This window comes from Buteo buteo, chromosome Z (assembly GCF_964188355.1).
Source record: "Buteo buteo chromosome Z, bButBut1.hap1.1, whole genome shotgun sequence".
Taxonomy (NCBI): domain Eukaryota; kingdom Metazoa; phylum Chordata; class Aves; order Accipitriformes; family Accipitridae; genus Buteo; species Buteo buteo.
In genome coordinates, this window is record NC_134204.1 from 29,259,144 (window position 1) to 29,398,089 (window position 138,946).

Below are 138,946 nucleotides of genomic sequence, written 5' to 3' on the forward strand. Positions count from 1 at the left end.
GATACAGGAAGAAGATGATCCTATGAAAGAACATGTGAAGCGGTTCCCTGAGTGAAGGACATACTTCATGAAGAAAATTTCCTGCTGTGCAATGAAAGTTAACATAAACTCTTCATAAACTCTTGCTTTGGTTTGGTTTTTTTTAAATACCACTACAATACATGAATATATAAAAATAATTATATATGAATATATATAAATATACGAATATATACCAATATTATGCCCTTGTGAAAACCCCTTTTTTGATGAAAAAATAATGTTTAAATGCTGAAGTATGCTGGAAGCTCCCAAACAAAAATGAGTGTTCATTAAATACTTTCATTTTATGTCAAGTATAACCAGATGTAGAACTACGTTATGTTAACTGCTATATCTTTTGAAAATGTCACTTCCAGCTGCTCAAAAACACTTTGGATGTCACTGGAAGAGCAACCGAGCCAACATTACAGTCTACACAGATTTACACTAGTCTGCACTATTTGCTGTCAATGAAGCCATTTCATGGTTTGTAATTTACAAATTATAGTTCTGATTACAGCAAATGTCTCCGGTTGCCATTCTCCATCATAATTTGTAGAGTATCTACACAGTATTCAAGACAAAAGTCTCTTCTCTTTTTGAAGTCACAATTGTTCTATTGTGTCGTCCCACTGAGCTAACTTGGGTTTTTGGGGTTTTTTTATTTGGAGGAAAAAATTTCATTAAAACTAATTCCACTCCTGTTAGTCTTGCAGACTACCCCTATCATGTGGAAAGGATATCTGGTGCTCAGATTCACATTAAGACAGTGAAACAAGATTCCTGTAACATCATATGCAGTGGAAGGGGGAAGAATCAGCAGCAAAGCCATTTTATTTCAATTCTATGTCCAAGACAAACTTTCCAAATCTGCACCCCTATTCAGAGGTCCATGAACAGGTGTGTAGTGCATGACCAAAATCAGCACAGTGTAGGCAATGGCAGGTCCCATCTGACTCTCTGAAGTTGTTTCTGAGACCTGCAGCTCTGGTCCTTTACAGCGTTCAACCTTGCACCTCCAAAGAGTGGCCACCTGTGTGCAGGCATTGAGCTGAGCCCTGGAGCAAGCATCTCTTCAGGGCAGCTACAGGGCAATTGGTTCTTCAGTAATTAACAGCCATCAGCTGTTGCTGGCAATTGCTACATGCATGGCAGCTCCTTGTCCCCCCACAGCTCCGCTCTCACTCAGTAACCCAGCCCAGGACGAGGGGACAGGCTGTAGGAATAGGAGGGTTGCTACAGTGCCATAGCAGGGAGGATGGTGAAAGTGGTTAGGCTGAGTCCTAATTTGTGGGGCTGGAGGAAGCTAGTGGCGAGGTTTATGTCGCAGATGTTATTGCAGGAGATGTTACGGCTCCTTTTTTGGTTTGGTTTGCTCAGGCATCATTAGTCAAGCACAAGGAGACTCTGCAAGCAACTACACGCAAGGTAGAACCACAAGGCAGTCAGTTTATTGGCTAACGCCTGTGAAAAGCAGGTAGGCTGTAATGAGCTATTAAGCTGAGCACTAGAGTACTCACCACCCCGGTCAGGCAGGATGAGCAGGCAGAACCTGAATCCCTGAGCTATTAACAGGCCCCTCTTACCACCTGGCTGTGTTGTACCAGAGCTGGGACTTCCATCCTTGGCAGACAGGCAGCAAAACCCTGGGGTGGGAGAAGCGTATAGGAGGGAGACAGCAAGACACTATTGCTGAGTTCTTACCTCTGGAAGAAGTAAAGAATTTACTAGTGTTTGTGAGGGGCAGGGGGTGTTGGAAAGTACAGTCAGCACTGCCTCTGCTGCAGGTTGCCCTTGTAGCTGCTGGTGCTTGCTGGTATCTGAGCCACTTGGTTCGAACTAAGTTATACATATTTAAGGAGTTATAACTAGATATTTTGTTGTTGTTCTAGCATGCTTCCTGTACAGCAAATCTTGACGAGAAAGCAACCCTAAGTTCTGCAGGAGCTGGTAAATACTGTGTAGCCTCACTTGTTGAAAGCATGATGGTGTTGAATTTTTATGTTTTACTTCAAAGAGGTTTGCTAAAGAACTTCTGGACTCCGCACTTAATCAGACAAGGTTTCTTTTGAAGCAAAGACTGAGTTAGGATTTATGCATTGTCTGTACATAGGAGAAACAAAGAGTAGAGAATCTGTCAGCTAATGCTTGCTTTTGCAACCCATGTGTATAAGCCAATCCCACAGCAGGCAAATGTCACCTCTGTGTAGACAGGAGGCATGTAAGCAAAATAAATTCTTTTGTGACAATATGGTGTGATCTATTTTGCATTCATGTTTTGGAAAATTGCAAATACATATATATCAGTTGCATTCTACATATGTGTATGCTTTTGGATACAAAAGAAACTACACTCAAGTGATTTTCTGCTGTGCTCAGCTTCTGGTGCTTCTTTTTTCCAAATATTATGGTTATTTGAAGGATTTATTGATGTATGTTTGTGGATGTCTGCTGGCAGAAATCACACACAATAAGTTTGCACTGAGTTGCTGCACACCAGTACTGATATGTATGCTCAGAAGTGGTAACACAGAGGTAAATTTGCTACAGTAGTACTGCACAGTGGATTTCTTTAGCAGCCTTCTAGAAATGCAATAATGATTATTACTGCCTCCTAGAAATACCCAGGTTATCTGGCATATATGTATCAGGTGGAGGCTTTTTGTTATTTTTGAAAGCAATGAAAGTACATTTGAAAGCTCTGAATGCATAATACCTCATGGTACCAAAATAGCAAAGGGAGCATTAAAAATTACTGTTGACAGCTTATTAATAGAGATGTGTGTTCACACTAGGAATTCACCGACGTGCACATCACCCTTTTGCTGAAAGTGTCTTGTGGCTATTCCTGGTGAGAAGGCCTTGTCCCTTGCACTGTGCCATAAGTAAACCCAACCTTGCCTGAAATTCTTCAGAAAGTTAAGTTCTTCAGAAAAAGAGCTCTCTAGTGTCATCTCCTGGTGAAGTGCAGGAAGAGCCACTGAGCACTTCCAGGATTCATTGCACTTTAGTTGAATATACAAGTAATAAAATGGTACATTTTCATCTGAGGTCACATGTTACTGTGGAGTTACCTGGGAATTCACATGCTGCATACCTCTATAGCGATACAGGTGTAAGGGTATGTTTCCCTTACTTCAGCTCTTCAGAAATATCAAAATGCAGCCCACACACCATACGTTGGCCTGGATTTCCCAGTTTGACAGCCAGCTGTGTCATGGGCATGGACAACACAATGGGCCCTGCCCAGGAGTGGTGCTGTGCACCAGGATGGAGGTGCCCGGCAGAGCCACTGCTTGGGACAGAACAGCACAGCCCCCCCGGGGCTCTGTCCCCCCCAGGAGGCTGTTTGGGCAGGGACTCCCCTCCCACTTAACTACACCAGGTCCACTACACTGCTTCAGCCACCATTTTATTGCGGGTGACTACTTTTTTTGACCATGTCATGCCCTGTGTAATTTCATGCTGCCCTGTGACTGCTTGCAGGACCAGCCACCCCACCAGTGTACCCAGAAGCTGGTTGGGAAAGGAAGCCCCCACGCTGCTCCAGCCAACATCATACCCCGTGCGCTTTCCCAGAACACCGTCATCCTACTCAAGGGGAAAAAGGGGTAGGGGATTTTTAAGCCAAATGACAGTGTCAGATACCCCAAGACCTGTTTCCTCCTATTGCACGATGAACATAATTATGGTGTTAAGGATGTCAGAAAGGTTTTGGGGGCGAGAAATGTCTGTGAGCTTTGTCATACATTGTACAACCACAGCTAGGGCTGTACATACTATTGCTGGCTCTGCTTGCCTCATAACCATGCAGATGACAAGGCTAAGGTGTGCCAGCTGCAGGGTCCTGTGCAGGTTCTGGGGAATTTTACAGAATGTTTATGGTTTTCTGTGAAAAGTGCAAGGCCTGTATAGGAAAACATTACAGACAAAAAGTCTGGAAGTATGGACTGCACTGTGAACACATCTGTAACATAAACCAGCACCAATGTTTTGTGCCTGTGATCAAAACTCCAGAGGCAGGGCAGGGCTGTACTATCAATGACTTGGGACATCTGCAGGAAAGCAGGACACATAACCCAAACTATGTTTTTGCCATGGAGGTAGGACCGGGTGCCCACTGGGATGCAGAAGAAGTGGCAAAGAGGGAAAAATCTGAATGGGAATGGGAGTTTTGAAGAGGACACACATCTTGTAGACTTAATTCAGCTGTTCATGGACATAAAGTTTCAGAGGTAGACTTTGGTAGCAGGTAATACCAAAGGCTGTGGTGGCTACTTCCTTGCTAGTCATCTTCTGAAGGAAAGAATGCATGTGCAATTTATCCCCCAAGGTGGTGAACTCATGTGCATAGAAGTCACCAGCCTAGTTTTACATTTCACTGACTCTGAATTTTTTAGCCCAGTGTTTCCCAAGCTTTGGGTATCAGGGTCTGCCCAATTTATCAGCACTGCTCAAAATCAAAGTTATATGGGGCCTCTTCGACCACCAGAACATTATGGAGTGGATGTGCTTCAAGCATGATGCTTGAAGAGAAAAAGCTGTTCTCATCATGGCGCACAGCTAGTCAGGAGAAGATTTCTGGCTTGCAAAAAGAACTGAGTTGTTATTGCCAGCACAATGTACAAATTTGAGGGAGGCCTGCAGATTGTACAGGAATGAGATTATGGTGATGAGCCATCTCACACTCTGAGAAAGAGGGCAATGGTGGAGCTTTATCACCGTAGAGATCTCTTTCCGTATACCACGCTGCCCTCTGCTTGCACATCCATGTACCAGTTTATGTGCCTCAAACCCAGCATTGCAGCAGTCCTCCATCTGGGTGGCATTTTGTCTGCATTACAAAGCAACCCCCAATTAAGAGATAAATTACTGAATTTTCTTAGCTTCCATCCCTTCATCAACAAAACAAACCCATACCCTCTTGTGCACCCCAAAGCTGGTTTTGAGAATTTTGACACCCTGATGGCCTGTTTTGGCACGGTCAGAGCAAACATCTACCCACTTCATGGACCCTTTTTCCCCTGCAAGTCAAAGGCAAGCTATCTTTTCCCTCATGCTACTCTTGCACTGAAATCTGCTAGGCCCCCCGCACCCACTGATGAAGAAAGAGCTCATGAGGGCACCTAGTGTTCCTGGGAACTGAACAAGGCTCTGCAGGAGGGCTACAGGCAAGTTTTGGCAAGGTTTTGCATGGAAGGTTAGCAGCATCTTCTGAAATTGCATAAAACTGCACTTCTGCAAGAAGCAGGAAGGATCAGGCTACCCAGCCTGGTGCACAGATAATAATAAAAAAGCTAAATATGTTGAAGATTACAGGCAGAAAGAAGATGTCCTTTTGTGGGCTGAACATATTAAGAAAAACCCTGCCAAATGCCAAATTGCAAAACTGTTTCTAAATTCTCTGTGGGGGAAATTTGGAGAGCTCCAACCTCCCCAACACCACTATCCTAGGAAAAACAGATGAGCTGATGTTTACCTCTTTTCTCTGGCTTATGATGTATGCTCCTGTCATTTTTTTTTGATGAGGGATTGATCCTTCACATGGCTGCTGATCCTATGAATGAGCTTCATGTACTCTCTCACACAACATCCATTCTCAAAATTGGGCCACAGCAGTTTTGCTGATGTTTGCTTGTCACCATGTGGCCCACAAAATTTGTATTGTGACGTTGAAAGGGTTCTTAGCATAATTGTGGCTAAAAGTGTCATTATTTACACACTTAATAACAATGAAGTCCAGCACCTGTCCCGGAAACAAATTTTCCTGGTTGCTGACACAATCGCTGGATGGTGTGGTGAGCACTTTTCTGCCTACCTGGTCCATACGCTGCAGTCGATGGGCAAAGGGAACTCCTCCACCACCACCTGGCTTCTCCATCTGACACTTACCTTGAGATACAGTTAGTAATTCATGGGCCCATTGGCTGGTTCTTCTGGTTCATGTGGTCCTTTTCAAGAATACCTTAGGGTCTTTTTCTTCTTTGAAATAAATAGTTCACTATTGGGTCCACGCCCAACCAGGATGGTTAAGTCGTATAACCCAACTCACAGCTCTCTCCAAAATCCCATCTTGGATTCAGTCTCTAAGGAGTGGGTGGGATATAAGCTGATGAGATTCAACTGCAGCATTGGTCAGCTCCAGTCCCAAGGCTCTGTGGGCACACAAGGCCAGCAAATTAATTTTTCATCATTTCTGTTACAAGGATGTAAGCAGAGACTAGAACCTATGTGGACCTTGAGGTTATAATATAGGGAAATTTTCTAGAGGGCTGTTATAAAGGGCCTGAGCCAAAGCCTGCTTAGTTAACAAGAATCTTTCCTTGCATTTCAGAGATTTAAAAAACAGCATCCTAATGCACATCCTAATCGACCCTCATACTATGAATTGTACACTTTTAATGTATCACTAACATCTGCCTCATTTCATACTAAGGAACTTGGCCAACAGAGCACAAACAGGATCTTTACTAGCTAAAACATACAGGAAGTCATCCACAGGGTTAAAAAAATATTGAAAAAAAAATCTACCATGTAGCCCAAAAGCTTGGACATGGACACATTTCGTAGTAGTCATCTGCTAAGATTTCTCAATCAATTATGTATAACTTACATACTGCAAACATCGTCTGCCGAATTATTGTGAACTAAAGGGAAAGCAAAATTCAGACCTTTTGTATCCTAGCTTTGTTCTTTTCCATTTTATGTAAATAACACATGGAATTTCTCTCTTTGTCCTGTTTTGGGGGCTTCTATATTTCTTGCTTTATAAATCATTCTTAAGGCCAACCTCCACCTGGCTTCATCTTCCTTCCTACTGACCTGCTTGCTCTGTGTGACTCAAGTGTGCGTTCTCCTTTGAAGGTAATGAACATGGATATATTTTTGGTGCCAAGTCTGCATCATATTGCTACCAATAATCCAGTATCATGGATTCAATCTCAGATTAAAAAAACTCCTCTTGGGCAGCAGAATGTAACAGTGTCAGCTCTGCTTTCTGTGCATGGCATGTGCTTTTCTGCAGTCCCAAACAGTAACAGGGTGGAAGAGAACTCCAACTTAGATAATCTGGTTTTTAGGACTATTGGTTATAAATACAACTCTCTGATTGTGATCATGTTACTCTCAGTTATGTACTACATGCAGCTAAGGTCTTTTATCCTGTATTTAATCTGCCATCTCTTCTGCTCAAGGGTATTTTTTTCACCTCATGTTTGTGCAGTGCCTCACACCATTCACATGAGGCCAGAGTTATCAGGCAGAAAACTGCATGGGGTGAAAAGGTGCCAGCACTGTACAGAAATATGGGTTCAGAAAGGAGTATTTCAGGTTAGTGGGGAAGATAAAGAGACTGAAAAGTTACCAGTAATTTTTACTTTTGTTAAGAATATTATCTTCTTTTCAGGTTGCTATTTAAGAGGTGACAACTAGGAAGGTGAGCTGAAACCCTTAAAATGGACGTACACTTCCATAAACGTTACGAAACAATTTAATTCTCAATTTATTTCACTCACTTTAGAAGATAAAACATTCCCATGATCATGTTTTTTCAAAGCCATGGCTCAAGGCACAGTAAAACAGTCTCCGTTTTTTTGCCTTGACCTGAAGCATTTAGTTTAATTTCCGTCTCATTAAAAACAAAATCTTAATTAAAATGAGATATCGGGGAGCAGGGAGGGGGGCTTGGTTCACAAGGCTATACCCTGCATACAGATGAGTAATTAGGCTGCACTAGATATGGTGGTTTGCCTTTACCACTGCAAGATGACTTACTTTCATCAGATAAATATGCAAACAGAGCACAACAGAGTCTTAACATTAAAGTTGTCACTAGCAGTTCAAGATGTTTTGAGTTACATCAAAGGGAATAGCTCCCACAGTGAGATCACTAGTTGCACAGTCCAAAGCCTGGCTTTGTTATTGCACAGTTGGGGGGCAGGGGGAATCATTAAAGTTGCATTACAAGAAAGTAACAACACAAAATTTCACTATTTCTCTTCTAATCTGACCTTCCCCCAAGAAGAAGAACTGAACAGCCATGAATGCTCTTTGAAAAAAGTGTGTTTCATTCAGCGATAATGTGTGAATGACAGGATACAGCAAAATTAAAACTGAGGTGTGAAAATGAAGACTCGTTGGATAGGGGGGACCCATGCTGAGTGTATCCATACTGGAATGGCCCTGTCCCTATCACTTATGGTACATAACCAACTTGAAGGAGCATAGAAATACAACTTCCCTCCTTTTGTCACTGCAGGATTGAGACATGGAGAAGTAATAGGCTTGTCCGAGTTGCAAAAAGCTGGACAGTCCCCAGTTCTGGTCTGTGCTCAGAAACATACATTTCAGGTGCATTTGTGCTCTTTTATCATAAGAATCAGGCAGGTCTGCTGTGGCAGCCGCCCCTAAACCCATTGAACCAGTGGAGACAAGGAGGCAGAAAAACAGCTGTCTCCATAAGGGATCATTGCTGTGTGAAGAGAGCAGATGAAACTCACAGAAAAGTGAGGGGAAAGAAAACAAAGGAAGCAACACATGAGCGGGAAGGAGAGGGAGGGAGGTAAGAGACAAAATGCAGGGATAAGGGTCCTGAATCAGCAAAGCAGGTAAGGAGAAAGACACCTCCTTCTAACGGTAGTAACCTTGCACCTATCTCACAAAATTTGTAGTAAACAATCCCAACACATAGAAAGGAATATTTTTTTACAGAAGATGTTCACAGCCTTCAATAAAGCATAAGCCAGCTGGCTTGCAATCTACAGCCTCCTCCTTTGAGTAGGATGTGGGATATCTAACCTGCCTGCAGAGCAGTTTGAACTGGAGGCATAAGGGAGCATCTGGATGCATGTCGGTGTGGACTGCAGCTGTGGATTCCCACAGGTTAGCTCAGGACACCTGGTACATTTATCTTGCCATCTCTGCACTTTTATTACTCTCTAGAAATGCTGCCAAACCCAAGGCAACGTGCTGGTAGCATGGTTTGTCTTACTCATACTTAATAATGGACTTACTGAAATGAGATATTATGATAAACATAAAAATTTTAAAAAGAGGATGCTGTTGGCAGCATATGATACTGTATTCATGGTGAAATGGCAGTCCTCTTAATTTCTGTCTCTTCCCTTCCCACTGATATGGCCCACCTGCTCACTTCCGTGGCTTCTGGGATTTGTCGCAGTTTAACCCCAGCCAGCAACTGAGTACCACACAGCCACTCACTCACTCCCCTCCCGGTGGGATGGAGGAGAGAATTGGAAGGACAAAAGTGAGAAAACTCATGGGTTGAGATAAAGACAGTTTAATAGGTAAAGCAAAAGCTGTACATGCAAGCAAAGCAAAGCAAGGAATTCATTCAGCACTTCCCATCGGCAGGCAGGTGTTCGGCCATCTCCAGGAAAGCAGGGCTCCATCACCCGCAACAGTTAATTGGGAAGACAAACACCATCACTCCAAATGTCTCCCCTTCCTTCTTCTTCCAGCCCAGCTGTATATACTGAGCATGACGTCATATGGTCTGGGATATCCCTTTGGTCAGTTGGGGTCAGCTGTCCCGGCTGTGTCCCCTCCCAACTTCTTGTGCCTCCCCAGCCTGCTCGCTGGTGGGGTGGGGTGAGAAGCAGAAAAGGCCTTGATGCTGGCTAAGCGCTGCTCAGCAGTAACTGAAACATCCCTGTGTTATCAACACTTTTTCCAGTACAAATCCAAAACCTAGCCCCATACTAGCTACTACGAAGAAAATTTACTCTATCCCAGACAAAACCAGCATAAATCACACCTGTTTTTTGAATACTTTGATTCAAGAAGTTGCCTTACAAAGACAAGCAACTAGAGAGACTTATCTTAGTGCAAACTTGTACAGCAATTCCAATCATGCTGAGTTCAAGGCTGGTTTTTAATGAAAGATGAGTAACATCCATGGACATCTCTATAACAACCAAAGGCTAGTCTATTTTCTTTTTTGGCAAAACCAAATGAGCAGGTAACTTTTGTGAGATGACTTTGAGGATCCAAATCCAGCCCCCATTAGGCAGATATTCAGAAGTTCCTCACTCGCTGGTAATCGCCCCATGCTCCTAGCATAACCCTCTGTAATTCTGCAGAGAGTAACATAGAAACCAACACACTTTCTCTGTGTTTAAAAAAAATTGTTCAAAGCTCTGCTTTTCCAGCAAGTGGACTGTGATGATTTTGGAATAACCATCTCTTAAACTAGTTTTTCACAGAGACTAGACTATTATTTTGAGAGACGTATCATAACTTCTCTTTTTCTGTTAGGCTACATGATTGCAAAATAGTATCTCCTTTCCTCCAAGAATTACTAGGTCAGCTTCTTCCATTTTTTGGAGGCTGGACTTAACAGTTGTACCTGTGGGGCTTAAGAACCATGCCACAGATTTACAGAATAACTCATGTTGGATTGGCCTCCCCAGATATCTTGTCCAATACTCCTGCTCAGAGCAGCATCAGCTAGAGCAGGTTGTCCGGGACTGTCCAGCTGGGTTTCAAGTATGTCCACAGATGGAGGGTCCACAACATCTCTGGGCAACTTGTGGCAGTGTTTGATCACCCTCATGGGATTACAGTGTCTTCCTGTATTCAGATGGAATTTCATGTTTCATTCTGTTCCCATTGCCTCTTGTCCTGTCACTGGGCACCACTGAGAAGAGCTGGGCTCTGTCTTTTTCTTTATCTCCCATCAGGTATTTATACATATTGACAAGATGCCCCTGATCCCTCCCTTGTCTAGGATGAACACTCCCAGCTCTCTCAGCCTCCCCTCAGAAGACAGATGTTACAATTCCTTGATGATCTTCATGTTCCCTTGTTGGACTCACTCCAGGCATCTGAGAGATTGCTTGTGCCCTGCTCTGTTGCACCCCCAGCACATACCTGGGTGGTTCAAGCCCCTCTAAGAGGACCAGGGCCTGTGAATGTGATGCTTCTTTCATCTGTTTGAAGAAGAATTCATCTACTTGTTCTTCTTGATCAGGAGGTCTGTAGCAGACACCCACTGCAACGTCACCCAGGTTGGTCTGCCTGCTTGACCCATACGCTCTTTATTGGCTGCTGACCTACCCCAAGGCAGAGCTCCATGTGTCCCTGCTCCTCACTCACATAAAGGGCAGCTCCCCCTCCTTGCCTTCCCAGCCCCTCTTTCCTCAAGAGCATCTATCTATCCTCAGCTGTCCTTTTTGTTCCTTATGCTGCATGCATTAGTGTAAAGGCATTTCAGAGAGGCACCCAAGTGTGCTGATTCCCCAGAAAGGGCATGAGAATGCTCCCCGTAAGGCTGTTCCCCAAACACTTCCTTCTTTACATGCCTATGCTTGAGGTGATTCCGGTGTCCATTCAGTTTAGTCTACAACTTTGTACATCAAGAGAGTGTGTGTAGAATAAATTAGATTTAACACATGTTCTGGTTTGTTTGGACTACTTTCATCTTGTATTCTTTCTGTCTGAATATGTATTTCTGTGGGGCTCATGATAATGTTCTCCAAAGCCATCTACTCCTACTGTATTTTACAAAAAGGCTTGAGCATGATCTAAACAGCAGTCTCATACATGTTAAATCTTGTCTGGGTTCAGTTCATTTGTCTGAAGAGATCCCTCAAAACCTACAAACCACTCAGAACATGCCCCAGCATTAGGTTTGAGCAATGACTGACTGTCTGACTCTCTTCCCTGTGCTCCAGCCACCATTTCCATCTGCTCCATCAGTATCAGCATGAGCCAAAGCTGAAATGTTACTCAAGGAAAAAGTTTATTCGAGTGGGATCCATTCTCCAGCCTGCCCCAAGGAAGAGTTGCATGAGTGCTGGTGCTGGCACCACTGCAGGCATCATGGATCAGTGGTGGTGGCAGCTTATGCCCATGTTGCCACTGGAAAACTATTTGTGAAACCAGGCCATCACACTTGGCAGCAGAGCTGCTTCACTGCTTTTTTTTCAGCTGGTTTAGTGCATTAATTATTTCCTTTTTTGTATGAATAGGTGTGCTGGCATGCTGGAGAGGGTGATGGGGGGTGGAAGCAGCAGTGGGCAGCCAGAGACGTGGGAAGAAGCAACTCCTCATGGTGCCTCTGCAACCACAGACATACATTGCCAAAAAAATCTTCCCAAATCTTGTCTGAAGTAAAATTCAATTCCCAAATGCCTAAGCATTATAAACTCCCAAATGATTATCCATATTTATCTTTTACATCATAGAGATCTGTGTGTTAAAATATTTTTTTGCATCTTTTATTCCTCATGCAAGGGGATTTTTCCTCTACTTAGAATGCAAATGCTATGTGTTACTCGTTCAAAGTTGAAGACTATTTTATCACTTTTGCTCAGAAGTCTTAAATAGCTCAGAATAGAAATCTTTCCTTTTTTGGCAATTTTTTACAAGACCTAGTGCATTTGTATTGCGCCCAGTTTGCCAAAAATTGATTAGCATGTAATTCTCTAATTTCCTCACATCCTTTGTGTTTCCAGAACCAGGAGAAATAGAAAAGTAACTTTTAAAAACTCCTAAATTTGCCACTTGGTTGTGACTTCAAAATCTGGAGTACTAGGGGGAACTTTAGTGCTGAGCCTGTATTGAGGGCTTTACCTCTTCACTCTGATTTTGTTATTCACACAATAAATTGAACAGTTGTTTTATCTAATTGACTGTGATGATGGTAAGCTTCTCTGGTGGGATTAGGTATTTTAAAAATGCTAAATAACTTACTTGTTTTACTGCATTTTGTGTTAGAGTTAGTTTGATGTGTATTTCTGTATTTAAGTGTCATGGTTTGATCTCCTTCCACTGTGGATGGAGGGCTTGCAAACATGAGTCCATACTCTTCCTCTCAAATTTGGCCTTACATCAAAACAGGATTTTAGAGAACACTGGCTCATGAAACCTAAGCGATTCCTGGATGACAGCAATCTTCTGCAGGTATGCTTTAGATAGTAAAGGTAGATAGTGATCTGGTTTTCTGCAGTGAACAAAAGTATTGACCAATGGCATGATTTAGGGGAATGAAATATTATTTAAAAGCTGAAATTTTAATACAATCTTATGCCCTTCCCTCCCCCCAAATCTAAGATCTATACAGGAGTCCTCCAGTTTATGTGCAGACATTCTGCATTTAAGGATAACAAGTAATTTCAAAGATCTCTCATTTTCCTTTTTAAACACTGGTGTCTGTTTTCAGCAAAACATAATCATTTGCTGAGCATCATGAGTCTGAAGAATAATAACAGTGTGAAAATGCTGCTCATCAGAAAAGAACTCTTCACATTTTGAGATGTTTTATACCTGAGAATTCAAAGAAAAGAGCAAAGTTTCCAACAGCCAAATTCCGTAAAGGTCATAGGTGTACTTCCTTGAGAGAAGATGTTCTCTGTCATGCTTTTCATTACATTGATAATTTGTAGATTGTCTTTGCTGCCCTCAGCATTTCCAGAGGAAATGATCCAGAAGAAAGTCAGAAAATGAGATTAAATTAAGCTGAAGGCAAAGCAAATTGCAAAGGAAGGAGGTACTGAAGGGTGAGTCAAGAAAAGGAGATATCAGCTTTTGGCAATATGCAGAGTCAAGGGATAGTGATAAAGGGAAGCAGCATTCCCTTTTTCAGTAAGCATGAACAGGACCTGTAGAGTCCAGGAAAGTGGATTGCAAGCAGAGAGGATGGAGTCAACTAGAAAGGTGGAAAATAGTGAAAAATGTTGAAAAAATACAAGTACTGCATACTGTCTCCCTCTAAAATTTAGCGATCTTCATTAAGCAAATAACACATTATAAAGGAGAGGTAGCATGCAATGTTTCAAAAGTGAGGTGTCTTATAATAAACTACCTGATCAACTAGCTTAAAAATACTAAACCTACTTACACATACTGCTTGATACTAATGGAAAGGTTACAGAACATATAGTAACATGTCTAAGATTTGTTTAAATGATTCAGCTAATGAAGGTGGACACCAGTCTCTTACATTATGTGATTTCAAATAAATAAAAGGTGGCATTCTGTGAGCATCATAAAGTTGGGAAAATATTGCCAGCTACTCTTCTGCACCAATAAGCATCAGTCCTTATGACAAAATTCTTATGCTAAACAACAGTGTGCTGTTAGAGAGGAGCTTGCTGCTAGAAAGGAGAACAATGTAAGTTAAATATCTTGTTGTATCTCATGGTTGTCATGATAAATAATGGCAATTATGTTCAAAATACTAGGTACTAGATTGCTGCCTTCTAGGCAATGCAAAGAAAGGAAGGACTTAGATCAGAAGGCACCTGTGGAAGTCACCTAATCCAGGTTCTGCTCCAGGCATGGCTAACTGCAAAGCTCAGTCAAGTTGCCAAATTTTGAAAATCTGAAAGGGTGGAGATTGCACAGTCTCTGTCCCAGAGTTACACCACTCCCATGCTTCCTTATTGCAACTTTTACCTATTCACTCTTTTTTCTTCTGCCGTTCCACTTCTGAGAAAATTTTGGCGCTCTCTTCTTAATAAGCTCCCTCCAGGTGGTTGAAAGCTGCTGTCATTTCCCCACCTCATCCTGCTCTCCTTGGGCTGAACAAGCACTCCTGCCCTAGCTTTTTCTCATACAACACATGTTCCAGCTACAGGTATTTGCTTCATCCTTACCGAGACTCGTTCAACTTTATTGATATCTGTTTTATAACAGGGGGCTAAAATTGGACACTTCATTGCTGTTGAACTTGAAACTTTGCTGGATTCAAATAACAATGCAGCGGCAATAAAGAAAGAAGTTGGCTTTGCAAAGAGGATTGGGTAAAAGGCAGGAAAAGCTGGGAGAAGATGGTGACAAAGAATGGGGCAGGGTGGGGGGGAAGAAAGTGACTGAGAATAAGAGGTAGAGAGCAGCACTTCTGTCTGAGAAATAAAAAACCCTACCCAGAATGCAGGTATGAACTATTTCTCTTGCAGGTGTATAATCAATAAGTACGCAGATGCCAAAAGGTGAAGTTCTGCCCTTTTTCCTGCCCCAGCTGACCACCTCTAGCTGCCCCTTCACTTGGGTCGAGGAGCTGAGCAACTGCAAGGTGAACTAGATCAGCAGAAAAAGGAGAAAAAAAAATAGCTCCTTTATCTAATTCACACTGTGGCCATTTGAACAGGAGTGCTGGATCAAATGGGAAGGGAGGCAAAAGGGGGCTAGGAAGGACACATGGCAGTAACTGTAAGCTAGGAGGTAGGCACATAATCTCTTGGGTAGTGGTTTTCACTGACTGAAGAGCTACAGCATTATTCCAGAAGCCAAATTATTTCTGCACAATGTTTAATAGGACCTGAGGAATAAATACATAGGACTTCAATTCTGCTTCTCCTTCAAGGTCAGATTGTTGAAGGCTTTGAAAGATACACATCCCTGAAAAATCCAGGGGGTGAGCCTGGACTGGCTACTTGCAGTAAGGAAAATATAAAGACAGTGCTCAAGCTACATCTTTAGAGGAGAAACCTCTGAAGCTGTACTTTTAATAGCTTTTGGTGTGCTTCAGACAAATTAATGGATTCAAAGGTTAGGTTGTGATAGTAAAGGCAACAGATATGAGGAGCGTCGACATCCCACTTATGACACCTAGCATGCATCAGGCAGATAGACAGAGTGATCAGTGGCGGACATGGGGTCTAGCTGAAATTGTTATCTGGGAAGAGGGAGCTGGGGACGCAGCTCCTAACAAGTTAGCTGGGAAAATGAAACATTAGCTGTCAAGCTAGCATGAGGTGTCCTGCAGGTGTATGGCTACAGGCTCACACTTTTTCTTTCTCCAGAGAACAAACGATCAACAACAGAAGTGAATTAAATTGCTGACACAATGAGTTGGAGACCAGGTCACCGTAAACTTTGCAGGTAAAATACCTCTGAAAACTTTTTATGCCTTCCTGCTTTGGAGGCAACATGCTGGGAAGGAAAGAGGAAGGTGGATGGTATTTCCCTCAAAGACGACACTGTTGTTTTAGTTAGAGTATGTTATATGTGTTCTCAAGACAGTAAATTGTGGTTCGGGTTCATCTGTTAATACCAGTAAGTGAACTTCATAGTACTATATCCTCCTCTTATGGAAGCCTGTTTATACAAAGTGTCTTGGGAATACAGGACAGGGAAGCTAGTCACTACAGATGTGCATTCACTGGCATTCAGTCCCTTTCTATTAAGATATTTTAATAGCTGTTACAGGTATTTTTCCCTCCTGATTGTGAAATGAATCAAGAATTTCTCTCTTCTAAGCCTATTCATTTCCAGGCTAAGGTTTTTGCTGCTTATTTTGAATACTTTTTTTCCTGTGCTTCCATCGCTAATAATTTTAATAGTTCTTTTTTTCTCCCCTTGGTGTTCACTTGTTGATGTGTTTGTAGACAATAACCATATTGCCTCTCTGTTTTCATTTTGCCAAGTACAACATGTCCAGCACTTTCTGTTGCTTCCCATACAAGGGGCTGTTGATTCACCTGTTTACTTAACAGTGCTTCTGTGCATCTGGTACAGGTTCAAAGGATCCTCAACCAAGATAATGTAAGTTGTGCATGGCATCATTGCCTTTAAATATGGATATTAATGCTTCTCTGTCCCTGCAGGAGAGATCTTTCCTGATGCCTCCTACAGTCATATCTGTCTGTATTACGGTTGTGTAATCACACCGAGCCATGATTGTCATCAGCAGTACTGCAGTTTTATTCCCTCCTTTCTTGTGAAGCCACAAATGTTGTCTGTGAAGTGTTTATCTTTCTCTGTGTAGTCCTGTCCGTTCCTAGGAACTTGAGTCAGACCACTACAACATACATTCCCTGCCTCTTCTGCTCCTTACTAAGAACATGTTTGATACTGTTTGTATTTACTCTTCAGATCCCCTTAAGTCATAAGTTCAAGGTAGAATTGCTGTTTGATTCATCCAGACTTTGGTTTTGGTTGAGCTGTCTTCTGGTTCCTTTTCCTTTTTGCCCCTTTTTTTCCAATTTTCTGTTACCTTGCTACTTTTTTCCTTTGCCTTCCCTTCCTCCTGTTTTCAATCAAAAGTGGTGGCTTTCTTAGCTTCTTTTTGAGTGTCATCATATCATCCACTAGATCAGCATCAAATAGCCTAACCATCTGTCCAAAACAAAAGTCTATGTTACACCCTGTGATCTCAGTAGCACTGACTCTGCCTCCAGCATCACCACCAGCTCTGGTTCTGCTCAGGGTTTCTAGTACCAGCCCCATCAGCTGTACCATTTAAAATGTCCCTAAACTTTATACCCCAAAGAATAAATGTGGCCTTTGCTACCTTTTTGCACTGTGGCTATAGATCCCCACACAGGGTAAGCAGTGGGGTGCTGCATCATGAGCAGTTTCTACCTCCTCTATGAAGCTATCAAGGCCAAACTGATAGCAACTGGAGTTGTTAATACATTTGGACCTCCATGCTGCAGACCAGGTTGTATCTTAGGTATGTATAGATCAATCTGTACCATCTCCTTGACCAGATACAGTGCTCACTCTGCTTCTCCACACCTGAGGGTAGGGCTAAGCCAGTGACTTCAAAAGAGTCCCACTCCTTTCCTGCAGACTAATGGTGACCACCCTAACAGATCTGAGGTGGGAAGTGCCCATTCATGTTCTCTAAGTGTAAGGCTGGTGATCTACAAAGGAGGCAGAGTCTGCATGTGCATTCTGTGGAGGTGGAGATGTTCCTCCATCACATATGGGCGGGGATCATCACATCATGACAAGCAATGCCAGCACAGTGTTCTGTATCAACCTGCAAGGAGAACAGAGATCCTTCCCGGAGGCATGAAGTTAGTCAGCTTTTGCAGTTGGACTATCAACCGCTGCATGCACCTTCTGGTGGTGTATTTCAGATCCTGCAGTCCTAACAGATGTTTATCCTTGAATCATCAGGGAGATAGCAGCCTTCTGCATTCCATTTTCCCATACAGCAGCCATCTCAGTGTAGGCCTCCTTGCTTCATGCATTAATGAGCAGCATTGTGTAGGTACTGCCTGCCAGTATCAGCAGTTCTGGATTCTGGACTGAAAATTGAAGAGCACTAGGACTCTGCTGATGCTTTGCTGATGTTCCTAGGGCCACTCACCAAAATGCAGACCCTCATCTCTAACTTCCGCCTGCTCAGACTCACCATATTACCCTGGCCTCTCTTTATTTTTTGCTGAGTATGGCTGACAAATTCTCCCTTGGGCATGCCTATTCATTTGCACAAAAATGTGAAAACTTCACACAGTGCAAGCTTTATATGTGCAACTGGCTATAACTTTTTTCCACATGTTTCCCCAGCATAATTGTGCTAACTGCTGCTTAGGCCACTGCACTTATCTCTTTTGTATGTTTGTTTGTTTGTATTTTCTTTTGATTTTGTATTTTCTTGCGATTTCCACCTTCCTCAGTTTCTTTGGCAAATCAGGTATGCTGTAAGTGCTGAAAAACTGCTCCTTTATAAACCTGACTGCATAAATGATGGGCTGTTGAGGCTTCCTTGAGTTCTGAATAACTCCTTTGTATCAAATCAGAGATGGGTATACCATTGCAAACAAAAGCATGTACCAAAGTATCCACTACAGTTTCAGAAACAAATACAGATAGTTGTTGTTTCTGATACCAGATCCACTCTTGAAAATAATTGCTAAAAATTAATTGAAGGCTTGGCTACCTAGGATCATTTGTTGGTTTTGTGTAATACTCTTGTCACAGGATATTTCCTCTAAACTATAGCAGGGCTTTTTCATCTTTCCCACTTAAAATTCTGAAAAGTTGCACCTATAACAACTAAACTCTAACTACCTGTTAGTATGCGATATTTGATTGTAAAGCTCAGCCAACCTACTGCAATGATGTCAAATAAGAAGAGTTTCAGGAGGTTCAATCTAATTATGTTATAATAATTAACTGTATTTGAAAGCAAATAGCGACTCTTGTTTTAATATTAAACCTTCCAGCACAGCCAAACAGCTAGCTGTAAGCTTTTTGTGCTTTGTTAGAACAAGAGCTATCAGCAGTTCCTTCAAAGTTCGCTTTTAATCTGCTTTTTATAAAACTGACCAAGTCTTACAGCCAAGCCTGAAGACCTGACTTTGCTCCTGCTGCCAACGGCAAATAGGCATCCGTGCCAACAGGACTATGCTTCAGTGCCTTCTTCACCATAAAACCAAAGACAGATTAAACAAGTGCCAGGGCAGTCCTCACCTTTCCTAGCGGAGGGCAGCATGGTTCATATGGGCAATGTCATATGTTTGCATGCTTATCTGAGCCCTGTTTGGAAGTATCTATAGAAGGTATATGTCTTGCTTTGACTCCTTGCACAAAAACATATTTTACCATTAAATCTCAATTAAAAAAAAAACAAAGAAAGAAGCTTAATCTTAGGCCAACTGTCTTCTATATTGAATTAAGTATGCAGGGGGAGTGAAAGGAAAAAAGAAAAGATTTTTGAAAAAGTAACATATAAACTTTGAATGAAAAATATTGCTTTCACACTTTCTCCCTAAGCAATTTTTTTCCCAAGAGGTTTTATGCTGTAGTTAAACAATATAGTCAGCTATACAATAGCATTGCTTTATACCTAACTGGTGATTGTATACTAATTTATGATTAGAAGTCTGCCAAAATCCTTATGTGTGTAATGGTGGATTACAAAACTTTCTGTAAGATGAATGCTTCGGCTGGCACACCATCTACTCTTTCAGTGCATGAACAAAAGGGAACTTGTCTCCTGTACAGAGGATCCTTATTCAGCAGGGTCAAAGTTATCCATGTTTGCTAAGCAGTGCTGTACAATTGTTTCCTACTCAGAACGACATGCAGATACAACTGTTCTTGAGGCACCACTGTGTAGCAAATGGTTGCTAAAGAGCAAAATGGAAATGACAGCCCCAGGTACCCTGTAATTCACACTGCACAGTTGGTCACCCTGTTTTACCTGTGGCTCTAATTCTTATGCCTAGGTAAACAGATAGCAAAGCCTTCTATTTGGTGATTTTTTTTTTTTTTTCATTTTAAAAGTTTTCTATTTCCCTGTACACATGACGATTTTTAACCCTTAATTCTGCAGAAAGAACCATAATGTCTGGTTGCATAGGAATGCAAATGCTGTTCATAGATTTCCCATGCTCTTGGGTACCATGTAAAATGTGATATTTTTAAAGGTGTGACTATGAAACAAGTACAGCATGCCTGTGTTTTCACTGGTAGAAGCTTCCTTTATAACTTCTTGCAGACAGAAGAAGAAGAACAATGTCTACTAATAATACCTTTTTTGACACAGGGTGTTAGCATTCTGATTTCGACAGAAAGAAATCAAAAGGGAAGCCATCGCATCTGCTGAGAATCCCTCATGTTCATTTCAATTTTTTAAAAAAATATACAAGTTCTGATAGATTTATTAACAGCCTGATGAGCCAAAGATAATTCCACATTCATTATGGAAGTTTTCCATTTTGCGCATGATTTTTTCTGAGTAGCTAGTTCACAACATCACTCTAAATTATTGAACTGTTATCACAATTGCTGTATTTAATTCTTTTAATAAATAAATAAAACAATGAAATTTGGAAAGAATACCTGAAAAACATGAATGTGTGAGTTACCAAAAAGAAAATTTAAATATTTGCTAAAATAACTCATAATTTTCCTCAGTGATTTTAAAACTTATTATCTAACTTCTCCTTATTTTAAGTACTAGTATTTATTGTTCATTTGTTCTACCCACTTCTGAGGTAGACTATACTCAATAATTTGGGGAAATTTCTCAATAAAAATCATGTAGCTGATGATTTTCAATCAAATTATTTCATCCCTGCTCCTTTCAAGTATTTGTAGAATAAATTGAACTCAGTTTCCTCTATGCAGTTCAATCATTTATTCACAAATAGCAGCTAGACTTCATAACACCACCATGTCTTCAAAGACAAAGAGTAGCCCTGGCTGTGTTCACACATTTAGGTTTGCACAGGCAGCATCAAATCACAGGAACTGATCTGCGGAATACGATTTTGATGTTCATATTGCTCCTGCTTTCATTCACTCTTAAAGTCTCCCATGCTCTCAAAACCATTGTAATTAATTCAGGTATGATGTGGAGAAGAGACTACATCTGCAGAGCTTAAAATCATCTCCCATGCCCTCAAGTGCACATTCTTAATGAATACTAGAATTGCTAAAGAGACGGCCATTGGTAAACCTGCACTGAATTATTGACAACAATGTACAATACCCTTTGAGACATTTTTTACCAATAAATTATGTAAGCTAAGGGTGCTGGAAGGTAAGAGAAGAGAAAAACAAAACTAGTTTAAATTCTGAGTTTTCATTTCATTAAAAATAATACACTTCAGGCTAAAGCAAAACATATAATATTGAAATTTCTGGTAAAATAACACTTTTTAGTAGAAGCAGCACATGTGACCTGTAATATGATATTATCTTGTATCATGTACTACCATATAATATTCAGCTAGTACTGCTACATCCCACTTATTTCTGTTAAAATGTCTATTTTTTTTATTTTCTGATTTTAAAGTTTTCCACTTTATTAGTTGTTTTTTTTTTAAATTGTGTTTCACAACTTCCGTAAAAATATGTATGATATCACAAATTTCTTTTTGAGTAGCATAATTCTAGCAAGAGGTTTGTGAGAAAATTGCCTTACAGGTTTCAACAGGATACAGGATAAGCAATGACCTTTTCAAGTGAAAGGCAAATTGCAAAACAATTGCAGTGGTCAAATCATCCAGTGGAACATCCACTAAGTTCATCTTCAATCGGGCTTCCTAAGAAGTGGGTTTTGTGCGTCTGGACTGCTACCTTTTGACCTTGGTCTGCAGCCAGTTCTACTCAGCAACCTTTACACCACGTTAGCTATTCCCTTTTCCCACCTGATCCTCATTAGAAGCAACTTTCTTCCTGTTTTTTAAGAGAAATAGGAAGTCTGCTCATCCAGCCTGATGCAGTCCAAGACACTCACTGCCAATAAAACAGTTTAGCTGCAAAACGTTAGGGAAGTTGAAAAAGGCCAAGAACAACATTACAGAAAATCTTAAGTGATGGAAAATAAGAAAAATAATGGAACCTTGAAAATTAAACTGTATTACAGGGCTATTTCATCTTCTCATCTTTTCTTGTTTTTTTCTTTGTATACCTTCTATGTGATATGCAGTAATTCGAAATCAAGTGCTATTTTCAAGGAAAAGATACCCATAGCCAGTTGTCACAGATTTAACTGACCTATTGCAGAAAACACCAGACTTCTGCGACTTGCAAAAATAGGAAGATCTGCAAACATGAAACAACCAGCAGATATATAGCTTCCCCATAAAAAGAGTTCCTTTATTTCTTCTTTTCCCACAGCACCACGAGGGACTAACCCATCATTCCCTGATGACCCTTCTATCCACAGCTTTCATGCAATGTTGAGCAGTCCTCTGTTGGCTGCATGTTGCAGTCGCACTGCAAGCCTGCTGCCTCCCAAGGGCTGCAGGTTCTGCCTTCGCCATGCTTGTGGAGCCAGCAGCTGCCACTGGCAGGTCTCACTTGCTTCACGTGAATTTTTTAGAGATGCTAGAGAACTGGCTGTGATAGAAAATTAATTTATTTTTCCAAGGCTGAAGTTTATTATGCAAATCAGTGTCGTGTCCCCCTCCCCATGAGGTGTAACCTGGTCACTGGCTTTTGATTCTTCTGACAGTAATTAAGATGATTTAATCTTTGTAACTTCTTCATTAAAGATTTTTCAGAATACCTTTTTTTATCTCTTTACCTAGTATAGAAAGGGAATGTATCGGAATTCTTAAATTTTTTCACGTAGCCAGGATATAATTTCCTGTCCAGCTTTTCCTGTAACAATTAACTTAGCCTGCGTCACCGCAGATACGATGCTGTCATGTTCCAGCTATAAAATTAAAACACACAGATCAATGAATGCAGATCAATAAATAGAAAACACTAAGTAAAAAGTGGTTTCGTCGACATAATTATTTCAGTAAATATTGTGTGGTCTCAGAATGACTAGTACTACAGGAGATGTGAATTACAGTAATTACCTGAACTTCAGATAGCAGTCATGAAAGACTCAGTGGTTTTGTTTATGTGTGTGGGTAGTCTGAAAGATCTGAAACATCAAAAAAACAGAAGTAAAAAAAATTAGTTTGTAAAGTATGTTTAACAGATAGGGAGAAAGTGCAAATTATACAGGAAAAAATTTACTATAAATTCAGCTGATCTGTTAGCCTAAGAGGAAAACCAATTGCAGGAAAAGCATTCATGAATATTTGAAACAATGAAACATGAAGCAAAGGTGCTCTGGGAGACAGTCCTGCACTAGCAGGGAGATGAACTGGTGGATTTCATACTAGACAAGACAGATGTAAATTACACCTATTTAAACAGTTTAATTCAATATGTTTCTGTCACGTGCTTACACTTTTGCAGTTGCTTCTCTGGAGGAGCAGCGGTTGCTGGTGAGCAGGCTCCCAGTGGCAGTGACTCTGCTGGGGCTCTGAGGGGTCCTGCTGTGCCTCACCGGCCTCTCGTGCCCCCCTCCTCCACTCTCATCTTCCCTGCACAAACTTACAGCCCCAACATATGGCTTTAGCCCTCCTGGTCACTGCTTTCCACTGTCACAACTGGCTCTCCTTTAAAGACCTGAATTTTGTGAAAACAGTGGCTAAATTAACAGTCTTCTGTGATGCCCTGGTCCATGACAAACCTGCACCTGCACACGTGTGAAGTGGCAGCTCATGGTAGTGGGAATTTGCTCCACTTTATGCCTTCTCCAGTGGAGCACCTCTTTTAAGGGAAAGGATCTGTTTGTTGTGCTCACCAGCTACTTTTGCAGCTGAATTTTTGCTGTATAGAGAGGTGTGAGCTGCATGTCGTAATACCCATCAGCCCCATGTTAAGCAGCCAGGGAGCAACCTATGAGTGGTATTCAGAGCCCAGCATAGTTTTGGCGTAGCTTCATGGCTAGGAAACCGGCTTGCTAAGACATGTATGGCCTCCTGCTGCCTCTTCTGGGAGCTCCCAGATACCCCACAGGGCCATCCTGGGTCCCAGTCTGAGTCTGCTTGACTCCTTTATGGACTGCACAGGGCATGCAGGTGCTTGATGTCATCTTCCTAGGTTTGCTGCCCCAGGGTTATGGATGGAAATACCTAGTGCTTAGACATGTAAATCCTTCACTGAACCTAGCCTGATATGTGTCAGACACTGATACTCTTCAGTGCTGCCTTATCTTGACAAGACAGAGGGAAAAAGTGGGATATCTCCCCTCAGAGAGCAGCAGTTATTATCTTTGTATGCCCATTTCCCTTCCGTGTCAATGTCTGTATGTATGCATGTTTAGAGATATGGATCTATCATACATACCTCTGTGTGTCCATCCTGGCTTATCCTCAAGGGCTGCTGGAACACGTCTTCCAGAAAATGTTCAAGCTCACACTGTGGAGGCGGGTTCATGACTGGTAGGCATCCCTGTGAAAGCAGCCCGCAGCCCACAGCCTGCCTGCAGTGCAGGCACATGAACTGAGAGCACAGGGAAAATTAACTTGTCACACTTACAGCCAGTTTCAGAGCAGTACAGACATCACATGAAGTCGTGCCTTTACTGTGGGATGACAAGAGCAGAACTCATCTTCTCTATAGGGAGCCTTCATTACAAAAGACCTAAAACCCATTAAAAGTACCAATACACAGCATTCACTCCCATTTGTCTAAGAAGGAAAGACAGTACAGGAGAGCTCACTGTGAACAAGATTGACTGTAAACTTCTGTACCACAAAGATAAAAATTTTGTAGCTCATTACAAAATATACACGTGCAAGATTCGGAAGAACATACAGAGGAGCTTTTTCTTGTAAGGATCAGAAAATTAACTTGGCATTCAGTTAAGGTGCATTGTTAGATCAAATTTCAAGGTAATCTTTTTTTTATTATTCCATAAGAAATAGCATAGAGCATACCAGTGCCGAACTCCTTAGACAAATAAACAGGTTCGGCTCCTCTGTGTATCTACACTCTGCTAAAATGCTGAACGATGCAGTGGTCTTACCTGCAGCATTAAATCAACACGACATTTCATGGGTTTGTTCCCTCTCAAATTCCTCTGTGAAGGATGCAGTAAAAGCAGTCACAATAAGAAATAACTCCCCACTGCCTGCACCCACGCCAGACTTGCATGCAGCAGTTCGGCTGCTGGGGAAGCACTGCGTGCTGTCAGTGCTGCAGAGGTCTGTGCGTCTCTGAAAACTTCTTCACAGTGAGGTGGAGGACAATCAGTTTTCCCTTTCCCAGGCAAAAATGGTGGTAGCCCAGGAACAAGTTAAACTTTCCTGGCTCCAGCCTGGGGAGAGTACTGCAGCCTTTCTTCCGTGTGGTGACTGGGGCCAGATCCAGCCTGGAAGTGCATATTGAGTGTAGGCATCAATCAAACTGTTATTTCGGCAACAGGAGAAGAGGCAGGGCTCGAGACCCAGTAACAGGGGTTTTTTAGTAGTAGTTCTGTGTGATGGGATCTCGGCATGTGCTTTGCATGGCTGATGCAGATTTTTAAGGGCAAATGAAACCCCTGTTGAGCAGGCCAGCGGTTTTGCAGCAGGAGCAGAGGTCCTGACCAGTGCTGTTACACAGTCCTGGATCTGTGACAGCTGGATGAGAAAAAGCCCATTCCTGGAGAGGCAATGGGAGCTTGTTTTGACCTTTCAGAGACATGCAGGTGAGGAGCATGCATCACTGAGAATCAGGTTGCCACTGCTATTCAAAATTTGCTAGCCACGTCTGCAGCTGAAATGCACAACTGGAAACCTGTAGCAGTGGTACTGAACAAGACACAAGCTCCCAAGGGGAAGCTTTGCTGAGGGATTTTCATTTCTATTTATCCATAAGCAGGAAAGACAATATATTTCCCAAAACTATTAGCAGGTTTTTTGTGAGGAGGTAGCCCAACCATAGAGATAAACACATAATTATTACCTGCTTCCCCAGCTATATCACATGAAAATATGCGGAGAGATTTGCCATTGTACAGGCTGTGATTGAGGGTTAAAGACATCTAAGTGGAACGTGTACAACAGCGGTGTGCACATGGAGATTTGGTGTATTTAAATACGTCTGTGAATTGCTGTTGTGTATAATGGTCCTGAGATACCAGTCTGTGATGTCCTCATACCAGAGAGTCACAAGAATACTGACAGCCTAATGAGTTACTGGTAAGATGATTTCCTCCTTATCATAATTGAGCAGGGTAAATATAGTACAGGAAACTACATGTGAAGGTGAGTTTCAAATAGCCAGATCAGAATAAACAAATAGGTGACTTTGGTAAAGGAAAAGGTGGCTTACAGGAATTGTGAGAAGGCATTGCAGAGTGGAAGCACTCAACTGACTTACACCACTTGGTTTATCGTATCAGCCACAGATTAGCTGGCACCCACTTGAGCTCTTACCTGCACATGAAGTGGTGCCACACTTCTTCGGTGCTGTGTAGGTGACTGTAGCCGAGGGCTGAGAGAACAAGACTATTTCAACTTTGGCAAGGTTTTGCTCTGAAATGAAGACTACCCCAAATCATTCCTTACCTGAATACCTTCCTTAGGAAGGGCAGCAGCTGGTCTTGCTGTGCTTTCACTTTTGCTATGACATAAGAGTGACCCACCTTAGAAAAATCCTGTCTAATGATAATACTGTTTTATGAGATTTGTTCTTCATGTTGGTATTCTGGTAGATCCTGAAACCAAAAGTGAGAATTGCTTTGCAGATCCTTTGAGAACAAAGAAGTAGTAATGGTGCTGGGAGCCTGAAATAATAGTACTTGATCAGAATGTGTGGCAGCTTTGTACCAGCTGCTGTTTCCTTATAAATACTCCGATTTGTTGTAAATGAATATTTGCCACATTTGGATAAACACAGGGCAGAAAAATACAGTGCTGGTTGAGCAGACGTGAAACACCACATGAGATACTGTAAAGCTTCTGTGAAATATAATGTGACATTGTGTGTCGTGGTGCAGCTCACACACGTACAGCCCAGGACAAGGTGAGACAGGAGACCCAGTACTTTCAGGACTCCTGGACAGTCAGAAATCAAAACTCTGTCCTCTAAGTGGAAGATACGAGGCTCGAGCACCATGTTGAAAGTGTCTGTGAAGAATTTCCCCCTCCAGAGGTGCAGCGAGGGTCTAGAGTAGGAAGAGCTGGAGCCTTCCTCATCCCATCAAATGCGACTCCCTCTTTGTCATGGTTTAACCTCAGCCAGCAACTAAGCACCACGCAGCTGCTCACTCACTCCCCCACACAGTGAGGTGGGGGAGAGAATTGGGAAAAAACAAGTAAAACTCGTGGGTTGAGATAAGAACAGTTTAGCAGAACAGAAAGGAAGAAACTAATAATGATAGTAATAACAATAATAAAATGACAATAATAATAGAAAGGATTGGAATATACAAAACAAGTGATGCATGATGCAATTGCTCACCACTTGCCGGCTGACACCCAGTTAGTTCCCAAGCAGCAATCCCCCCCAGGCCAACTCCCCCCAGTTTATATACTGGGCATGGGGTCACATGGTATGGAATACCCCTCTGGCCAGTCTGGGTCAGCTGCCCTGGCTGTGTCCCCTCCTAACTTGTTGTGCCCCTCCAGCCTTCTTGCTGGCTGGGCATCAGAAGCTGAAAAATCCTTGACTCCAACTAAACATTACTTAGCAACAACTGAAAATATCAATGCATTATCAGCATTCTTCTCATACTGAACCCAAAACATAGCACTATACCAGCTACTAGAAAGAAAATTAACCCTATCCCAGCTGAAACCAGGACACTCTTTCAGTATTGCATAAATGACTTACAGCATCTAGGCCCAAGCAGTATATTAGAAAGTTTTATTGTGTTGACTACTGAAGTCCTACAGCTCCCCCAGACTGCAGTAGCAAAATAGAGTCCACAGTAGGTAGGAAGAAACCCTCTTATAGGCCATGGCAGAAAATTCTCATAATCACTTGTTGTTACCCATACATAACCCACCTCACTGAATATCACCCAACAATACCTGCAATAAACTCATTATTGCAATAAAGATTTGAGCCTGAGCCTATTTTTTAATGGTTCCCTGTTCTGATTTGCACACTGTCCAGTGGAGATTTTACAGCAAACCTAGGCAAGGTATGGTTAATTACTCCATTGTTGAAAATATTCAGAAACATGATTAGTAATGTTCTAAATAAGGTAGCTTGAATAGACAAGTCAAGTTCTGATTATGGAGTTTGCTATGCCCTGTCAAAAACTAGTGGGTATACTCTCCAAGAGAAAATCCATAGGCTATTCTAAACATTATTTTTTGCAGTGGAGGTAGCAATATTTAGTCCTAAAATCTGTTGGTAGCAAGCATCCCTGAATTTCAGATGTCTAAGTATATCTGGAGAACTGAGTATAGGTGTTCCTGCATAGCTCTGAGCACTGACCCTTTTGAAAATCAGTCAATAAAAATTGCTAGAAGAGAGAAGAGAATAACGTTAAAGGAATGAGAGTACAATTGAACCTGCAGACAAAGGAGATTTCTTGTATGCCTATGTCTGTTTTTTACATTATGCAATCTTTATTTCTTTCATTTTATATACTAAATTAATTGATTATATCACATTGCAAGCTATAAATTTATCCTTTTTCAAAGGACTGTTAAAAATATCAAGGCAGTCAAATAATGTGTTAAAGACAGAAGGAGACAAAAATCCAATGAAAGATGAAAATGCATGATGAAGAAAGAAGTGTATTTCCCCTTCAAACTTTTAACAGGGAGTTATGAACAGTGTTTTTATGGTTTGTTGTTTGTTTTTTTAAGACAGAGAAATACAAGTCTCATTCATAAACTAACGAAGTGTGTAAACCATTGCAAAATGCAACGAATGCAGCAGTTCAATATGCACTCCAGAGATTACAGTGGCAAAGGAATGGTGCACGAGGTTTCTGTTTCCTTCCTGAAAGTAAGTTTAAGATTACAAATTAATCTCAAAAGAGATTCAACTATCTCGAAGAGTTAATGAGTATCTTAAAACTGCCTGTTTCTCTTAATTGTCCAAAGGCCAGTTGATCCTGCAGTGTATAAAATACCAGTGCATGAAGATAAGAAGCACAGCTGAGACAACCGGCAAACAAACAGCAGGCAGGAACCAAGTGCTGTGTCTGCTGGGAAAGATGCCAAAAGGTGTTTCCACTTTCATTCGTCTTTTTGTGCTCTTACTTAGTTTCTCCACTATTTGTCTGGGAGTTCTTTGCGTTTCCACAAGTTCCTCCACATGCAGATGTGGAAATAATGAGCTGGTGTTTTATTGCCTATTGGCTTTGGGGTTTTTTCTTCTTGTGACTGGCATTTTCTGGAGCACTTTCCATGAAGTCTTGAAATACAGGGGCCTCAGCAGCATCTTCATTCGAAATCCCAGCCGTAGAGAGCTATGTGTCAGCACCATAGACAGGTATGTGTTGCAGACTGCTGATGATGAATTGGGAGGGAGGGATGCTGTTTTGTAAACATATTGAGAAAGAGAAAATACAAGGTTTTTACAAAATAAAAAATATGTAGCCATTTTATTCTATTTCTGTAGAGAAAACTGTAGTCTGAAATGTGATTTCTAGAGCAAGTAGCAATGTGCAAACAGCAATTTGTGCAAAAAATACGTAAAGTAAGGTATACTCCAGGAAACATGGGAGGTTGCACAGCATGGTCCAAAGGCATGCATGGAGGAAGCAGGTGCAGCTACACTGACTTCATGGAGCTCCTGCAGGAGCATCATTAGTTCTATCCCAACAGACAATTCTAGATGTGCTGCTGTACTCATATTACCTGTTACCAATGAGATCGGCAGGGAGCCTCAGCTCCCAATATGGTCCCTGCTAAAGTTTTCTTGTGTAATTGTCCCCACTACTTCTGAGCAAAGTCTCATGCTTTGAGAGAGTTTCTTAAACTGATTGGCGCTAGCCCTGACAAAAGTCTTTAACAGGGTCACTGGATACAAATTACTTTTCCCAGACTGTTGTGGAAACTGCACCAGAAACACTGACAATGGGTGCTCTAAAAGCACTATAAAAACAACATTCAGCAAATTTTGTTTAGATAAGCAGAAACAGGCAAAATGTATTTTAAAACTGTGGAAAACAATTATTATTGTAATAATAAATAACTCGCTAATTTAACCTACTTCAGACAGTGATTTCTTTCTTCTTCCAAACCAAACTTCTCTCAGGCACTTGTTGAAATACTCAGAAACATGAGTGTTTGTATGCCATGAGTGGGAACTCTCATGAGGAAAGCTCGTCTTTTTAGAATGTTGTGTTTTAATAAAACATTTTGCAGAAACACTCCGGTAATAATCCCAGCTATGCCAGCTGTTTTATATGAACATATTCCATTGATGTAAACCTGCTTAGGTTTCCATTTACAGTTTAAGCTTCATCCACACTTTGGAAACATAATAGACAATGCATTTAACCACACTCTTTGAGATAAATCACATTTCACCATGTGTTTCTTTTTGGTTTGCCTTTTTTTAGGCCTGACTTCTATCCCCCCCCCTACGAAGACAGCACAGATCCTGAAAAACAGACCTTCCCACTCCCAGTTGCCTCGACACTAAAACAGCAAGAAGTCATCAATATCCCTCCACCTCCGTATAGCGAAAGCAGCACAGAGTTCATCAGTGAAACTAACGAGCAAGAACAGCCACCACCATATGAATTATCTGTGCAGCAGCTATGGCAGCAGCAAACAGCTGACCAAAACTCAAACCCCAGAGCAGAGTCGAATTCTCTTCCATCCACACAAGAAAACAGTTACCAACAGGATACAGACTGCCAGGGGACCTCAGAAAGAGCAGTGCCTATCAGAACGTCTGAGACAGGCAGGGGGAAAAATCCAGTATCTGTGAAGCAGGGAAAATTGGCAGAAGACACATGTCAGTGATCCCCAATAGTACCGCACTTCCCAGGAGAAGCATTGGCCATTTGTGTGTTTGAATGGAATTAGAGGGGATATTATAAAGGTGCTCAGTATTTCAAAGCAGAGTGAATCTCATAGAGATAGAAACGATTGGGCTGTATCTTATAAAAGCCAACATCACGGGCAATTAGAGTTTCTTATGCTGTAAGATAAATGAAGCATCATGCTGTTATCGATCTTAATGTCTTGCGCCTCATAAGGAGTTCTGGCTGAAAGTCCTCATTTGTGGTTTTGTAACATTAGCTGACTTGGGAAACCTATTAACTCAGCCCTTGTTTGGAATCTGTAAATTATTTGTTGTAACTGATTATTTTTGTATCATATGCCTATCAAGTTACCTGTTTTATTCTGGTGCACTAATAGCTGGTATTTTACTACTGAATTAATGAATAAATTTTGTATTTAAAGCAAATGCCTTGTATTTGCTTATATGATACAAGGTGTCCATGATTCAGGATAAGCACACAATACAATGCACTTAATACACTTCTTAGCTGCTAAACAGACATCTCTGGTTTTGCCCACAACTCCTCAGAGGGAACAAGCAATTGCAGGAGGAAAAACCTTCTCTGACTCCTCTGAGCTGTCTCTAAAAGCAGTTGCTTCCCCTCCAGCTTTCTTGTGACTGTGTAAACTAAAAAAGGGGTCCTGTATCCTGTTTCTGACACAAGCGGCCTTGTGGTTAGGGAACAAGTACCGGAAAGAGGACAGGCTTGGACTCATCCTTCCTCTGTTACATGTTTCCTTCCATCCACAAAATCACTGAGGCAAATTTGCATCCATGTCACTGTCATCTATAATTCCAGGTGACAAGAAAAATTTTATGGAGGCTCACTCAGATTTGGACCTGCAACACTGAATGTAGGTGGAGTTTTGCTTTTTCACAGAATCATAGAATGGTTTGGGTTGAAAGGGACATTTAAAGGTCATCTAGTCCAACCCCCCTTGTGAAGTGCAGGGACATATTCAACTAGATCAGGTTGCTCAGAGCCCTGTCCCTAGCCTGACCTTGAATGTTTCCAGGGATGGGGCATCTACCACCTCTCTGGGCAATCCGTTCCTGTTTTTTGTTGCAGAACCAGTGACACAGAAAAGTTATCACGCTTTTCAGATGCCCACACACCCCAAGACAATGACTTGAGCATTATGGCTGCATATACATTAGAAATGCAAGCCATGATGGTGATGGTAACAATGGCTAAGGCCAGGGAAGTGACAATCACATCAGATTTTTCTTCCAAAGAATTTCACCCTTTATAGGAAGGACCTATAAATGTTCAGTTGGTGTAAGGAGAAAGGAAAGCAGGATAAAATGGGGTGCAGAAACTACAAAGGAAAATCAATTCAAGACAAGTTGAGGAAGAGAAATGTATTATAACAATCACAGGCTGAAAAAGAGTCCCTGAAAAAGACAGAGGCTGATAGAAGATACTATGAGCATATAAAGATTTTTCAAAGTGACTGAGAAGTGGCAAAGCACTGAGGAGAACAGTAAAAGTCAGAGGAACACTGCACATTATTGCCAAACCAACTGAAGTGAGGATCTCCTATCCCAAGCGACCTTGTCAATGGTCTTGGCTCTGAGCACTACCATACCTGCACCCTGATATCCCCTGCTTCTTTACTTCAGGGCCACAGATCCTGAAGGCTGTGCGCACTGCACAAGTATTAGTGCAGGGATAAATCACAGAGGATGAGGCTGATTAACCAGGAGATCTCCCATGGCAAAATGCTTGTCCTGTGCACATTCAAATTTTTTTTCTTTTCCCCTGTAGAAATCTAACTTTTCCACCAGATAACTTTCAAAGCAAGACCACACAAGTGGGAAATAACTGAGGCTACAGGTAGCTCTGAGAGCAAGTACTGCAGGAGTACTGTTGAAGGTTGCTCTTGGAGCAGTTTGCTATAGGAAATGACATTCAGATTATTTCCACATAGTTTATGGACAGTCAGGAAGAGCTAATCTTCTCTTCCTTTCCCCCAGTGCAGTGCCTCCTTTTAGCTCCAGCCTTCTGCAGATGTTGTGAGGTCTCTCTCAGTGGATTCAGAAATGTGAAACCAAAGATGATTGCATCCTGCAACATGGAAGAAAGTATCTGAGACATGAAGGTTATCGAGATAAGGAGAAAATTAAGGTTAATACCTAATATTTTATTTGATTTGATACAATCTGGTTTTCCATTTGTCTTTTCAGCTAATGAACTATTTGGCTATGAGCTTGATGGAAAATGGTGTGGGCAATTAGGTCAAAAATGTCAACAATTTTAAAGCAGCAAAAGCTTTTAAGTGGTTTGCTTTTGTTCAAACTTACTAGCATGAAGTAATCTTTGCCAAGTATAGCAGCTGGAAGCTTTAGACTAAAGGAATTTTCTTTGGACTGTAGGATATGAACAGGTCAAACAAAGGCTTCAGAACAGAACAGATTTTTTCAGTGCATTGACAACAACTTCCTGACACTGGTGACTGAGGAGCCAACAGCGTGTGGCTGTCCTGATACTTACAATACCAGAAGGAATGAGTGGGCATGTGAAGGCCTTTGCTGCAGTGATCATGAGATGGTAGAGTTCAGGATCTTGAGAGGAGGGAGAAGGGCAAAAAGTGGGACCAAAGTTAGCAGAGCAGACTTTAATCTCATCAAAATTCTGCTTGGAAGAATCTGACGGGTTATGGCCCTGGAGAAAAGAGGAGTCCAGGACAGCTGTTTGATTTTCAAGGATGACCTCCTTCAAGCTCAGGAATGGTTCATCTTGATACACAGAAATCAAACAAAGGCAGCAGGAGGCCTGCATGCATGACCAGGGAGCTCCTAACTAAACTCAGCTGTGATCAGGAAGTGTATGATAAGTGGAAGCAGGGACAGGTGACCCAGGAGGAATATAGAGACATTGTCCAATTATGCAAGGGTGAGATTAGGAAAGTCAAAGCCCACCTGAAGTTGAATCTGGTGAGGAATGTGAAGAGCAACATGTAAAGTTTCAGTAGATACATTGGTGAAAGAGGACATGGAAAAGGCTGAGGTGCTCAATGCTTTCTTTTCCTCCATCTTTACTGGTAAAACCAGCCTTCAAGAACCCCAGGCCCTCGAGACCAGAGGAAAAGTCTGGAGCAAAGGGGACTTACCCCGAGTGGAGCAGGATCAGGTTAGGGAGCACTTAAACAAACTGGACATACACAAGTCCATCAAATGACTTGGGATGCATGCCAGTGCTGAAGAAGCTGGGCCATGCCATTGCAAGGCCACCCTCCATGATCTTTGAAAGACTCTGGTGACCGGGAGGGGTTCCTGAGAACTGAAAGAGGGCAAATGCCACTCCTGTCTTTAAGAGAAGGAGGATCTGGGGTGTTACAGGCTGGTCAGCCTCATCTCAGTCCCTGGGGAGGAGATGGAGGAACCAATCCCAGAAACCCTTGCCAAACCCATGAAGGACAAGAAGATGGCTGGGAGTAGTCAGGGGAAATGATGCCTAACCAACTTGATGATGTTCTACTATGACATGACTGGCTCAGTGGTTGAGGGGAGAGCAGTGGATGTCGTTTGCCACGACTTTAGTAAGGCTTTTGACACCATCTACCATAACATCCTCATAGACAAGCTGACAAAATATGGTTTAGGTAAGCAGACAGTGAGGTGGACTGAAAAGTGGCTGAACAGCCGGGCCCAGAGGGTTGTGGTCAGTGCCACAAAGTCCAGTCACCACCAGTGTGCCCCAGGGGTCAATAATCAAGCCAATACTGCTTAACATCTTCTTTAATGATCTGGATGATGGGCTGGGTAAGTGCACCCTCAGCAGTTTTGCAGATGATCCAACACTGGAAAGAGCAGCTGATACACCAGATGGTTTTGCTGACATTCAGAGGGACCTGCATGGGCTGGAGAGATGGGCAGACAGGAACCTCATGAAGTTTAGCAAAGGGAAATGCAAAGTTCTGCCCTTGGGGAGGACTAAACCCAGGCACCAATACCTGCTGGGGCCAGTGGGCTGGAAAGCAGCTCCACAGAGGACCTGGAGGTCACATGCTGGACAAGTTGACCACTCGCCAGCAACTCACCTGCACAGCAAAGACAGACAGTGGCATCCTGGGCTGCCTTCGGAAAAGCATCACCAGCAGGTGGAGGGAAGTGATCTTTTCCCTCTGCTCAGCACTTCTGAGATGCACTTGGAGTGCTGGGTCCAGGCCTGTGTTTCCCAGTACAAAAGAGACATGGACGTACTGGAGTACCTTCAGCAAAGGGCCACGAAGATCAAGGGACTGGAGCATTTGTCATATGACAAGAGCCTGAGATAGCTGGGAGTCTTTAGCCTGGAGAAGAGAAAGCTCAGGAGGGATCTTACTGATTTCTATAAATACCTGATGGGAGCAAAAGAAGAGGATGGAGCCAGGCTCTTCTCAGTGGTGCCCAGTGACAGGCCAAGAGGCAATGGGCACAAATGGAAACACATGAAATTCCAGCTGAACCCTCAAGAAAGTTGGGGGTTTTTTTTACTATGGGAGTGGTCAAACACTTTAACAATTTGCCCAGCAAGCTTTTGGAGTCTCTACCCTTGAAGATAATCAAAACCCAACTGGACATGGCCCTGGGCGACCTCTTGTACCTGACCCTGCTCTGAACTGGGGGATGGACTAGGCAATTCTAGTCCCAGTGGACTAGATGGTCCCTTCCAACCTCAAGGATTCTGTGATCCCGTGGTTCAGATGAGTACTGCTGTCTTCCAAATTGTCTCTGAACAGAATGTGCTTTTCCTCGTGCCACTATCTCTCTTACAGAAGGGCACTTCTCCCTAGTAACCACTTAGCTGTGCTGGCAGGTGAATTTGCTGGTATTTTATGACTTAGCTGAAATCACTTGACGCTGAAGAGCAGATGCTTGAAGCCTGTGTGGTAAAAAGCCACAATCACGCTCCCTCATGAGACTATATTTTATTGCTTCTAGTCACATTGGCACTACACTCTTCTACTGTTTTCAGTAATTCAGTCTCACCTACTGTGTCTTTGTAAACTGTCCAAGTAAGTTACATCAGAGTCACCAATTCATACTGCTCCAAATTTGCCCTTATTTCCCCCTAGTGTAGACTATTATTTATCTTAGGTCATGAAAGCAGTTATTACAAAACACTGTCATTAAACAGATGAGATTACAGTCAGTTTTCATTAATACTGAACACTATTAAATTATTCTTAGACTATGTTCCCTTCCCACCTTTAATTCCTTTTTCTTTCTTTCCCTCTCGAATCCATTGTTGTGTTATTAGTATTCTTTTATTACATCTCTCTCTTTCCATCTGAATCCCGCAATTTGTCTTCTTATCCTCTCTGCCACCTGCTGCCTCTTTCTCTGTTCCTGGGACCCACCAAGCCCTGTCTTGGTCAGCGCTCTGCTAATGTACCTTGAAATTGTTCTCTGTCTCAGTGGTCTCTCTGAATTCCTCTTTCTCCTTTTCTTCCAGTGTGCTGGGATTATATCTTTGTATTGCTGGATACAGTAAAACCTGAGGTTTTGGGAAACAGAATTACTATCCAAGTAAATATTAGTGCACAGCTGAACAACATGGGAATCTTGCAATTTCCAGACTTGATAAAACTGCTAATCCAACAATAGCCACAGAAAGGTCTGGGTCTCTGTCATAGTGCCTTGACACTGTGATAAGACAAACAGTAATAATAATAGTTTTCCCTCTGCTAGACATATGGTCCATTTTTAGAAGCCTTGCATCTTTGTGTAAGTTCATATATGTTGCTCTTTTCCAAGCATTCATCTCTCATGTTAATAAGGAAAAGGCCTCAGAAAAAGGAGTACCCTTTATGAGACTACAGCTACAGTCCTTCCCCAAACACATCAGATATAAAGATATACACTGTACTTCAGCCTGCCAAAGTTTCATTCATCTTCTTGCAGAGAAAAGCAATTAACTGGTGGAAAATACCAGTTGTTACATTGTATCAATCTCACCAGTCATCAAAAATAAGGGATGATGAGTGGATTTGAGGCTAGGCTAGCTCTGGAAGTCTGCTGTTTGACAGCTGTTCAAAACCACACAAAAACAGCCCTTTTCTCCATTTCAGTACACAGGCACAACTATTGTTTCTGAAGCCCAGGACAAAGTCTCAGTACTGAGATTTTAAAATACATCCTTTGTTCATGAAGACTGCCTTCATGAAAGCAGACTGCCATCTACTGCAGCTAATGCTCTAGTGACCATCTGATAAAAGCACAGTTATGCTTCTTCACAGTTCTGATTTGCTCCTCATGAGTCTTCCCACCACATCCTGAAAGACACCTGGATTCTGTACCTCTTACTTTTCAAAGTGCAAGTCCCAGAAGTTGGGCAAATGGGACACTTGGTACTATAACTAGCTAGTTCACCATGTGATCAAAAATTATTTCGTTGTTAGAGAACATGTAAGAGATTTTAGACGTTCTTGGACTGCCTTTCAGAATGTTCTTTGATGCAGTCCAGTAATTTGAATTAAGTGTCATAATCCAGAGTATGTCTATGCTTGACCATGTGTGATGCATTAGTTGGGAGCTTAATATCCTGCACTTAGAGGAGTTTCATCTATAACAAAAATGGTTAGATAAAAAAGTTTTCTGTAAAGATGAATATTCTTACATCCAAAAGTAGATGTCCAAACTGTGTGTGAATGCCATGGTTGTCTCCAAAAAAAATCTTTATAAAAAGAACTAACGCCTTAAAATCTCTTTCAGTTTATGGGAATACTTACTGATAAGGTAGAATACTATGTGAAAACATTAGTACCTCATTTGTTTAGAGTCAATTAAGTAGATAATGTAGTTGTATTAAAGGCAGTTTTATTAGGATGCTTGAAAGTGCAGTGTGTCTTGTCCACAATTATGTATTAAGACAGAAATACAGCATTACTCTTTATTGTGTACTAAGTGCCATAGCAATTTTTTGACAGAAGTGTTGAAAAAAATCAAAACAAATTTCTTTGCTGCAATATTATATCAATTGCACTAAAATCTGACAACCACAAAGAACTGAAACACACTGCAAAGAGGCAAGTTGCACAAAGCCACCTTGACAAATTGTACAAGTGAACACACTGTTCCCAAGGAAGCAAAGCTTTCAAACAAGTCACATGCATAGAGTGTTTGTGTTCTTCTTCAGAGCACAGTATTGTAGCTAGAACTGCAGTATCATTTCACAAGCAGAAAAATGCTGATGTCCATATCCCCAATATCCTTCTCGGATCTATGCCGGTATTTCTGTTCTCCCTTTGCACTCCCCAACTTTTTATTCCATGATCCACTGTTACAAAGAATCTAACAGAAACTGCATCCAGCTGGTGAATCAGACAAATATTTCTATTTAATTCATTAGCAGTTGTTTCCATTTCCTTTTCACTACATGCTTCACTTACCACTTTGTGGTAAGTGGAGCATGAGTATTCCAAAGACTTAAAAAAGTTCCATAATAACTCCTTCATGAAAAACTGCTGAACTTGCAGTGATTACCTTTCAAACACAGTAAGCACCAATATCATCTCCTGACATGAGGAATATTGCAAAAGACAGCCAGATTCCACACCCGACATTGCTGGAAGGACACAATCAGCTTCTATAGCACAAATGCCTCCCTTTGGAGCAAAAAAACCAGAAAAAGCCAAAAAATCAGGAAAATATAAAGGCACAAGTCACATTAATATGCTTTAAAAGCAGGGGTAAAAAAAAATTTGGCATAACCCCTTCTTTGGGAGCATGTGCAGGTGTGTATACAACAGTGCTGCCAGCGTGCATCTGTGAGCAACGGGAGAGACAGGAGAGGAGGGGTGGTGTCAGGTGAGGAAACACACCCTTTGCAAAGCTTAGTATACAGCTCTTATGCCTCAGACATGCTCTGTATACCTCTTCATAAACCAGCAAGAAGGTGACAAGGATCTCAGACAATATCCACCAAGCATGTCTTTGCTTTGCAACTCGTCCTCCTCTTCTCTCCCTAACTGAAATTTCCCCAACCTTTATCACAGCATTCAAAAACAAGCAGTTTTCCTTTTCTGTCACATTGCTGACAACATTTAAAGGTTAAGGCCTCTTTCTTTGGTTATATTGTTATCTGAAATTAAGATATTGCAGGTAAAACAAAGAAGTCAATACACTATTGTATTTGGAGATCAATGCAAATTAATATGCTTAATATTATATTGAATTTTTCTTCCCACCCTACCTCTATCCCCAAGAAAACTTTTAAAATCATACAAGGCACAAATGGCTAACATGTTTCAGCAAGGTCCTGTCTCTTCCTTGCTGTTCCTCTTTTGGCCCTGGTTTAACAATCTTCCGTGGCTTCAGGTGATGACAGTGGGTCCCTTTCGCCCTGTCCTCTCATGAATCTGTGATATTTTCAGTGCGATTGCTATAAGAGGACTCAGGACAGCCTAAAGAGGAATAAATACATTGAATTACATAAAGCACAAATATAAATAGGCATCTTATATTTATAAATCCCCCTTTTAACTGTAGTATTATATAATAATAGTAAATCACTTAATAATAATAAACACTGACACAGTTACAATGTCTATATTGTCACACTTGAAATAAAGAAGTATCATGCTGAGCATATGTTTTGTGAACTGTTGCACTGAGTATACCTAAGCTACACAGAAAAGAGAAACCAGTAAATATACTATACTGGTAATGTCTATGTGTGTGGAGCTCTTGTGAAATCTGCTGTACAAAACAACCTAGAAATCACAAAAGTAGAATTATTTCTATTCTGATGAGTGGAAGCCATGCAGATGAGACTTGGCGTCCTATACACACTTAAACTGTGAAGCTTAGGGTCAGAAGGTACTGTAACGATTAACTTAACAGAGAACACAGAAGTGTGTTTTGAGTAATACCACCTGTAATTGTATTAAATAGGATAAATTCCAACAAAAGCAGCATGAACTCTCAAGTTTCAGGCTACAGACCTTATTAAATGGCCATATGTACGAAACTACCCAAATGGGTGAGTGCATGTAACAACTATGATAGTATCATATGAAAACCAAGTAAAATACAATTTTTCAAATGGCAAGTGAATCTTCTCTCAGTTAATTAAATGATATGCAAAGACAAACAGGCAGAACTAAGTTTTGTGTGAGAACAATCTTTTCAGAGAATCACATATTTGATTACCAAACTAGTAAGGTAATTTTCTGACCCTCAAAGATTTTCCCCTGCTGCCTCATTCAAATAAACTACATTCTGGTTTTAAACCTGTCAGGTTTAAAAATCAAATCAAACAAAACAGTAATTCTGCAGAGCTTAAATTTACAGATATCTTTTTAATAAGCTTAACATAATCAATATTTTGAATGTTTCAGTCACCTAACACTTTCTGACAGTATGGGGTGTTTGCTTTATTTATCCAAATGGTCAGACTGTTAAATCAAAAGAGTTAAGGAGACAAACTAACTGTGCAAGCAGAGTAATGGAATAACACCATGAATGCCAATGGTGTCAAGCAAGTTTATGATCAAACTTAGTTATGCACAAGTGTGCGCAGTCTGCCATGCTATCTTACAAAAGGCTCCGTATTTGTAGATACCTATCTACTGAATAATCATTGAAGCAGAATACAAGTCCGTTAAAGTCAAACATGCTTAGAGAAGATTAATATGTGGAGCACGAATTTGCATCTGTGGGCAAATGCTGCAAAAGTAAATATTAAAATGTGCCAATTTATAAGGTCTGGACCATATCACTCCTTCCCTCCAGCAACATGGATTAAGGAGAACTGAAAGAAGATGAAAGCATCTGAAGTCCCTCTGGCACTCCCCTAAACCTCTTCCCTATTTAATCTATAAAGCACAGGAAAATTTAAAAAGCAACCCTACTGACCAGCTTTACTTGACCCTGCTTTTTTAAGCAACAAATGCACTCTGAATTAAAAAAAAAAACTAAAAACAAAAAACCCCGCTACACAATGCTTTGAACAAAACACGGAATCAAATGAGTTAATGTGACACCCATTTGCACAAACAATTTAGCTGCTGCTCTTTTGCCAAGTCGTTCCAATTACTACTAAATATTCTGCTTGTTACAATCATGGTTCTCAACAGAGCAAGGCCTATTTTAATTCTGTCCTCTCACATTTCAGTTTAACTACACATTCTTCATCCTGCAGCCATAAAAAAACCAAAAGTGCATTCTCTTTGGAATGGCAAAAGCAGGGCAGAATAACAAGGAACTAGAGCTGTATATGCCTTTTTAAAAGTGCTTTATCTCTGCAATGAATAGTTTACATTTCAGTTGCAAAAGATAAATCCCAGCCAGCAATCATCTATAGTTAATAAGGCTCTAGAAAGACTTCTGTATCTTAAAGAGATCTTGAATTTAAAATGTTTTTCAAATTATTCTTTCTACTTAAGAAATTGTAAAACTTTACTATTGACATGTCAACTCAGAATGGCAATTGCAATCACTCTGTACATTAATAACATATTTCTCTCTTGGAAACTGCTTGGGAGATATGGCATGTCATCCTTTAGATAAAATTTAAGAACTGAAAATTAACAGAACTGACTTAAATCAATCAGAATTTTGCTTTAGTAATAACATAGAATTTATACCTCTAAAAAAAAAACTGGTAGGAATTATTATTCATACCAGGAAATACATCAAACAAGCAGATATCTAATATAAGGCAAATAAAGATGAAAAGCGCTTTGCTTAGGAATAATCTGTACCAGAGCTGTCAGAGGTATCATGCCTGCTTGGCTCATGTAGCATTTTTCTGACTGTGATCTTGCAAGAAAATTCCATAAAACTCCCTTTCTTCTAGTCAAGTTCTCAGACAAGATTTGCCCCATGATGCATCCAGTTTACCAAAGGCTCAGGCAGGGCTGAAATGTACCTGCTTGCAGGTTAAAAGCTCAGCATGTGTCTAGAGTTTGGCTTTAGAAAATATTTTTCTCAGACTAGGTGGACAAATGCCATCTATATGTCAAGAAACACCTTGTGAAAACCTACTATGTGTAGCACTCATGCTAAAACTTGCCAACTTTCATCAAAAAATTCATGCAGTTCTGATGCAAAACCATCTGACTAGACTTTGGCTGGAAAGCTTGTGAATCTTTCTCTTCAGTCTCTCCCCAAGCCTGCGCTGAATTTCAGTCTTGTTAGGAAAACCAAATGTAGGTGAGTTTTACACAGTCTAGGTATGGACATTTTCCATAGGTCTCAAAATCACTTTTCACAGTCCAATGTAAGTCTCAAAAACAAGTTGCCCCATCAGTCTCATCAGTGAAAAGAATTCTGCAGAATTTATCTGGGGAAAATAAACCAAAAAAACCCTCAGAGAATGGTAATGCCCTCGAACAGGATCCAAACATTTTAGTGAACACCAGGCAACTACAACACTCTTTTACAGTTCTCAAACTTCTGGTCTGTCTTCTTTTACTGTACTGATCTGCATTTTGCATTCAGCATCATGTCCACCAGTGTTATTTTGGGCTCTCTCAGGTTTACATACACCCAAGTGAATGTACAGGGTGGAACACTAGGAACACAGGGTCAATTATTTGTACATATGTCAGTATTTGTAAAACATTAAACACTAAACCATTTGCTCCCTGTATTCTGAGATCGCAGGGAGAGGTAATGGAAGGCCACCTCAGTTAGCCAGTCTTAAAAGAATGTCCTACTGGGGACAAAGATCCACCATCAATTGGCTAAACCTTGTGTGACTGTTACATAGGCATTTAGGCACCTGAATTACTAAAAATCAAAATGACACTTCAGACAGTAATTACTTCAGAACAAACATTCAGACCTTGCAACAGACTTCTAAGCAGAGCTGCCATAATATTACCTGTTCCAGAAGAATTCACTTCCCTGGAACAATTGTTAATGCCTCAAAATTAAAGAGACATAAACAAGTGGGTTAGTACAGCATGAAGTTGTCAAAGAAGGGCTATAGTGTTTTGGAGCTCTGTAAAGATACATGATGTACCAAGTGTTTTCTACCTCTGCATCTTCCCTCTCTAAAAACTGCTGTCAAACCCCAAATTCTACTCTTCAGCTGCCTTTCTATCAGATTTAGTATCAATTAGTTTTCCAGTTCATAAAGGTAGCCTTGAGAAAAACATGCTTGCAGAATGCTTTGTAAGTGCTAGGTGGTGTTATTGTTATTGTATAAATTAAGATAAGCCTTGACATTTCAGGCATGGGCTAGAAATCCTTTTCTCTCATAACATTTAAATTCATTCTCAGTCCTTCTCTTTTTATCATTTAAACATTACACAGAAGGTTGCTTAGAGAGGTCAGGGTAACTTAGACAGCTCTAAGTCCTGGAAAAAGGACACAGAGGAATTGAGAAATAACTCCTTCCTTTCTTAACTCTTCCTGCTCCGATGTCATTTTCCCTTGCTTCATGTGACTGCTTAGAGCTGCTGTTAGCCCTTTGTAACCTGGGCAACAGAATCACTGCCACATGAACAAAGGGGAAGAAAAAGAAAGGCAGAAGAGAGGGGCAAATCCCCCAAAACATGTTTTGAAGGCCTTACCTACTAGTAGCTGGCTATAATGTACTTTAAAGTCAAACCAATACACTTACAAAGTGACACTAAAGTGATGGAAGAGGCACAAAGAATGGACTCCAACAACTACAAAGCGAGATCAGCACTAAGATCACACAGTCTGGCATCACAGCTGTACCTCCTGCAGGGCTTCTGCCATAAAAGGGCTCAACACACAGCTCAGCTCAGCGTGCCTGCTTGGGTCTTGCATTCCAAAAAACAGAAGTCTTGGTAAAGGTTTATGCTACAACCACCCATCCTAGAATATCTAAGCAATGTGTATAGCCTGGTTCATTGTGGAACAAACTGGACTGGCTCTGTAACATCCACAGCACTGGTAGCGTTCACTTTATTACCATGAAGCAGCACACACGGCACGGGAAAAAGGAAACTGACATCTCTACTCTTGTGCATGGTCTGTCTGCTAACTCAAACAAAACTACACTAAAGGTCAGGAAGCCAGCTGTTCTGCCCCAAGCAATAGAGGAGGGCAGGTGTAAGGGGTGAAAAGACAGGAGGAAAATGTAAACTGAGTGGGGCATGGAAACATCTACGTTTGCAACAGATTAATTCTTTTCTAGTATATCCAAAGAGCTTTGAGTGAAGATTAGGTTTAATGAACTCATTTCCTTGATTCATGAAATATTTTATAATTACTGTCACATGAGTATTTTTCCTATGTTCCTTCCCAGTTCCAGCTGATTTAAAATTTGTTCACTGTATGACTTTGGGCAGAATCAGAAGCTAAATTACTTGAATAGCACAAACATGCTGTGTTACCTAAAAATGTGATCAAACAGATGGAAATCTCCATATCCTATGTCCCTTCAAAGAAAATCTTATGAATTTTAATAGTAAAGGCAAAACTTCACATGATTTCTCTGGACCGTACTGTATGTTTTAATAGCCAATCAGAGCCACGCTAAAAGACACAATCCTTCAAAAGTAAACAAAGTGTCAGTAATTCTCTAGCAAACTGCACTTGTGCTTAGGGTTCTAAGAATGTCTTGACAGAACCATATAGAAACCTTTAATTTTATCCCTATTAAGTGATATTGGACACAAGGACTTCTTGGTTATTGATTTCAGTTCCCTGCTCTTGTACAAACTCACACTATAAACAATCACTTTATATAATCTATATATATATATATATACACACAATCATATATAATCATAATCCTTTCATATACCAACCAAGGTATATGAAAATCAGTTTGTTTTTTCCTCTGCTATTTGCCATTCAAAAATTGTTTCAGAAATTCAGTCTTTGATGACCAAGACACTTTTTATCACAATGATTTCTCTTTTAATTGGCATGCCTTTTTGGACAAAAACACAAAGAAACAACTCCTGCCCCAAAATCTTTGCTTGGCTACTGCTAATCTAATGATTCTGTCGCTAACTAGCGCATAGTTCACTAGTCTTTGGCACACTTAACTGCAGCATTTGTGATTCACTGCATCCTGTTTAAAGAGTACCTGACACAGACTGCATCGGTCTATGACAACACCTGTTTATTGCTGTTGCAGTTCACATAATGAACAATAACATACTGTAAACAGAGCTAGTTAGTACATATTCAGAACAATCCAGATTACTCTGTACACTATTCCCAGGGCACTTATCCTGCAACAGCAGCTCAACCATGCTGTTGAAGGACACATTGGATTTACAAATAAAACAATTCAAAACAACTCTGCATAATAAGTCATTTCTTTCTTAGTCTTTGTGTATGAAACTTCCTGTTTGAATCTTATCCAAGTTCAATAATATATCCAGGTGGTTAGTCAAAGGACAAGAAGATATTAACCATGTGTCAGGATCTGTACACAACAATGATTTGATCTATAAAATGAGGTTATAATTGAGCCTAAAGGTCAATAAACTCTTACTTTAGTACTTCATGCCCATTGAACGTATCTCTAGATTTTCCATCTGTGTTAAATTTAGCACAGCTAATAACTCTATTAACTTTAGAAAAAGATACATGCCAATGCATAAAGGTCCAAGACTTTAGATAAAAGTCTGCCATTTGTTATAATAAACTGAACTTCCTGAAATTGCTAGGTGGATGCCTATTTGACTGGTTAAAACCAAAGAAATTGTCTTTCTAAGGAAATCTTCCAAGTTAGCTGAAAAGCAATTTTCTCAGGAATGCACAGTGATGAGGGGCATCACCAGTGACAAGGAGCATCAACACAGTGGTCTTCCATTCGAAGGGGAACGTTCCAGTTTTAGAAAAGCATTGGGCATTGTTTTTAAGACTTTGTTTTGGAACTAGATTGCACCACTATAAATTACGTAATTTTAAAAAGCTTATATTGAATTGTTTTTAATATACTTTGCACAGAGCATGATGGTCATTTTTCTTTATTGCTCCTGATTTTCACTCCTGTTGATACTGGCTTATAGGAAGAACTGAACTACTCACAGAAACAAAGTAGCCACTCCTATCTCCCCAGTGACCATGAAGCTGCTTCTGCCAATTTCCTTCAATGGATCGTTCAACAGCCAGAAGCCACTGCTATTAACATTTGTCTATGACCCTGGACTTCTAATCATTGGCATATTTTACTACTTTCCCTTGGACTCTTATGTTGTTGATCAGGCTGTTGACTATGCTTAATTTATTCTAGGTGGAAAGTATTACCAGTTAATTGTATGAAAGAGGCTACTAAAGATTTGTGTGACCCTTACATTCATTAATAGCTACTGTTTGGCCTACATACAAATTGGAACAAAAGGTCCTTACAAGCCTCGGTTCTGTCTGGTTACAAGAATGCTCTTATGAAAGCTCTAATGTTTCTGAAGGAAAATACACACTTAAAGGCAATAAGGCCTGAAAATCAGCTCTTCCCATAAGACTTATGCAGAGTTACAGAGTACTGAAGCACAACAAAGTATGAGGAGAGCTTCACCTGAGCACTACTCACTTGAATGGCTCCCTGGGGCTAAAACTAAAAGGCACAGCTTTGAGCAGCCCCAATGGTGCTTCAAAGGATGCCAGGCTTTCTGTTGGGTATCAAACCAAAGTAGGACCTACAGCTAGCACTCTCACAGTAGTTGAACCTGGATGATATCGAGCCTTGTTACAGATTGTTGTCCAAATTTTATGCTGGACAAGAGTTCATCACAGAACAGCCCAGGTTGGAAGGGACCTCCAAAAATCATCTGGTCCAACCTTTTGTGGGAAGGGAGTTATGGCCATCCATAGAAGTACAGCACCTCTAATGTGAATGATTAAACCTGTCCAACTCAAGTGGACTGTTGTTTTTAAAAGAAAGGTACTTGTAGATATTGTCTTTACAATATGTCTCAGTTAACACTTAATTCAGAAAGTGCCATAATGTCATACTGGTGTTTCAGAACAATATGCATATGTCAGCATACATATTGGAATGTGTGGTTTAGACTTCTGCTTATCTGTGGAAGATTCATCAGCAGCAGTTACACTGTCAAAGAGAACAGAAGCAAACTAGAAAAACTTGAAAACTGCTGAAAATTTGGCTGATTAATTTTGGAAAAGGCTTTGTCTGAAAGGAAAGGGGAAAAAAAAGGATGCTCATATGAGCCAAACTCAAGCTAGTTACCACAATGATTCCACAAAATGGCACTGTACTTTCCAATACAAATGAGTTGTCTATCAAGACAGGGAGGTTTATTTCTTGTGAAAAAGAGCCAAAAATCTATCTCAAGGTATTTCTGCCTTCCACTTCAGCTATTGACTGGTATTGTCACCAGGCAAAAACATGGAGCAATGCAAAGCATTCATCTTCCACTTGTCTATGTAAACAATGAAAAGAAGGTACTGGAGGGAGGTGGTGCAATAAGGAGAAGCAACCAAGTATTTACTTAAGCAGCCAACCATCAAATAATTTTATGTCTTGCTTTATGATATAAAAAGTATGGAAGAGAGTTTTTCCTGATCAGCTGATCCAGGCAGAGTGCAATGATACAGAAGCTACATGAAGTCATCTATCCAATTACAAAGATCAACTACAGTTAAAGAAAAATAAGCATTTATTCCAAACGCAACAATGTCCTTAAATACTACATTTAAGGTATATACTTTACATACTTCTTTATGTCAGTGCTCTTGGAATAACTGGTCACTTACGAATATGTTGACTATGCCCCTATTACTGAAAGTAAATAGGAAACAAAGCACTTAAAACTTCAAATCTGTCACACTCGTTGAGGTGTACACGTGTGAGTATGAATCTCAAAGCAAACTAAACAATAAAGGAATTACAATATCAGGAAATCTATGCTGCCGTTCTACAGCAATGCTGTTTTCTGAAAAAGGCGTTTGCTATTCACTCTCTTCCATATATTCCACTAAAGATTATCAAATGTTCTCCTGAGAAATCTTTAATTATTTTTGTACTAACAAGAGGATCTCCTGAAATCAAATGTATGTACTCCCTTGAAACCCACCACCTGCCTGCGAGATACAATCTATGACCTTGCAGGTCCTAATGCACTCATGTTATTGGCAATGTATCCAGCCAGGGTAAGGAAAGAGGAGCAGTGGGAATTGTGCAATACTATACAATGGGAAACCGGAGAAAGAATTTATTGCATTAATCAAGACGAAACTGCTATTTGTCCCGGATTTTGTGCACATGGCAAGAGAGGAGGAGGGTGTTTACAGCACTATGTATTTCCTGAGGCAGTCTGGATGTTAAAATGTCTGTCTGCACTGCATGAATGCAGGAAAGTCCCTGCAACAAGTTTCAAGGCAATGACATTTCTACCCCTAGGATTATCTGTTTACTAGTGCATATCCTGGATAAACAGCCAAAAGTGTAACAATCTGACAGGCTTTGGTACATGTGTAGAAAAAAACCTTCCAGCCTTTTTTTCTGTCCCTAGGAATAACAGACCCTTTTCATGTCTAGAATAAAAGACCAGACTCTGAAAGCCCTGAGCGCAGTGATAAACCCTATTGGCCCTGCCCAGTCTCCCCTGAGGACTCCCCCCTGCACCCTGCCCACAGGCTCACACAGCCCATTTCAGCCTGCCCCAAGGGTGTTAGTCCCTGCCTGAACTAACAGGAGTGCTTGTCTCCAGACTCATCTCTGGCTCTGCTGCCTGGGTGGACCTCAGACCTGTGCTATGGGTAGCTTCCCTCCCTGAAGGACCCCTTGGATGTACGTTGTAGCTTGTCTCCAGTTCTGACTCTGACCCTGTATCCTGGATGGACCCACACTGTTGCCTTGCCTCCAGCCCTGTCTCTGGTTCCATCTCCTGCTGCTCCTGAACCTGATCCATCACTTGCCTTGCCTGGGATGGTCGATGGAGCCTGTTAGCTTGTTACCAGAGCCTTGGTCTGCCTGCTCCACTTGGCTGCTGTGGAACTGCTCCCTGGACAATGAGGGCACTGCCTGTGCTGTAGGCTGGTCAGGGTGCCTGGCTCCTATCACCTTGTGCAGCAGCCCCACTCATGCTGTTCCCTGGACTTAGTCTGTGTTGCTGGTGAGGCCACTAGACCTTGCAGTGAACTTTATGCACCTCTCTCAAGCAAATCCATGCAGAACAGAGATGAAATGTAACAGTAGCACATTCCTCATTTTCTGAGGATAATCTCTGCTCCCTCAGTCTAGTCTCTTCACAACTGGAAAATTCTGAAAACATTTGCTATTTCCACTCATTTAAAAAAACAAGTGTTAAATACTGGGCATTAATTGTAGGTTACTTCAGGAAACACACAAGCCTAAACTCTGCTGGCATGTCACTTCTCTCATACCTTGTAACAAGTAAAATAGAACAATCTGTGGATGCAAAAAAGGTTCCATTTTAAAAGGCACATTGTCACTTGTAATTAAATGGTCAAAAGTTTAGCTAGATGAATGCTGCAAGTATATGCTTTATTGTTTTCTAGTATTTTTTGTTGGGATTCATTAGACAGGAAGCATGTTCAGATCACACTTTTTGTGTCATGTATCACAAGGTTACTGTAAGTGCACTGCAAACCTCTAAAATGAACTCTTAGCCTGTCACTTATCATAACTTATTTTCATTTCATCTATGCCTTGCCTACATAACACAAGGAACCATACTTAAAATGGTCAGCTGAATTGAAACTGATAAACAGTTTGTGCTGTAACAAAACTTGACATAGCTGGGATGCATTAACTTTGGCTGACTGCCAGGTGCCCACCAAGCCGCTCTATCACTCTCCCTCCATTCTCCACTGACCTTGGTGTCTGCAGAGCTGTTTCTCGCACATACTCTCAATCCTCCCTCCCTGCTGCTGTTGCACAGTGGTTTTTACTCTTCTTAATTATGTTATCACAGAGAGGCTACCAACATTGCTGTTTGGCTCAGCATTGGCTAGTAGTAGCTCCACCTAGGAGCCAGCTTGATCTGGCTCTGTTTGACATGGGGGCAGCTTCTGGTCTCTTCTCACAGAAGCCACCCCTGCAGTCCCCTCGCTACCAAAACCTTGCCATGTAAACCCAAAAGAGTATCAAGTGCAAATGGGGTTGTAACAGTGTTCTTCCTTGGTCAAAATCAATTTATGACCTGCTAGCTGTCTAAACTTCAATGCACAGAAAAACAGTAAAATTGCTTAAAAATGTTCCTTTAGTCTCTTGAAGGCTTAACATGCTGAGTTACCTATCCAAGGAGTTACTGGGGATACAAACTGTTACTTTAAGAAAATGCAAATAAAATTAATAGATCATATCTGCAGGAATGGAGCCTGCAACATTTCTAGAAAAATTGAAGCACTTTTCATGACTGACAGACAATTGTTTAAGAGCATAAGAAAAAACTCGCTAACTTTATGGTGGGAATCTGGTGAAAAAATAATGTCAAACATTTACCTAGGGTTCAAATGTATTTGACAGCTTTTATGTTTTGGGAAATTTGTATTTTCATTCCAGTCATGAATACACAACTACATGGGACTTCAAACTACGAGGTATTGATTTACTACAAGCCAAATGCTTATCCTCTCTTCCATGAAACATCCTTAGCCCTTTCTTGTTGTATATCACAGCATGAAGGTGTTTTACTGGGAAAAATCTGAGAGTTTGAAATGTCATATTGTTTTAGGTGACTGCTGGACTGTACTGCAACTTGCTCTCAACCTTCACTCTTCTTAGGAAAGACTCGGTTATGATATGAGATTATTCTCAGACAGCTGCAAGCCTTTCCCTTACAAGGAATCCCTACATTGTTTATACTCTGTCATCTGTATATCCTAACTGTACTCTCATTGTGAGTAATCCCTAGGATGCCATAACTAAGTGATCCCCAGATAACCTGCTTGAAAAATAATTATCTTTTTTAAAATATTGTTCTATAACTCAGATTACAACAGTTGCAAAAAAAAATGAGTGAAAAATTAAAACTAGCATGGTTTCTCTTAACAGACTAAAGTCATTGCCCAGCATTTATCACCAGGCATCTCAGCCCTTGACATGTCTGTTGTGTTAGATATTACACAAACATATATTAAAACTGATGGTCCTGCCTCAAAACATGTATAGTCACATGATTAGGAAAATCATCCACAAACACAGTAAACAGGGGTGAAAGTGCTGAGTCTTCCTTCTGATTAAAGATGAAAACCTGTAGCCACTGCTATTACAGAGGAAGTGCATTACTTATTGACTCACTACAATGCTATTGCATTACCTGTGGTTCCTTATTGTGTTGGCTAGGATCCTTTTCGTAACTCTCTGCATAGATCCGGAGAGTAGCTCTCACATGGCTAGAAGCACTCATTCTGAAGATAAGCCTGGAAGCATCTGAAAAAATAATTCGCAGCCCCTAGGGGAGAAGAAGTAGCAGCATATATGTAAGGTGGCAGTACATTTACAAATCACAGTTCACTGCTTTAAAATAAAAAGTGGAGGGAAGAGTCATTTGGATGCAGCTCCTCTTTCCCTGTAACTTTGGACAACTCATTTATTACTCTTTTTCCCCCCTCCAAAGACTAGAAATGATCTTGTGTATTCTCTCCCACTCCTCATAACAAGGACTCTCTTACTGCTGTTTTCATTTTTTTTTTAGTTGATTTGTTCTTGTTCTGTGTGGCAGAGCACAAAATCAATGGCCTGAGAAGTAGTTAAAAGATCAGCAAGGATTAGTGGCCTAAAAAATAGCTCCAGGATCCCAAGATCAAAACCCAGCTGTCAGTAGTGAATACAAAGGACAGGATCAGTTGCTACCCCTCATAGACCATACATCAACATTTGATTAGAAGAATTTCAACAAGAGCCTCCAGTACAATTTGGGAAACTTAACTTAGGGTGTTAATTAATATCCAGTACACTAATTAATGCATATTAACTGTGTGTAGAATAAAAAGGATTTATTATTAATTAACTGTGGATTTGCTCTTTGTTCCTATCTTCACCTCTTTTTTCTTCCTCCCTCCCCTCTTTCATACTGTATTTATGAACACATTCTCCTACAGACCACAGACCATATACTTGGATCCACAGTTGACAGACTTTCTGTACTGGAAGGCCATTAAAACCAAAGGACTAGATTGCACAGTTAAATAGTTGTAGTGTTTCAATACCAATTCTACACTAACATGCAGTCTAGTTCCCTTTCTGTAAATGGCACCCTTAGGCTAAGTGTCACCTCTGCTGTGCCGCCGAACTTTATTTCCCCTTGTAGTCCTGCTGTTGACAAATGCCTAGTACATAAACTGAGATCTTTGCTACTTTTGTTTAAGGGGCAGTAAACCATTAAAAAAACGAGAGAAGAGAATTAATAGAGAAGCATTTTATTCTTCCAGTTTTATCAGCAGCTTCAGAAGACACTGATGTTAGCAACACAGTGCTCCAATATTCTAAAGTATAAGTAGAAACATTTGTTCCCTCAGGTATATGCCAAAACATCTTCACCACCATGTAAAGCATTGTTTGGTTGATAATCACAGAATCATAGAATAGTTTGGGTTGGAAGGGACCTTTAAAGGTCTAGTCCAACCCCCCTGCAATGAGCAGGGACATCTTCAAGTAGGTCAGATTGCTGAGAGCCTCATCCAACCTGACCTTGAATGTTTCCAGAGGTGGGGCATCTACCACCACTCTGAGCAACCTGTTCCAGTGTCTCACTATGCTCATTGTAAAAAATTTCCTCCTTGTACCTAGTCTGAATCCGCCCTCTTTTAGTTTAAAACCATTACCCCTTGTCCTACCACCACAGGCCCTGTTAAAAAATTTGTCCCCATCTTTCTTACAAGCCCCCTTTAAGTACTGAAAGGCTGTAATAAGGTCTTCCTGGAGCCTTCTCTTCTCCAGGCTGAACAACCTCAACTTTCTCAGCCTGTCCTCATAGGAGAGGTGTTCCATCCCTCTGATCATTTTGGTGGCCCTCCTCTGGACCCACTCCAACAGGTTCATATCTTTCGTGTGTAATGCCCATTAACACTAGAAAATAAAAAAACAGGAAAATATCTTACCTGGAAAAAGGGTTGGATTAGATGGCCTAAGAGATATTTTCCATCTCTAACTTTGGTGATACCATGAAACTTCTTTTAGCTGCTAGTATGGTATTATATATTAATTTTAACATGTATCAGCAATCTAAATTAATGTAGTATTTTCAATACGTACAGCAAAAGTGACAAACAGAAATAGTTTACATTCAAAAGATTGAGCTTTAGAGCCTATTTTTCTAGTATTTGCTGTTAAGCCAACTTTGTAATGAGATGGTTCAATTGATGTTGATGTGAGTTTTGCCATTAATTTCAGTGGAATCAAGATTCCATCTTGCATGCCTAGAATTACACAGGCAGTTTGCTATGATCTGATCCTGTGAGCAAGGGGTTGTCTCTTACTGATTGCTCATTACACTTAATTTAATGACAGTGGAAAGAAACAAGATAAATTGAAGAGTTTCGCAGTTCTGGGTTTGTTTCAAACGGTTGTCAAACTCAGAACCAGCAGCTCAAAGTACAGAACATTAATGTCAATCAGCTTTAAGAGAGAAGGAAGGAAGTCTAACATACCTGCACAAAATGAAAGCATGAACACCACAGCATGTGTCTTCCTCTTCAAAGACTAAACGGGCATATTATATGCGCCTGCCAGGCCTAACAACTCCCACAATGACATGACTAGCAAGACTACTTGAATACTCTTCCACATACTCCATGTTTATTTCGCAATAACAACAATAGCACATTGTTACTTGGTTTAGCACATCTGAAGTCTCACCACTCATTAAATTATGGTCTTCAGAATAAAAAGGATTTATAAACACTCCCCATAACTCTTCCCATAACTTTATGATGCAAAAACGTTCCACTGAACTACAGCATCTGTAGCCAGTTTGATGTTACAGTTAACGGCACTTGGGATGCTTATATAACATATATAGACACGCAGCCAGCATTCAGACAGTTAACTGTACTATTTCTGAGATTATTATTTTACTCATTTTGCATTTCTCAGGGACACACGACTGACACTATTGATTTTTATACATGCATGATGACAATTAATTTTTGTCTGTAAGACTAGGATTCCTGCCATACCGCTGAAAATACTCTGTAAAAGGGAATTACAGAGACACAGTAGCTGTAATCCTTAAAAACAATAAACCTAAGTGCCAGCGATAAATCATATTCTAGGGAAACAATGGCCTTTAGAGCTGGACTGTCCAAGTCAACTTTTTAAGTTAAGATATTTGCACCTGGAGATTCAGTTTAACTCATTTTTCAGAGAGCCCAGCAGCAAGAAATCTGACTTTTGACTCTCCCTTGGAAACAGTGAGTTAAGCACTAGCAAAGCTTTTCACTCAGGAAGGCCAAAGAAATTCATGAGAGCGCTTAAATTTTTATATCCTTCACTGTTTTCTGGAAATTATACCTAAAAGCCATGAGTTACAAACATTTGTTAAAGCCAAAAAAACCCAGCCAAAAACACTGTTACCAAATAAATATGGAAAAGCATTTCTTGGAGAATTACCTGTGACTCTCCATGTTATGTAAAGACAAAACCAAACAGATTTTCCACACTCATTACAGAATATCCAGTCTAACACATAAAAGTTTTCCTTCCTGACATTTTTGAGCTTTTGTGGTCAGCAAGGTCAAAGCAAGCTTGTGAAATTGCAAGCAGCCTACTTACTGTTTGTCATGATGGTATTTTTTCACCTGACATAAGCTCCATTAATTTAAAGCCACATATTTGCAATTTATTATATAGAAAGTGTCGGCTCCATGAAACATAGAATTTTGTATGCAGAACTTATAAACCAATGCAAGAGGAAAAGAAAGAAGAATAACACACTGGAAAGCCCATAGGACAAAGTAACTTCCAGTTTTAACAAAATAGGACAGACTATTTGTCGCTAACAAGAACAAAGTTTTCTTACGGGAACAGACAATTTTTCTTCTGGGAGGAAGCAGATTAAAAGGTTTAGTATGGCTCCCACACTGAACATCTACAGATACTTGTTTTAGGCAAATTGGGCCTGCTAATGGATATTAATGAGCTGTGTGGAAACTCTGTAACAAAATAATGTTCCCCCGTTAACCCACTGACTTTGAAGCTGATGTGATGGAGATTGACCTTCACTGTGATTTCTCTCTTTTACAATAAAATCCAGTTAAACAGTCTGCTGATGTATCAGTACCTATGAAGCACTCAGAAAACTAAACCGACTACATATTGTACTATGTAGTTTGGTTTCCAGTGGTTTGGGGTTTTTTTCAGTTACCAATTTCATAATTAAATAAATAATAATAAAGTAGCATAATAAGCTAGCATGAACAAGACAAAGCAGCAAACTTAAAGCAAAATAGCTTAGGATTTCAAAAACCATTACTAAAGTATAATATCAGGGAGTAACATCAGTAGAAAATCTATCCTACCAGCAATATATTAGACACAGAGACATATACATAAATTAAATGGCTATACTTTTGCTTCAAGATACTGTGAGTATCACAATTTTTAATTGCTCCTCTATGGAACCCTGAGTGTCCCGTAGGCATAGCAGGCCACACTCACTACTCTGACAGGAAATACCTTATTGCTGATACATGACTGAAATATCATTCTGAACAGAGAAGAATTTTTGCTGTATCTCTGGGGAGTTATCTGAAATAACTTTTTTCCAACTTTTCCAATACCTGTTTCCTGACTCTTACTCAAACTGTAATACAAAAAACCCAAGACTACCTGCAGAGCCCTCTGCATCCCAAATCTAACAAAGGAGCGAGAAAACATTAACAAACTTCTAATAACAAAGCTCCAGAGTTTTACTCTGTGAATCTCAGAATATAAGAACACTTCATTAAAAAGCTCAAAGTTAATCATTATAATGGGCAACTTGTACTTCTCATCCTTCTAACTTAAATTTCACACAAAAATGCAACTGGTCCCATTTCTGGCTTGCAGGATCCTCAGGAGCAGCACTGTTACGTGCTCATGTGTGCAAAGGCTAGCACAATAGGACTTTAAAAATGAAAACAGTCTTCAAGAACAGCAGAACATTCAATTTGATTTTATGGCTTATTATTGCACTGTGATAAACAATATTCATGGGTTTCAATAGTCAGAGTGAATTAGAAGCTACAGTGTGGGCATATTGTTTGCTGCCTATTTTGTTGTTGCTGTGTTTGTTTTCTGAACCTGCTGTTTATTAACACTGATTAATTATCATGCAGCCAGCTTCTCATTCATGAGACATAGTACAGTTACACTGAATATAAATGTCTGTCCCCTACCTCCTGTGGAAAAAACTTTGAACAGGTTCCTGAAAACATAGCTGGAAAATCTGCATGAAGCTCATGACAGTCAGAAAGAGGTATCTGCATTTACATGAAGACCAAGCTACCCGAGAAAAATGGCAGCAGTGAACTATCACTTCATTTGCATGGATCAATGTCCTCTCTTATTTTATTGTGCTTGGAGAATCCCACTGAGGCTGCACACACATGGAGCTAGGAATGTGCCCTTGTCAAAAGAAAAACTGGTTGAACTGTACTCTCAATAAATACGTGCTTCTCCCTGTGAAAAGACATGCTTTCTGATTTTATGGGCTCACTTTCAGAGTCCATCTGAAAACAGGCCAAGTCATGTTTCTCTGTGTTACATGGTGATATGATTAGCAATTATATTCCAATTTAGGACAAGGGCTTTGGATGAAAATGAGGGGAAAGAAAAGTGCACTGAAAATTCACAAGCTGTTTCTTAAAAGTACAAGGTCCACAAGTCTCCTGTGCCTGTAATTCTCCAGTGGACTTGGATATGACAATATCCTCGTATCTTTTTTCAGCAGTAATATGCACAAAGAGAGTAGTTCAGTGGCAGGTGGGCTACTTATATTTTCTGGATGCAATGATGAATGGAAACTATAAAGACTGAGCAGAATGGCATGACAATAGTTTTAATGGCTTGTAATATCATCTGCTAGGGTCTGGTCAGGTCAAGTAATTTACAAACCAGAGAAACTAGGACAATAAAAATAAACAGCATAAAATCAGAAGACATTTTAATATGAGTCATAGCTCATATTCAAGATATTTGAATATACATTTACATGTGGCAAAAGTACATGGGTAGTTTTGAGCACATCATGAATTTCAAAACACTGAAGGCTCAGTTTGAACTGCAGTTCTTGATAGCTAAGGAATCTCGTTATGGACACAGCCCAGAAGGAACACAGAACTGGTCATTGGGGCTAGAGAAGTCAAAACTGCCCTCATATGGTATGATCCACTAACATCTTGTGCATGCTATTGGCTACAACAGATATTGTGCCTTAACTATGCAAATCCTGTGGGTCACCAAGAGCAAGAAAATTTTAACTTTTTCTGTAACGTACAGCAAGTGAAGATTTCAGATAGAAAATAAAGAAGAAAAGACTGTCTTTCTACTTTGCTTTGTTCAGGAAAGGGAACCCTCCCTACACGTGCATTGCTGTCACCAGGGACTCCATCCCCTCCTACATTCTCTGTGACGCTACTGGCTCCAGCTATGCACAGCAAGTGCAAGCTAAACCAGAGGTGGATTATCTTATCCAGACTGAGCTAATCTTAAGTAGGAAATGTGGTATCTACCAGAGCAAAGAAAACACCATCCTATAAATAAATGGAGACGTTTGCCAGCTGAACATTAGAAACACTGTTAGAGACAATATGGCAGTCGCAAAACTTTGGTACTCCATCACTACAGCCATACCTGTCTTTTGGTCACAGTGCCATCCACAGGATCTATGTATTCAAAGCTGTCTGTTCTCTCCACACTGTAGATATTGTTACCCACAGCAAACTGCTGATGGCTGAATGATTTGTCAGTGATCAAAGCTTCCAGGTCTCTCATTATGAAATACGCTGTTCTGGGTTCCAGTGCTTCATAATCAAACCTTGCACATATATAAAAAAAGTAGAACCAAGAAGTAAGTCCTCTACAGCTGAGAAAACACTTCTGCTTACACAGAACTCAATATACTCACAATTAGCAATTTACTGCTTCCTTCAAAAATCAGAGGTGGACACTGAAGTACTGATAGCAAATTAAACCAGCACACACATGCAAGTTCTGTGCAATCTGGCCATTATCTGTGTGAACCAGAGTTCCACTCTGGCCACCTGACTCTGAGTCAACAGAAATCATTTAGAAAATGCACTGTGTCTGAAGTAGCACAGAAAACGTCATCTATACACAGCTAGCTTTCCAAAATTAAGGACACGATCAGTGCAGTGCGCAACACCCAGGTGAAATGGAGAAAACTTTGCTACAAGTTTTGAGGAACAGCTGTGTGCAAAAGACCTTACAGATATGTGAACTCCTCTGGATTAAATCTATTCTGAGGGAAAGAGAGAGGCAGAAGCTAAGATATAAATGACAGTTAGAATACACGCTTTTGAGACCTTAGTAAAAATGAGTAAATGTTCAGATCTTTGGAGGAGTTCTCCTGAATTAAAAGTAGACATAGTCCCAGTTCTCACTAAAACACTGTCACACGGAAACAGATACAGAAACAAATGCAGGAGTAAATCTTGCTGGGATTTTGATTTTTTTTTCAACACCATGTAATGATCTACGCCTACAGATTCTACAAGTAATTCAAATATTTCTGCCATTCAATATCAGAAAATTCAATTACTCATATACTAAAAGTGACATATAGATGCTGCTCCTTCAGTAAGTAAATAACTTCTACTGCCAATTACTCATCAGAAAAAACCTGCCTACAGAACTGTGGCAATCTGTGGCAGGTTTTCATTCTGTGGACAGAGCAAATGCACACCTAAATGCAGCTGAGCACAGCTGAAGAAGCCATGGTTGTAGCAGAATTGTCCTACCAACTGCATAAGTTCCTGTGCCTTTTCCTCATTTTTCTCACCTGCAGTAGTAGTGCCGGCCAAATTTTGTCCAGTGATCCCTGACAATCTCCTCCACACTCTGCTTTCGAGCTGCTAGGATTGAAAGCCAAACTAGCACAGCCCAGAGTCCATCTTTCTCTCGAAGGTGATCAGACCCTAAAGAGACATACATAAAGCACATTATTTGGTATCACTGCAAGTCAGAAAAGAAGGTAAAGAGGCTGGGCAAATGTCTCATTTAACTTTGTATGTCACATAACAGTAATCAACAGTACTAACCTCAGCAACTCTGATATCTTCCAGACAGACAGCCAGAACTAATGTTTAAAATGTGATTTATTTATATATGACAAAGTCTGTACTCCTAAGGTTAAATAAAAAGACGTACAAGCATTTGAATAGAAATGGTAGTAGAAGGACAACATTTTTAGTCATGATTCCTGCTCACTGACATACAGGGTGTTTTCACACCTCTGGTACTGTTTCCCAGAACTGGGCTAGGTATGCACACCCCTGGCGATGAACCAGAATGTTCTGAGTTAAGTGAGTCAAGTTCAACAGCATCTCCTTATCTCTGCAGACGTTATTCTGTCAAGCTGCAGAGAAAAAATTTTCCCATTCCATGAAAAATGAAGATTTCCAGAATGTTCATGACCTCCCATCAGGATAAAAAACAAAAGTCCAAAAAAATGTTTCTGGGGGGAAAAAAAAACAACAAAAAAAAACCAAACAAAAAAAACCACAAAAACAAACCAGAGAATAGCACTTTTTCCCCCTTCCCTATTTCTCCATTTCTCTCAGTGGTAAAGATGTTTGGATGCTCAGATCTAAATCCCTTCCTAGATTTATATTTATGAAGGGAGAAATTGATCGAATAATGGAGACTAAGAACAATTTTGGAATACTCCACAGGATTTAGCACATACTCTCAGATATGGGAGGCACAACTTCAAGTCTATTATCCGAATTCAAAAGAGCACAGACTTGATCTTGCACTTCCCACATACAAAGCCAAAATGCCAACTTGGAGTAATAGGCTGGTCTGCAACAGATGTGTAACATACCTTAACCAGAAATATTTCCATGACGCTAAGCTCTGCATGTTAAAATTGGAATGTATCAATCAGCAAAAAGTTTCAATAAAATCAGTATTTCCTAACAAAAGACTGTTTCATAGGAAGGTTCTTAGTCATCTCAGCAAGTGCCCTCTCCTTTTGGATAATTCAGAAAAATCTTTTGTGGCCAGATTACCAAAAAATCACAAGGAAGCATGCATGAGAATTAACACAAAGTAAGATCTTAGACATCTGACACTCAGTAGATACTGATGACAATTACATAAGCTAATAGACTCAAGAAACTTGAAAAGACATCAAATATGTGGCCATTGGTCTGGCATAATAATACTAGATTTGGTTAAAGTTTGTTAGCTGCGATGGTTTTTTCTGTCTAGTCGCACATTATTGAAACCCTGAGTACAAAGCAAGTGCAGTAATTCACAAGTTTTGTTTCCTCCATGAATTAACTACTGATCAGGGAGGCAACCACTTGGACTATCTGTGCCCTTAGAAGATACTTAGCAAAATCCTCCAGAGAGAAATCTCGAAAGTCTTAAGTTGAATACCTGTTTTATGAAATATCCTCCTTCCTCCAACACAAAAATCGTTTGGCAGCAAGAGTGCTTTGTAGCGCTGTGGTTTTACATAACAGCCTACAAGGTCTACACAGTCATCTGTCAAAATGGCTGTGTTTTGCTACTGGTGGAGGATGTGGTTCCCATAATATAAATTGACGCACTGAAGCTGTTAATCCTGTGAAAAACTGTCAACAGAAAATTAAAGACATATAAGGAAAACAGCAAGATGTGCGGAGAGCCACTGCGATTCCTAGGGTTCAGTCCTGACGTCCATCTTCCAGTCACTGCTGCTGCCTTGAACTTGCAATCCATCTTCTTGGGGAAGACCAACAGCCACAGCAGCAGCTGCTAGTCATACAGATTTGCTAAGAGCCCGTCATTCTGGGCCTGCCAGCTCTGCCTCCCACTTAGTCTTCTTGTGTTATGTTCAACCCTGGGTGTGTAGACCTCCAACACCCTGAACCTAACATTAAGCAAGTTAACTACCAGAGAGTTAACTAAATGTAAATCACTGTTTCAGAACAATATCAGAGTTGTATAAGAATGATTACTGAAGACTTGTGAAGAGGAAAAATACTTATATGAAGAGTATGTTTGTGTCTATGAGTTAGGAAATGCATAAAACAAGGACATTGAATACTGTAGATGGATTTAAGAGCTGAGACAGATGGTAACGTTCCTTTGCATTTGCAAAGCAGCCGTCATGATAGTAAGAATACTTCCTTTCTGCCACTTCTTATCTGCCTTGATCTGTAATCCGTGAGCTCTCGGCCACAAGGGCAGTCTCCTACTACAATGGCCAGAGCTATAGGCTGGTCCTCGAGGAGCCGCTATAGGAAGGAAGAGCAACAGCCCACTCTGTTTCCTGCTCCAGAGTCCCGGGTGCCGTGAAAGCATGGAGTGCCAACTAATCAGAAGAAAAAGGGCAGGGTTATTTATGAGCTCTCACAGCTTTGCAAACAGCTTCAGATAAGAAAGGAAAAAGAATGTCCCTCCACAGGAAGTCAGCCCTTTGGACAATCGGGTCCTCACCTTGTCTGTTCCCTTGTTGCGATAACGTGCTAGATCAGCTGAAGGATGCTTTCCACAGAAACACCAGCAACATGGCCTACAGATAATAAAGTCAGCTTACTCGTAGGCAAAGGAGACGGCGTGGTCACGATCATTGTTACTGTAGCCAAGAGTCTGTTCCCAGATAATGGTGCAGGTTTCTGCCACCGCCACCAAAAGAGAGGCCTAAAATAGAGCTGTCACCTCCCACCAGCGTCCATCGTTCCTCTGGTAGCAGCAGGAGAAGCCATCAGGTCACCACAAGGGCTGGGGGCTCCCCAGGGACTGGGAGCACCGGGGCCTCCCCCAGGGTGGCAGGGCAGGGCCTGGCAGCCAGCCCCCCCTCAACCGCCCCAGCCAGGAGCCAGCAGGGCAGCCCCAGCCCCAGGGGAACTGGGCACCTCCATGGGGACGGGGATGGGCTGAAGCCAGGCTGGGATGTGGGGCCGTGGGTAGGCCTAGCTCGGGGGGCCCATGGCCGGGCAGGGCAGGGCTGTGGGGAGCTGGAGACCGGCCCTGCTGCACCGTCGCTGGGGCAGGGGCTGACGGCCCCGAGGGCTGACATGGGCAGGGTGGGGGACCCCCAGGGGGCTGGGTGAGGCCCTGGCAACAGCAAGCTCACCCCAGTGTGGCTGTTCTTGTCCTTCTTAACCTGCTTGCCTCTCCTTTCAGCCATTCATCCTTAGCACTGAAAAATCCAATTTCATCTAAGAAGTCATCTCTTTTGCTGATATTATCAGCAACCTAAATGGCTTAAGAGTCTCAACAGACACCAGCAAGAAGTGGAGACATGGTACTGAGCTAAACGCCTCAGCAATTTGTTCCAATGTAAACAATCATTTATTCTCCTGCTGTGTAACACTCTGCAGATTGCAGGCCAACAAATTGTATAGTGAAAGGCACAGCATTCATTCAGCAAAATGGTCTATATATCATGACATCTGTGCAACAGTCTGAACTGAACACCGAAGAAGAGAGGAGTTTTGATTTAACAAACCCTTCAAGTATGTTTCATTGAACCAAAATGGTGCAATGAAACATGGACAGAAGAATTTCTGGAAAGCTCTCTGTTGTGCTCTAAACCTTGTTCTGCCATGCCTTAAGCTCATAAATCTATATGAAGAGGGATGAGTGTATACACTTATCATTCTTCTGATCCATTCAGCAGCTTTGGCATGTGCTGTGTCTTTGTGTGTCCTTCAGGAGGGCATACAGATTGTTGCTTCTCTGGAAAGAGAAAGCATTGGAAGAAAGTAATCTAGAGGCAAAAGTCTGGATGGAAAAGTTGGAAACAAGCCAACTGTTCCAGAATCAAAAGTCACTGATTAAAAACGCTAGCCTGATGGGAGTACAAGTACAATAACCCTGTGTGCCCAAGAAGTGTCTCAGTATGTCACTCTTAATAGGAGGAAAACTGACAACTTGGGATTTCTCAGAACTTGTTTATTCCACCTATTTCACCAGCATATCTGTCAACTGGGTTACAATATGCACATATGTTGTTCCATTTACTGCCCTTCTTTCTTTTAGCAAACTAAAATTTATTACTGCAACTCTGTTAGTCAACTCTGTTTTTCACCTGCTGTGTCTCTCTCACTTATTCCTACTGCCCAGCTGACGTGGTAGAAACTCTAGGGAGGGAGCTCATTCTGCTGCCTCAGTTCAGCTCACACCATTCTTCTTCACTTTATAGATCCAGTATCTGCTGTTGTGGATCCACAGAGGCAGAGCTGCCCTGTGCAAAGTAAAAGGTGCCTTGCAACTATGTATTCCTGAGATTGCAATACTAATAGTCCTCCTGGCTTGCTGAGGGCTCTCAGCAATCTCAGAATAATTCTCAGCGATACTTTTAATTGAAACATCCAAGGCATTAATGAATTCCAGACTGTTTAAGGAGCTGAAGCAGAAAGAGTCAACAGAACAGAGGTATCAACAAATATTTTGCTGATTATACCATTATATTTAATTTGCCATTAGTAAGGGAAATTATAATAACTGCACCTACTTTGACAATTTATTTTTAAGTTAATTTGTAAGGTATTTATGCATATAACAGTAGCAAAAGTTATTTTTTATTACTGTAACAGTCAATTGCTATAGCCAGACTCAAAGTAAACAATCTGGGATAAACTCTTCAGAGCATGTTCCCATTCATAAAGAAATACTCCATTTAAACAGGCATAAACTGAAGTAAAGTCTTGAGAGGCGATAGCCTGAGAAAAGTAAGATCATGCAAAAATGTTCATACTATACTTTTTCCGGTAATGGAAATCTGTTGGACATGCAGGCTGTCTTTTACATGTCTAACTTATTCTGTATCTGAGATTTCCAATTCTGATAGAGACAGTGAGGCCTGAGAGTCACACGCATGAAGAAAATGTCATTGCTTTTCCCTAAATTAGTCATCTCTGCCTAGGATATTGCATCCTGTAAATGTGATTTTAAAACAAAAATCTGACTGAAGCGAGTATACATTTTGTTTGCACATGCTTTGAATCTTATGAATTTATCATCCAGCAATCTGAAACTTGACAATATTTTAGGCAAATGGAGATTTAGGGGCATTCTGATCTGTTCCTTCATTCAAGTTAATGAGATTATTTTAGATTTGTGTTGCTGTAACAGATACCACCAAACAGCTCTTTTAAGGCTTTCATTCATTTCAGCAGCAGCACATTTTTACATTCTCCACTAGTTCTTCTTCTACATAGTCTTGCAGGAGAAGGCGGCTGATGTTAATAGCATCTGGAAATTCAGAGATGAAGCATGCAAATTTATGAAAGATGTAGCGATTACTGAAGTGGCTTAAACTGCAGAAAGATAAATCAGCCACGCATCCCTCCTAATCCTGATTAATAGTTCGCTGATGAAATTTAGAAACTAATTGCTGCTGCTGACGCCCTTCTCTGAACTGTGTCCTGGGCATTAGTCATAGAACCAGAAAGCTACTAACCTCATCTGACAAGCTCCCCACACTGCTACAAAAATGGAATAAGTTTTTAAAGCACTGGTTGAGCTCCAAGATCAGCTGCCAGAAAACAAGTCTGGGAAACACAGTCCTATGGGATGTTTTCAAAATCTTTTGTCCTTTTATAGCAGAAAATTTGCTTTTATTTACTTGCCAGAGCAAAACCCCTTATGTTATAAAGCCAGGGCTCAGTATTATTCGGAAATTCCAGCTGGGGTGCACTACCTGGGTACATGTGCAATTGGTCTCCAGTGCTGTTCAGCTAGTTTGATGACAGAATGTGGATCTGTGAAACCCCTTTCTCTTGCACAGAACAGCAAGTTTCCCACTCTGATCAGCTCTATGGTACATTTCCTTAAATATTCCGTGCTGAAAGCTAAAGAGGTGCCAAGTTTCAGTTCCCTAAATAGATACAATTGAGGGAAAAGCTGTAAAATTGATTCAAATGCCCAATACTGGCAGAAACTTGTGAGGGTCATGCAGCTTAGGACATTACTAAAAGATTCGCAATAAGGTAAATATTTATTCCTAAAAACAGCTTGCATCGCTGAAGTATTGGTCATCTACAGACAAGACTGCATTTTACAAATAAACCTGCTGGCATACGAGATATTTTCAGACAGCTGCACTGAATTGAAAGATGATAAGGAAACTGAGGCAGGGAGAAAAACAAACTTTAGGCATCGCAGTCATTGCATAATTGCCCTGTAGGAACCGTCATGATTCATTTACACAACAACTACACATGCACTGAGGAATTTAAACCCAGTGCTCAAGTTGTTTGGATGCCCATGGGATTGAATCTTGAGGGTTCAGTTTAGCCTTTAGATGGCATTGACTTAAATGGGAGGTCAGGAGGCTTTCTGCACTGAAGTGTTGCAGGTACAACAAAGCTCTTCTGACCAGAATGTGCTGCGATGCATAGGTTAAATATTGCTGTAGAGCAGCTCTCCATGCCAGACAGGAGTATGTTGTTCAAGCACCTTTAGAATTCACAAGAGACAGAATTTATCAGGAATCTCAAGAAATAATGACAGGATAGGAGATCCAGATTAAGACAGGAACACAGAGAGTGCTAGGAATGCAGAGACTGGTCTGAGGTCAGGAGACAGGAGCTGCAAAATTGGAAGAGAGGCTATAGTACAAAATGCAATTGTTTTAGGCCCTACAGAAGGAAACAAGCAAAGGAAAAAAGTCAAGTGTAAAACAGAGAGAAGTTAGAGGAATTACTCTGCCTACCTAGAAGAACAAACTCCAGAGGCCCTTCCTTGACATCTATGAGACACCTGTTTCTCCTTCCCAAATTCAACAACCATCTGATACTCAAGGTAATAAAGTTAGGCCAACACAGATCACAATGCCCTGTGTTTCAGTAGATCAAGCCCTGAAACCACCTCTCTTGATTCCTATATAACTGATCTGCAGGGCTAAAGTCCACCAGTGCTTGGGGACTGCCTGCTCAGCAAGACCTGAACATGCCTTTTCAATGGGCCAGGGAAATCTGATGTTTGGCTTTTTTTATAACTGCACCATAAAATTTTAATGACAACTCTCCTCAAAGGAGACAAGGCTTCTACTAAGCAACCAAAGGTTCTTCCCTTCTCCCTGAGACAGAATGCATCTGCAAGAGTTGTACTCAGCATCACCAGATGAGGAGGGTCTAGGAGCCTTACTTCCGAAGCAGAAACAGGCCTGAGGAAGCGGTTTCTCATGGCATATGGCACATAGAGGCCACCCCTGTTGGCTTTACGTACCTCTACAGATAAAACTGCATGAACCAGAAGATGCTGCACTCTGCAGGCTACGGTACCCAGATGTACTTCAGTCTACGGGAATTTGCCATCAAACTCCTACAAGCTCCTTCCAGTCAATACCCACACTTCCCTTTCTTCAGCATGATGACGAAGGCAGGAGTTTTTTCCAAATTATTTGGGTGCTAATGAGGTCATGCTGATGTCTCAAGACCCAACCAAGTTTCATGGAAATATTTGGGTTTTGATGAGCAGGAGGAACTTCAATATTTAGAGGGAAGGGGTACAGAACTGGCCTGGTGAAAAAGCATCAAAAAGCAGTGAGAGTTGAAAACTCCCCAGTCTAGACCTCTCATGGGCAAATGGAGACACAGCCTAACAACACACCATAACAAATGGCAGTACATTCTGAAAGATACAAGATCTTCCTGCCCCACTCTCCAAGTTAAAACTCACTCAATGACCTTGCAGACCACCCTTTGAAAATATCTATTCAAAAGATACATTGAAGGCAATACAAATCTGTGCCAGTCACAGCAATTAAGCCAAGGCATCCAGGTTACTAATCGTGGGACATTGGTTCCCATTCACAACAGAAAGAAAATAAACATTCATTTAAATTCTCTTAATTCTTACAGATAGACACCCAAAGAAATGTAAAACATTTTTGTTTCTTCCATCATAGTCCATTCAGGTACTTAGAGAGTTAATGACAGGCTAACACATAAAGTGGTATGTCTATGGCTTAAAAGTATCCTCATTTTTTAAAAAGCAGCATATTGCTCTAATTGACTTTAACCAACAAACTTAATACTCGACTTAACTCAATCAAAGCAAAATGAAATTTGTAACCAAGTTATACTGCATGATAAATTATTTTCTATGAAAAGCTGTAGCCAATTAATTATACACCAAAATAAAGAACTCCATGGAACTCACAACAAAATATAGAATAAATTATTAGCCAGGCAAATGGTTAAGTTATTCTGATATGTGCTCATTCAAAAATAGTTTTAACATAAATCTACTAATAAATAAAAAGAAGAAAGAATTTCTGTGCCACAGTCCAGGAAAGAATCACTGTGAAATTTATTCAGTTTCTCTCATAAACCAAAACCACGTTTGTGCAGATTTACAGACTACATATTTTAATTGTTTGCTCTAATGCTTCCTGTCAGTACTGAATTCATGAGGGCTCACATTTGCCTTTCATTCTGCATTCTATTGTGTGACTGGTTCTTGGGACAGATAAGGGAGAAATACTTAGGGAAAACACAGACGCCAACGTGTAACTGAGTTTCTTCTAATGATTATTCTATCTGAGTTTTGGTGATTGTGATGTTCCAAAAAGGGACACCTGCAACAGGTTTGATTAGATATACCATTACGGATACCAAACCTCACACTTTGTACACCGAATCACATTAGGAAAAAACATGTGGTTTTTCCATACAGGCAAAATCCCTCCAAATGCTGTTGCAGTTTGTGAAAAGAGTATTACAGTAGAACCAGTGAGAACTTTCTGCACTATGTTGAAGTCAGAAGAGAGTGCCAGGCACCTCCAAAAACTGTCTGGGAAGTGCTAAGATTGCCTATGGCTTGTGAATGTCCATATTCCACGTTTTTCAGACCTCAGGGTACTGGACACCAGAGTTGCAAGAAGACCCTCAAAGTGTGAATAACTGACAGTTCTCTGTTCCAGCATGTTAATTTGCTGATGCTTTTGGCTTTGACTTGAGGCACCCAAGAAAATTAATAGTTGTCATTATAAGTCTGTGGAAACTTTTGATTACGTATTACTTACCAGTGCCAAAGCTTTCCTCCCCACAAAGTGAGCAACGTCCAGAGTCCATGAGATTGGAAAAATATCTCCATCCTGTTGGTGTCTCATACACAGGAATCTTCATTACTTTTGCCACTCTGGAAAAGACACAATAAAACATCACACAATTAATACATTGCTTTTTTTTACATATGGCCTGGGCTGTAAGTAAAACAAAAAGAACAGAACAGATCAACAACACCATTCAAAACCAATCCTCTGATTGTCTCTGAACCTGACTTCACAGGTATGTTTATACACCAACAGTATTATTTTGGAAAATGTAGGCCCTCAGCTCAATAGCCTTTACCAGTATCTTTCTGAACAAGAAACAGCCATATCCAGAGATACACACTTTTGTTATACTAATATTTTAATGAAAGTTAAATCATCATGTTGAAGTATCTTCCTCTACAAAACACAGGTGGCCATCACTGATATGCTTGAAAGACACTTTTACTTTTGCTCATGTGTTCAAAGCCAACACAATATAGAAATGTTTCCATGATGCAGCACCTCCTCTAAAAAAGCTTTCCTAGTCTCAGCCTGAGTCTGAACTTACTTTCCCTGTCTCCTCTGATGCACCTACAGGAAATAGTCCCACTAGCTGGCTGACCGGCCAGTATTTTCAAAAATGAAAATAAACCACCATATAAACTGGATGTTCTTTCCCCTTCCCAGGTTGTTAACTGGTAATTATTCCTGTTATGAACTACAATGAAAAAATCCTTTCTTGGACTAAAAAACAAGAAGGAAGAAAAAAACCAAATCCTCTAAGGAACCCACTACCAAGCTGGGATTTATGCAGAATGAATACTACCATTCTTCTTGGTTTTAATTATATTTGCTTGTTTTCATTGTGTGCCTAGGATTTTCAGAGCCAACTGTTTTTTAATATGAAAAATAAGTCTTGAGATATAGTTAAGCAATCTGACTGACTACGAAGGACCTTACAATCTCCCCGGGACTGCTACAGCAATAACACCTAACAAATATTTCGTTAATTCCACCCCCACAGAAGAATACTTGACATGAGATGATTTACGTAATTTTAACTGCAGTCAAGCCCAGGCAAAGCAGATCAATCAAAGCAGGATTCAATGCGCTTAACACAATCCACCTAGAAGTTACGTGTCAAAGCAAAAGCAGACATCTCTCTGACCAACACAGAGACATCTGTTTTCAGACGCTCCATCACTGTGTCCTAAAGGAGACATGTAAGGTAGATAGGATGAACTGTCCAAATGTGCAAATACTGACCCTTTCAAAACGTGGTACATAAATGTACCTAAATGACAGTTCAGCCCTTAAGTATTCTTGCTGAAATCTTTAAATTGTTAATCAGCACTGGTTATTAAGTCTCCAAATCCACTTTTTTTTTTTTTTAATGTAATAAATATCCATTGCTATCTAAGTCTCCTCCTATTCAGCCTAGGTGTTCGTTTTTGTACTTTTACCTAAAAAGAGTGAGGTTTTTAATTGAGATAGAGTAAGAATTGCTGATACTTATTTGAAAAGAGCTAAAGAGGTACCTGGGAAAAAAGTATGATCAAAATATTTAATCCTAAACTCAGTTTTCATGTCTCTAGTTTAGAGGCAGAGGCAAGTGTATACTTCCTTGTATTTATACAGCACTAGCTATATTATTGGCCCTTAGAAATGCTGCTGTGTAATGGAGGTTATACAGTGCAGAGCTGAACAGGTTTCTGGCTGGCTCTGCAAAAAATCAAGAACATAATAGGATTTAATCTCTGTGTGACAATAACTGCAGACTGGGAACAGGACCGTACTGCCAAAAACCAGAAAACAATCAACCAGAAAACAATGGCTAACATGCTAGAAGAGCAAAACCAATTCTCTTGAGGTTGCCTAACAAAACAGCAGGAATATTTCTGCTTGCAGAAATGTCCTCATATCCTGGTATGGGTTTTTGGAGAATGAAATCCGTCCCCTTTCACTTTTCTGTATTCCTCCACTCTGGGGACAAGCAGCCTTGGATGGACCCATCTTGACCATCACCAAAGGCTTCCAGGGGCTGTAATGGTTTTCAAAGATTTCTATGCACTAGGCTAGTACTGGAAATACAGGTGCTGATTCTGTCGGCAATGGGCTTACTTTAAACTAAGCCTTTCAAACAAACAAACAAAACACAATATACATATAAACATATACATACAAAGTTTATAGTGAAATATGACAGATGGTTCCTTGCAGTATTTTCTTGTTCTTGATTCTTAAGACTTTAACAGAACAAATAAGTAGAAGCATACTGAAAATTAAGCATACTCTTTTTCTATTGCCATTTTACTGAACTAAAGAATCGTCACTGGAAATCTCAATAAATGCAGAATGTGCCTTTATACAACCTATAGACATTCAACGTGAATGTTTGCCCCAGGAAACATGAGAGGGGTTCCCACAGGAAGATGCAAAAAATTCTCGAAGTTTCAAACTCAGAGAATTAATGTGCTGCATCAGATCAAACAAATAACACCACAACTACAGGAAAATACCCTCAGAGGAAGGAAACTAATATTCTGTAACTGGGAAATTACTAGATCTTCAAAGCCAGGGAAAACAGAGATTAAACATGGGAAGGGATTTTTAATGCTCCTACATTTACGTCTTTCTAAACAAGAAATATTACTGGTATGACTTCAGTGCAGAGAAAGTTAAAAAAAAAAAAAAAGGCATCTTCATTTACCAAAACTTTTTTTTCACTTTATATTCACCAGACTGCTTTCTTGCAGACAAAATGACAAAATCAGAATTTTTAGTCACTGCTACACCAAGTAGCCAGATTTTTTTATTTTTTTTTTTAAAGTGCCAGCTCAGACAAAAGGGGAGCATCACTTTTAGACCAGAATTCGGAAATTAGTTTCTATGTACCACTAAGGATTCCAAGCATTACTTAGTGCAGCATATGACTTCATGACAAGCTTGAAAGATACTAAGGAAATATTTTATTCTGCTAAGCAAATAAATGCTTAGGATGAGGGTTTCTGGAACTTTGAATTCTGCACAAACAACTGCTGGTGAGTCATGGTAAGGGTTTTTATCTGTAACAAATCACAGATCCATTAATTACAATCTATGATGTTTTTAGCAATGTACCTTTACAGAACAGTTCAAACAAGTCTCTCTATATATAGCTTTTTAAGTGTCGTGGTTTAACCCCAGCCAGCAACTAAGCACCACGCAGCCGCTCACTCACTCCCCCCCCATCCAGTGGGATGGGGGAGAAAATCAGGAAAAGAAGTAAAACTCCTGGGTTGAGATAAGAACGGTTTAATAGAACAGAAAAGAAGAAACTAATAATGATAATGATAACACTAATAAAATGACAACAGTAAGTAATAAAAGGATTGAAATGTACAAATGATGCACAGGGCAATTGCTCACCACCCGCTGACCGACACCCAGCCAGTCCCCGAGCGGCCAAAATCACTGCCCCCCCCCCCCCCTTTCCAGTTCCTAAACTAGATGGGACGTCACATGGTATGGAATACACCGTTGGCCAGTTTGGGTCAGGTGCCCTGGCTGGGCATGAGAAGCTGAAAAATCCCCGACCATAGTCTAAACACTACTGAGCAACAACTGAAAACATCAGTGTTATCAACATTCTTCACATACTGAACTCAAAACATAGCACTGTACCAGCTACTAGGAAGACAGTTAACTCCATCCCGGCTGAAACCAGGACATTAAGTTTCTCTTCCTTCTGTACATTTACACTGGAGTGCCTAAATTTGGGGAGTTAGAAATGGAAAGTCAAGTGGTTACCATAAAGATTTTGTTGTCTATATGAGATCTCTTGGTCAGACAGGATACTACTTCTCTCAGAAAGTGAATTTTGGAACTGGTGTTGCAAAGGGTTTCTATCTTACAGAGGTCTCACTCATCAGAGGAAATTTTGTATGTCCTTATATATATGTATAATGCATCATCATCAGGACACTGATGCAGTAGTGCTCCTGTAAGGGCAATACCTCAGTCTCTGAGTGAAGGTGTTAGCTGTCAAAAGGCCTGACTTGACAGATGGAATATACTTCCAGAGCAATTCAAAATAAAAGCTGGAAAAAAATATGCCATATGAATAGGTTCGTTTTCCTAGTCTATTTCAAGTAAAGGCATTCTATTTATGTCTAACCACACAGTTGATATATACCTGTGTTTATACATTCCATGAATATGAACTATGTAGAAGGAATACAACAAACTGTGGATATTCTGGTCCTCGTCACCTCAGACATTTAATGGGACTGACTTCAAACAGTATTCTTGCTTGCCTTCTTTCAGTGTAACTGCTCACTAAATCAATGAGATTACACAACAAAGTTTCTTCTGTCTGTGTGTAGCACTAATTAGCTCTTGCTAGACTGGGAAATGGGGTATTTACACTTGGACCTAAACTGAAGGGCAATCACCTTAGTTATTCTGCCCATATCAGAGCTAAGGGTATTTATGTTCCCAGTATGCTGAAAAACTAATTAAGGAGGAAAAAGAAATCAGAGTGGACTACACTTTTTGCAATTACAAACATTATTTACAATGATATTTTTTTAATTTAAAAAAAACAGGAGCAGCTGTTTTTAAATGGTGAGATAATAGTGAGTTAAAATAAGACTATAAATTATTGCAAGGTTATATATTTAAATTCACCCTCCTACTGTACAACTTCACTCTCATTTTTATCAAAAAGAGCTAGTCCCACACTACCTATACTGACTGCCCACTTTTTACTAAAACATAAGGAGAACAAACACAACACAACCATGAGAAGCACTCTGAGTTACTTCATCACTAGAAAACTCTACAATAAGTCTCACCAAAGCAAGAGCTGGCCAGTTCATAATAAAGGTAATAATGAACATAGTAATAATCTTCATAATGAAGATCAGGTTTTATGAAAATTTCCTGTCAGGAAAAAAAAATTAACAGCTAATTCTAAAATTTCTCCTGAAAGCCTTAAAAGACTGATGTAGAAAACTTACCTGTTCTGCACCAGGCAACTGGGCTACTTATTGTACAGCTGCACATCTGAATATCATACATCTTCTTCCTTATGTCACTTAACTAGGAAAACAGAGGGTACAGGAATCTTGACAGCCCAAATTATTTTCCTCGGAATTACAGTAAAAATATTATCCTGCTTAAACTGTGTAAAAAGACAACTTTCCATTGAAGAAAAAAATGTTCTTTTCTTTAAAAGGATTAAAAGAATATCCTTGTGATACCTTTCTTTCAGTTTTCAGTGGAGACAACAGACTATTTTCCACAGATAGGCTAATAAAGCAAAGTGGTCCTTGAGGGTATCTCCCAGTCACTGTGGTTTTGCACTAGCAAAACACCACTGACTTCAGGAGAATTACCCTGACTTATATTAATGAAAGTCAGAGGGAAGTTTGCTCCAACCTATTCTCTACAATACCACAAAATGTCCTGATAAATACATATCATTCGGACACAACAAATGGCCTGCGGCAAGCTGACTTTCTTGTCCCCAGTGAAATTTTTATAACTTCTGAGAACAGATGAGTCAATCAAACAAAATTATCCTGCCAAAGTTGTGACGCCTGTTCACCACAAAGATAAAGGTCACAACACTGGGGGAAGGGCTTTCTTTGACAGGTCTTGTGAGCTGTTGTAAGCGACTGGCTAGAGTTTTGCATTGTAGGTGAAATGCTGGCTAGGGTAAACTGCAGCATCGCATTCATTCTGGAGCCTTACCTTGGAGGAAGAAAGAGGTACTAATGAAAGAATCACTAAAGAAACGGCTATTACATGTCCTTGTCTCTCTTGTCTTCCACCACCTGTAGGTATCAGCTGCACGTGGGAAAGATGCTCACAGACACCTGGGTGAGCAGGCTTCAAAACACAGAGTGGTGTTCCATGGACACATTTTTTTTCAATTCTACTCCTCTCTGTGGAGTCAGTGCTGAGGTAGACACAGTGCTGTAATTCAGAGAGCAGCAAGCCTGATTCTGCAGAAGGGTAAGCACTCTTAGGCCCTAACAAACAGGAACTGAAGGAATTTGTGCGACAGACATGTGGGCCACTAAAGGATAGTGGTGTGGTAGCAGCATTTCGCAAGAGATCAAATCTCTGTAACGGTTTCTTTCGGACTTACGGCTGTAGAAGAAAAAGGTTTCACACTGGATCTTCTAAATCTCTACTTAGCCACTAAAGTACACTGTGTTATCTAATCTCCAGCTGATAAAAACCTCATTTGATTTAATGCCTGAAGCATATTCTGTTTTAAAGACAAGACTATGGTTTGACTGCAACTAAGAAAGTCAGTTTTCCCTCCCACTTTTGTAGTCTTCCTTGACACAAAGAATGAAAAATATCTCAAGTAAGGCTCTGCATCTGATTTATCAAGAAAATAATTTCTCTAGCTGAAAAGAATAGTCTTCACACAGTCTAACCTTGGCATACTAATGTGTTTTATTTGATATTTTACTGCCTGAGATGCTTCAAAATTTTTGTAAGACTCTGGACACTTCTGAGATCAAAACAACTGACTTATGTTTCCCTGCATCAATTTTTCCATCCTTTTATTAGAGATCCTGCTTTTGCTATTCTCTAACCATATAGTACAGTCTTTGCCTTGATGGACTTACTTGCAACAAGACCCAAAATTTCATGGGTTCATTCTTTTGTAGTAGTAAGATGACATCCAGGATTGAACTCTTATCATGCTGCCACAGTTTCTTTTCCATCCAATCATTTGCATTAGTTATCTCATTCCCTCTCCAACATTCACATTTCTTTGGCAAAGAATTTTTTTTTAAAACTTAATTGAAAGTTTAGACACAATATTCATTGCCTTTTTAGTCACTGACTCGATATCCCATTCTCACTGCATGATATTTCCAATTGTTCCTTTTGTGGTCTCTTCTTGTTGATGCTGAAGAGCTCTTTGCTACTTCATTTCTCAACTTTGGAAGTCTAATTCAGCTCACCTTTGGTCAGTTCCCTCTTCATTCTTATTATTTCTCAAGACGCAGGAGCCACGAACTAAGTGGGTTTAATTTTTTTCTTCAGTCTCATCTGTTAAGTCTCTCCTCTTTTTAACTATGCAACTCCAATAACCTGCGAGAAATTCACAGCAGTAGCAATGACAGCACCATCATTGGCACCAACTATAATGTGAAATGGATGTTCTGCTTCTGGATGTTTTCACTCTGTCTGCACCGCCTTCCCTTAAAAGGCTTCAACTTCATATTGTGCAAGGAGCAGAACTAAAACAACGGTCACCTCCCTTATACGGTCAAGTATTACAGTGTTACTCCTTCCCAGTCTTTAATTTATTAAACAAAAAAGCGGTGGAATGCTAAGCCCTTACACAACACAGATAACCAGGACCTATCACTAAGATAAGATGTAAACTGCCATGGCTGGCAGAGAGGCTATCAGGAGCACAAGGCAGAAAAAAAAATAGTAGACAACAAGTTCCTTTTCTTTCTGCTTTCTAGTATGCTACATCTCACAGAGAAAGATCATAGTAACAGAAATCAATTAAAAAAAGGCATGCGAGGACAATTCAGCTACAAAGGATCTAAAAACGTTTGGCTCTTGGTTTTGCTTCCTCCACACCCCTGCAAAGTTATAACTCTAAAATGCTTCTGCAAGTGGTCTAAAGGTACACTGAATCAAGGTCTGGTGTTCAGGGGTAGGTTCTGTCTTGAAAACTGGTAACTTCAGGTGGATTATTTTGGCGGACATTAGTTTTGAGAATGGTTATGGATTGCTAATAATTGCAGAAATCATCTCCTTGTTAAATTCCATTCAGGACAATTTGAATTCCCTTTCTATCAATGGAGCCTCCTGGCACTCATGCAACTTAACTGTGGTGCCAACTAACTGTTCCAATATTCTCTCCTGCCTCTCAGCCTCACATTGGCCTTTCCCAATGTTTGAAATCTTTCAACAGCAAAAACTAAAAATTATCCCAGCAGAAAGGCAAAGTCCTACAAACACAACCTACCTTGCTCATGCCTTGTAACACACAGCCACCATACATACTAAAAACTTATTTGAGCTACATGGAAGACATTCACATTCAGCACAATCACCACTATACTCCAAGGACATGAACTACTGTGTGGAAGGTCAGCCCCTTGGCTTTAAATTCCTAAACCAAACAAATTTAAAACTTAGTATCTCCCTTCAGGCTCTTCAAGTTCATTGGACTTCTTCTGTCTCCTGTAGAAGCAGACTTGAAAAGGCTTGCAGCATCACAAGGATAATTAAAACTCTCATCAGGGAACTCAGGCTCCCAAACATAAACACAGTGGGGCCCTGCAGTTACTTACACTCCTTGTTGCCACCTATGGGCCATGGTGTGAACACACAGCTTAATGTTTCATACCATCAAGTTTTCCTGCACACAGACTCTGCAATATCTCAGTTAGATGTTACAAGCACCTTGTGCAACATAGCAAAAAGACAGCACTTTTTAAAGTACTTGAGGCACTTTAGAAAATAATGGTAAACTAATTTGTGTCCCAATCCCAACAGGCAACTTTCTGATTCAATCCCAGGGGCAAAAGTCAATTCATGTGCCTAATTTCATAGCCAGCTACAGAGCCAGGGGAGCACTGCAAAACTGAAATGCATTTGTAAGTAAAGCAACAGCTGCAGCACAGCTCTGCTTCAAATCTCTGAGAAAGGGCTGCAGAATGCCTCTGCCTCTTCCCTACTCTTCAGGGAGTAAGTCGTGAAAGCAAAAATAGCCAGCATGGCTCCTTGCTGAGTCTGCCTTTCCTTTCAAAACTAATGTGTTAATCCCATCCACTGTGGGCAGGAGGTGCAAATATACCTTTTATGGACATTGTACTGCCTAGTCTCCCTAAACTGCTATGGAGTGAACTGCCACTGGTGCAGGATTCACTGGTGAACAGGGACAGTAAATGCACCTTTTAGAAATACATGAAGCAGATGGCATACAAAGCTGGAATTTTTCACCCTGTATTTGCGGTGCTGCAAGTAGGTTATTGTCACAGCGATCAAGATATGAAATTACTGCCAATGTTAAAACTATCAATAGCATGCAAGTTAGACACGTTACCACAATGAGACTGTTACTATCCCCAGTTTGTGGGCACTATGAGGCATTAAAGAACCTCTTTCTGAGAAGTTAAATTACTTTTAAGAAGTTGCACTGGAGGAGACCTCATACACAGGCTTAGGTTTTAAGGCCTTAAGTACAGCTTTGGCTTATAAATTCCTCTCTGAAGTCTGGATGATAACAGAATCGTAGCAATGAGATTCCATGGGATAAAAATCTTCTCTGAAGAGCTAAGTACTTAATTCAATTTAATTGAAGTTTGTGCATACAGATACTAAGAACTTTCCTTCTTTTCAAGGAAATACAGCATCAAAGAAATCCCACCATGAAAAACTGGACTTTATCAGAAGCCTCTCCTTCAGACAGGAAACTGGCCAATGAGCCTATGACATCTGTTTCTGCTCAGCCAGACTATCAGGGTATGGACAGTGCTGTCAGCATGAAAGCACTGTAGCTCAGAGTACAAAACACACAATTCTTTGCAGTCTTCAGAAAAAAAAAAAAATCCTTTCTGTCATGTTTTAAAAAAATCTCAGCACTTTGACAGATTTTAGCATGGAGCAGATGTTCAGAAAATAATCAGAAAGGGACGCAACTGCTAGATGCTAGACTTCTGCACACTCATAATAAAATTAAATTGAATAAATACTGACTCAGTGGTGTTTGCTATGAGTAGAGCTACTAAGAACACTTTCTTGAAATTGCTGTTAACATTGGAATTCACCTGTAATAAAAACATTAGTAGGACAAGAGAAAAAAAATTGCTCCTGACTTTTTTTAAAAGAAAAATTAATTATAATGAGAAATGTTTAATTCCAGAAGAAGTATTTGTGCTCTTATTACAGGCAGTGGAACCAGGTCTTATGTGAATTCACATTAAACTGCTAGAAACAATTCTCAATTACTTTTTACTAGGAATTAGTTGAGTGTAAAATTCTGTTTCCAAACCATTAACAATTTTACCCTTTTGAACTCCTCACATGGTCAAGACTTTTCTTTCTCTCCCATTGAATGACAGAAGTCAGAATGAATCCACTGTGTTTAAAACTAACCCAGACCATCAACTTGAATGCCTGTATCTAGTTTGCTAAGATCAAGAGTTTATTCTAAGTACAGTATTTATACTAGTGTCCTTTTCTGCTGTGTGTGAGGGAAAACACAGATATGACGGGATGAGAAGAAACAAGAAAGAAGACCAGGAACAAGTCTGCAGCATTTCTCAGGTGCAGCTCCACAAAACTCATAGCCCGGATTTTTGTGGGAGGAGAGGACTAGAGTGATTTAAGTCCTGCTGGACACTCACCAACCTTAGGCAGCTCTAAGGTGCAAATAACAGTAAAACATACGCCATATTTTGCAACTGAGCACGGTTCAGGTATCTATAACGTCATGGCAAAGAAGCTATCTGTTAAGCAGGAACCAGCCTGGTCCCATCAGTGTGGCACTGTGCCCCCGTTGGTTGGTCTCCACAGGCTGGGTTTGGTACTTTGCTGGCACAAACACACAGGCAGTGGGAGTCTAGACAGTATCTCTGCACTGCTCTGCATTGTACCATGTAGACATATGGGCTTATTCAGGTTCCATGAAAAACACTGCACTGTGTGAAGTAGGCATGATTCAGGCTTTCCTGAATTACTGAACTGTATTTTCCTTAGCTGGAGCAGTGTTCAGAATGTTCACAAGCTTTATATGATTTCAAACTACAGTACTGTCTGTGGACATGCAACTTGGTCTTCTGAGTTTTGTTCCTCCTACCTCTTCCACTTCCATGTCTTCTTATGTTTTTCAGCCCTGCTCCAGCTGCCACCCACACTGAGATTTACGAAGAGAAGCAACCTAGGAGGTTCTTGCTAGGGGATGCTGACTCAGTCACAGCACTTCAATTGCTCCTTTACAAGACAACAAGTGTTTTATACAAGGGCTCAGTGCCAAAAAGTAATGAGGGTAGTACATAATAAAATGGGGGAAAAGATAAAACATTGAAGTCATGGAAAAACTAGTACTTTTGTGCAAAATTCCTTTTTTCTATATTCTACATTCATTTTTTAATATAAACTTTTACAAAAGGCTTTCATATTTCCATTCAAATCCCTAGGGGGTTCTCATGAGTCCAAAAGTTAAGCGTGCTTAAGTATTTTGCTGAACTGGTGCCAAGAGGCAAAAGTCAACTGTTTTGCTTTATTGAGTATTAAGCACCCATTATAAAGCAAGACTACTTATGTGTACTCTTAAGACCTATTTCCAAGAAATCTGCTAACAAATCCAGTACCTTGCAGACAGAAATACTGCTCCTTATGAAGAAAAAAAAAAAATTGATGCCAAGGTGGATAGGTCTGTGTAAATAAAGATAAGTTGGAAGGTTTATTGTTTTAAAGGGAGGGGGAAAGTAATTTCGAAGTGCAAAAATGGATGTGTTCATCCTCTTGCTTCTGATTTCTCTTCATTGTGTACATCTATATAGAAAAACAGGATGCTGCAGACACACCCTATAAAGAAACCCAACAGTTCTTTAGTGCAACTAAAGCTAGCTGAGATGTTTGTATGTGCTAAGACTATAAATTGCATATGTTCCTCCTGCCTAGCCCCTGCAGATCCCTCCTTTATCTTTAACCAGAAGTACCAATAGGAAAATTCTGTCCTTTATGTGACTTTATTTAACCTTGTACTCAAGGCCCATCAAACAGATTAGCTTCACCAGGTATCAGTCATCACTAACAAACAAACTGTAGCCGAGACAGACTCCAAAGCTCACAGGAGGAAGGCCAGTTTGTCAGATCCACATGGGGGAAGAAAAGCTTTCCAGAATAAACAGTTACTGAATGTTAAGAAGTTATTTTTCTTCTCCAAGTCTCTGCTCATATGTATTAAACTCACTTATGGTGACTTTCCAGCAGTCTCCCAAGTCACAGGGTGATGTTTAAAAGATCCTAAAGATAGCTGGTTAAATAAGGAGCATGTAAAACAGCTCTCCTTAAATTGGGGCATGAGCTACAGGCACAGGAGGAACTCGGTAGACTTCTTGACAATTTTATCTCAGGTATGGGAATACTCTTAGGCATGCTAAAGTGTTGCCAAGACTCTTACCCATTCATTACTAACAAACTTTTAATGTGCTGAATGATCCATCTGAAGTACTTCCAAAAAGATATTGCCAGGCTTTCCACAACTCTTTCCAGTGAAACGAAGAATTGACTTATCTGGTACAAATAACAAAGTGCTCTGAAAACGTATGACATGTGGAGCTTGATTCATCCTGCATTTGATGGTGTCTGTAAGGATAGAAAAGGAGGGTCTGATGGGTTAGTTTAAGCTGCAGTTAAATGTTATTACAGTAAACTCAGCAGGACATTCTACCAATACTTCATTCCACTGAGTTACAAGAACCTAAATTCACTCTCTAATTATGCTGGCTGAGTGAGATCCACGACAAAGACAATTTTGCAAAGGAGCAAAGTCAGATTTAAACTGGATGAGGAGAATGCGGCTCACAGACTGGTAATAGTGTCAGTAAGATCCTAGAACTGGCAAAAGTAAGCATGAACCAAGCCTCTTAAGCATTTCTAAATGATGGGAGAAAGAGCAAAACAAACCATGTTTGTACTGAGTTTTGACAAAAAGAAGCTAAGAGAGCTTTAGGTGTACCTGATGAGGAGCTGATTCATTTGAACAAGAGGAAGTAATCTTACAGATCTATCAGCTCACATTAAGCCTCCTGAGAACATATAGACCCATCCGATTTTAGACCACAATTTCTTGTGTTTCTGAAGAACAATCTAAGCAAGATTCAGGTAACTAGGAGGGGTGTAGAATGAGCTCTTGATTCTGGAAGACTTAAGAACCCAGGGTTGGTTGTGGACCAGTGCACAAGGGCTGACAATCAATGCTCTGACCCACAAAGGAGCTATCCTTATGATTGCATCATGCCCTGTCTTCCCTAAGAAATCTGTCTTCACGTGAGAAGAAAGTTACTGAGAAAAATATCACACTGAATTATTGCAGAGGTAAAACAATCCAGCAAACTACCCCAGCAGTGAGTGATCAGCCAGTCAGGAGCAGCTGCTGAAGAACTTAATTCTCCAATTTACAAACAGATCTATGACTAAGCTAATTTCCTAAAACAACCCAGCAATAAGTGTATGGAGACATTTGCTCTATCTATATTATTCCTCTCTGGAATCACAGAAAGATTCTGCAGGCAAGTCAAACCACCTATAATGCCTGCACATTGACATTAAGTAAGGTGACTCTCTAGCATACCACAGGAGACTCAGCATGCTGTGAGTCTACCCAGCAGAGGAACACTAAGTGTTATTGTGAAAAAAGAGATAGGGAGTGGCACCTTTAGCACACCACCTGGGAGTCTATCCATAGACAGAGTTCTGTCAATCTTGGGCAGGGGGGAAGTAAATTTTGCCACAATATTGTGGTGTTTGGTGGTAGAAAATACCCAAAGCGTGGGCTTGCTCTCTCACTCTTCCTAGATGGACAGTACACAGTAAAAGTTAAAAAGAAATGTGAAAAACTTGAACAAAATGGAAACCAGGAGCAAACCACAGTCAGGGAACTGAGAATCTCTTAAACAATATGAATTACAGTGATTATGGATGTCTCAACCTAGACTACCTATAATGATTAGTAATGTTTATGACATTTCAATAAAAGGACATACTGAAGTACCAGGAAGATATTGCTGAAATTCAGTAGTTAGAGAAGAAAATAAATACTTTCTAGAGCACACACAGACAGAGCATAGGTTCCCATTATGCTGTAGTGCTACACATACCACACCTGAGATCCATACTACCAAACAAAATAAACAAAAAATAGCAATCCTTTAAGGAAATTTACAGGCTGTGGCTTAGTCCACACTGTAACATTTTGGCAACCTCATGATGTTGTTTCAGTGGTAATAAATGCTACTTGGACAGCAAAACCCTAATGAGTTTCATCAACAACAAAGCCCATATTTCTTCTCAGAAATTCAAACGAGTGATATAACTGATATAAACGAAGAATACATGAAAATTCTCACTGGTCTCCCAGCCAAATCAGCTAGGGTAAAAAAGTATTTATGCATTACAGTTGCAAGCTATATATATGGGAATTTACTCTTCTTCTCTTTAATATAAATAACACACACACCCCCCGTGTGTAATACGTAAGTTCATGAAAATGCCATCACTGCCTTTGCATTGTACATTTCCAGGAACCCAAACTTAAAATTTGAGAACTACTAACAAAACGTATTACAGTAACCAATGTTGTTTTCAACTGTTTCTCTTGGTTACAAATGTATTGGAAAGCTTTGCACAAGATGCAGTCTGTGTAACTCTCTCTTACTCTGGGGTTGTTTTCTTCAGTGTGTGGGATGCGAACAGGTGTGCTCATCATGATGTTCCACATCAAATGCTGTTCTCATGTTGCTTTAGTCACCAGTTTGAGATTCAAATCCAAAATGCATAACTTCGCACCCTCTTTTCTAAATGTTTCAAGAGTCAACTCTCAAAGGAAGCATAACCTTCAGGACACAGTGCCTGTGACTCCCTGCCTTGTGAAAACTTCATTGTCCCCTTCACACAAGCTCTAACAGAATGACTAGAAACAGCTGCTGATATATACAGTATCTAGATATGGCTGTGCTAAAAGTAAGGACAAAGCAAGAGACAAAAGCTGCTTTGCTAAAGACAACTAGCAAACACAAGCGTTTCTATGATTATACAGTGAGGGAGAGATGTGTTTTGGCAGCAACATACCCCAACAGAATTTTGTCTTTCACATAATAAAATCAGCTGGCACAGTGCTCAGAGTCCCTGTGAGGTGAAACTAGAATCACAGAATCACAGAATATCTCAAGTTGGAAGGGACCCGTAAGGATCATCGAGTCCAACTCCCTGCTCCTCATAGGACTACCTAAAACTAAACCATATGACTAAAAGCGTCATCCAGACACTCCTTGAACTCTGACAAGCTTGGTGCTGTGACCACTTCCCTGGAGAGCCTGTTCCAGTGACAAATTGCACACATATGTACAGTAGATCCACACAGAATCTGAGATTTGATTGCAGAGTTCATAGTACTAACGAAGAAAAGTCCAACCATCTGGCAAGCACGTGGCCATGCTCTCCAGATGTACTGCAGTAATCCCTAAGGTTATTCATGCCCTTCCTGGCTGAGACACAAGAATCACTCTTCATTACTATTTCAGCACTCATATGCCTATAGAGTAAGTTAACTCCTCCTTGTCAGTAAATTAAAGGACAAAGGAAATGGATGGTGATCAAGTACAATGACTTCTAGCATTTTCAGTGAACTTTTACATAACAAATTAATTCCTTTAAAGATTCCAAGCTTATTTCAGCCTCCAAATTCTGCCATGGCTCAGCAGCATAAAGATTATGCCTTCTTCTAGGAATGATACTGTCCACTTTTTTTATGACTGCAGCTGACTGTATTAGACAATCTCTGTGTGTCCGATTCCCAACAGCATGGCCTGTGACTAGTTAAGCTCTGAGAGCAAAGGAAGGGTTTTTTAGTATATACATCCAGAAAAACAGCTGTCACTGCTACACTGTAGTATGCTGTATTAAACAGCCTGCCTTGTTACAGGCTTCCTGAATGGAGTAGGTAGGGGGACAATCTTCTTAATGCAAGGAAAGAACAGAAACAAACAAAAAGACTCAGGTTATTTAAAGCAAGCCTGTCCCTGGAAAAGGAAATTCACCCACCAATATAAGACAGACATCAGCACAAAATGACACAAATGAATTTCAGTAGTGGACTTTGTCCCGTTAAGAATTTGACAAAAACTTCAAATTCAGTGCAACAAAGAAATGTCAGAAGGGTCTCTAATGCATGCATACTATGGGGGAAAAAACCCAACGCTTGAAAAACGAACAACCAACACTCAAAGGTTCCACACCTCCACACCCTCAAATAGGGACATTTTCTGTTCTAGCCTTGAGTCCTGTATGGTCTCTGCTGCATATAAAACCTGTGAGTTTTCCAGCAATAAAAATGGTCTATGAAGGGAAGGGAGAAATGTTTTCTAAGTTGTCTTACTCTGTAGAAACTGTCAGGGAGATTTTAATATACCAGAGAAGAGAAGAGATGTAATAAACGGGGAAAATCTAGAGGTATTCTCCTTACATCCTTCTGCAGATACTTGCTGAGGTAAGTCTGAGTAATGTCATCACTAATGACCAGCAAGACCTGTGGTCTTTTACAGGAAATGTAATAATCCTATGAACTAAGCACAAGGAAAAGACCCTCCATTAACTCAGAAGTACACATGGCCCATAATCATTAGCCTTTTTTAGGGTTATTACAATGAGGTCAGCTGGTTCAAAAGGCACTGTGCCTATGCTCATTGACAAAGATGCAAAACAGATGTGAATATAACCACAACATGTGGTACAACACTCTGTATTGACAGAGATTCAAATTGGGGTTTCAGTACTCTGAATTGTCTGAATAATAGAGAAACAATAGGTTTAGGTACATATCATAAGTTACTGGTTGCTTCCACAGCCTCTTCTTTACCTCTCAAGCACTGTAACACTACATCCATCCTCTCATGCAGAGTCAGCAGGACAGCTCAGAAAATGACCAGGAAAAAGCTAGTGCAGTTTCTCCAGCTGGATAATTCCTTGGTTTAGAAGAAAATTAAAAAGTAATTAATTTAAGGCAAGATCAAGGTTTTCTATATATCACCTTGCTGTTAATCATGGTAAATACAAGATTGCAAGAGTGCAGGCAGGCTCATCAGTCTTGGTAGCATGTGGACTTTCCAGCAAAGGTTTCTTTGTAGGGCCACAGGATTATAAAATAATTCAGATTGGAAGCAACCATGGGAGGTCTCTAGTCCAACCTCCTGACAAAAGCAGGGTCAGATATGAGATGAGGTTGCTCATAGCTTTATCCAGTTGGACACTGAATAACTTTCTTGTTTCAGTTATTACCATTGCCTCTTGTCCTCCCACGATGCACAGCTGTGAAGTGCCTGACTCCACCTTCTTGACAGCCTCTCTGTAGGTACAGGCAGCTGCTGTTAGTTCCCACCAAAGCCATCCTTCTCCAGGCTGAACAAACCAGTTCCCCAGCCTCTCCTCATAGGGCCTGTGCTCCAGCCCCCATCTGTCTCGGTGATCCTACGCTGAACACACTCCAGTTTACCGATGTCTTTCCTGTAGTGGGGATCCCCAAAGCAGTCACAGTATCTGGAAGTGGTTTCACAAGTGCTGAGCAGAGAATAATCACTTCCCTCACTCTCTGGGTCACGCTCTTCTTCATGCAGTCCAAAGTGCTGCTGGCCTTCTGATTCCAGGGCACACAACTGGCCCTTGCCCAGCCCACTGCCCACCGGGGCCCCAGGCTGTCTATGCCAAGCTGCTCCTCAGCCCTTCTGTCCCCAGCCTGCATCACTGTAGGGGTCTGCCTTTTTAGGGGCAGGATTCACAGCTTGTCCTTGCTGAATTTCATCAGGTCCTTGTCCATTCGTTCCTCCCAGCTGTCCAGGTTCCCCTGACCAGCAGCTCTGTCCTCCAGCATACGAACAGGTACCCCCCCCAGTTTTGTGTCATCTGCAAACTTGGTTAGAGTGCCCTTCATCCCCTCCTCCAGACCACTGATAAAGATGTTAAACAGGACAGGTCACAGAACAGACCCCTGCAGTACCCCACTTTTTACCAGCTCATTAACGAATGGCCCTTGAGCCTGACCACCAAACAAGATTTTTACCTATCTAGTTGTCCACCCATCCAGAACATAAAGTCCTGAGTTGGATACAAGAATAATATGGGACACAGTGTCAAAAGCCTTGCTGAAATGGAAGTAAATGACATCTGCTGTCCTAACCTCATGAACAGATTCAACCGTTCTATCACCTAGGCAATCAGGTTGGTTAGACATGATTTATTCTAGTGGCTCCCTAACAATGCCGTTTAGATTCAGATTTCCTTCCTTACGCTAGTTCTGCTTTTTCTCTCTTGCAAACTGTTCCGTGGATTTTAGAGAGTGAGAATTAGTAAGTGCTCTGTGTGCTTGTGATACTTGGCTGGGGAGGGAAAGGAAGAAAGCAGTTTCACAACTTTATGGTAGTGTTCATAGAAACAGAGAAACTTAAAAAGGAAGAAGAAACTATAATATGCCATAGAAATAGACTGTTACTACAGAATCACAGAATGGTTGAGGTTGGAAAGATCTTAGGCCTCTTTCATTTCCCCACAAAAGGGAACAGAAGACAATGTTTCTTCTCCACCAAAATTAATCTGACAATTCAAGTGACTACAACTTAAAGTAAGATCTGTTCTAACAGGACTCTCAAACTTCTTCAAATAATGTTAAGTGCCCTGGCTCTGTCACAGTCTTACGGAGATCTTCAAAACACCCAGAATGTAAAGAACAATTTCCTGTCTTCTTAATTTGTAAACAATCTAAGTAACTTAGCAGAAGATTATACTTTAATACACATAAGAAGTAGAATTTTAAACCCACTGTTTTGAAATTCTGTGCCAGAAAAGTTTTCTTTGAAATCAGCAGGAAGCCTTCTCCATAAGGGTCACCCATTTACAAAAAATCCTTTGATGGGAGAGGTTACTCTTGGGCTGATACCAGCTGTGCTGTCCAGCACAGGCAAAACATGTTCCGACACGCTAATCCACGTGGCAGCCTTTTTAGGTTGAAGCATAAAATAAGACTGCGTAAGCCCTTGAAAGAAAAGGGGCCTTTATTTTAAACTTTCTTTTAGTAGTCACAGTCTTATGTAACTGACTCACTGTAAACTTCCTCAGATTGTTTCAATTAAAACACTTTTGGACTTTTTTATCAGGACATTTGTAGGAATTCCTGTTGTTTATTTATAGCTGTATACTTTTTGAGATATAAGACAGATGCAGCACTAAGAAAACTGTGGACTTTCTGTTACCCAACATCTATCTATTGCACAGTGCAAGGCCTGCTCAGAATGTTTTGCAAAAGTTTATTTTTCTCAGGTAGTTTTTCACATGTGGTATATTAAGACCAGACAAAAGTCTGTTTGTTTGTGAGAATTGCAAATAAACCCATTTCTTAACAAAAGTCAAGTCACCAAGCACCAAATCTTGTTTTGTCTAACTTTGGTGGACAACTGACCTCATTTGCAACTAAATTTTAAGTTGGAAACAGAGCACTGTGTAGTTTTCAACTCGTCTTTTCCTTTAAATGAAGAGAGCTTTCCTTTTTCCTTTTAAATGAAGAGAGCTTTCAATACACCTTTCTGTACTCAGTCCTGAAAGCTGCACCTTGCACAACCAATGAACCTGCTCATTTGAGGGTAAGCAGATATGGCTGTCCAGTCCAGGCACAGGCCAGAATGCAACTACTGATGAGTGAGAGCAAGAGCTGTATGTTGGGTAAGGCTGCTCTGCAGCCTGCCATTCTTAATAGGGATCAGTTGCCTTCAGGCTCAGAACTGGCCAGTGAATGCCTCTCAGACCCAAAAACTAACTTGTGTGCCAAGTAAAAGGAGGTAAGCCACAGGACTGCCTAGCCTCTCTTGCTATCCATCCGTAAAGGACAACACAAGAGTTTTCTACTGATATTTCACAGGACACCGACATGTTTTCTGTCCTTTTCTTCAGAAGCAATGAAATGCAGCCACTGAAGAACACTGAAGTTGCAGTATCAATCAGTTCTCTGCTGCAAAGTTCAAAAGTATGCAATACACTGAGAGAGGTTCATCCTCATCTTTGTCTGAGAAAATATCTGAAAGTCTGACTGCTGCTGCCCACTTACCCCACATACCTGTGGCCTGCCATGACCACAGTGGGCAGCATGCTTTCATCAGTGCAGGCTAGGATAATGAAACACGGGATAGCCAAGAATATGGTGGACTTGCAACAGCCAAATATACCATACTATACTAAAGCATACCAAATCCAGTATCAAAGAAAATACAAAGAAGACTAAGATCCTTAAAGATATCCTTGAAAATATTTGCAATGATACATCACCTCCACTGCTTAAAAAACATTCAGGGATGAAAGGATAACAGCTAGATTAGAAGCACATTGTAGAAATAAAACTGAAAGGTACAGCTAGCAAAAGGACATCAATGCCTTGTAATGACAGTTGTTGCTTTTTCTCCACAAATCTTTTCAAACATGTCCTATCTGTGTAAGTAAAACATTTAGCTGCATAACATATTTGAAAGCTGATACAGAAAAACTACCATTCTTTACTAGATATACAAGTATACAGAGGACACATATGGCTATTTTTAATATTGCAATTTTATTTAAAAGGTTACAAGTCCTGAATAAATTTCCCATCACAGTGCTCAACAAGTTTCCATTATGCTTCAAGGTTTTATGCAGTTGTCCTTCTGCAGCATTCCAGAACAGAACTTGTCCTTCTGCTCCATCTAATTTAAAAACTGCTTGTATGTGACATGGACTCAGTTTGACAGGGGTGTCTTAAAAAATTCACAGCAAGCCTATTCCAGATAAGGGAAAGTGAGACTGACTTCTCCTACTGAAGGAAGATAAAAGGAGTGAGGTCACAACTGGCATAACTTGAACAAATCACAGTCACAGAGTGAATGCAGTATCAACCGTGCAGAAAGGTGTATTTATAACTTGGAGAAGTCTTTATGTTGGAAGAATCCCTTACAACTCAACAGTAAAGGACGTCCATGTAGAGAAAGAAATGCACAGCATGTATCCTGCTTCTGGCACAAACTTCTTCATTAAAACAGATGATCAACCATACAGAAGAAAAGCAGATGGTTCCAAAGAAACAATAAGCTACAGATTCACAAGACAAAACAGACAAAAAAATCCATGCAGGATTTGTAAATGAGGAAATAAACACAAAGGCACAAGTGGAATGTGGTGTGCTGTTCTCCATGGCCAGAGGTTTCTTTAACTGCTACTGCTTGTTAAACAGCAATAACAGGCCCCGTCCATTAATTGATCCAAAAACTTTTTCAGTGTTTACAGAGGACAGACTAAGCTTTACAGGAATAAGCAGCAGAAGCACTTACACTGGACAATACATCCCTCAACAAACACATATAGGAAGGATCCAGTGCTTCAAGAGGAAAGAAGGTCTCCTTGGGTCTGCATTGCCTGGTTGAGACCTGGGTTTATACCACTGACTCCCAACAGTGCTGTCCTTGCTGGTACCAGGCCCTAGGAACCACGTGCAGAGGAACAGTCAGCCCTTCTTTCTTCACCTTCCCATCAAAGTATCAATTTTTGTGCATAGTTTGACTTTGACATAACACAGTATGCACTAGCCCATTATTCAAGCTTTATTATGCTCTTCTGGTTTCCTTCTATTGTAACTGTGTTTTAAATGGCAAAGAGAAATGTTCATTATTTGTTAGTGGAGATAATTTGCTTCTCTAGTGCTTCCAGGTGGGAGTAAGAGACAAAAGCAAACTGACCAAAGCTGAGAATGAAGAGAGCAGCTCTTCTTGGGCAATTCCTACCAAACAGCCAACTCTTGCTTTGTTTCCTAATTCTCACAATGAAGTAGAAACTCCTGGAGCAGTGCTGCTCCTCTCAAAGCAGTAAGAGAGGCAACCCACCTGATAATAACGAGTAAGCAGAAATCCAGCCTTTGCCATAACTAGGCAAACTTTGCCAGGTAGCTGGGCAAAGTAATTGTAAGAAGATGGTTATATGAATTAATGCTTTTCATCCTGTCTGTATTATTCATTGCTGCTTATAATGTTTGAGGCTCCTGAACTAAAGAAACAAGCACACAGAGCCGTTTAAGCAAAGCTTCATGCTGTACTTCAGACAAAATGGACCCCACTCTAAACCAGCAGCACTGTGAATTTAAGAGTTTCTTGCTGCCAGGGTCAGCCCCCTTCCTGCACCCAGCACAGCTTGTTTAGAGCTCATCACATCTCTGCCCTTCACTGCACGAAGACACCTCTTTAAACAAGTCAGAATAGTCACTATCACTGCAGGCCCCCTTAAAACCTGCCTCTAGCTGACCAGATAGTAAATGGACCATCAGCAAACAGAACACTGATGTGTCAAAGTTGCATTAAAAGATGGGCTACCAGATGTAAAGTGGCAGGGTGCTGTGTGGTAAGGTACTTCACTTTGCTCAGGGTAAGCACAATCAGAGCATCTATCTGCCCTTGAAATGGCCTGGCTGTAGAAACAAGGTATCAGATAATGCTAGCCACAGTAGTATTCTCTCAACAACCCTCTTCTCCTGTAGCAACTTGACTGCTATTTTCCATGCCCACCCAGCTTCGTAATTCCCACAGAAACAATTTTGACTCACCCTTGTGATTCTCATTTTGTACACCACTAGCTAACATCTCAGTATTTCATTTCCTTTCCTGTTATGCAGACATCAGATAAATCAAAATACAAGGATATGAAAAAAGAATAGTTTGTGAAACAGGGTACACAGCTTTGCATTCCTCACAAGAAAAAGAACACCAACCTAAGGGTACATATTGCCAGAGAATTGAAGTCTGAAGACGTACTGCCACAATGCTGTTGATGTTGGAGCATATCAAAGCAGATGTTTCCTGCCAAGTGTTACACTTCCCCTGCAGTACATACTAGTATATTCCAGCAGTCACTTCAGGCAAACACATGTAAATGTTAAAAACATTGAGTGAATTCCCTTGTAATCCACTGGTCTATTTCTTAATGCTGTACTCCTAAGCAACATTTAGAGTCCTCTAGATTATTGCTCCTTTCCATTTAAGTTTAATAATGCACTGTGAAAAACTATTAAACTAAAAAGCATCAGATTTTCTAAATCCTTTCTTTCAAGTACTATGTATGATTATTTTTTTTTATAGCTAAGGAAAAGCTCTAGTACAATGATTTAGGATAAACTGTGGCCATACAACATGGACGCACTATAAGAAGAGGTGGTTTTCATTTGCTCTCTAGCACAAACTTCAGGAGAGAGGCCCATGACCTCAGAAGACAGCAGCCAAATGGACAGGAGTTGATCCAATTCCCTCACGAGAGCTACTCTTATTACCAAGGTCCAGAAGCAGGCCAAAAAAGACAGTTGGGTACACTACAAGAAGATTCACTTTGTAGACAAAAATCGAACTACACCTTTCAGATAATAGCAGGGCTCTGACGACTGAAGAAGTGTTATCCCAGAGACATTGTGTTGACACCATCAAATACAATGAAGTATTACTAGCAGAATTCATCTTTCTCTCATGAAAAAAAATTAAGGGATATTCACATACAGGATTCTTTTGACCATCATTATGTGTTTCCCTGCTCTGCTAACACCCATTGGGAAAAAGATTTCCACATTTTAATTTTTTACTATAGTAGTGACTGTATTATTAAATCCTAGTTAGATGTGCTTTAAGTTAGCATTTTCTAACTTCTTCAGGAAGACTAACAAGTAGAATATAAGTTTCTTTTCTTTTCCTAGGCACTATTTCTGCTACCCTACTGCACCTACTATTACCAATGTTGCCATGTCCTTTCCAATCACCTTTATTTTAGCACAGTTTCTCTATTTCTAGTGTTGGAACAACAAAATACAGAAAATAAAGAATATCAGCACTCAACAGCATAGTAGAAATCTTTTTTTAAGTACTCTGTTTATTAAGTGTGTTTTCCATCCCTTGTTAATCAAGTGTTGTTCTTATTCTTGTCCATTCTATTACATGATGTTGATAACAGTTGGCCTGAAAGTCCTTTTCCTTTATTTATTTCTTCTAACTTGCTAACAAGAAATACTTTTCAAAGTATTTTTAAATAACCATTTCCATTGAACTGAATGGTACTGCACATGCATTAAAGGACAAATTATAACTAACTCAAGGTGTCATACTTCAAGATTAAATCTAGCAAGGTAGGTGGGACATGTCTAAGAAACCCATGGATGTAGACTGGTTATGAATAAGAACAAAACTTACCACTTAAATCTTTGTATATAAGAAGGTTTGCTATGCATCTACTACCTCAAATGGAATAAATGCTGATTTGAATTAATGACAGTCCAGATGTGAGAGAAGTATTTAAGGGATTTGTTTTAGACGTGGTACTGGGTGAACGAGGCAGGGTTTGCCAGTGGGGGACTGCAGGGTTGCCTCTGTGAGCAGAGGCCAGGACTGCCCCATGCCAGACACAGCCAGTTCCAGTCAGCTACAACAGGTCCACCACAGGGCACAGCTGAGCCCAGCAGCCAAGCTGGTGGCCCCTCTGGAAAAACATACTCAAAAAGGGCAAAAACCTGCCCAGCAGTGAGGACTGAGGAAGAAACAGCCCATGAACACCAAGGTCAGAGAAGAGGGAGGGGGAAGAAGAGCTGCTCCAGCTGCTGGAGCAGAGATTACCAGGCAGCCCATGGGGAGAACCATGGTGGAAAAGATGGATATTTCCTGGCAGGAAATGCAGCTGGTGGAGAGCCCACACTGGACCAAATTTTCTCCTGAAGTACTGCAGCCCATGAGGAGAGCCCACGCTGGAGCAGGGGAACAGTGTGAGGAAGACGGAGCAGCAGAGGGGAGCTGTTATGAGCTGACCACAACCCCATTCCCCATCCCCCTGCACCACTTAGGGTGGAGAAGGTAGAGTAATGATGGAGTGAAATTAAGCGTTAGGAAAAAGGACTGGGGAAAAGGTGTTGGTTTAATTTGTGGGGTTTTTGTTTCTCATTATCCAAATCTGTTTTAATTGGCAATAAATTAAATTAATTTTTCTCAAGTCAAGTCTTTTGCCCATGCTAGTAATTGGTAAGTGATCTCCCTGTCTTCACCTCAACCCATGAGCACTCTCATCCCACTTCCTCCACCTGTCCTGTTGAGGAGGGGGAATGAGAGAGTAGCTGGGTGGGCATCTGGCAGCCAGCCAGCCAAGGTCAACCCACCATAAATATTTGGACGCATGTTTTGATGTCCATTTTAGAAGCTTCTAACAAAATCTTTAGCATTGGTGTAACTACAGATAGTTAATAGCTGCAAAGAAAGCAAAATCCAAGCAGTTCCGGAAAGTTAGGCAAACAGGATAGATTATAGCTAACATCAGATGACAATTTGTCACTCAAAACTTTTTACTTATTTCATTAAAATCACTATTTGGAAGTTCATTAGGACTTCATTTAAGTAAATTTTGACCAATACCCACAAGCTTTCACTGTCAGATGTTTCACTCACCTTAACAATTCATATTTTCTACTATAACTAGTACTATGTAACACAAGGGTCTTCTTCTAAAGATAAGAATTAGGTGAGGTATGAGTGGAAGTCTTAGGCAAGGAAGACCTACCCTCAGTAGAGGAGGAACACATTGGGGAACACTTAAACAAACTAGACATACACAAGTCCATGAGGTTTCAGGTGCTGAGAGTCACTTCGAGGCCACTCTCTGTTATCTTCAAAAGGTTGTGACAATTGAGGGAGCCTTCTGAGGACTGAAAGCAAGTAAATATCACCCCAATCTTAAAGGGTGGCAAGAAAGACTATCTAGAGAACTACAAACCAGTCAGTCTCACGTTAATCCCTGGGACGGTGATGGAGCGACTAATCTGGAAATCATTTCCAAACTCATGGAGGACAAGAAGGTCCTCCAAGAGTAGACAACATGGATTTATGAAGAGGAAATCATGACTGACCAACCGGATAGCCTTCTACAATGAAGTGACTGGCTCAGAGAATAAGAAGAGAGCAGTGGATATTGTCTGTCTTGACTTTAGCAAGGCTTTCAACTCTCTCTCCCATTACATCCTCTCAGACAAAATGACAAAACATAGGTAAGTCAACAGTGAGGTGGATTGAAAAGTGGTTGAATTCCAAGGCTCAGATGGTTGTGATCAGCAGCACAAAATCCAGCTGGAGGCCTGTCACCAGGGGTGCCCCCCATAGATCAATACTGTAGCCAATACTGTTTAACATCTTCATTAATGACCTGGATAGGGTAGAGTGAACCCTTAGCAAGTTTACAGATGAGACAACACTGTAGGAGTAATATACCAAAAGACTGTGCTGCCATTCAGATGGACCTCAATAGGCTGGAGAAACTGGCACACAGGAACCTCATGAAAGCCAATACAGGGCAATGCCACCAAGCCCTGCACATGGGGAGGAATAATCCCTGGCACCAGTACATACTGGGGACCAAACAGTGGGATAGCAGCTGTTCAGAAAAGGACCTGAGGTCCTGGTGGACTGTGAGTTTACCATAAGCCAGCAATAAGCCCTTATGGCAAAGCTGGCCAACATCCTGGGTAGCATTAGAAGAGCATTGCCAGCAGGTGAAGGGAATTGACCTTTCCTCACTACTCAGCACTGGTGAGACAAAATCTGGGGTCCTGAGTCCAGTTTTGGACCTACTGGAGCACTCCTGGAAAAGGGCCACAAAGTTCACTAAGGGATTGAAGCATCTGTCATACTAGGAGAGGCTGAGAGAGATGGGATTGCTAAGCCTCAAAGAGAGAAGGTTAAGGGGGGAAATCTTGTCAATGTGCATAAATACCCAATAGGGCATGGGGGGAGTAATGAAGACAGAGCCAGGCTCTTTAACGGTGCCCAGTAATAGGACAAGACACAATAGGCACAAACTGAAATTGAGGAAATTTTGTTTCTAGTTATGAAAAAACTTTTCTACTCTGAGAGTGGTGAAATACCATCACAGGTTGCCCAGAAAGACTGTGGAGTCTCCATCCTTGGAGATACTCAAAACCCAAGTGGACATGGCTCTCAGCAACCCACTCTAGCTGACAGTGCTTTGAACCCAGGTGTTGGACTACATGATGCTCACTATTCCAGCCTCTGCTATTCTGTGATTATTTCCTTCTTTTCTGCCAGTATTAATAGTCACAGTACAGTTTTTAAATTAATTTTTAACGTTTTCTTTCCAGAGCGTGAGCTTGAAGCATAAGCTTTACAGGTAGATATACAAAAGGGTTCTGTGACAGTTGCCCCTGGAGCACATAAAACCAGTCTATCAAAAAGGAATAAAAGGAAAGAAATAGATGTAAAGCATACACTAGTAAGCAGTAACCTGAAACTTACCACAGGACTTAAGCAAGCAGTGTCATCCATTCCTTTCTGATTGTTCTACTCAGAGCACAAAATATTTTCCTTACTGATTTTATTATATTGGAGGTGAGACATGGAGCAGCAACCACAGAGAAGATGCTGTCCCTCGCACTAAACAGCATGCTGTCTGGTATCAGACATCACATTTTGGAAGAGAAAGGATTTCCTTTCCTATTGCAGAAGTACAGATTGAGGTTTTAAAATTTTAACACTAAACATTATACTAGTCTGCTAATTTTACATAGAATTGCTCAATCTTTCTTTTTTCTTTTTGCCTCATTGTATTGGGAATATTCGTGTCCTTCCCAAAGGCTTTTTTTTTTTGCAAGTTGGCCAGTTAGTCCATGGGAATGGAAATCATGAATGCCTTACACATATTCTTTTACACCCACTGTCCCACTGGGTGAGGATTTCACTGACACTGGTGGAACTGTACCTTACATTTATAGATACATGAAATTGGAATTCAGTTCAACATGAAACCTATACCAAGAATCGACCTCTCTGTTAGCCACTCCTTGAAGCAATATATTGGATTTCAGACAATGACATTCTATGATTTTACTCAAAAATAACTCTTACAGACAACCATCTTTCCTGGTAGTCCAGCAGTTCCTTATGGTGGGCTTCATTGGGAATCCTGGAAGACACGATGGCTCAATAATTCATGCAGTGAACCTCTAAGAAAGGTGTTTATGATACTCCTTACTGTGTCCCAATCCATGTAGCCAGCTTTATATAGGAAAAGTGACTTGCTTAAGATGAACTACTGACTGTGATTTCAGGTCTAGGCTTGGCTCTTCAATGAGTGAGTTCAGCACTGGCACTCATAAATTAAGCAATTTATACAACTTTGGCCACCAAAGCATGAGAATCTCTAGACAACATTATGGCATTTTTACAGGAAACTAAAATTCAGGTATTTTGGACTGTCATGTGTACTAATGAGTCACAAAAAAAAAGTAATCAACTTTGAAAACATGTAACTTTTAAATCTTCAGGAAAACAAAGACAACCACAAAATGAAAGAAAAAAAAATTCAAGTGTCCTGGATACAGACTGCAAACTTCTTAATAATAAATATTTGTAAGAATGGGTGGGAAAATATTTACGTCTTTTCATCATTATCAATTGTTTTATTTAATAATCAGACTCAGCTCTGCAGAACTAAATAAGGCAGTAATCACCACGAGACGATCTGTGCTCCAGAAGGTCAAGTAAACATTGTGAAGAACATAATTCAAATAGTCACAGTGTTACTGAAGGGGACTTCAGTACATTCATACTTTCTGACATATTTACCAAACTTTAAAAAGACAGACAAACATATTTAAATGTCACTGTTTCTTCAAGTCTTACAGAAGTGCAGATATCCTTGGGTTTATATCCAAAATGAACTTCTGTTTATGTTACATAGTATTTCAATATAATAGTAACTTTCACTTAAACAATGAGATTTTGGGATTTCTCAACAGAATAAATAAAATACAGCAAACCCTGACATCACTATTTCCTTAAACTAGACCATCTACCTACAAGTAAGGAATATTTCCCTGAAGACTCTGTCAAGCATTAGAGGAAGCTGCTAGCTCTGAATTTAGCAACTTCCAGAAATTTCCTGAATAGGGAAGCACCCTAATATCCTTGCTTTGCACAGAGCAATCAACCTTTTCATACAAGCTACATTTCACTTCAAAATTACTGTTTCCTGATTAGACACATTTAATGGGGGCAGCAGATCATTCTTGTGTTAGTAAAGCTATGCAACCAGATCAACACTGAGGCACAATTGACTCAGTGAGTGCTCTTCCCACACGGAATATAAAAGGCAATAATATTTAGCTTAATCCTCTTAACACCACTACTTACAGAAAATTTAGGCCTGGATAAGACTTGTTCAAAATTCAGCTGCTGCCACAGCACGCACACCCAGCAAATCTTTTAAGACTTGTCAGAAATAGCTTTAGGTATACTTTTAACCTGCCTTGAAACTGGGCATAGATTTCATGACTGCCTGCATTCCTTCTGGGACATTTTGTATCATAATAGATGATATATTTCAACGGCTTAAAATAAGAGGGGGGTTTTGTTTGCGGTTTTTTAAATGCTTGTTTAGTACTGAATTAGTACTTCATCTGTTTTAAACTTCCATGACTTTCATAAGAAGGGCTGCTAGATTAGGCTGCAAACCATTATTTACTAAGAAAAAGAGCAAAGTTATTTGGAAAAGGGATTACCAGCCAGCTGTTTGTAGTCTCAGAAAGATTTAACCTATTTATTTCTTTTCCAGGCTGAATTAAACTATTTTCATCCAAGTAAAGGTGGGTAAAATTTGTCCAGGTAAGATCAAAATATCATCAGAACTAGTTAAAACAATAAAGCACATAAAGATTGTGAAAATTAGAAGCTCTTATTAGAAGACTTCACAATCTTGGAATTGCTACGTAGTACAAAACAGAGAGATAACTAATGTAATGACTAAGGTGATACAAATAAATGTTTCATCTTACTTGTCCAGGGCTGTGCTGGTAGGCATGCTTCTGCCAAATCCTCGGACACCCATCTGACAAAAGTATGGAATGCAAGACAGATTGGCAGCAATTATAGCCAATGAATCTGACGCATTAACAAAGAAACCATTTTGGCCAAGGATCATGTAGCGGTCCTGGAGAAGAAAAGAAATTCAAAAAAGCACCTTGAATTCCATGTTTTGGGGAGTGGCAATTTCTTTTATTAGATCCACTATAGGTAGGGAAAAAAAGAAGACGCTTTGGCTTACTCGCATCCCTCTTTGGGCAGAATAATTTATTGGCATCACCCTGGCAGGTTTATATTCTCATTATCACAACATTGCTCCCTCCAGCCTTGCAAATCAAAGCTCCAGATAAGTCCCTAGCTTCAGCCTCCTACATGACACTTCAGTAAGTCTGTTCCTGCCAGGGAATGCTTGGGTGGGAGAATCTTTCTGGCAATGACACACACTATACGGGGAGTAGGAGGGTGTTTTGTGTTTACTGACAACAGAAAACAGCTTCTGTTCTTCAGAACCTTTTCATCTTTCTCCCACCCTGTCAGGACAGAAAGTGTTCTGTAATACTTTGCTGTTTATAATGCTGATAATATGACATAGAAAAATTAAAACAGAGATTGTGATTCAGTGCTTTATTTAGCCAAAATTCCCTCAATTTATGATGCTAACCAAAACAGACTTAACTTAGCTACTACTTATGGTGACAAGTCTGTATCATCTATATATGCTGTCTCCTCCTAAGCAGGGAATAAAACTGTTGTGCCAGTACAAGATAAAACCAGCCTAATATTTAAAGAGTTCTCATTCTGCATTCAAATCCTGCTTGATTTCCAGTCATCTGCAGAGACAAATTACAACATATGTGTCTGATTTATGGGTTGCAAATGCTATCATCTGTACCTGAAAGTAATATCACTTTCAGCTTCAAGGGCTTACTGAAAAGCAAATATACATGTCCCATATCTGACGGCAGACAAAACAACTATGGTGAAACCTCCAGACAGGTCAAAATACTTACTCCATCAGCATCAAAAGCAGCTCCAAATCCATATTCACCACCTCTCATAGCCTCCAGCAAGGCAGTTGCATACGTTAAATTGGGATCAGGAGGCTGTCCACCAAAATCCTCCAGAGGAATACAGTTTATGGCAGAATTTGCAGGAGCTCCCAATTCGTCACACAGGATTCTTCTCACGTAAGGTCCCATAACTGCAAAAACAGATATCTGCCATGCAATCACAAAAGCATATGCTTGATATTCAAATTTTTCACAGCACCATGAGACTTGATATAAAACATACTTTCAGCAATTCTATAGATCTGTCCTAGCAACAAAAAACAAACTATTATTTCACAAATGAGTATGTGATTGTCCCCCCCGTAAATAATCAATTGGCAATTCATCATTAAAAATTGATTCCCTATTAGTGGAAGTGAAAAAGTAATCACTGAATAGTGAAAGATGCAAGTTTTATTTACCCATTATTAAGTAAAGAAATTATACACATGGGGGGGGGGGTGGTTCACTAGAATAAAAATAAGATGCTATTCTATGTATCCTGGAATGCAAACAACAGTTTAACACATAATAGCAAGGAAAGTAAACAGGAGGGGAATACAAATGGGAAATAACCTCAACATTCCAATTCGCGTTAAAATTACAACAGGTTTGTCCACCAAAGAATTTTACCACATTTTAGTTACTACTATGTAGATAATAAATAAAAACCTTCTCAAAACTATTTCCAAAATAACTTCTTTATTTTCTTAAAGATATGGTCAACTAAGACCCCAGCTTATGCTATTATATATAATAATTATTATATGCATTCATTGGCTGAACAGACACTAACAACTGACTGAGCTTTCTGCATCCCTGAGGCAGGTATGAACAGGTCACTTACAGATAAAAAATTCATGAGTGATTGCTCACTCTCTCATGCTCTCTTCTCCTACTTTACTCCCAAATCTTGCAAACTGGAGCAATTGTAATCCAAGGTAAAACTATGTGAGAAGCTTGTGTTCATGAAAATTTAGATGCTAATTCTGTAAAATATACAGCAAACAATGATTCAGGCTCTTATCAAGAGTAGAGTCCTGATAAATTACTCTTTTCTATGCTGATGTTGAACTATCAATGTCTACAGACATAAAAGCATATTCTAGAGGTGCAGAGAGAAAGCAAACTTTGGAAGACAGTTTGTGCTCATACACATGTTGTCCTCTCTAAAGTTCAGTATATTGTGGCTGATGACTCACTTTAGGCTAATGCATCTCATGCAGAAAGTCTTCTGATCTGATGCCTCCCAGAGAAGGACAAATCCCAACTATCTTTGGTAGATTGCTCCAGTGGTTATTCACTGTTACCCATAAGCATGTGAGCTACATGTCAGTTTGAATTTGTCTGGCCTCAACTTCTTACTATTGATTCTTTTTGGTATTTTGGGGAATAGAAGACTGAGAAATAATTCTTCTGTAGAAAAAAAACCAAAACAACTTTCTCTTGTATAAACAAATATATACACTTGTATACACTTACTGTACATGTACCATGTATTATAGTATCACTATTTCTCCACCAAGATACAAAGTCATAAAGCCAATTCTCCATCACCTTGTAAATAAAGTAAACAAACTCGGTCTTATAAAATTTTTGTGATGCATCAGTTTTTCTAACCTTGAGCCAGACTATGCATCTTTTTGACCACATGTAAGATTTTTCAATACTCAGTTATAGATCTGGACATCAGAGCTCTCCAAACTATTTGAGTAACATTCTCTCCAGTATTGTACATAACAGGATGCAGTGCCATCCTCATTGCTCCCTCTGCATTGTTCAAGGACATCATCTGCCCTTTTGCCATACCTTGGCAAAACTGGGTGTTCACACTGACTGTAAGCCCACTATGATCTTTTGAACAGTGACTATCATGCTGTACTAGAGAAAATGCTTCACAAATGTTTTGTAAGTGTATCCAGCTCCCTTTATCAGTCTGGTTTTGTAATCCTGTTAAAGAATGAAACCTGGTTTGTTTGATAGAATTTGACTTCCATATGATAATGTTGAACAGCATCACTTACATTCCTACCCTTGAAGTCATTATCTGTAGATCTCTTTATTTATTTTTTCATGATGTAGCCTAAGATAAATCTCATAAATATCTATGTTTCCTCAAGTGACATAGGTCATAATTTTTTCATATTTGCACAAAATTGGTCCCCTTGCTGTCTTCTGTGACATCTTCTTTCATATTGCCCCCAGTACACTGAAATTTTTTAATAGTTAATGTTAGTGAGACAGAGGTCTCAGCAAACTCTTTAAGGATTCTTGGGTGCAATTTATTGAGACTTAACTAATTTTACACCGTTTAGAATTAAATCTTAGTAGATACTGCCTTGTAACCTGCTTGGTTACAGCACCCTGCAACATACTTCGTCACCCTCTCATGGCAAGATTACCTCATCCTGCTTGCTTCCAAATGCAGAAAGAGAACATTTATTGGACACATGTGCCTTCATTTCTTTAACAAGAAAGATAAACCTCTTTACCTAATAAGGGACCTAACCCATTGTTAAGACTGCCTTTGTTACTAGTATAATGTTCAAATCCTTTCTTATTACCCTTAACTTTACTAAAAAGTCTGACTTATATACGCTGTACCTTTATTGGGAAAGTATTGCAGTGTACCTACAATTTTGTCCTGATAGCAACTTAAGTTTGTACCTCCATTCATGGCATCAATCCTTATTTTAATCTGGTTGGGTCCGGTCAGCAAATTTCTGATCGCATTGAAGTCAAAGATACTTCGAAGGAGATTGAGGTAGATATCCACAGAATCCACAATTTCCACTAGAAAAATTAGGTAGAAAAAAACCATTACAGTTCACATATGGGAAAATATTTCTTCCAGTTCACTTCCACCAGCCATGCACCTCAACTAAAATCAAAGCGTGCAACCTCTGCGTAATATGGATTTGCTCTGAAGCCCATAGGGACAAAGTCAAACACTTCCACTGATTTCACTGTGGCTACCATCAAGCTTTAAGCCTTGCAAAAGTAACAGTTTTGCCTGGTAAAGAACTACAGAGATAAGGTAAGCTGACAGTTCCTATTTCACTGAAAAAAATCATGAGAGTACATTATATCAAAGTAAACTATTTATCATTCACTAAATCACTAAACAACTTTTCAAGCTAAACAGGTTTATTCTCAGAGGATGGAAGATGTACATGCCAAGTTTCTATTCTTCTATCTTACAGCAGTATCCACCTGCATCATCCCATCAGGAGAGACATACAGCCTATTCTTCTAGGTTTTGGCACCTAGAATATCTGTCTCCAGTTTGTCGTCAATCTACTACTATACTTTTTCATTCTATATCTCACTGATTTAGGAAAGTTAAGCTCAGATACAACATCTGTTTTTTGCTAAGGTCTCACTAATCTGAATTCTAAATTCATAGAAACAGAGTGCTACAATTTTCCTAGTTCTTTTGGATGTAAAACATTGAACTAAAATGAATTAATGAAAGTAAGTCTGTCAAAATGAAAGCAGTTACCAAACAACTGTCAAAAGTGATGCTTCTCAGTCATATTGGAACGTATTACTTTTCCTGATTAAATTAAAAAGCATATGTTATACAAATGTCTTTTTATCTGGTTAAATAAGTATCTTGAAATATTTTAGTTACAAGTGAAATTATTACTTGGAATATCAGGTAGTTTTCCTCAGAAACACTGATCTCACCCTAATGCTCTTCTTTAGGATAACATGAAAATGACACAGACATTTTTTGAGCCTAAGAAAAACACTTAGAATAGATTGCAACAATACACTTGAATGGAGAAACAAAAAAAAAAAGGCTCTCAAGGCTGAAAAACAACCTGTAAAAGCTATTTGAAAATGAGTTAATTCTATGGTATATGTTGAAAGTCTCAAGGATTCACTGGAATTACATTACTGCATATCTTCTATGCCCTACGAGCGATGTTTAAGTAGGCTCTAAGCTTTACACATATGAACAAATGCCTCAATTTCAGTGGATCTGCTCACACATGTTAAGATAAACTGCATGTAGGATTAAAGTCTAAAAATTATTTTAGCTCCTGCCAAACCCAACTGATTTACTCTCAGTTGCTTCAACACCTCTGTACCCTTGATTCACAGGAGTTAGTTCATACAACTGAAAGAGTGGAAGTTTTAAATACATCAGATAGTATCTTAAAATACTTTTAAAATTATTTTCATTCTTTCTGCACTTTCATTCTGCATTTAGACCTGTGTAAACTATACTTTTTCATGCTCTTGTAAGCTAATTACATTGCTTCTTCAGTAGAGATCCCTGGCAGCTCTACTGTCCCAGGATGAGGGATTCTGGGAAGAGATGATTGGGAAACAATTTTTCCTTAGAAAAACATTCAGACAAATTGCAATTATTTTAAATCTATTTTTATACTACCTGTAGCGGGGAGAGGGGGAGAGGTGTCTCATTTTCATTTAGAAAAACACAATTTGGAGAGATTAAAAAGTTGAAAAAGCAAAACTTAAAACTGTGGCAATCATATGATTCCAGAGTGGTGCTGGAGCTGAATTTTATTTGCTTTTTGTTTGCCTAAAAAGCCGAACATGTTCTTTGCAATCAAACAATTCGTAATTTAAGATTTTTTTTCATCAAAAACTTTATCAAGCTGTTTTTTGTCTCAAAATATAATGTTTCAGTGGCTTTAAACTGGCTTTTATTCTAGGACATCAGGAATGAGGAAGAGTTCTTGAGGCCACACAGAGTTTTACAGTATTTGAAATATTGTCTGGACCCCTTCCTTTGCTTTTGACTCCTTCAGGACAAAATGGCTGTGTTAGCTCATTTTAAATGAAGTATAGGCATAAAAGTGTTCACATACTTAAAATTAAAACATATGCTTAAGCACTCCCTTTACATTTGGAGTGACTGGATGGCCAGTGCCTTATACATCCCACAACTTTTCAGAAAGTGTGAGCAAAGAATGAATAAACCAAGAGTCTCACAAACTCTTTTGTCAATTAGACTTCCATAAGCAAACCGTTCCTAGTCCTAAAATGTTTGTGTTTGGTGTTTAACTACTAGCAAGCCTAAGCACATATATTTGGTAAAGGTATTTGGCTAAATGATGAGGCCTCATGCACTTGAAGTCTGTAACTCAGCTTCCTTAAGTGCAAAACAAACACGACACTTACCTATACTGCTGTCCTAGTTTCAGCTGGGATAGAGTTAACTGTCTTCCTAGTAGCTGGTACCGTGCTATGTTTTGAGTTCAGTATGTGAAGAATGTTGATAACACTGATGTTTTCAGTTGTTGCTAAGTAGTGTTTAGACTAAAGTCAAGGATTTTTCAGCTTCTCATGCCCAGCCAGCAGGAAAGCTGGAGGGACACAAGAAGTTGGCACAGGACACAGCCAGGGCACCTGACCCAAACTGGGTATCCCATACCATGGGACGTCACATATAGTATAGGAACTGGGAAGTGGGGCAGGGAATCGCCGCTCAGGGACTAACTGGGCATCAATCGGTGGGTGGTGAGCAATTGCCCTGCACATCATTTGTACATTCCTATCCTTTCATTATTGCTGTTGTCATCTTATTAGTGTTATCATTATCATTATTAGTTTCTTCTTTTCTGTTCTATTAAACCGTTCTTATCTTAACCCACAAGTTTTACTTCTTTTTCCCGATTTTCTCTCCCATCCCACTGGATGGGGGGGGAGTGAGTGAGCGGCTGCGTGGTGCTTAGTTGCTGCTGGGGTTAAACCACGACAACTGCCTAATATTTTGAGAACTTGTAATAAGGCATTTTGAAAAATTAAAGTTTTGTTTAAATAATTACCCTTCATCATTTTGCAGCAATTCTAACATTTAGAACCAATGGAAGTAGCATGCATAAAAGCACACATTAATACCTCGGAAAGGTTTGAATTTGTTCTCCAGATCAAATTCTTGTCTTCCTAGGCGTGACAAATCAACTTTGAGATCAGGACAAATGGCATACTCTTCCAAGGTTTTGCTGATTTGATAGATTTTATCTGAAACTATATCTGGAGCAGGTCCTATAAGAAAAAAGAATGTGGGTCATTTTTTTTAATGAAGGTTCCCTACTTAAAAAGTGAGTGCTATAGCAAACATTTTCTGAATATCTTGTGAGTTATTAAGGAATAAACCCAAACAAAAAACTATAGCAAATAAGGTCTTTTCTTTCAGTGTAACACAGGTTTAAAACATTTTTTGAAAATACTTAACATGGAAATACAGTGCGTTACTTGCAACGTTTTGATTCACATAGAGTATTTAAATCAATCATTATCCATGGCAGGGGGGATGAGGGAACCAAAAAACCCATAGCCATCTTTCTTTGTTGTTATTGCCCAAAGACTGCCATTTTTTTACTCTACATGCAATCTCAACATACATATTAAAGGAAAACTTGTCCTTCAGCAGCAGTTTCTGGTGTTTCATAGGGCTTTCTGCAAATGCACACTGGTGAAGGTAAGATAGCTTTGTGTTTCACATTATTTCATTAGACATAGTTATCATTTTAAAAAGTCTTACCAGTTTGACAGTAGTGTTCTCTTGCAGTTTTGCTCTAACGGCTTAATGAAATGTGACTTTGTTAGAATTCAAAATACCTTAACTGCTTAACAAGCAATTATGACCTGGAACAGTTATGTCATTCAGAAACAGAAATCACATCTCACTTGTGCATTACTTTTATTGCCAAATCCTGAAGATTGGCTCTATTTTTAAAGACTTGCTGTCAATCAAATAAAAGTTGCAGGCTTGATGCAACAATTACCAGATGAGCTATCCTACATGCAGTGCAAGAGTTGAGTCTGAGTTACAATGAAAGTCCTTTCTGGCTTATCTGACTCTTCATTGCTTATATTAAAGCCACACTTCCACTCCGAAAAATTACTTCCTTTATTCTCTTTTATGTGCTCTCTCTCCTAATCCAAAGCCTCTGTCTTTTCAGTGCTTACTTCCCACTCCTCTAGCAATGCTGCTATACTCAGTGCAGCTTTGCCACATAAATTGGTGTGTTCCATCTCAGATGCAATGTACCAGATGGTCTAAGGCAATACAGGAAGTAACAGTCACTTAACTCTTCATTTGACTTAGAAAATTACTTCTTACTCATCTAATCCAAACCCATCCAAGGGGTGAGGACAGGTTTCATTAGCTCCAGATCATCCTTGATAAATGGATGTATTGTCTACTGATATTTCCAGCTAAGGAGATCCCACAGTGTCTCTCTGCATTCTCTCCTACAGCTACAGAAACAAACCGCTTCTGCCTGACCCAGATCTGCAAAATAGACTGAGCGAGAATGCAGAGCAACAATAGCTCTCCCCAGAAGCTTGTCGTGGTGCCTAACCATCCTCTTCGTTCAAAAGCCTTGCCTAATACTTAACCCCCATTTTCACAGCTGCAACTTAAACCAACTACTTTTCATTATCTCCCTGCTGATTATCATAAATAATTGAACCTCATGGCCTGTGCTTGAGAAGTGCTTCATATTTAAAGCTTAACAGCCTGTTTGAATTTTCTTTAAAAAGGCAAAGCACACTAAAAAGAATGCCCCACCAACTGTTACCCATCTACCAAAGAGATTTTAGGTGTATGTGGTGTTTTAAAGTTTACAGAGTGCTAATGCATGTAATGGTTTGGTTCTGGTATGTTTGTGCTGTGACCCTGGCTTTCTCACTGTCTGACCTTACACAGTCCCTTTAATCTCTCCAGGATTCAAGTCTATTCTGTTTATAAAATCACACTGGTTTAACCATGCACATTTTTCAATCAAACAAGGGACAAGGGCTCAAGGTCTCCCACCTTCAAAATGGGGGAGCAAACATTATTTTAAAAGCAATTCAGTTTTTTCAGATGGAAAGCCCTCTACATGCGTGAGGTACACAAGGTGTCAGCAATTGTCACCATGATGTTTTATAGGTGTACACAAATCTATAACATAAAACATATATCATGTAAAACATACCTACATGTGTTAGCTTGCCAATTTTGAAAAACAAGACATCAGCTATATACACGACCTCTATTATTCAACAGTGGAATTGCAGTAGTTAAAATGGTACAACCCTCTCCCTGGGTAAGGGCAGTTATTTCCTGGGTAAACATGAGAAGTGCTTTCTTCCATACAAGACAACGAGTTATACTGCTTACAGCACTTCTGAAATTACACGCTTTAAATAAATGCCAAGACAAGCAACACAGAAATATGAGCAAAACAGAGCTCCCTCACAGGCATCTTTATAAAAGGATCAGAACTGTTACAATGATCTGGCAGACTACATACAATGCTATAAAAATGAGATAGTAAACCTTTTGTTTATAGGAATCTTACAGCTACCACAAGGACTTCAGTGAACAGTTAATGCTTACTGTATGAACCCATGTAAACAAATACACTGCTATTACTGAAAAAAAAAGAGATATGCATATACTCCTCATAGTTTTAACAGAATAAATGAAAAACACATAAAGTAAGCTAGTTACCCTTGCCAGCATATTTTCATCATATCGAGATGCAATGTTGTGTTATTAAAAAAAACCTACCTCCATTGGCAACCTCAAACTTGACTCCAAACTCTCCTCCAGGTCCCCCAGGACTGTGGCTAGCTGTTAGAATAATTCCACCAGCTGCTTTGATCTTTCGGATGATACATGAAACAGCAGGTGTGGATAAAATACCATTCTGTCCAATAACCAATCTGCCGATCTAGGTGGAAAAGGAAGTCAGAGTACTCTGAATGGTACTAAACTTTTGAAAATTAATAAATAAACACACACACATACAGGCATACATGTATAGGATAGAAATTATGAAGTCCTAGTATGGAACCTATTCCTTTGTAGAGAAATACATGTACATGAGTTGGTTGCATGCTGATCTGGAACGCTGACAAAAAAATATTGTATCCTGGCACATTTAACACCAGTGGCCTGTGTATTGATAGTAGAGCAAAAGCACAGCCATGGCAGTGATTTGCAAAGCTCCCCAGCATAGCACTGGGCTATGATCCTGCTATCAAACCTTTCCACGTATCCCCACGAACCAGCAAATCCCCTCAAATTATCAATACAGTTTACGGCCAACTGTGTGGCTGTAGTTTGCAGGGTTGGGGCTTTAACCAGCAAAAAAGAGAACAGCAAGCAAATTGCCTTTCACAGAGCAGTCTTTCAGTGCAATCACCAGTATCACTACATAGTAGGACTTGCAGACTCTACAGGTCTCATCTCTATTCCTAAAACACCCTTGGATGTCCTGCCCTATAGAAAGTACTGCTCCTCCTCCAGCCATCTGTGACTCCTGGGCTATTCCAGACGAAGAGGGTGTGTTTCCCACGGCACAGCTGAGCAGGGGAAGTTACCACCATTCTTAAAGTAAAAAAAGCTTTCAGGTGGTGTTATGAAACACTGGTTCAATGTGTTTAGTATTATGTGCAGTCCCACTGCAAGGTTCCAATTTCAAAACCTTGCCTTCATCCCTACACAGATACTACAGCTTCAACATAAATAATCTAGGATAATAATCTACAACATAAATAATCTAGGAGCCAACCAGAAATGTATTTACAAAGAAATATGAAAGAGTTCCAGTTCCTGGGAAACAGGCAGATACAAAAAAAGGAGGGGAGAAGGGGAGGTTTGTGTCACAGATGAGAACTGAAGCAGCTGCATATGGAGCTTAAAAGGATATTGCCAAAGTTTGGGGGGGTTTAATATCCTTACTTAAAATAAAACAAACAAACAAACAAATAAAAAACCCCACCACTATTGAGTAGTAGTTTGGGAAGTAGAGGGGTGGGGATGGAGGGAGGGAGGGAGAGGCAGAACACTGAATTCTTCCCACTCCCTATCTAAAAGCAGAGTGGGAGTTCAGCCTCAAGTTTCCTCTCTAGTTTTGAGGGAGATTTGACAGCTCTACTGTCTGTGTGGCAAAGCAACAGCACAAGAGGTGTCACAACATGCCACCCTTCTATAAAGGACTGTTCCTTCATATACAGATTACCTTCTTCTGGGTCCAGCACTTGTGTGAGGCCCCTAATGGTTATTTAGAATTGGGGTTCCAAATAATTTCAGAAAAGCAAAGGATTAATAAATTATTTATTTAGCCTGTTTTTTGAACCAATTTAATTAAAAAAAAAAATACTCTACATTGAAATGATCAAGTTCTTAAGCAAGTACAAGTTCTTTTTTGCTAGCCTGCACAAAGCACAAACTACAGTTAACCATTTCTCTTTCACTGAAAATTACAACATCTGCTTTCAAATTTAAAAAAACGTGCAGAACAACACATTCTATTAACTGGGATTTCTACCTCAAGATCTGATGATAGGATGATTGTTTGTATACCTGGTTCTCTTTTCACAGTTCCTGCAGGCAATTTTGAAGCCTATGGATTGTTGCTAGAAAACAGGAAAGCTATCAAAATTATAAGTACAGTTCATAGAAAAACTTCAAAGGTTCATTTTACTTTCTATTGTTACTATTGGGAGAATTTGTTTCACCGTCTTTTTTTTTTCCAAGGTTGGAACAATTCTGAAGGAAATGAAAAAAGAAAAAGTTAAGATACAAAAAATTTTGGTTTCTGATTTTTCTACTATAATGAAAATGTTTTCCAGGGAAAACAAGTATCCTTTCCAGGAGGAAATGCAAATCAGTAGAATCCACATTTTCTGTTTCAACAGATTATTTTAAAGCAGTGCTTCCACTGAAATGGTCAGTTTGGTGAGGGTGGAGTGTATACACAGTTAACACATATACTATACAGCTGAACCTCATTTCTGCTCACTTCACTGGTACTGAACAATTTTATTTCCTATTTAAGCCTAACAATACAGTTTCATTAACCTATGACTGAATGATTAAGAGCAATACCATCTTCCTTATTATAGAACCTAATGCAGACTACAACATAAATACCTTTGATTATTCGTAGAACAAAACATACCAGTGAATACAGTTTTCCTTGAAGAATGTATTAAATGTTATGCTTGTGCACTGTGACAGCATTTACTTGCAAGACTCTGTATCACCTTCTGACTTTACGCCCCTCCTGCCTTTCCACTCTTGCTTCTCCTTGAAGGTAAAACTAAGCGGTAATTTACAGCACGTGTATTTGTAAAGCTCTCAGTTTATCATAATTTACAGACCTTAGGAGCAACAATGAAGGTGTATTTCCTCCAATCCTAGCTCCAAGCCAAGTGAAGCAGCTGATTAAATGTTATTTCACTGATTACAGAACAAAACTGGTATCTCTCTTACTGATCAGACTTCTTCACATTTATATAATGTTCTTCCCATCTTTTAAAACTCTTTTAAATCTCCAAATGCTACATTTACATTTTATTTATTCAACTGTTTTGAATACTAAACTACTTCCAAACTAATTTCTATACAACCCTTCTTGTTACCACAGAAATGCAATTCCTACATTGGGGAACAAGGAAGACTCTTTCTTTTTTTTTTTTAAAGTAGAAGCATGTCCAGTGGTTGTGGCTGACAACTGACAGACACACTTTTACCCCAGAAAATGCATACGGTAAAACTCCATCCACCAGGAGAGGCACTTAAATCACTAGGACCTCTAGCACATGCTTTGACACACTTTTAGAATCAAGCTCAAGAAAGAAAACTTTCCATTAGCCACATATTTTACTGTTTTATTTAAACCAGTGCCATGTAAATAATTTGAAAGAGAAATAGAGATTTTTTTTTAAATTGTTCTCAATTTGAGTGTGTCCTTTTATGGCTTCTTTTCAGTCCATGGAGCAGCTTTTGGACAACACGCCATGTCTTGCAAGACTGTTGTATTTATGCTGTCATTTAATCACTATTGCCAATTGTAGTGAAGCATTAGAAAAACAGAAAACATTGGGAAATAGACTCTAACAAACTTTTTCCAGTCTATACAACAATCTACCCATGTACCTTTATTATGGAAAGAAAAGCATGGTGAAAATAAATACTGAAAATGTTTGTTTTGAATATTGTCTCTCCCTTTTTTAAACTATGAAGCATGTAGAAAGCTAGAGCAATGACTCAATCTTCCAAATACAGCTGTCAGAAATGGGTGCCAGCTCTGAAAACAATATTGTGTATGGGTAAGCAAAAGGAAGATGACAGGAATTATATTTTGCAAAATGCTTGAAAACAACACCACTGAATCTATCTCGAGGTACACTCAAGTATAAATGCATTTATACTTGTATACAGGCTTATCATGAGCACATGTTCTTTGTACTTCTAAATCTAAACTTCTGAGGTTTAGATTTTTGCCTTCATGCAAACGAAAACTGTTTTTTTAAAGTAAGTAGAATACTTAGTTTATTCAGAATGCATAAATTACCTGGCGCTCTCTATTCACCATACTTTCATTTTTTTCCTGTTCAGCAGATGTTGCACAAACCAGTTTTCCCATTTTTCTGGATGTCCAATATTAATATGAACAGGAGTAATTTGCTTTGCCTTCAGCATTTGTCACAAGGCTATTATCTCTATACTACTTAGAAATACTATTTATTATACTAATTTCTATACTATAGAAATACTGCAATATTTAGTATTCTCAATTAAGGATGTTGAAAGTGAAATTACATGAATGATACACAGATATTTTATTTGCAGTGCCTACTGCAAAGAGCTTCACCTTATGTGAAGGTCTTCAGTGCTTTTACAAAACTCCCTGAGGACAATGCAGACCTTAGAAGTGTACGCATGCTACCCATCTTCCTCTGCTCTCTTCATTTCAGTGGCAAGAACACACAACCCCGTCCCTCTCTTGGCCCAGAAGCTGTTCATTTTGTCGCTGAACCAAATACTAAACTGATATTTAATTAATTTTAAGTAATGAACACTCAGATTCACAGAATTCTCGCAAGCTGGGCTAAAACAGTAACCAAATAATTTCCATGCACTGACTCACAATTAAAGTTCCAGTAATATACCTCTGAAAATCTTGGACAGTTTCATAGCATGGGAAGATTATCTTTGGAATTCAAAAACTTGCATGGCTACAAGATCACAGGCATGTAATGTCTCTTCTAATACTGTGCCCCTACGCCACGTTCTATTTTGTCAATCTGCTTTTAGCAGCAACAGCAGAAACAAAGACCATGATCCTCAGCAAACTCTTACAGCTGAAAGAACAGTCATCCTAACAAGTACCTTACAAGAACATTTTTATGCAATATTACCATTTGCAGCTGTGCATTTTCAGACGATTCAGTTGATTATCATGGAGTCACTTAATGCTTTTTTTAATTATTTTTCCCAGTAATCTCTCACATGCCTCAGTCAATTAAACTTGAAAGAACATGAAGCAAGCAGATTATATCCTGGACAGCACAGGGCTGTGCCTTCCTATCTTGTACTATAGTACCATAAAGATGACTGAGCGCCACACTCAACATTCAAGCAAATATATCAATCATACAGGTCCAGGGAGGGATGGCAAGATTTGCATGGAAGACCATGGAAAATAAAACCACCATGGTATTATAAAGAAGACAATTGGAAAACTCTCTGCCATCTCCAGCTTCTACAGCACTAGTAGCAATACTCTTGTGATGTCTCTAGGATGTTGCTATGACTTTCCATATTCAGAGCATGATCACCAGCTTCTGATCTGCCACTGATTCTCACACATGCCAGCTTCTCATTTAAACCTATCCTAAATTTTGCATCAGAAATGAGACAGTGCATCCACTCGATAGGTCTGATGGAATACTTGCATTTAATCTGTAGTGGAACTGTATTATAAACGGTGGAGCCTTTTACCTAAGTTCTTCCGCACATTAAGGTACAAGGACACTGCTACTGACAGGACGCAGGTGAAAAAGGAAATACAGCCTCAGACACTCTCCTAACATCCCACTTCCCAAAACTCCTTGTTGCAGCCCGGAATGGTACGGGACCCGTCCAGCTTTCCGCACACAGCCCCACCTTCTCACGGCACGCAGTCCCTTACCCAAACGTGTCTGCTACAGCCCCAGCTGTGTGACCCACCGAAGGGTGACCCTGGTTAGCCACCTTCGGCTCTGAACAGAAAGATCTGGTGGAGCGTGTGCTGATTACAGTTGCACAGCATGCACCAGCCCGGGGCTGTTGCCACCGGTGGAAGCCTACGCAGGCTACGGCTGCAGAGTGTGTACCTGCAACCCCAAGCTGGAGGGCATGAGCCAGAGGGACTGAGGATGAGAAGGCGGCAGGGCAAGCACTGGCAGCTGACCGGGCAGGGGGCCTCATCTCATTCCTTCTGCTGGGGCCTATGCCAACTGTGCTAGGCTGTTAAGGCAGGGGGAATGCGGGGTGAGTCACCAAATTAGAACAAGGGGAACCTAGCAACTCTAAAGGGCAATGCATTTACAGTTGATAATAGAAAATCCCTTTTATTTTTGTACTCAGCAGGCACAATTAACCATAACACTCGCTACGTGTCTTCCAGGAAGGAGATTCAAGTTCAGTTTATCAGCACTACGTGGCTATCCCTCTCCTGGCACCCTGGGGTGGCTCAAGGTTTTGAATGCAACTTCAAGGCTTCCACACATTTCATCCGATCCTGCCTACACCAGCTCACTTCTTTCCGTGTGATACTGGCTACATGCCTTCTAATGACATTAACCTTATCCAAAGGGAGAGATCTTTGGCCTCAGGAGTATTCCCTTCCTCTCCCCCTACTTACACAGCGCAGCACTAAACAATGCCTCCAGGGCGGTTTAGGTATTTTCCCAGCAGATATATTTTAACAGCCAAAAAATAAAACATACAAACAGTACTCACTAAGTAAATGTGAGGCTTATGCACTTACAGCATGCTTGAGAGAAACAGGGGTGAGAGTGAGCAGGGCAAGGATGGTGGTGAGGGGATGGAGCATAGCACATGGAAATGGGAAGCCTTTTCAGTATCAGTAGCACCCCAACAGCTGGCCTGCTGAATTTGTGAGGACTGTGTCATTAGTAAGAGCATCATGCTTGAATTCAGATATTTGTGGGAACTGTGAGCAGAAAAGCTCGGGTTTTGGCTTCAGAAAACACTAGGGAGAAACTTGCAGTAACTTAAGAAAGGGGAAGCACTACTACAGCAAGGTGCCAGAAACACATCAAACTGGAAATATCCTGAGGTCGAAAAGACCTGATCTTCAGGGGAAACAGAGCAAAACGGGGAATGTGACAGAAGCAGAGGGAAGGAGGCAAGCTGACAGGAAAAATTAGTCAGCAAGGAGTCCTGAATACAGCATAACCTGGCTGACAAGCCCCTGGTCTTCTAAACCCCAAAGTTCTTGTCTTCCTCAGCACCTTGGTCCTTGTGGTCACCCTGTGGCTGCAAATCTGTAGCTCCTACCAGTGTGCAAGGGCAGGCAAGGACCTCAGCCTCGGCAGGGCAGCTCTTGCTGCAGGGATCTTGCTAAAGCTGTTGCTGTGCTTTGTCCCACCTGGTCAACAGGTACAATTCCAGCGGTGAGGCTTTCTCCACGGAGCTACGTGGGGGAAGGGGGTAGAGAGCAGCACTACTCCAGGTCCCATCCTACCTTCCTCACAACCTTCCTCGCAACGCCCCACACACCAGTCCGCTCCCGCTGCTCTGTGCTCGCTCCCAGCACACTCCCTCCCCGCCACTGCGGACAAAACACCACGGTGCTGCCCTCGCCAGCGGCCCCCCCGACAGCCCTCCTCACCCCCCTGGCCACATAAGCCCTGGCCTCTACCAAGCCCCTGCGTGAACAGTAAGATTGCAAAAGCTAGCCAGTATGTAACATGGCCAGCGTCTCCGAAATCTCAGGTATCACTCAGCATCTTCTTGATGGTATCAGTGTGGTGACAACATGCCTTAGAAATAAATTTAAAATACTCATTATTTATACCAGGCTGGCTAATCCATATAGCTTGTATGGGACAATAAAACAGCAGGGAAAATTCAGACATGTACAGAGATTTGTTTTAAAGTTGAAAGATCTCCTGGTTATAAAACAGGACTGCATTTAAAGAACGGAGCTTTTGAAAAGAGTTAAGAAAAAGTAAATTCACTACAAAAAAAAACCCTATAAAATTATGTCACTTCTGCCAGATCCAGAGAATCAATTTAGCCATCATAACGAGAGACAGCAGCTTCATCTCTGCATTGAAGCAGAAACTTCAAGCCCACATTAGCTGGTACTTCCAGCTTTCTGTTCATACACACCAACACATGAATGTGCACATATCTATCAGAAGACATCGGTTTCCTATTTTCAACACTGCACAACACAAGCTGAAACCCATCTGATCACAGAGGTATTTGCCACTGTGGTCTTCTTGCATTTCGTAATTTGTTTGCAAGTGAGCAATGGAGAACGATTATTTTCTTAGGATACAGCGAAATTGCTGAATTCCTCTTGCTTCAGTAACACCATTTTCCTTGAATATTTTCAAAAGATCCTGGGCAGCAGATACGTGTCTGACACCCCCGTTTCCCACACGCTTATTTTTAATTCTGCTACATTTTCTCCTGCAGAGTCAACTTTGCTCCTCAGCTCCCATTCCTGCCCCCATCTAAAATAAGGTGCGAAGCAGCACGGCATGGCCAGCAGCAGTCTCCCGAGGTTATTATCACGACCGCCTCCGTTATACATAGATAAAGCCAGCCACACCGAAGCCTAGCGGTACGGCATAAAGGACGTCCGAGCCGGCACCGGGCTGACCCGGGCATCGCAGGCGCAGACCACCGACACACGGCCGGAAGCGAAGCTCGTCTTACTTTGACCGGCGCATCCAGCGCTACCCGGGGGGGACCTCGCTGCGAGGAGGCGAAGGGGGACGCCCGCCTCAGGCGGGCCGGGGGCGGCTGAGGGGGCCCGGTTAGCGGCGCTGAGCGGCTGAGGGGGCCCGGCTAGCGGCGCTGAGCGGGAAGGCCACCCCGAGGGCACGGCGTGAGGGCACGGCGGCGAGGGCGAGGGGGCCGCTTACCCCGTTGGCCGCGGCCATCTGGACGACGATCTCGATGGCCGTCTTGCTGAAGTACCTGCCGTCGCTGCCCACCACCATGGTGCAGCCCTGGCGGTCGCGGAGGTCGACGGAGGAGAGGAGGCTCTGCACGAAGTTGGGCAGGTAGTTGCGCCGGCTCTCGAAGAGCCCGGTGGGCCGCCGCAGCCCCCCGCCGCCCGTCGGCCGCTGGTCCTCGTAGGGCGCCGTCTGCACCGTCAGCACCGGGATGGGGGTCCTCTCCATGGCGGCGCCCCGCTGCCGCCCGCCTGTGGCTCGGCTGGGGAGCGGCGGCCCCTCACGCAGGCTGCCTGGCCGGCGCCGGGGAGCAGAGAGGCGTTCCCCGGCCGCGGGGCCGGGCTCCCTCACGGCCGGCCCCCCCGCGGGGCCGGAGGCGGGCTCGCTCAGCCCTCGGCGGCCCGCCGGCGGGAGCCCGGCGCCGCGGGGGAGCCGGGGCGGGCGCGGGGGGCGCGCCGCCCCTTCCCCCCCGCCCGGCGGCGCCCCCCCGCCTCCCCGCCGGCGCCTGGGCGCCCGCAGGGACGCCCGGGGCTCGCCGGTCCGCTGCCATCAGCATGCGGCGGCCCCGGCCAAAAATAACCCTGGAAAGCGAAGCCGAGGATCGCGGCCTGCTGCCAGGGATGTAACCGGAGGCAGGGGGCAGAGGGCGAGCCGGCGCGGCACACTTGCTCGGGGGGATCACGCTCTGTCAGCGCCGGGGCCGTGCCCGCCGACCCTCCCGCCCGGCCTCGGGGGGCCGCGCACGGCCGCCGGGCGGCGTGGGGAGCAGCCGGCCGTCTGTCCCCTCCGGCAGCACGGCCCGGCAGCCAGGCGCAGCAGAGGGCCGGTCCGCAGGCTGGGGTAGGGATAGCGGGAGGTGGTACCGCTCCCGTTCTGCAGGCGAGAAAACGGAAGAACGAGCGCTTAAAGAATGAACAAGTTCTTTCACTACCGAACCTCCAGCGAGGGGAATCGACCTTTTTTTCTTTTACTATAGTGCTCTGAAGGAAGTTTTCTGTGTAGTGAGCAAGCTTGCAGAGGGGGGTTCGCTTCGTTTTTTTCACGGCAGGAGCCGAGTACTACAGGAGGGGTCTGGTCTGACTGTACGATAACAGATCGTGCCGGTTTCTGCCCGGGCTTACCCGCTGTAAGGCCGAGCAACCCTCTGAAAGTGTCTTACCCTTTGAAAAACTGCAAGGTATTTCATACAGATGTGGTGAGGCTGAGTTCATTGACGTATGTGTGCATTCTGCTTAAATTAAATGCAGAGGTGGCAGCACTGGCAATCGTGAAGATGCCTGACATTTCCCAGTATAAAGGCTGTGTTTACAGATGCCTATGACTGTCATACATCAGCTGAAATTTTCCATCCAAATGCTCGTTTTGCACGGGCCCACACTACAGTGCCTTGCCAGGACAGTTCTGTTGGCTGGAGAGTTGGAAAAAATAGTCGTGTAACCTAGATGTCATTCTTGTGCTTAAGAAACCCCTGGTGTAGACCTGCGCCTGAGCAGACAAAAATCATTTTGTAAGGCATTCTTCAGGTCTTTGCGAAGGAGCCTGCTGCTCATAAACTGCCCAGAAGCACGATGGAGTGTCACGGCTCAACAAGACAACACGTTAGCTGCCTGGCAGCAGGTGGCCAGGCAAACGGGGGGTAAAATACTTTTGTCTGTTACATAGACTAGGAGACAGTGAGTGCCACCTGATGAATGGTAACCAGAGGAACTCAGCTGTGGCTTTGAGCCCTGTCTCTACAGACTCTTTAGTGGTTCATAGCAGATAGAGTATGAGAGTTTAAGATATGATTGTTTGCTACTCATCCATCCCTTTGGCAGTGACCACTGCCTTCACAGTGGAACACTATACATGCTGCGGTGGGCAAGGCCCAGCAGTTTAATTTGAATAAACTAATCCACTAAAACAGATACAGGAATTCTAGCTCTGGTGAAGGAACACCTATATACTGAACCATATACTCTGGCAGAGGGCCTGAGCAGATACAGGGAAGCAGTAGTCTCTCTTTTGTTAGACCTCCTAGTCTGTAGTCACATTTATGGCTTCCTGTACTGATTCAGAATGCATTTCAAATAGCAGAAGGAAAAATTCTGCAGTACGGCAATGCCTAATGTAAACAAGGCACAGCTATAGATGAGTTTATTACACCTTAAGTAATGTTGGGCACTGCCATTAACGAAACCACGACATATAGTCTGCATCAGTGAAAGCTGAAATGGAATCAGATAACTGGTATCTACCACAGCAAGTATCCAACAAGGAAACAGCAACAAAGGTCAAAAGCAAAGCATTAGAAAGACTGGATGAGAAGTTCCAAATGCCAAATAACAGAAAACATATGACCAAAGGAAGAAGCAAAGTAATGGTCTTCGAAATAGAGAATCGACTGTATTTTTCATATGGGTAGGGGGAATGTGTTCAGCATTTGGAAGAAAGTATACCAGTTTGAATCAGTTTTAAAAACTCTGTTCCAGAATGTACATTTAAGAGGGACAATCAGTGACAATGTTCCAGAAGCATTTGTCTTCACCCGTATCATTTACATAAATAGTGCTGAAGAACAACAAAAAAGTGTGTTTTGCAGTCTTTTCAAGCATCACCTTGACAATGGCTCTACCAGGAGTGTAATGGGTTGTAAAGAACACTGTAAATTTTTTAGTTCAAACTCAGGCTCTGCTTGAGATAAGTCCAAGCAAAAGTTTATGTGACCCTTCTTTTACTGTGATTCCTGTAATACTTTGCAAAACTCAGGTTCCTAAAGTCATGCTATTTCATGAGAAGCTCAGGTTTTGTTTAAAAAAAAAATAAAATTACCAGCCTTCACTGTGGCAGTGCAAAGCATGAAAAAGTTAATGTAGAGAGCCTGAAGATTCTAGTACAAAAGCTGAAGAAAAGGAACAATTTTTTACTTTTTTTAAGAAGTGCTTCAATTTTCTATGGATTACATTATATTGGTACATTTATACATGGAGAAGTGCTTCAAATTCTCTTTTAGAGCAACAAAAGTCTGTGCTGGGTTGACCCTGGCAGGATGTCAGGTGCCCACCAAAGCCGCTCTGTCACTCCTCTCCTCAGCTGGACAGGGGAGAGAAAATATAACAAAAGGCTCGTGGGTCAAGATAAGGACAGGGAGGGGATCATTCAGCAATTACTGTCACAGGCAAAACAGACTCAACTTAGGGAAGAAAATTTATTGCCAATCAAACCAGTGTAGGGTAATGAGAAATAAAACCAAATCTTAAAAACACCTTCCCCACACCCCTCCCTTCTTCCTGGGCTCAACTTTACTCCCGATTTTCTCTACCTCCTCCCCGCCAGTGGCACAGGGGGACAGGGAATGGGGGTTGCGGTCAGTTCATCACACATTGTCTCTGCTGCTCCTTCCTTCTCGTGCTCGTCCCCTGCTCCAGTATGGGGTCCCTCCCAAGGGAGACAGTTCTCCACAAACTTCTCCAGCATGAGTCCTTCCCACAGGCTGCAGTCCTTCAGGCACAGACTGCTCCAGTGTGGGCTCTCCACGGGGTCACAGGCTGCTTTGGACATACACCTGCTCTGGTGTGGGGTCCTCCCCGGGCTGCAGGTGGATATCTGCTCCACCGTGGACCTCCATGGGCTGCAGGGGGACAGCCTGCCTCACCATGGGCTTCCCCACGGGCTGCAGGAGAATCTCTGCTCCGGCAGCTGGAGCATCTCCTCCCCCTCCTTCTTCACTGACCTGGGTGTCTGCAGGGCTGTTTCTCTCACATATTCTTGGTCCTCTCTCCCAGCTGCAGCTGTGCAGTGGTTTTTTTCCCCTTCTTAAATATGTGATCCCAGAGGTGCCACAACTGTCGCTGATGGGCTCAGCCTTGGGCAGCAGTGGGTCCGTCTTGGACCTGGCTTGTATTAGCTCTGTCAGACACAGGGGAAGCTTCCAGCAGCTTCTCACAGAAGCCACCCCTGTAGCCCCCCTGTTATCAAAATCTTGCTATGCAAACCGAATACAAAGTTCCACAAGCAGTTCTACCCTCAGCAGATTTCATTGAAAAGTGGAGGTGTTTGTAAATGACCAATATTGCAGTGCATTAAGTGTATACTGCTATGTATCTCTAACAAAGGAATAATTATCAATATGGGATGATATTAAAATCCTGGAACGCCTTCTTGGAAAACAACAGCTAAATATATTCTTAGTATTGCCACATTGTGAGTTAGTTTTTGGAAGGTTGTTAAAATAAAAAAAACAACGTAACAGAATGATAGGATACATGTTAAATTTGTTTCATTTCCAAGTAAAACAACTAGCTTTCTGACTGTCAATTTTGCAAGCTTCATTTGACATATGCTATCTAGTTCAGGAATATTTTCAACCCTTACTTTGATTCTTAAAGCTTTTTAATTCCTGAGCCTTGTTTACCATAACTCATTTGTCTTGTGCAGCTGACTGAGGTAATGTTAATTACTTTAAGAGCCATAATTTCTGTGTTTCCTTAGCTATTTTTACCAGCATTGTACTGGTGCCTTTCTTTGTCCCTTTAGGTTCAATTATTTCATGCACTGAGCTGGGCATTGGGTTGTTTTCTGTGTTGATTCAAAGGAAAGAAATCTGTCCCACAGCAACAGAAGCCCTCTATAGCCACACAATTACTTCTAATTCAGTTGACCTGGTGACCAGAAGTGTTCCCTCTGCAAGATGGCAGAAACTACTAATGTATCTTCTTAAAGGTACATTATGGAAGCCCAGTCCAGCTCTGATTTGATGCTAATATACAAGAAATTGCTATGGACCTGAAGCTTACTCTCTGTTAAGGAAAAATCTTTTGTTATCAGCTTGCAAATGTTGTGGCAGAACAGTACCAGCACCATTAACTAAGCAAGTTTTGCTCTTTCAGTTGCACTACTAAGTTCACAATTCAGCGTGAGTATAATACCTGAGTTTTAGATGGATACATATTTTTACAGTTGTTTCATACAATATGTGTTTGCAATAGAAATGTGGATACTTAAAATTAATTCAGTCATTCCCCATGGTGCCATGTTTTGCAGTTCAAATTCTCATTCTGCCACTGAGTGCAGTTATAATTTGAGGAATGTCATACAGTAGTGTTATTGTAAGATGAAGATTGTTAACCCGAGCTATTGGAAAAATCATTTTACAAAAAAGTTCTAAAAATAAAATGTTGGCTTATGAAAAACACTCAAAGAGAATGGCTAATTTCAATTAATATATTGTTTTACTAATAAAAGCAAACATAGTTTTAAAACCCAGTGCTTCAAATTGAGTCATTTTCTATTTGTGAATACTTTGTTTTCTTTGACTTGCAATGACTCTGTTTCAAAATGTAAATTTACTTAGGAGTGAAAAAAATTAAAAGAGAAAATAGAATTGAATTTTTTTTAGATATTTTGACTGACCTGATCTGTCTTTCAGTTCACAGATGAAAGCTTTTCTGTGTAAGCCTTGCTATAATGTTTAGAAAAGGCAGAGAAAGTGTATATTATACTCCTACAGGAAAATTAGTTCCCTTGTAGCAGAGCTTTACTGAGAAGTAGTATTTATGATCTGGTGGATACCACAACTCAGTGAGGTTTTTTTCTGGAAATTATACTTAATCACCAAAAAAGGCTATATTTCACTACAGCTGTAAGTCTCTAATTACTGTGAAACAGGGCAATTGTTCTAAGGAACATTTTCACACAAACTTATATGCAAATTGATTTACAAAGCCCAAACAGGAAAAAAAATCCCTGAAAACATAATTCTCATGATAGACAGCTGATTTACTGCTATGTCAGCCACTCGTGATGTTGTACAAGTCAGGTCTGACTTAAAAAATTGCTTGTTACATCAAACCAGAAGAAACAAGGAAGGAAGGAATGAAGGGACTGAGGAAGGGAGGAAGGAATTTCAATAATCATTAACATAACAGAGAAAGCAACTTTTGTAAAAAGTGCATCCCCCAAAATGCCCAGAGACTCTGTTGCAGAAAGTTTATTAGTTTTGTGCATAACAGAGAACATCAAGATAAATCTCCATTTCAAAACTCTAACAGTATGCCTACTTAAACTAGTGCTTTGGATATCTTTGCTATCTATCTAGCAATTTTTCAGTTTCCACTTACTGACAGATCAGTCCCTTCATTCTTATTTTCAACAATTCCATAGACATACTCAGGCAAGTGCATTGAATGCTAGGCCATGAGGTGTTATGCAAGGGTATGAAGAACAGATACATCGTGCAATGGTTCTTGACAATGTGGGGAAGAAGCAGAATCTGAACATGCGCCCAAGCAATTGTCTTTGTTCCTGCTCTAGTCCTGCCACAGTTAGTTCAGCAGCTCCACTGCTGTCTAGCCTCCGCTGCCAGGACTGGAATGAGCAGGGGAAGCAGCTGACACTTTAATTCTCCTATCGCCTTAACAGCAGCTTGGAATGTGACTCACCAGCATGGGAGAGGAAACAAAATGTAATTCCTGGGAGTCAAAGTAAGCCCTCTCTCCGGTCCTGCAAGGGGCTGTGCAACGCTTCTCCTCTGAGTATGTTGCCTCACTAGCAAGAGCACCGTTCTACTTATTTACACAGCTTTCTTAGGTCCATCACCTGTTATGCACTCCTTGTAGATTAAGGGAAATAATAACAGATGTGTTTAAGTCCTACTCCACATCCTGGGTTTGCTAAGTGGCTGTGTAGACCAAAACATGCACGGCTGTGCAACAGCTTTTGCTGGATGTCTGAAATCCAGGTTACAGTGGATATGCTTCTGCACAAATCACAGCTTCTCATTAGGCAGCCTGTCCGGATTGGTGCAGGGGGGAACAAGGGGTAGAATAAATGCTACTTTGATAAAAAGGCTGTAAGTAACATATGATTCAAGTTTTTCCTGGTACTGTTCAGTAACTCTTGTTTAACAGCTGCTAGATTATATCATTCAAATAAGCTGTAAAATTTGTACAATTCTTTGGGCACATGCTAGCCACCAATATTAGGAGTTAGGACATCTGCAGAGGGAATCTTCTGGGAAGTAAGTCTCTGTGTTTCAGTTGAGTTCATGTTGAGATTTATATATAGATGTGGATTTTTTTTCTGTCTGGCAATTAAAAATAAATTAATACCACAAAGTTCAGGATAGAATGATGAACCATCAGCACGTGCTATGTTTGTTGCTGTCCATTAATTAAGTACAGATTGGGAAGTAATATGATTCAAGGGCAGAAAGAGCTATGGTGGGCGTGAAGAAGGGAAAGGCTAGGAACAGGAAAGAGCTACACAGTCAAGTGGTCTCCTCTCTCATGGGAGGAGAAGGCAGTTGGAGAGGACACTGCAATACAATTCTCTCCTGCTACCCCATAAATATGCTTACATATTGTTAATGCCCAGAAAGAATGTAGCAGAGATGCAATCCCCCAAAAAACACAGATGTCTGACATGGATCCCATGTGAATCCTTCACAAAATCTGGAAATATACTTAAGCCATCTAAAATACTAACATTCTCAAATATTAACATTTTGTAATTAACTAATTAAATTCCTGCTCCAGAAGTGACAGATTCTCTGAGTCCAACACAAACTGTGTGGAAGTGCTGAATATGGAAGGATGCTTCACACTCTTAGTTTTGCCCACTGTCAAGAGATTCATTCTATTTTTCTAACTGCAGTTAAGTAAGTTAACTAATCTTACTATATGTAAAATTAAGTGTGCAGTCACCACAGTCTTGCTAGACTGTGTGATGGAGATAGATATATTCTGTTTAAGAAGCTGGCTGTACTGCCAAGTAAGGCACCATGTCATCAAGGCCCAATTTAGCAGGAGCTTACTCCATATGCTCTGTGGAAGCCTTACACTTCCATTTATGGCTATTTACCAATTATGTCACAAGTTAAGAGTGGAAACTTTATCGTTATGATTGGCATTCTGGCACATGATATGCAAAGAATAAAACACAACCTACAAACAGGTCCTGCTGCCACAGACTTGCAGATTTCAGGTCTGATTTTCAGAGGTGAAGTACTCAGAAGTACTACCACTGCATCCAATGAGAGTAACACAAGACTAGGCCCTCTGGGCTGTAATGCTCAGATGACATCATGTTCTATAACCATGACAAAATATGCTTTACAGATACTGCCAACTGTATGGCAAGAGAATGGTCTCTTCCACGTGATCATCCACTTGTGCACTGCAGAATCCTGGCAGCAAATTACTTCATGGTCTGAAGTCCACTCCTTACAAGCTAGCATGTTCTCTGTGTGTTCATCCTTTTCAGTGGTGGAATTACTGGGTAAAATGAAAATCTCAGCTGAGGCACAATGGTCTGATCCTGGCAGCTGGGCAGTGATAATACAGAAGTGAAACATGCATTCTCAAATATGTCCTGGCTATCTAACTACCAGCCCTGGGGGTGCTAAGTAGTAAAGGTAACAGAGAAAAATGCTGGTTTTCTTGCTGTACTAACAGATTGGTACATGAAGCAGAGACTGAATTTATAGTACAGATCTACCGTCCATCCATTTAAAAAGCCAGCAATTTTTAACATTAAGTCAAAGCATATACAAAGTTTAAAAATGCAGAGCAGGAAATGTTCCCCTGATACCTTTTCTGATAATAAACAAATCTGAAGGAAGATACACACTTGATATAGTGATTGTTTGGTACAGGGATTCCTTGTCTTATACATACTGGCTTCTACAACAATATATCAAGGTAGAAAAAGCAAACTCTTATCATCCCTGCTCTAAGTCACAGTGTCTCTGACAAGGAGTCAAGCTAAAACTGTTAAGGAATACAATAAAAATGGAAGAAGAAATCAGCACGGAAAAACAGCTCCTTGGAATGGGGAGGTGGGATGGGGTGAGGATTTTAATACCAGTTTTCTTTCTAAGTTTTTTAAGGAAGTCACAATATATTTAAGTCCCTCAGTTCACCAACCAAGTTCACTGGTTTTTTAGAAAGTGCTTTGAGACCTAGGGATTAAAACCGCGTATTTTAAGAAAGAGTCTGGACAGAATTCCAGTGATTCCTTAGCAAGTGTCAATAACATGGTTTTGATCACTTTGCATAGTTGCTTAAACATTTCCTTTGGTTTTGCACCCACTGAAAAAGATGTTGTTAACTTCACTCTTCACTGCCTGCTCTTTTGGGCCCTGCCATTTGAGGGAATACTGTTGGATAAAGAACTCGGGATTTTTCTCTTTTTAAGAGTTTCTCTCTCTCTCATGTCAAAGGTCAAGTAATTTTTCAGCATACATACTCTAAATTTTAGCTGACAAACTTATTTCGCAAGGAAACATATTTTATCTTCTGACCATAGCTGACGAAAAGAAGAAAAATTTCTTACAGCAACATACTGTGTATGCTAAACAATCTCTCCACATTCGAGTGGCCACCAACGAGGCTAGACAGACATAAAAGCAGTACTTTAAATTGACAAAAATAATCCAGAAAGAACCATTGACTTTAAGATCCAGAAAAAAAATCAAAGTAAGTCGAAGGAGTAATTGCATCGGAGTCCTGATTGGCAGCCGAGAGCCCCAACCCGACTGCAGGTGACACCCACGATGTGGAAAGTGGTCGAGCAGCGCCTCCTCCTGTGGGCACATCTGGTCTAGCTTAAAGTCTGCTCTTGGAGGCCCTGCCCACAGGAAAAGTCTGATTTGTTTTTTCCTTCCGTAACCTACCATATTATCTGTCTCCGCCCTGTGGAGTTTGCTCTCAGTTCTCACACCTGCAAGCCAGGAAGGGTGCTTAATTAGGGATAACTATTTGGATGTATGTCTTTGGGCACTTGTAGTCAGACAAACCAGACTTTCGGTTTTGGTGTGTCTTCTGCTCCTGGTTTTGACTGACTTTTCATCTGGCCTCAGATAAATCCAGGGTAACTTCAGCTTTTCTTATTTAGATTCTGTGAAAATGTAAGTGGACCAAAATTTTAGGTACTCTGGAAAATGAGTGTAGCTGTACTTAGCAGTTGCAATAGCATGTTAGCTAAAATAAAATAAAGTATCAATTGCAGGTGTTAAATAGGGCATTTTCTTAAGATTGCCAGAGACACTGAGTTAATGTATCTATTTATACCTGCAGTGCACATCTGGGTTGAGGTCTTTGCAGCCTACTGCTGTAGAAATGAACCTGTCGTGGAACTGGCTTGAGCAAGTCTGTCTTATTTAGACCACAATGCTTTTAGAGAAGTAACAGGCTGCTTTATTTCTTTACTCTAGAATTACAAGGGTTTTTTTTCCCAGGAGGGTCACCTTGCACAGAAGTGGAAGGCTGTTTCTACCTACCACTTTTACTGAGGGTGCTGCCTTGACTTCTCTTGTAGGTCTTTGCTTGTCTGGTGTTACTTTGAATCAGATTATGTCAATGATGCCACTTCCCTTCCAGCCTGTCCCATGGCCACATGATTAACCAGCAAACACCCTACCAAAGTGGCAGTTTCCTGGGGTTTCTGGACCTTTACTTTCAGCTTTTCTCCAGTGTTGAATCTATCCCTGCCTTAACACAAAACACTTCTTCTGCGGTCATCTTGGTCCAAAGTTTACAAGGTGGTCTTTCAGCCTTCGTAAGATCACATTCAAGTGGAAAGGGCCAGAAGCATACCTGAAAACATGCAACAATTTAACTTTCTCCTTTATAATACACATTGTTATAACACAGATAGACAGTTAAAAATGGGTTTACATAAACTTGGAAGTGGGTCTTTGTGGACCCCACATCACTTTTTCGAGTGTTATCTCTTAATAAATGGTGTATTATGGCATAGCCTTTTTTCTCATCCATCCTACCCTTTCCCAGCAGTGCTGTATGCATCCTTTCCTTGGGCAGAATGCAGCATCCCAGGTTTAACATTCATGGTTTTCTGCTGCATCATTGGACAGTCCTGTCCAGAGCGAGTGCCATCTAACATCTGTCCATGTAACTGCCTTTAAATAATGCAAAGCAGGAGTGTCTTATTTGACAGTTCTTCAAAGAGTATAAATTCATGCAGCTTTATTGACATCTATAGAGTTAACCAAGCAATAGAAGGTAACTCAGCACACCATGCATGGTATATTTTAGATGTGAATGATACCTCAAGATTCCATGCATCACTGTCCATCCTGTAGCAAGAATATCTTGGCGGGGGGGGGGGGGGGGGGGGGGCGGAATGAACTCTAAAGGTAATGTTGTCTCCACTGTGTTTGAAGAAGATGATTAAAGTTATCCCTCTTCCTATGGTGGGAAGCTAAAGCTTATCTTCTCAGGCACCTTTGACATCATCATTCAATCTTGTAATGATGTCAGCAAAGTCCTTTATCCAAAAAATGGTCAGAAGTCTCTTAGTTTTAGAAGAAAGAGGAAAGCATCTGGCAGGAAAAAAATCTCACTATGGTTTTAGACTGAACCATCAGTAAATGGCTACAAGCTTTTTATTCTCCATAAATCCTCTCCTTTACTGCCCGGAAAAGAGCAAAAAACCAAAATCAGGTGCGGAATTTCCTAAGAAAAACTAAAACTACATTGTTGCAGAGCCAAGGACGAACCGTTGCTAAAATAAATATTACCACTAGATGACAGCAAATACTCGGTTTTCTGTGACTTTTTCTGTCCTGCGAGCAGCTCAATTATTAGAAGGCAAAAATAGGCAAAGAAATACTGTGTTAAGGGAGGAGCTGGGATAAATCCCCATTTGGAAACAAATTCTGTTCCCCCTGGAGACAACAGCAGAGTTTTTCATTGAGTAAAACTCACTTACTGGGCTGTAAATTCTTTGTTTCAGCCCAAGCAGGGTGCTGCTTTATAGTCCTAACTTTGAGGAGTTGTCCTCTGAGATATTAGGCTTTCTGGTGTTCTTGTTTGCAAACCAAAACTCCAGAAACTGTCAGTTTTGATTTTTACTCACCTTCCTTCAGTTCCTCTAAGGCAGATGTTGATCCCACAGGGATGTTTTCAGGAATAAGCAGGAGAATTTTTCCAAAGAAGCAAATAAAAATATTATGATTAAGAAGTTTTGTTTATTCAGGCTATTATTTATGAGAAACCTGATCTAGTTGAAGACATCCTTGCCCATTGCGGGGGGGGGTGGGGTGGACTAGATGACCTTTAAAGGTCCTTTCCAATTCAAACTATTCTACGATTCTATGACTTTATGATTCTATGATTCTATTATTATGACTAGGTCCTTCTGGAAAATACAGTTTTAATGTCATATCAACACAGCCTTTGTTTGGATAACCCCCAATACATTTATGGCAGCCATATCAGTGTAAGTAAGGTATCAGAGTTTCTCCAAAAAAAGCAACCTTAAACAGATAATACTGAAGTTCAGATTCCAGAGGAAATGGGACTTGACTTCAGCTAACTACCCTTTCTGTGTATTAGGGAAGGAACTGCCACAAAAGGTATCCAAAGAAAGGCTTTTAGAAGAAAAAAAAAACTGTAGCAGAAGGGCTTATAGTAAGGTAGGCACAGTTTTGGCAACAGGAAGAGTCAGCCACAGAGATGCAACCTTCTCTACTTCTGAAAAAAATTTTAATAAGAGGTGTTCCTAGCAGAAGGAAACCAGCCCATAAGGGAATTTATAAACTAGGAAAGTAAAGTTAATTCTTAGGAAAGCAGAACAAATTAACCCAAGCAGATTTGCCTCACACTTAGATTTCTGAAGAATAGTCTTCTAATAAAACTGAAAGTAAAAATGGGTATTTTTAAACTCAGATTTCCCCCTTTCCCAAAGTCTGCTGTCATATAGGAGGCTATCCATTCCTCAGCCCTGTAAACCAATCAGTTTGACGGCAGCTAAAATAAGGAACTCATGAATATTGACACTCAGATGATTTGAAAAAGTACTGTATAACATATGTGACTTTCCTGGAAAATATTGTAGAGGAAAATATGGAAATATGTAAGCAAAATAAATTTGAAATCTGAAGGACTTCAATCCATGAAACACAGAAATACTTCAGAATCAGCAATGAATGTGGGCAGACATTGCTTATAAAATAGGGTGACACAGTATGGGGTGGAGCAAGGGCAGAAGAAAGCTGGAGGCAAAAATGCCAACTGCCTCCAAGTGCTAGCACAACATTTAGAGCAATATGCTGATTCTGGCCCTAGCTAACTCCCTAAAAAGCAAGAGAGGCAACTGTGCTGCTGAAATTCCTAAACTCTGCTGGCTACTGTCCTTGGCTGAGGCTCACTGCCCAAGGAAGGGAAAAGCCCTATGCTGGCAGTGGGATGACTGGTCTTTTTACTCCATGCAAAATCACATCCTGCATGAGATGTTGTGGATGTTATTGCCCAGTAAAACTGGATGTTAGTAACGCTGAACATTACTGTAACAGGTATTGCCCCCCTGGACTGCTGGAGAAATAATTTTTTGTGGTATTTAATGATGGTGTAAGTCAAAGAGAATAAATGCAAAAAACATGGTTTTACAACTTGATTTTTAATTCTCTGCTGCTTCTCTTGCACTTGAGGTTCCTCAACTGGTTTACACGATGAGTAATCCAACAACGACAGGAAGCAATTCCTAACTGATGGGCAATTCACTTTAGACTCAGGACTTGAAATGTCTCCTTGGGAAACACTCAGCCTCACAGCACACAGCAGCACAATCTCTTTCTCTGCCGAAGGACCTGGGATGCCAGGAACAGCTCTTGCAACAAGAAACTCCCTGTTCCCAAGCCACACAGCTGCATTCTGGCCTTCACCGAAAAATATCTGACTGCCACTACTGCATACCAATTGGCACATCACCTGAATGATAAGCACTAATTTGTAATGGACAAAGATTTATCTGACCCGTCAGCTGATGGTGGGTGAAATACGGGGACAGGCTCCTTCCTCTTCTCCGAAGGAACAAGTTGCTTACTGGAAAATGTAGTGCAACTACAAGACTTAAGGACTTAATGAAACTGTCACACATTTTTATGTTCAGAAAGTCTGAGAGTCCATTTTAAGTAAGTACAGAAAAAGTGCAAGTGCTTTCTTTTCCCTGCCATGTGCCATCCCTTGTGTACCCAGAAGTCTTACAGCTTAGTTAAAGGTTTGCATATGGAAAACTCTTAGATCCTGGGAGACAGCATAAGGTACAGACAGAAATTTGTTAGGTATCTGTCTTATCCAGAGCTGGGATCTTGCAGCAAGTGTGAAATATGTGTGGGGCATGCATCTCACATGTGAAACAAGAGATGGGAGAGGGAGACGTGCCTGTGGGAGAGTGCTGTGTGCTCTGGAAGGAGAGAAAGAAGCAGATATGGAAGGTAAGACAGCATGTAAAATGCAGTGCACCCAGGTGTAGAAGAGAGCGGGTGCTTACAACCAGCATTGCATCCTGGTGTCACAGCCGATGCCTGGCCATAGAGGGATCACTGTTACCATCTACTCCAACAGGGCCCAGGTACACGGCTGAGGGGAAGGCTCCGCACTTGCAGATGGACCCCTTGCTCATGTCTGCCACCACAGACATCCCGGGATGGGCAGACCCCAAGTGCTAACCTGTGGCAATGCCATGTGCCCCAGTCCTGGAGTAAGAGCAGTGTTCTGCTTGCTTCACTGTTACATGAAATGGCAGGCTCGAGGTAAAGTTTGGGACTGTGCTGCTGCGGTGCCCCCCACACTCTGCTCTGGTTAACTTGCCCTGTGGGCAAAAAACCCCTCCAGGCAAAGAGCCTGACCAACACAGCCAGGTTAGGTGGAAATACTGGGATACCGGGTTAGCAAGGAGGTAATGCATAGTCTGCCAGCTGAATGCTGAGACAGGCCCAGGAGAAACCAGGGAATTGGAGAGGAGGAGAGGAGGACCCACCATCTCCCTCCACATCCCACAATTAGGGGGTATCAGCCCCAGCAGCTGAACACCCCAGTGGTGGAAGCACAGGGGGGAGCCAGCACCACCCGTAGCCAGAGCAGGGTACGGGCCACATTAATGTGCTGCAGCGGGTGGACCTTACACCCCTTGTTATTGGGCAAAATTAGTATTCTCAGAATGGGTACTCTGAAAGGACAATCTTGGGTAGCTAGCTGGGGTAAATAGGAAATCGGTAGTCCTCCCATTACAGTAAAGACAATTTGCCACATGATTAAGCCTACAAATATACTACAGATAGCCCCACCCCTGTCTAATAGTTAATATTATCCATTAATATTCATCAGTATAAGCTACTTGCTCCTGCTATAAAATGTGTGAGAGAATTAATCAAACAAACCCAGCAACAGGGTATTATAGAAAAAAAAGAAACATTCACCATAAAACAGCCTAGGACGGCCTGTTAAAAAAACTTCTTATTATCAAGGTTGATATACCTATCTACAGGGCCCGTCCTCTCTACCCACTCCTTTACACTACTGGAGATCAACGGAGATGATGGCAACAAGAAGGGCAAGGTAAAAAGGATTGCCATACTACTGCTGGCTGTAAATCCTGGCCAGGCTCCCTCTGGGAAAGTGCTGCTGGTGGTGTGGGCAGGGCTGCTGCACTGGGCCACTCACTGGAGGAAGGGGAATCAAGGTGTGTACACCCACTGCTGAAAATTTTAACTGGTTTCCCCTGGAGCAGCACAGAAAACTACTGTGCATCTGTATGGGGGAAACACTGGGAAAGGATTTGTGCTATAGCGCAATCTGGGAACATATCCATGGGACATGTACATACCCACAGGTGGAAAAAAACCCCTAAAACCAACTAAAACCCCACCTTGGCAGAAAGTGATATCAGATGATCAATGGTTTGGCTGAAACAAATGGTGGGGCAGCATGGCTAGAAAGGGGCTGCCTGGTTGCCAGTCTGCTGCTTCTCCCCCACTCCAAGAAACACCCCCTGTCAACAGGGCACAGTTTAAGAATAAAGAAGTGCAACCCTGGAGTGGCTGGGACAGAGTGCATGGATTTTCCACCTGTGGTGGAAAGGGGACAACAGCGGGAGGGACTCTAGTCCCACCTCCCAGTGTCGTTCGCACCATGGGGAGTTGTATGCCAGCTAAACCTGTGGCAAACCCCTGTGAGAAGTCCTGTACAAAGGGTTCATGTCAAAAGCAGTAGAAAATCCTGTTAAAGCTGAGGTAAACCCCCCCTGAAGCTCTAGAGCTGAAGTTGCAGTTAAACGTTCAACTCGGGGTCCACCAGATGACCCTTGTCTCACAACAGGAATGTGCGAGGTGCTGCTGACGTTACACCCTGAGACCTCCAAGTCTTATGTCCAAGCTTTACTGTCTTGCAGGAAAATGTGGAGATACCTGACCCCTGTGGGAACATTGGTGGTTGGGGTATAGCCCTGCAACCAGACTCCTGTGGGTTCACCTTGCCCCTGGAGCAGCTTGGGTATTGAAAATTAACCGCTACCCAACTTCACAGCCACAGTTAGACTCTGATCTGCTACCAGTGTCTGGCAACATGTCTGTGGTAATAAGACGTGAGTATATGACAAAGGTTTGGTGGCAGAGTATCCACTTTCAATACTATTTGCTTCAAAGGCAATATAAATTTTGGACCTGGCAGCATTTGCCATTGGAATGTGCTGTGGTTTTGACCAAACTACCAAAAGAGTTGTCAGTTAACCTCTCACATGACTGAGCAGGAGGTGTCTTATTTTGCACCATTGAAAACCTCAGTAGTGATTGGAGTAATCTTCAACATCATACAGTCATAGAATCATAGAATAGTTTGGGTTGGAAGGGACCTTCAAAGGTCATCTAGTCCAAACCCCCAATATGATATATATATATATATATATATATATATATATATACCATATATGCTATATAACTCTCTCAAACTAAGTAACAAGGTTACTCAACGTCTGTCTGAAATTAGAAAATGCTTAGGGGAATGAGAAATAAAAATTATATATGGTAGTATTACACTGATTCAGTTAGCGAGGTGGAAACCACCCTTATTCAGCATCATCTGTATGATGGCTGGTCACCAAAAGCTACCAATGTACTGCAATGGATGTTATACCTATGTTAATAATCATTGTATTGCTATCTGTAGTAAGTTTATTATTGATTTGTTATCTTAAAACTCAAATAGTACATATGAAAGGAAAATTAGTTCAAGTTAAATCACACACTAAACTATTGTAAATTGCCATGTTTTCCACTATACACATGCTTACTCTCACAGTGCACAGGCAAGAGGGCTGGTCATTCACACAATGAATTAACGAATGAAGCTCACAGTGCAAAAATGGTTAACATTGGTTAAATGTTGATCTGAGCCAAGGGACCAATCGAGGGATCAGTGAGCTCCTGCAAAGGCAGAAGGGCCAGGTGAGGGGCACTCAGGGGCTGGACAGGGGCTCCATGTTCATGAAGCCTGGGGAAGAGCAGGCGAGTGACCGGCCATGGCTGTTGCAAAGGAAGCCGAACTTAGCTCTACATAAGGGACCTGTAGCATCATCTTGGGTCTTGATAAACAGCTGGTCAGAGACTACTGGACTTACACTGATAGTTTGCTTTATTTTTAAATCTACCTCTTCTAAAAAGTATGTTGTCAAAGTAGGTGGAAAGTCTCACCTGCCAAAGAGATATGTTTCATCCGCAAGCATGCATCAGCACAGGACTTCCCTTAACCTGCCAGGCAATTAGTTGAAAGTCAGCTTCCAAGGCAGTACGATGCACTAATTACCCAGGGACTGCCACAAGTGTTGTTTGGTGTCTACCCCGGTAACCTGAAACAGTCCTTTCACTTTGACAAACTCCATACCACAGATACTCTTAAACCATGAACCGGATTTAAAAGATTTTGAATTTTGCAATCCTTGTCCTGAATTGGATACTGTGAATATAATGGGGGGTTTGTATGATAAAATCAGTCATGGAACTTGCATCTAAAAAAATTGTCTTGCTGCAACAGAATGGATGACCATAGGCACAGTGCAGAACAATACTGTGAATAGATGCTCCATGAACATGCCAAAATTTCTCTTTCAGATCTATTTTACCTTATTTATAGTAAAAAATATAGAATCAGTACTATGAGTTCATTTTAAAAATTACTGAATTGATAGGCAAAAAACTTGATAGGTAAAAGAAAGAAAAACCAGTTTCTCAGGTCAAAAAAACACAGATGTATGATACCTGATCTGACTTTCCTGCATGTTACAGTAAGACAAGCTCTCATATGTTATCCAGTAGCTTCAGGAATACGATACCAAGGAATATGAACCACAAAGTATATTCTACAAGGATATCTTACTTCGATTTAAATTAAGGATCTCAGGTAACTGGGACTCCAGGTTGCTTCCAACAGTTAAATACCTGAAAGAAAACTTCAGCTTTCCTCTGCTCTGAATGTATCTAGATCCAGCTGTAGGCTTCAGTTCTGGTCATGACTTCTCCTACTGGACTAGGAACACTTTAATCTGTGAAAAGGCTTTCACAGTGGTGATTAAAATAACTGACAAATGATGTGGGGCGGGGGGGGGGGGAGCATAGCATTAAAAGGGAAAAGCAAACTAAACATAGAAAGCACAAGCCTTCAGGTGATTCTGATAGTTAAAGGTTACTTCTAGAGCTGTGAATTCATCTTAGTTCCTAGCAGAAAAAATAGAGACCAGCAATCTCCACTTCTCAAGGGGTGAAAAATTCTCATTTCTTCAGCAAATTGAAGAGTTTTCCAAGCATATTTTAGCACAGAGAGGAATAATTTTAATCGACTTTCACATGCTCCTTTTGAGAAGTTTTTTAAATTTTTTTTGCTCTCTTCTTACAAACAGGGGTTCCAGAAGACAAGATAGTTTTAAAAAATGGCACCTGCTTGCTAACAATGCCACTAAAAGAATTATGCAGTTGCAGTGAATTAAGCTATTGTAATGTAGACCAGCCCTTTCAGCTAGCATGGTTGAAAATATTATCTTTTCCAGCCATGTGTTACAGTTCATCAGCTGAGGTTAATGCTCTTATCAGTCAATGCAAACATGATCTTCTTCAGTGCAGTGTCAGACCAGTCTGATGTTCAGGACAACCTGACCTAACTGGTTTGACCCGGCACTGAAATGGTTTAGGCAGCGCTGCCTGGAGCCCTTCTGCAGAGAAGGTGGGCATCTCCGGGAGAGGAGCAGTAACTGCTCACACTTTTGACAGTTTGGGGTTTTTTTCCCCTAAGTGACTACATCAGTGCATCCTAAGAAAATGTGCTGAAAGAAAGGGGGAAGAAGGGTCAGCTGGGAGAAATGGGGAAGGAAGGACCAACTAGGAGACCCAATGGTGCAGGGGGCCAGCCCTTCCACCCACAGGCTGCTCTGCTCTGCCCTGCCCTGCTGCTACTCACAGGGTTTAGCTGTACACCAACCAGGCCCCTTCACCCTGTTATAATGTTATAATGGTGTTATGTTGTTATACATTGTTAGTAGCTAGTTGTAGTGTTGGGTTTTTTAAAAAAACTTTCTCCATAAGGAAAGATTCGATGCTGTGATTCTGAGCAACCTGTTGTGAATTAAAACAAACTTCTGCACTGGACAAAGCATAGAGAACTGTAGTCTTTCCTGTTGCATTTAACTGAAAATTAAATTATAAAAATACCAATATCTTATTAAATTTAAGAGTACAAAAATCATTATTAGCTGCTCATTCCTATTAAAAAGAAGTTTCAAACAAGAACAGTACAGAGAAAGTAATAAAGAAACCAATTAACAAACTAACTGTGCTTGTAGAGGAACAGATTGAAATGATTAAATTGAAACAGATGCAACAGATAGATAGCCTGTTAAGACAGCAATGTGTGACTGGTAGATATTTCAGACTACATGAGTGAGGACAGTAAGATCACTGGGAATTGCCATTATGCTCGAAGACTGGAAACAGTGCAATAAAACTACACTTCAGACCAATAATTATAAGTAAATAGAAGTGGCAAGTGTTTTACTCAACTCTTAACAAGCAATACATGTCCTAGACTGCTTGATCTGTTACAGTTCAGTTCTTTTCCCAGAATTTCCATGGATGTCTGTGGATGCAGGACTGAGACCAAGCTGCACTGGAGCCCTGATGGCTGCCTCTGTGATGCTGCTGGCCCTAACCAGACTTGGAATTCCTCTTTGCTCCGTGTCTATGCCCGGAAGAACAGAAGGACCATATGCAGGGCACTGGGATGGGAACATAACCATGTCATCTTGCAGTATGGCACTGCCACTGCCAGTAACAGGCCATAAGCTTCGTACTGAGTGTGCAGGGCCTCAGGGCTGAGGTTTGTCACACCTGGTCTGGCTGGTCTTTTCTTGACCTACCCGCAGCTTCGTGTTATTTGGTTTACTTATGACAGCAGTTTCTCTAACTGACCAGGTGTCTATTGCTAATTTGTTTTCCTTTTTTGTCCTTGCATGTTATAACCGTAGGTTTTTACAGCTAGCAGTAACAAGCCGCCATTCTGTGTAGAATGAGATACCTATGGCTGTAAAATAACGACGCAGCATAGAGAAACACATGCCTGATACTACAATGTCAGCGGCCTTGGTAAGTGGAGACAAGGATGTGGTGTAGAGAACAGGCATGGGGTGGTAAGACACGGGGCGCAGGCTTAGCACTGGGACCCCACTGCTATAAACAATTCGCCCATGGTCAGTTAAAACAATGCAGACTTGGACCTGGATAAAACTGCGTTTAAGCGTAAAAAAAGAGAACAAATTCATGGTACCCAGGGTTTCTAAATGTATATAGTAAATTGGGATGCAATGTGGAGCTGCAGAACTGTGAAGGAAGAGAAAAGCGTGGTAGCAAACATACAAAAATGATGCTCAAGTGGGTCCGAAAGGGAGGAAGAAGAACCAACGGACACTGCTCGGGCTGGCACTGCGGGTAGTAGGGCAAGTGGCCCGGGTGGAGGTGCGGATACCGCCGCCGTGGTCTCTGCACGGCGGCCTGGCTGATGAGGACGGTGGAGGAGCAGGGTGGCTCGTGGGGACAGCGGGCCGCTGGGACCCCAGCCCGACCCGTCCTGTCCCCTCCAGCCACATCACGCCCATGGGGGACGGGACAGGGATGACAGCCTGCCCTGGTGCGGTGGGAGGGTGGGGATGGAGGTCATTATACTTGAGGATCAGGAAGTAAGAATCTAGCAAATTCAGAACTGCTTACATTTTAAAGGGCATAATAAAACAGAAAAATTAAACCTCATCCACCTCCCTGGGTAATTCCTGAAGATCAAACATGACTGATGATACAAACAAATGGTATGATAGGTTAGTGCAAGGAGATCATTTCTGTTATTATCAAGTTTAAAAGAGCCTATAAAAACATGTGGAAAGTAGAATACAGTGGAAAAAATGCTGTTTTGGGAAGGCGATTTCTGTAGATGCTTGATGGTCATGAGGGCGCAAAGGTGATCAAATCATTGCAATATGCCTCTAGGAAAAATAAATTCCTCTGCCTCTGCTAGGGAAGAAAATGCTTGGGTTTTGTTGATGAGATTGATCCCAAGTGTTTGCCTAGGGCTTAGTGTGTCTTGGAGGTGGGGAGTGAAGCGTTGTTATCCTGGGAGTTATTTTGGCTTTGAAGCAGGCCCAGATGCGGATGGCTGCCCCACAGCCATGACAGCCACCACTTCCTCACAAGAAGGTGCGGCTTCGTCCCCACTGTGCGCCTCTTGGGACCTATATGGGGAGAAATGCTAATGGTTTTCCTGGCCAGACCCCTCCTCGCCCCACCCTGAGCATCTCTCAGCCACCCCTCCACCCATGCCACCACCACCCCAGGACAGGGCTGAGTGGTGTTCACCTGCTCCCTACAGCCTCCAGCCCCACCTCACTTTAGCCCAGTTCCAGTTCCTTGGAGAAAGCCATCCTTGATGTAACTGCCAGTAACAAAAATACTGAAAGCAGCCAGCAATCAGTTCGCCAAGAGCAGGTTTTACTGCAGCTCTGTCATGTACCTTTCCTCCTCTTTTCATTTTGGCATGATGTCCCTAGGCTGGGCGTATAACAGACCAGGAAAAGACAAATAAATATCCAAGAAAAAACCCCAGCAATCTTCTTGGGAGAAGAGGATGAAGAGTTGGCCCTTGGCTGGCTGTGTTACCAGTGTCTTTATGCATGAAGAGAACAGAGAAAGACAACGGTCGGCATCCTGACAGCCAGCAAGGATGGAGACGTGCACATTCTCACCCTGCCCAGGAGCTGCTTGGTCTCCAACCCAGAGGCTCCCTGGAAATACGCAGGCAGTTTACAGGAGACAAGGAGAGACAAAGCTGTGCACACTGACTAAAGCTCCTCTGACACTACCACTGCGAGCAGTGCAGGGAAAGTCCTACACAGGAAGTATGAGCATTAGCAAGATGAGCTATACAGAAGATTCCTAGCTGCAGAGATGCCCCATTACAGCAACAAAAAACACCCCAGTATATTGACAGTCATCGTGGGAATTTTGGAGTATGTGGTTGGCGAGCAAATACAAAAAAAATAAACACCTAAAATATACCAGTGTGTAAGCCATCCATGGCTTGTTCCCTTGTGACTCATGGTTGAAGGTCTTATTAAATACCTGAACTTTTTTTTCAAATGGAAGATGAATGATCAGTTGGGCATTTCATGCTTCTAAAGATAACAGAGTTCTTCAATTACCTGAGGCATTTATAAGCTAGAAGGTATTTGATCACTTTCTCTATGATGAATGGAAGTAATAAGCAGCAACAAATACAAATAATCCACAATTTTGCATTTACATGATGTTTGTAACTCAATCCATAAAACACTGATGGCAATCACTTTTATGCAGGAGTGTCATTTATGCAATCCAAAACATGTATCAGTGAGAGAATACCTATTAGTCTTCAAAATGAAGAGATGCAATTGCTAAGGGAAACTGCCACAATGTTGCTCAACAATATACCCACCTCACTCAAATGCCACCAATGCTCCGCTAAACAGAAAGCAACATTTTTAAGTAGATTGTTCCTTCTTTTTACCTTGCTTTAGTTTACAGAAACAGTTAATTTCTGGAAACTTCTTCAAGCTATCTAAAACTACTTATGATGTGAGGAATGAAGTCATACCTGCTAATGTATCCACTGGGAGAATGAAGAGCTCTATCTTATTGGACAAGTGACTTCACATATTAATCAAACAAGACACCAGCTCCTGGCAGTGAAAGATGAACAATGCCTCCTTCCTCAGCTCTTTGGAAACAAACTCCAAAGTCATTTATTTTAGTAGAAGCAAAAAGAAATTTTTAGGACAACTGATAAGGGAATGGACTTATTTCTTTGTTTGTTTTGTTTTGTTTTTTAAGTTTGATGCACCTTTTATCCTAAAGCAAATGTTAGCTATGTGACAAGTAACACACCACTGACACTGAGAACAA

The 138,946-nt window shown here is 40.9% G+C and overlaps 2 protein-coding genes across 2 annotated transcripts; one reads left to right on the forward strand and one right to left on the reverse strand.

The window, feature by feature from the left end:
- Window positions 1-28,699: 28,699 nt before the first annotated feature.
- On the forward strand, window positions 28,700-31,352 carry TMEM252 (transmembrane protein 252). Its single transcript, XM_075020353.1, has 2 exons — window positions 28,700-29,460; window positions 30,536-31,352. The coding sequence occupies exons 1-2, from the start codon at window positions 29,105-29,107 to the stop codon at window positions 30,942-30,944; spliced, it is 765 nt and encodes a 254-aa protein (XP_074876454.1). The 5' UTR covers window positions 28,700-29,104; the 3' UTR covers window positions 30,945-31,352.
- Window positions 31,353-37,774: 6,422 nt separating this feature from the next.
- PGM5 (phosphoglucomutase 5) lies at window positions 37,775-116,033 on the reverse strand. The gene is made up of 11 exons (XM_075020008.1): window positions 115,669-116,033; window positions 107,279-107,441; window positions 104,614-104,760; window positions 101,404-101,529; window positions 98,698-98,888; window positions 97,660-97,814; window positions 68,031-68,146; window positions 58,842-58,977; window positions 57,674-57,857; window positions 51,159-51,293; window positions 37,775-39,377 (listed from the first exon to the last, which is right to left on the reverse strand). Exons 1-11 carry the CDS (start codon window positions 115,927-115,929, stop codon window positions 39,288-39,290), a joined length of 1,704 nt encoding a protein of 567 aa, XP_074876109.1. The 5' UTR covers window positions 115,930-116,033; the 3' UTR covers window positions 37,775-39,287.
- Between the last annotated feature and the right edge of the window lie 22,913 nt (window positions 116,034-138,946).

What these genes read in the sequence shown, in the direction of transcription:
- PGM5 (XM_075020008.1), bottom strand. Translation starts at nt 115,929, where the DNA reads ATGGAGAGGACCCCCATCCCGGTGCTGACGGTGCAGACGGCGCCCTAC. An exon ending in GGAGGAAAGCTTTGGCACTG is followed by an intron (nt 58,978 to 68,030) that starts GTAAGTAATACG and finishes ATGTCTCTTTAG; the next exon opens with GGTCTGATCACCTTCGAGAG. An exon ending in GCACTGTGACCAAAAGACAG is followed by an intron (nt 51,294 to 57,673) that starts GTATGGCTGTAG and finishes CTTCTCCCCTAG; the next exon opens with GGGCTGCGAATTATTTTTTC.
- TMEM252 (XM_075020353.1), top strand. Translation starts at nt 29,105, where the DNA reads ATGAAGATAAGAAGCACAGCTGAGACAACCGGCAAACAAACAGCAGGC. An exon ending in TGTGTCAGCACCATAGACAG is followed by an intron (nt 29,461 to 30,535) that starts GTATGTGTTGCA and finishes GCCTTTTTTTAG; the next exon opens with GCCTGACTTCTATCCCCCCC.